The sequence below is a fragment of the Leuresthes tenuis genome, unplaced genomic scaffold (genome assembly GCF_036924035.1).
Source record: "Leuresthes tenuis unplaced genomic scaffold, fLeuTen1.0.hap1 SCAF_13, whole genome shotgun sequence".
NCBI lineage: Eukaryota > Metazoa > Chordata > Actinopteri > Atheriniformes > Atherinopsidae > Leuresthes > Leuresthes tenuis.
The window spans coordinates 9,319,593-9,460,818 of NW_027325367.1; the positions used below are offsets into that span (position 1 = coordinate 9,319,593).

A 141,226-nucleotide genomic window follows, 5' to 3' on the forward strand; every position below is an offset into this window, starting at 1 on the left:
TAATTAATTAATGATTAGTTTTTTATGTTTTTGGAATGATTTTATTTGCCTTCTTGTGATTGTATGTAGCTGTAAAGCACTTTGAATAGCCTTGTGTACGAATTGTGCTCTACAAATAAACTTGCCTTGCCATAAAGGCCTGATTTGTAGAGATGCGTCTGCTACTAGAACTCTGTGGCATTCATCTGGGCTCTAATCTGAGGTGCTATTAACTTGCAATTTCTGAGGCTAGTGACTTAGATTAATTTATCCTCAGCAGCAGAGTGACTCGTGGTCCTCATGTGTGCCAGTAGCACTGTAGCGCTTGATAGTTTTTGCAATGTTCCAGACTGACTGACATTCAGTTCTTAAAGTAATGGACTGTTGTTTCTCTTTACTTAGCCAATTGATTCTTGCTATAATATGAATTCTAACAGTTGTCAAATAGGGCTGTCAGAGGTGTACCAACCCAACTTCTGCACAACACAACTGATGGTCCCAACCCCATTAAAAAAGCAAGAAATTCCACAAATGAACGGACACACCTGTGAAGTGAAAACCATTTCAGGCGACTACATCATGAAGATGACAGAGAAGGCCAAGGGTTTGCAGCGCTGTCAACAAAGCAAAAGGTGGCTACTTTGAGGAATCTAAAATATAAAACATGTTTTGAGTTATTTCACGCTCTTGTTTACTACATAATATGTGTTCATTCATAGTTTTGATGCCTTCAATGAGAATCTACAATAGAAATAGAAAAATACTTTATTCAAATTGTCATGTTGCTCAATTAAAACATTTACGATTGTATATAACAAAAATAAATAAATGAGAGAGGAATACGTCCGCAGTCACTGTTAAAAAGTCTTATGGCTGTGGGGACAAAGGACCTCCTGAGCCTCTCAGTCCTGCAGTGCAGAGAAATGAGCCTCTTGCTGCAGCTGCTCCTCTGTCTTGCCAGGATGCTGTGGAGAGGATGTTTATTGTTCTCCAAAACAGAATATAACGTCCTCTTCAGAATTGCTCCACCACAGCTCTGTGAGGGTCCAGCTCCCTGCCTATCACAGAACTGGCCATTTTCTCTAGTTTGGCCACCAGGCACCTATAGTTTTGTCTGTAGTGCCACTCCCCAAACAGCATAGAACAGTGCACTCAATGACAGCGTGAGAAAACATGCACAGCATATCACTGCAGACATTGAAGGCCCTGAGCCATCTCAGTCCCTTCCTGTACACTGCATCCATGTTGTCAGACCATTCCAGTTTATTGTTCAGTACCACCCCCAGGTATTTGTAGGACTGCACAGTCCATCTCCTCTTCCTCAATGCAGACTGACTAGCATGGTGTTTTAGATCTCCTGAAATCCACCACCAGCTCATTAGTCTTGTTCAGGAGAAAAGTTATTTTTGAGCCAGTCAGTAAAGGCCTCTACAAGGTTCCTGCACCCCCCCCTCCTGTCCACCATGCACAGCTGTATCAGAATGCTTCTGTATGTGGCAGGACTGAGTGGTATCTAAAAATCAGATGTGTACAGGGTGAAAAGAAAAGGTGCTACAACAGTACTGCAATACAATTAGTTATGGAAACATTTTGAAATGGTGTCTAAACTTTTGACTGGCAGTCAAAGTTGCTGCAAAGCCTGTGTATTTCCATATGCACCTCAATACCACAAGAGGTAGGCTTTTGATAAGTGAACTTATAAGCTCAATGTTGCTTTACCTCTAGTCTGGTAGATGGTGTCCAATATTTTAGAAAGGAACAAAAATAAAAAAAATAATTCTGGCCACAGAACACTTCCATTTTAAATGAGCTGTGGTCCAGAGAAGACTGGCAGTGTTTGTATGTTCAAATAGAGTAGTTTCTTTGCATGCTAGACCTTCAACCTGCAATTTCTGGAAGTATCCGAGCCCATCAAGTGATTTCCATGAGTCAAATCTGGACAAAAGTCCCACCTCAGCCTTTTAGCACCCACATACTCATTTAGTGAGTAAAAGGTATTCAGGTCAGTAGCTGGTTAAGACAAGGTGCCTGAGCTCAAAGCACAAGCCCTCAGTTTTGTGTAAAGAGCTTCAGTCAGCTCAATTTCCCCCCAATAAAAACTACAAACATTGACAGACGTTTAAGAAATTTAATTGTTCAATAGAAATCCAGAGCAGATCTTGCACTTCTTTGTCCTGCAAAGGAAGAGACAATAAATACAGATGTTTCAAGTTGAATACGTTTAAAGAAAACCCCACTTACCCCTTTTCACTCCTTGATATGAAGTCCCCATGACTTTAGGTTGAGCACACTGGCCTTGGCAGACACCTTCTGCGGGTGTGTTTTTGTCACAAATCACAACATCGCAGTGGACATAGATCTGTGGATGATTTAGCATAGGATTAGAAGCAGTCCTTCTCTAATGGCCAAGTGGACTTCATACTAGTCATTAAAGTAATTTACCCCATCTTGCAGAACCTTTTCATCCTGAATGAAAGTAAACATTGTAATGGAGAAACGCTTGATGTGGGATGGGACTGAAACTCTGGGATCCATTACAACAGGATGGAAGATGGTTGCATAGCTGTCGCCAGTGTTCTCACAGCTGTAGAGTGAAACATCCACAACTCAAGACTGATGCCAGATCATAAACTTCACTTTAAATACTGAGTCACCATATTACCCGTCCACAATGATGTCCCAACTGGGAAGAGAGCTATGGTCTTCTTGATTAGTTGCCCAACAGTTATCCAAGACCAGCTCCAAGTAGGGGTCAGTTGACTGCATCAGTTCCACCTCAAAGTACAAAGGTTGCCTCAGGTATTTCTCCACTGGATAGTCTTCAGCTTGGTAGAAGTGCTCATATGAGGAGTCTGAAGAAGAAAGAATACCCTTAAGTTGTGACCTGGACTAGCTGAATTAGTGTTAAATGTTTAGTTAAGCCTTACCCTGGGCCAACTTCATTTGTACTGACAGCTGCCCTGACCCGATCTCTGCTATGGGTTTGTAGAGTCTTGGTTTAGAGCTGAAGGCAATAGCCTGAGTGTTGTTGACCATGTAGTAGCAGGAGATAGTTTGCCTTTAAAACAAATGTTCTGTTATTAACCTTGTTTTAGACCAAATGTTTCAAGAGAATCCTTAAGTTTTCCTTACTTGTAAGGAGGATCAATAGGTGATGTGTGGGCTACGCTGGTATCGTAATACAGCTGAATCTCATTTTCATATAGCATGTAGTTGTTGAAGAACTAGACAAAATAAGGATGCATTAGAGTTTGGGGGGAAAAAAATATATATATATATAAATGTCAGGCGAAAACATACTTGTCTAGTTGTTCCACAAGAGTCAGCTTTGAAGGTAAAATGAGCAAAGCGATTGTCACTGAAGACTGGCGTGCAGGACTTGTCCTGCAAAGTAAGCCAACTTGGATTGAGGTCAGGTACAGAGCTCACCTTCACAGCCAGGGCAGTAATTGTTCCATTGGGGTAGCACGCTAAAGAGAAGAGATGTGGTTTAGGAGTGCATTTCTCACAGGAAAAAAAAAAAAAAAAAAAATTACTGATCTTACTAGTTAATGTCAAGGGGAAGTTGCAGGCCAGGTAGAGGTCACCAAGCACCCACTGGTTGATTGGATCCCACAGCACCATGTCAAGTCTGGCTCTGACTGAAGTTGTAGTGATCACCTACCAGAGCAAGATTAATGTTAAATTTTATTTTGAGGTGCCAATTCTGACAAATTGTTTTACTTACCTCAAATTGTGTGAGCCCATTAGTGTATGGGACATTAATGCTGAAGTGTGTGCCATCATCACTAAAGTTGAATGATTCAGCCAGCTCAGGTGTCAAGTCTTGAAAGCCAACTGTAGTCTTGAAATTGTTGCCTTGATTGCCATATGTAACATGAATGTTAAACTTCTCCTGGTCACAGGTGCCAGTTAGTGTCGGTAGAACTAAAGAGACATTTAGAAGCTTTGAGTTCCCCAAAGTTTAGAACAAATAGTTTAGTCATTGTTCACATCTGCAAGAGTCTTACCAACATCCTGCAGAGAAGCCTGAAGCTCCACTGTGTGGGAAAATTGACTCCCCTCAGGATGGACAACAAAGCCAAAGACTAGAGGGAGGAAGTAGAATGTAACCAGGGGTTCAGGATTCTAGATTTAAGAGGGGGAGAAAAAAAAAGTCAGGAGTAGAAAGCATATAAGGTGCAATTTCAATACTGCATTGAAACATACATGCTTCAGGACAACATCAGCAGCAAAGGGCACTTGTAAAGAGAAGACCGAGGTTCCATTGGAAAGAATGTACTTCTCAACAATGAGGCCTCTGGCATTGCTCTCCTCCACAGAGAGGACTCCAGTGGAATAGGTGATGTTCTGCAGCTCCACGTCATGAAAGAAGGTCCCCAAATGAACACTGAACACTCTGTCCTGTGGGATGGTACCTGAGAGACCATGTCAAAGTGTCATTTTTTTTTCCTCCCCCAGAAATGTAGTTTTAAGCAATTTATCTGAAAGGCTTACGGTCTTCAGCATGTGGAGGGCAAGGTTTTGGTGGGGTTGTAATGGGGAACAAAACCTTGTATCTGGTGTCATCTTGGATGTCATCTGCCCGCCACAGCACTTCCAGCATGGGCTCAATAGTGTAGGTAACGTGATACTGGTAATCTGGGGCATGACTCTGCAATTGTTCATGGCAGCATTAGTTACATGCAGATCCTGGCTTTTGCATCCCTTCACCCACTAAGTGGGGTTTTTTTTTTATCCCCCCCTGACCTTGTAATAACCATCTGGTGAGCCCACTGGGATCTCCTGGACAATGTGGAAGTCTGTGGTAGAAAGTGAGTAACCCCTAGCAGCCATCTGAGATTTCTCCAGCCTTTGACCATTGATTCCCATGTGCATTTCTACAATTTTAACCTTGTTCTCTGTTAAAGGGGTAATACGGCGAGGTACATGCCAAGAGATGAGATCCTCAGTGAAGAGAACGCCACCTGTTGATGAAGAAACATTGGTTTTATGGCAACAGTTTAATGTAGTTTGAAATCCAGATTGTCAACACCTACCTGTGGGACAAGCAGCTGCCAAGTTGATGACATTCAGACCATGTTGTTCCTTGTGGTAAATGCTCACTCTCAAGACTTCCATGGGGACTCCAGCCACCTAGGATTGGATTTTACAGTCAACTAATTGAAATTGATGCAAAAAAGGAAAAAAAAAAAAGAAACTTACATCATCGGAATAAGTTTCTGCTGTATTGTATGGGCTTCGCATAACCAGACGGTTAGGTGTCATCATGGCACTGTGGCCAGCTTGTTCAGCTTCCTTTAGCACCATTGCCACTTGTTCAGGAGTGAAAAATGTCATCTTCCAGATTCCACTAGCTTCACCCGAGGTCTGCAAAGAATCAAGTTAAGATCATTTTGAAATGGTCACGTACAGGGAAATGCATAAAATTTCTCTTCTGCATTTAATCAATCCAGGTCGGCACCTGTTGAACATTCATGAGACAGATGCCATACACTGGAGCGGTGGGCAGTCAATCCCAGTGCCCGGGGAGCATGGGGGTACAGTGCCTTGCTCCCTGGGCACCTCTGCTGTGGCAAGGAGGTGGACTGCCACCCCTCCAGCTGGCGGCTCAAGCCTTGGGTGGTGAGCAGAGCCGAACCAACCTTTCCATTATTGGATGAGTCTAACCACCGAGCCACAGCTGACCCGACTTTATGCATTTGCCCCCCACAGAATAAATGAACATACCCCAGGAATGGTGTTGATTTGAGAGTCGTCATTTTTGTGAATCTTTTCCTTGGAGTCAGATTGTGGCTCATGTTTAGCCATGTGAGTTGACACCTTTTTAATCAAAAAAAAGAAAAAAAAGTATTAGTTCACACCCCACCCCCAGAATGTAGGTAACTCACTCATAAGTGTAGAGTAACTCACTTCCATGTAGTTCCTTTCACAGAGAATCTCTTTGGGAGCCCAGCGAGTGTAGCTACATGTCTGCATCACATTGTGACTGACCACATCAGATGGACTATGCCTATACATTTGGAGTTTCAAGCCAATTGTGAAGGTTATGTCATCCTGAAAAATGACAGTTCAGAGTGTTTTTACAAGTCTCCAGAGACAACATTTAAACTGATAGGAGCCAGGAAAACGTGCTTCGTCAAGTCATACTTTGTTGTCCACGTAGCAGCCAAGCAGAGATGAGTAGATTCGGGTGTTGCCCCATGGGTCAGACTCCATGCTGTATCCACACTGAGCAGCCAGACTGGGTGTCAAGACGATATGTTGGGTGCCATCTGGAAATAACAAATGTGGCAAAAGTCACTTCTCCCCCATTAACGAGCAGATGTGCCCCGTAACTGAACGCTTGTATTTACTGATTGCTTCCACTTCAAGTTGGTTCCCCACAGCGAGAGCCTCATCCAATGACAGCCTCATTAGATTACCCGTACACTCGGACTTTAAGTCACTGCCTATTGGAGAGAGAAAGCTGGTCAAGCAGGGTTTCGGCCAATTATGTGAACTTAAAGCCAGTATATAGAAGTTATTCTTACTCGACAGGGAATTGTGTTTCACATTTTGCCATGCTTGACCCAAGACAAAAACTGCAGCCATCAAGTTCCAAAATAACCTTTTAAAAAAAAAAGTTATTTCACATTATTTGTTATTCAAGTAAGACAATGAAATTAGCAAGAACATATACATACGTTTTCTCAGGTTTCCGCATGTTGCAATGTGAAAATAGCCAAGCAAAGAAACTACAAGATCCCCAAACAACACCAGAACTTGGCTTTAAATCCCAACAAGCTCTGAAAGACAAAGCAGCTCTGAACAGAAGGTGCTGATGGTGTGTCTGAGCTACCACCACCTGTTTTATATGTCTACAAAGCACTGCTGCACAGGTGAAGCCAATCAGGAATAATGACAAACTCACTTTCTCACTTTTGTTTCTTGTAAGAAAATTGGAAAATCTCTGTATGTTTAAGTGGGAGCACACGAGCCAGTGGTGTGTGATTAGATTCTTTATAGTTAGAATAGTTTTAAAACATATTCATCTGTGGAAGTTTATGTTTTCCTATAAATCAGTAGTTTCTAGATACTTGCCTGCTTTCTTTAAATCTTTAAATCAAGTGTCAATTAGGCTGATTAGTGTGTCTCCTTTGCAGCTGCGAGATTTCTTTTTGTTTCTTTGTCAGTTTCTCTTTACGGTTTATTTATAGTCACAAATCTTCTACTAGGTTATCAAAATGGAGCACTAGCATTTGTCCGGTTCTTTATTTCACTCTGTGTCTGCATTGATTAGACTGCCCCGTCTACTCGCAGACAATAATACCTTTTTCCTTTATGAGGCCATTACATTATTTCTTTTGCAGAACGTAAATTATCTTCAGTCAGTCCAGAGAAGGAACACTGATGATCCGCCTCATAAAAATCAATCAAGCGTTGCAGCAGATTCTGTGAGACGTCTTCTCAGTTTCCGTCATGTTTTAAGAGCAACAGATTTTACATTTGGTGACTGCAGTCTGATTTACAGCTGTCTTGGTTTGTGCTGGGTGCTTCACGAGGCTCTGGATAACTACGTGTAATTATCTCCTGTTGTTGCTATGCAGGCTTATCTTTTGCATCACTCAGAGAAAAACAAATATGAGATAATTTTAGACTTAGATGTTTATTAATATTCAGAAAAAAATGTAGAGTAAGAAGTGCCAGACAGTTGTAAGCTGTTCTGATTGAATTAATTTACGTAAGGACTGGTTTGGTGAACAATGAGGTACATATTAATCTCACACAAAGTTTAACTGCACTTGGCCCATTGCAAGCTTTTCATTTTAAAACCTGACTGCAGGGTAGATATCCATTAATTTAATGTATACTTGTATAGATTAACGATCATTCAAATTTATTCAAGCCAGGGATTTTCAAAGCGGGAGCTGAGAACAGTCTCTTCAGGACGATTATATTTGTTTTATAATTAGATGAATATGAGTGATTTGGTTAAAGTTCTGAGATCGATTAGATTTGAAAGGCTTATTTTTCTCTGCACTAAAAAGGTCTTTGGAAAGACCTTTTGATGTATTCATTGTAGCATGAATTTATGTTAGACAAAAGTATTTGGCCATATTGTATTTCTCATTTCTTCATTGTTTATAGCTATAAATATAAAAATCCTGATCCCATATGCATCCAAAAATTCAGCAAAACTAAGCAAGTGAACTAAGAAGGAGCCAGGGAGTTGTTTTTATCTAAGATTTGTGTGTGACGAGGGCTGCTGCCTCAGGCTTTGAAAATGCCTGACCTTAGCTAATTTGAAATTTATATCCCAAGAAGGACCTGCTAAATTCAATAAACTCAACAAAGCAACACATATTGGGCAGAATAAAACATAAACCCAGCTATGAAATTAAAACACTGATCTCAGAAATTAACAAGGAGAGGCAGAATAATGCAAGACAAACACAGGACAAAAACTGAATTATATTATAAGGTCATTTATGTCTGCATGATTCATCCTTCCTTTAAAGCATTGTCATTTTAAACTTAAAAAATGTTCAAAGTCTGGATCCAGTTTGAGATCTTCAAGTAAAAAATTCCACATGTCGATCCCCCAATCAGAAAAGCTCATTTATCCAGATGCTTCATGTGTTTCTGAGCTTAAAACTCTGAAAGGAACCCCAGTATCACCAAGTATCCGAGGCTGTTTATGTGCAGTGTGTGTAGATGGCTGAGGTCGTCAGTATCCCCTGTTTATCTTCTGCTGCTGGTCCAGAAGTGTCTGCTGAAGGCTCACTTTAGCATCTTCAAAATCTGGATTGAGCTTTAATGCTTTCTGGAAGTCACTCTTGGCATCATCAAAGAAGCCTATGAGACAATACAATCAGCATAAATACACAGTCAGTCTAAGGCTATCTTACTTTTTCTGTTCAACCTTTTCAACATAATCAGTCAGCAGCTCCCTTTTCTGGGAAGTGTGAGAGCAAACGCTCTCATTTTGATTGCAAATACACAGCTCCATCTAGTGTCTTTCAGAAGAAAACACCGAAGTGACTCAACACCTAAAAATGGCTAGCCAGACAGAGTAAACACGGGCACGATCTGCGATCTAACCATCAAATGATCCACTGCACCGTGGATGGATGCAGCTTTATTCCCTATATGCCTGAATGGTACACACTGATTTCATGAGCTTTGTTAGGAAACAAGTGAGCCTTAGTGAGCAATGTTAGGAAATCATGACTAAATTAGACATCTATTTTGACGGTCCCAGGCGGAAATACATTATTTAGTTGTGCCAGGCTTGTTGATAAGAGATGAGCAATTCCACCGTTTATTCTTGGTCAGTACAGATCCACCCTTACCTAATCTATAGTGGATGAGTCCTCTGTTGTAGAAAGGGATTTCAAACTGGCTGTCAGCCTGTATTGCAGAGCTGTAGTCTTCTACTGCTTCATGAAAATCCACCCGGAGGTACTTTATCTGTCCGCGGTTGTTATAAGCTGAGGCCAACTTGCCAGCTTCACATTCCCTGTACAATAATACCACAGTTACAAGTCGCTTTTTAATCTTTTTTTTATAAAAACAAATAATTAAAATCACGAAGAAAGAAAAGAGGGAAAGAAAACAAACTAACGTTGGCTACCTGTCAGCGAATTTGACGGGTAACAAAATTCATTGTCACAGTAACTTCGCTTACAGGCACCAACCGTTAGCTGGTTTAACCTCCCAGGAAGACAAGCAGTACCTGGACTGTAAACAGGAAGAGATAAATTTTGTATACAGCTCCTCTGCTTGCTTAAAGTGGCGTTTGTTGAACTCAGAGTGGGCATCTTCAAGTGTTTGGGAGTTTTCTTCCTCCATGGGGGTCAAAGTAAAGGTGTGCTGTTGTTTTTTTTCAATTGCGGATGTGACGCAAAACAGACAGTCCAACCATATTTCAGAGCTTGCGAAAGAAGGTGTGGCTTAGCGCCCTTCATGGTATCTGGGCTGCAGACGTCAAGACGTGAATAATAATCAACGTAAGCAAAAATGTTGCATGTTTGCGGTTTCATGGAGCACCCATTCTTATCTCATCTGCCTCCTCAAGCCTTTATATGGAACATTTTACCAGCTGTAACAATTTCCTTATGTAATGCATAATTCCCAATTGTAATATTAACAGTTACCACTGACACCAGCCTTCATTCATCACAATGCTTTGCCATTATCTATCCATTTATCTTATATTTAATTTATTCTATGTTTGTCAATACATTTTACAGTGTTTGCAAAAACATACAGATGGACAAGAAAAGATTTTAGTTTGCGTTGGGAAACAAAAACATATCTGTCATTTTCCCTCATTTTTCACTATGGTTATCATTTCAGTTGCCATACCAGACTTTAAAAGAATATCACTCTGCAAGTGAAATTCTGAGTCAATTTTCCTCCTGGTCCAAAACATTTGATTACTTCAGTCATAAACCAGTTGAAATACAAATTCTACTTTGTTATTTGGATGTTTTTTTGCTTAAAAAATAATATTTAGTTGCATCAGCAGGTGGTAGACTTGATTCAGATTTTATTAAAGCAAGGCAATGATGTGATCAATGAAATATGATTTGAGCAAAGGAAATGTATTCAAATTCAAACCACATTAGACCATCCATCCATTTTCTATATCGTCAATCCGTTAATCGGGTCCACATTAGACCAAAAGAGTAAATATAAAATCCCTTAAAAATGGATACATTTTTCTGTTTTGGGATAAAGATGTGTGATTACACAGTCTCAAACATCTGCTACACCAGTATTGGGACAAAGTGGTTGCTCATAGCAAAAACTGCACAAAAAGTTGGCAACCCATAAACAAACTGAAGAGAAATTCTCATACAATCTCCCAGGTGAAAAAGTCAACTGTGCTGGTGAAAAATGACACCTTACGGTACAAGAGGTCACTCAGCAACCGTGCACTTCCCTTTAGCGGCTCATTTATCTCCAGGCTATGTGGATGAGTTGACACAGATCAAACAGAGCTTGGTCTGACTGAGAGGGACAGGCTGCAGACCCCCGGCTGCTGCTGAGAAAATGGATTTAGACTTTTTTTACTGAGAAAATGTAGAAAACTACAGCAACAACTTAATGTCACATGAATCAATCGACTTCTGAATTCCAAAACATACAGAAGGCCACAAATGCTTTGAATTGCTAAGACGAAGAAGACTAACTGCAACGCATGTTAGATCGCTCAAAACCAATGCCTTTTTTCATAAACTGAAATGTTCCAAAATCATTCGTCCTTGTATTAGACATCGCATTTCAGATTGTTATTCTATTCTTATTATCTGAGGTAATTTAAAGCCACTGAGGCTTTCAGGGAACATTTAAAAGGTTTATTTTGCAAACTGAAGCAAAGATTGTTATGTTCAGCAGCCTCAGAGCCTAAATGTTGCTGTTTGCTGAGAGAATTAACACAAAGTATCAAAGTCCACTTTGGTCTGGCAGAGCCAGGACAGACATCCATCCATCACGCACATTGGTTCGGGCAGCGGATGTTCCTCTCACTGACAGACCCCAGCACTGTACTTTTACTACAGTTATACTACAGTTAACCTTTCACCACAGTCAAATATCTCAGCCCATCAAGTCATTTCTTAGCTTGACAAGAAGCTGTCAGGTGAGATATGCGCTAGTGTAGCAGAGGACATTTTTTCACTTTAATATGGTATTTGGGGGCCAAGTATTCAAAACAAAATACTTTAGAACGATATGAGCGCTTGTGAAAAGTTTTCGCTCAAGATTCACTAGAATTTTCAAATGCTACATTTCTGAATATTCAGTTTTATTTGTGTGCATCTTTTTCATAACAACATGCATAATATCTACATACATAACATATCTAATATCTACAAGCAACATTTCAAACAGAAGTGCTGCATGTAGATATTATTCACGCCTATGGTCCAAAAGGGAAGTGCCTCACTTTGCTCATCTTAGGCTCCACCCCTGAGATAACGCTCATCAGCAAACACAACTTTTGCATTAGTAAACAAAATCTTTCAATCAATATTCTAATCACAATCATAATTATCTTTATATCATTAGTTGTCATAAAACATTTTATAATTTGGCTTCTAACATTCAGTACAGTGTCTTTGGTTTTTTGACTGTAAACTTTTTTTGCCCAATCAATTTTTTAAGCCCAATCAGTGAGGAGATTTGATCCAGAACTCCATAGATCTATGTGTGCTCAGTTACACTCAGACACTGCAAATAACTACAGAAACAGAAGGGAACATTTGTCTCCTACAGTTAGAGTAGATCTTGCCATTTAAAGGGAACCATTGATACAAGTCAGCTTCTGTCTTTGCACAATTTAAAGAACTGCAATGTCAGTCAGATTTAGTGAGCAGTTAAAATACTTGATAAAGCTGAACGTAACATGTTACTACTTGTCAGCTTGACATACCCCTTTTTAATAGAAGTAATCATTTGCTTATCATAACTAATATATTGATTTACAACAGTAGATGCATCTGTACAACCAAGCAGTGGCACCTGTGGAAGATTCAAGTTCATCCAAAGCTTCTCTCATAACAACTGAACAGGGAAGCATTGTGCCACACTTGATGTGTCTTTTCCACTTCTCAGAGGTGTGCGAGCCCCGTTCATCTTTTCCCTGAAACACCGGTGGGCTCAGCTTCATGACTGCATGTGTGTGTGGTAACCATGAACTGAAACAGCAAACAAACATAAAAAAGCTGTCTGGTTAAAGGAAGGAGGAGAGGATCCAAGCCAGACCAGAGGTAAACGCTGGGCTGTTGACTCTCTGCCCCGTGCAGACGCCACAGACAGAGGCGCTCTGTTGTCAGCGTCGTTTCGTGCAAATAAGCCAACGCATTCCTGGGGTTACATGATGACCCCTGTCTGTTGTTTTTTTTGGCAACGCAGACAGAGTTAGACAAATGCCGGTGGTAACAGTGTGCAAAAATGGATGACTGTTTGGAAACATGCTCATTAAACTATCAGCTCAGAGCTGTCAAATTAATAGCTCAGTCTTGAGTGAACAGCTGTCTTTAACTCAGTTTTACAGAAGGTTTTGTTATTATTGACTGACAGCATGTTGCTGATAAGAGGCTAAGAAGAGATCTCCCCATGACCTCAGATGCCAGAGCAGTTTGAACTATAACACACTGTTACCAGAAATGTCAGACCTCTACTATTGCATTTGTATCTTTATGTCGATGTAGATATTCATGAATAAGAGAAATTTGCAGTTATGTAAGTGAGTAAGATATAATGCCTCTTTTGTACCCTCAAAAGCTTTTTTTCAGGTATTTCAGATAAGTCTGTAGGAATGTCATGAGATTTTACAAAGAGACATACATATTCCACTATCCTCCTAAGACCTAAGCTTAAATACTTTAGTATACATTTGATTTATCTTTAATGAGTTGAACCAAATAAGTATAAAACTTAACCACTGCCCTTTTAACAGGAAGTAGTTTTTTTTAGAAAAAGATGCACTCATATGAGGCCCATGACTTTTTTTCCTCTGTGTCATCATATGACAGTGCTTGCTATCTTTTATTGAGAGGAAGTCATCTGGGCAAGTCAGCATGAACAACCACAATGTATCAAAACTCAAATGATGTATCAAATTATCTCTTTTATGAGTATATTTCTTGTAAGAAGTCAGTGTACTGAAAGAACATTTAAAATCATATTTCTCACATAACAGATGCAATAAATATTTGCATATATAATCACCTCAGCTAAAGGAAGCACTGAAGCTGCTTCCCTCAGTATTTAGAGAATTTATAATGGCTGCAACTTAAATAGTTCTAGATCATTTGATTCTCTTAGGAACTTACAAAGCAAAAGATCATTCAACTGGGTTGCCATAGTTTGTCACTCAGCTGTCACCATGACTGGTATTTTTGGAGCCAGAAGGGACCAAATTTGAAAAGAGAGTGAATTTAGTAAGCGTTATTTGAAACCTTTTAAAATCTTTTTCTATCATTGTATTTTATGGCATTTCAGTACTGGCTTCAATACTGTCATGGAGTGACCCTGTTCATCTTTTACATACCTGTATAGGCTTGTTGTGCACCTCTCCATAAATGGAGCTACAAGTTGTGGCGATGCAGCACACGACTATGACTGTTCCGATTGGTACAAAAATGTAAAATGCACAAGTATAAACTGGCGTGGTCTGTTTTTGTAGGCTACTGTAGCATTGTTAAGGAGTTAGGATAGATTGGATATAAACACAAGGGGGCATCCCAGGACTGAGCTGGCCTTATCCGTATTAAGTAGTCCTGCCCAGCACAACAGTCTTATACTGGATAATGACTCTCTATTCTGACTGCTTATTCTAGTATCGTTATTCTTTTGGTCACTATTACACTGCAAAAATCCTGTTCCCCTTTGGGATTAATAAAGTGTTATTCAGCTCGATTTATACATCAGATCAAAATATTAAAACAACAGCAAACTTCTATGTCATGTGATTTTATTATCCTTTTTCAGTTTTGTTACATTTACTGATCTTAGCAATTAAAAGATACAAAAGATGAACATTTATCATCGTTAGCATAGGCTATAATACAAACCTGTATGATATAACAGTTTGAACAGATTACTATATAGAAAATAGGTAAAAATACATAATGTAAAATCATTTACTTGGTGGATGCTCTGTAGCATAAATTTGACTATATACATATCCATCTTTGTACAAAAAGGATGCAAACATAACCAGATTTTTGGTTATCATATGTCACACTGTGTTCACACAGCGTGCGTTTCGTGTTAGTACTATTTTCGCAAAACATCACATGATGCTGCATCTAGTGTTTCGAAGAATGTATTACAATATTTGACTGCAGATATTTTTTTGCTCAACTGCTGGTTTTTGAATCACAGCTTCACTCTGTGGCAGAACCCTGTACAGTAGCTATGGATGGGGTGTGGGAGTGGGGGAAGATGACCGGAAGCACATGCCCATGATGCAGTAGTCCGTGGAAGTCTGCCGCCTCTGCAAAAAGTAAATATAAATGGTGCACAGTGGGTGGGAAGCTTTTACAACCGATCACTGAGGAAAAAAGCTGTTAACACTCACCACGGTGTGGAGCTTTAAGCACGGCCCAACATGCTCTCCAGGTGCTCTATTCTCCCAGAGATGTCAGCGAGTTTGATTAGTTAAGGAAACTAATTTGACAGTTAAAAGACAGTGAAAAGATAAAGAGAGACTTGTTGTATACACTGTTGAATTATGTCCCTGTAATAGTCACAGCAGGTAGAAACAACCACCTGTCGGCTCAGCCACATGTGCAGTCGAGACTGTTTATAATAAACTGTCTCCCATCTGAAACAACAGGAAGGATATGTTTGCCTGTGAGCTGCTGGATGGCCGCCTGTGTCTGCTTCTGGAAAGCCAGTCTGGCCTCACATTTACAGGGATCCTGCACCACCTCCACCTTCACCTCTTCACCAAGAGAAAGCAAATTTCACATCAGCGTAACAGCTCATGTCGAGAGTGAAAAAGCACACAGAGTACCATCCACGTTACTTTTTCCGACTAGGCAAGAATAAACCGAAGCTCAAAGGAATGGGAGCACATTTTCCCGGCAGGTTAAAAAGTAAAAACCCTGCAAACAAATTGTCTATTTATAATTTTGCCACAACATAAATTCTATAATATTACCCGATTATTGTCCAACAAATGCTACTGTGAATTACAGAGTCATTGATTTATGCACCAGTTGGTTGTGATGTTGTGAAGCCATGCTCAGAGGCCAACAATTTCCTGCTTTTTTTTTTCTACTTTTACTTTTTGAGCAACATTAGTATCACAGCAAAAAAGCTGCAGGAATCCACACAGTATGTTCTTACGTTTCAGGGAACATGTTTTCTTGTCCGCATTCAAGATATAACCAATCCGGCACTTGCAGTAATAGGAGGCGTTGCTGTTGACACAAATGTGTTCGCAGTCATGTCCCATGGCACAGGGGTCCAAACCTAGAATAAGCCGGGATTAAGGGATGGTGCTGTCAAGATGGCAGCATTGGTACAGTTTCATGTGCTAGCATACAGAGTAAGTACTGTAGGTGGCTTGTGATAATTAAGGTTGTGCTCTGCAGTTGCAAAAGTGCACTAATGTTTACTCATCAATCTTAAAAATGGAATTCTCTTGATAGATGTTGCTGATGGAATATTTGCCATGTAATTACATTTACAAGCTTTCCTGTTTGTACTTGACCACCCTTGTGGTGGGAAACTGTCCATTCAAACAGCTTCACCACATCTCAGCCAAGGCCAATTGCGTGTGTGTGTTGGACAACACAGGTAAAATCACAGAACCCTGAAGCACAGCAGTGACAGCACATAGACACGTGACTTCAGAAATGAGGAGACAAGACAAACATCAGACGGTAACGCTGAAAAACAGCACATCAACTTTACAGCAGAACCTCAGTTTTCCAAACATGGTGGATGGAAATTATTGAAAACTTTGAGATAGTTCTTCCACAAGCAAAAGAGGATGGTTTTAATGAGCATGTGGAAATTTCTTTCAATTGAAGTACTCCTAAACTGTTTTAAAAAGTGAGATTTTACTGTACATTTGAATAATCTTAAACACAAAAAGGTCAATTCAAAGCATAAAGATGCTTTGATTACATAAACAAATCACCTAATATATTTTCTTTTGATTATGTAGGGAACATTGAAAGTTTAGGACTGTGTAGGCCCAAACTTTGTGAGTTTGAGGTTCTAGTGCCGACATCTGCAGTCCATGTGGGGGCTGAGAGCATCTGCTCTTCTATTTTTCCTCATCATTTCAGAGGTTATAGTTCACCATTAACTTTTAAATGATCCAAATTCTTCTACAACACCCTCCCTGTAGACTGTAGGTGTCTTTACTAAGGAACTAGAACCGGGGTTAATGGTGGGAAAGGGTCTTGCACGCCTTTCTTTGTCCTACCGCACAGGGTCTCCCTGAACTTGGAGGTGAGCTTCTCGATAACACCGTAGGTTTCCACGTAGAAGACGTGATCCTCCAGAGGTATGCTGGCCATCAGCTGCAGGGAGCGCATGTCTGCGCGGTCCACTCCGACAGCGTAGATCTCGATGCCCGAGGCCCGGGCTGCAGCAGACACTTCTTCTACTTGGTCTTGAGGTCTACCATCTGTCACAATGATCGCCACCTTGGAGATGTTCCTGGAGCGAGGCCGAGCTCCCGACTGCTCGGTGAAGGCTTCGTTCACAGCGGTCTTGATGGCGAGGCCGGTCATGGTGCCGGCTGCCAGGGGCTCGATGCGGGAGATGGCTTTCTTCAAGTCGAGTTTGTTGAAATGGTCTTTGAGCAGGAACTCGATCTTCACCGTGCTGGCATAGTTGACGACAGCCACTCTGGTGGCATCTGAGCCCACATCAAGGGTGTCGACCATGTCGGCCAGGAATATTCTGCACTTCTCAAACTCAGCAGGACGTACACTGCGAGAGCTGTCAATGATGAAGACCAGGTCCAGGGGACGGCTCCTGCACTCAGAGTCTGTCTCTGGTGATCAACCAAACCATGGCAGGAATAAGTCCATTTAATACTTAAAAAACAGAAACATTACAGCTTGTTGTTTGTACTTTTATAGTGAGAGTCGTACAGTTAATCATCCAAAACACTTTGAGATGCACAACACATGCTCCCATGGGAACAAAAGGAAACTGTTGTGCATCTCTGCAGCTTGTGGTTTTACAGAGATGATACTGTATACTCGATGACATACAATGCATCATTTCAGAGATTCAACCGTTCTTCTCATTTTCCTTAATGAAAAGGATGCTTGATGCCCAACACATGAAACGTGACACCCTACCTGAACATGGAGACAGTGTTAGGATCCCTGCTTGTCATATCACATGCACATATACCAAACTTCATCTCTGTAGTTTAGCACCAGATCCTCTGTTTTTCTTTTTGGTTTTATGACATCTGAAATCAGTTTTAGCTCGATATGATATATCTTTAATAACATAATCTATGTTATGGCACCTTTTCCTGTCTCACTCTCAGCAGTAGGGAGAAGTGTATTTCCTATCTATCTGTAAATGACTGATTTATGCCCAGTTTCTACTGTTAACCAAATAGAAACAAAAACATCTATCCTGGAAAACATTGAGGAGCATTGGTTTGGGGTGGAAAGCAAACCTGACTGGTAATATTCTACCTGTCTCCACAGGACTGACGGTGGTGATGAAGCCGCTTTGGGTACTGACCGGTAGAGTCCACGGAGCGGGGGTCTCCACTGGTGGCACAGTGGTCATGACGGTTGTCACCGGTGCCACTGTAGTTGCTAGCAGGGTTGGCTGCACTGTTGGCTCTGGTGGGGTTGGAAGGACGGTAGAAGGGAGGTGTACCACAGGTGTCGTTGGTACTGTTGGGTCTGACTTTGTTGGACATGGGCCTTTCAGTTTGTAATGGAATGGGCCCTTGACTCTATGATGGGGATGAGGGTGAACAACAGGGGGAGAGAGACCTTTGTATATGTGATGCATATGTGGATGTGGTGCCACTGGCCCACTGAACCTGGGTTGGTAGTGTGGAATAGCGACCTGGGGTCTGTGGTAAGTCACAGGTGGAGATAGAGGAATGTGTCGATACCCTACCGGTGGAGGGATCCTTGGTGGCTGGTAGTGGTAGTGATACCTTCCTCTATACGTGTAATCACTTCTGTGATCTACAGGCCCACCAGAAAGAAGAAGTGATAGAGAACATTAGTAGGTGATAGGTTTAAAAGTTGTGTAAGTTGACATAGTGTATTAAGTGCTAGTGAATTAGACAACAATCACATTTATTTTCTCCGGAGCATAGACACATGATTAGTGGAAGCATGAGTGAATGTTCAGCCGTGTGGGTTGTTTTTGACAAGATGGGATTATACAATACAATGCTTGTGAAACCCCCAGTCAAGATTACAGATATCATGCATGTTGTGTTTGGGAAAAAAGAGTAAAATCAAATAGTTAGAATAAAACATTGTAAGGTAAAATTTCATAGTTCATTTTTTTTTTCAACAAAGAAATCAAAGGGGCTGCCTATACCTTTACATCCCTGCATTAGGGAGGAAAAAAATTCACTGATTTACATTTAATATGATCATAGTTATAATACCAATCATATGATGTTTTTTTTCAAATGTGACGTATTTTTCCGGATTAAACAACCAGTGAAAAAAACTGCAATCGAAAATGATGCTTTATACACTATACTATATAGACTAAAACAGTCAAATAATAAAACTAACAGGGAGGCTTTTTCTGCAAAAATGTGTACTTTTAATTATTCTAGTGACTATTTTTTTTAAATGATATTTTTCATGGCAGCAAAAAGTGCATATAGTGTATTTTTAGTTATATTTATAATTATACATGACTATTTTATAAAAGCAGTAGTTGTTACCCGATTGTTTTCAATGGTATACATTATGAATGCTGAGTAGTTGTTTGATTAGCTGCACTTCTATCTCTTAATTAAAGGTGTTTTAAATTGCACATCTTAAAGATAAAAAAGGGGGCCTCAGCAACCCACGATTTTACAACTCATATAGCAAAAAAAGTGGAGGAGAACAGTCCATTTGTTCTCTCTGTGGTAGCAGACAGCTCAAATACAGTACATCTCTGTTGATTTCTCACCAAGAGAGCTGACTTCCATCTGAGATTATATTTCAGAAAAGAAACAAGAAACATTTATTTTCTGAAATAAAGAAACAAGTTTTTTTTTTTGTTTTTTTAAAGAAAACTTACTCGCTGGATTCAGGGTCCTGAGCGGTGGTCGACCATTGTTTCTGCTCTGAGCATAACTTTGTGCGGCTATCAGCTGAGGATCCCCCGGCCTGATGTTGTACGTGGCCTGTACGACGTCAGACAGCAGCAGCGAAGCGCTGAACAGAACGCTCCAGAGAAAAGGCTTCATCCTCATATCAGCATGCAGAGTCTCCCGGTAGCCGGACCTGTGTGTCTCCTCTCTGTGTCTGCGGTTCAGGAGGATCCCGCACAGCTCTGCGGGGGTCCGACCGCCTCCACATAGAGATCTGCGAAAGACACGTCAGACTGTCCATCCAATCCAAAGGTGGAACATGACCTGCAGGACACGGTGAGCTACCGTCTGCTTCGTGGTTTGTTTTTTTTTGTTGCGGTCATTTCAATTTCTTTTTCCTGTACAACCGCTGTTGTTAATCATTTGATTTGCTTTGAAAAGACTTGAAATTAAATGCTTACCACCTGACCTCACCGGGCTCAGATGGCTGAGAGAGACTCGGGGACAACAATCATCAAAAGCTGTTAAGACTTCATTTAAGAGAGACAACGAACTTTTAGGTTTAAAAATGTTGCCCTTAATCAGTGGTCAGACTATAATATCGTGACTTATCAAGGCCATGGAGCATTAAACATTGTTTAGAAGTGATTAACCTTTCATGTATATCCTGACCAGAGTTCGGGATTAATTACTTTTTTTTTTTTTTTTAATTATTATTATTTTTTTAAAGTCAGCCACATCGAATCTTTTATCTGTGATCCTCTGACTGTGAGCGGCCAGAAGATTTACTTCCTGTGCTGTCAAACTGCTACAATACCCCAAAAGAGAAAACTTGTTTGCATCGGAGGGCCATCTTTTGGCCTCGACTGACAGGTGAATCCGTGTCAACATTTTAGAAGCGAACTCCTTCATGTGACAGGGTTAAATTGTAGATTTAGATCATGTGATTCCAGCGGAAACAGAGTCAAAGCAACTGAATTTTTCTGAGACGTTTATTGAAGTCAAATGTAATTCCACTGGGATGAAATGATATTACCAATAAAGTAATGGAGAAGTGGGTGTCGATAAGCATGCAAAAAACTAATGTTCACAAGACTAGCTGTTTGCTCCAGATGTCAGGTGGAAGAGAGGCTGAGGGAAGGATCCATCACGAGTGCCTCCTGCTCTCTCTGTGCCAGCTGGAAAACGATTCACTAGCTTTGCTCAAACATCACGGCAGCAGAACAGTGAGGATGTCTGGGGTGGTGGTGGTGAACTGAACCACAACAAAGCTAAATAAATAACAGACAAAAAAAGTGCTACAGGCTCTATTCAAGACTGAGGTGGGATAGTCTCAACAATCAGGGAGAATCTCAACACAACTCAACAATAAGGACTCTAATAAGTGGATTGTCATAGTTTTTTCTTTATCATTTAAACACTTTATACAGATATTGATCTATCAATAAGATGGTGCTGGATTGATGAAAGAATTTCAAGCTATTTTAATTTTCACATATCCCTTTTACTAAGACATAAAAAATAATAAAGGCTGGGGCTTGTAGGCAGGAAAGGGTGGAGGGGGTTCCGTCTGTCACGTTTCATTCATTCATTCATTTCCACACAGATTTAAGCTTCCCTCCTTCTTCCTCTCACATCTCCAGGATGGTCTACAGACCCTCTAAAGAAATACAGCGGAAAAGTTAAACAAAGACATCTTCAGAGGCCTTACACGGACACAGAGGGTCAGAGAGGGGGATAAGGGCATAATGGTGTTCGGAAAGGGTTAGTGAGGGAATGTAGAAATGCATATGATGGCTGTGTGTTGTTTAGACAACAGGGCTGGTGCTTAGGCTGGCATGTAGGGGGGAGGTGGGTCCTTCTCTGGCATCTTCATTGCCATCTCATAAGTGGGCAGGATGTACTGGAGAAGAAAAGCATAAAAAAAACTAGTCAGATTCAGCAGTCGTCTTTTACTGATTTAAAGTGATTCAGTACAAACTCGAGCTGATGTGCACGGTGTAAAGAGCGAGTTAAAGCAAACCGATTCAATCAGAAAAACTAATACTAGCTCCTCAGATTATATTTGTGCTTTTCTTTGTCTTCAAGGATGGAAAACATCCTCTTGGGTGCAGGAAAATGTATACTTTCCTGAACAATTAACTGAGCGAACACCTGTTAGATCAACTTAAAGTACAAGAAAAACTTGATCATGTCTAAACTTTGGCAACAATAGCATGATTTTTCTGTGAATTTTAAATATTTGTGGAATTAAACTGGAAATAAAGGAAATAAAAGTTGTTTTTTTTTTACAGTAAATATTTCTCTCCCGACATGGTTTATCATCCTTAATAAATACACAGATTGTGTTTTGAACATGTCGCAGTCTGTGATCAGAGTGCCCTCTGTTGGCTTGATTTGAGCACTGCATACTGGTGCCAGTATGCCGTACATACCTGGGGGGGTGTCTCAAAGGCGGGGTACACAGCAATCTCTGGCATGTTCCTGTTGTTGATGTACTTGTAGCAGTTCCACACACAGTTGATCAAGTAAGCCTGGAAGGCCGAGAAAAGATCACACTTTAACACAGCTGACAAGGAAATGAAGGGCATAGATTGAATGGACACTGCACAAAAAACAAATATGACAAACTGATAAGTTTCACCTTGAGAATGATGAGGAAGGCGAAGAACACCAGCACAAAGAGCAGCAGGCAGCTGGAGTTCATAGAGAGGAGATTATCCTTGTAAGGGAAATCCGGCTGAGGACGGAGAGAACAGACAACTGTATTTATTGGCCAATATTCATTATTGACTTCCTGACAACAAACTGTCTGAGGCTGCGGAAATCAGTGTCCACCATATGACTTTAACATCGACTAGTCAGAGAACTATTTAGTGAATATTGGTGTCATTTCAGAGACACTCCCTGTAAAATGTAAACAGGGGTGCAGTTTGTTTGAGGTCAACCGTGGGATCGGATGCTGGAATGTTGGGACTGACCAGCTGGTCCAGGTAGTCCCTGATCCTGGGCAGGTAGGTGAGAGAACTGATGGCCACCAGGCAGCTCAGAGCGAAGTCAAACAGCTGGTAGCAGAAAAACGGGATGAGCCAGCCATCACGGTGCTGAGGATCGACAACAGGAAGAAAACTTACTACCGTGGACAAATCTTTATGGATTTTGAAAGGACCACAATGCTACATTTCAACCATGTCCCTCGAACCTTGTCACAGAGCAGCATTCTTACATGAGGTTAGATTCATCACTGTCAACGACTCTTACATCTGGGAGTGCACTCCTCATGTGAGAGCCAAGAAAAACAGATTTTTTTTTTGGTTTGTTTTTTCCTTTCCAAATTTATAAGTCTAAACCTCAAGCGTCTTGCTTGTAGGACTTAAAATATTTTCCCACGGCTGTTCAGATGTTTGGGTTAGGCTAAAATCTGCACATTACCATGTGTCAGTATCATATGTACACAGAAGGTTTCAAATGAGCAAAGTGGTCCCTTCCTTTGGTTGCTACAAGCTTTCTGAAAGTCCCCTCTACACAGGACGCTTAGGCCGTGCCAAAAAGAAAGAAAAAAATCCACTCCATTTTTACACCAAATGGCAAAGATTCTTTACATCACAGATACCTGCTACACTACAGTGGGAAAAGGGTATCTGGAAGGATGTCGGCGCACAGCTAAAGCATGACTCTTGCAGAGACTCTCTGCATACCTATTGCTCCCAGCTTACAGACATGTGTCATACTTTATCTGTGCAACCAGCCTAACTAGCAGCCTAACGCAGGTCCACATCAAACGACTATCAAACCTGTCAGTCTTGATGCCATCAGGCAGGCCTGTGAGTTAGAGATAACATGCAGTAAGAACACAGCATTGTGCGATACAGTCCCACTACATCCCAATTTGCTTCAACATCCGGCTTAATGTGGGCGAGAAAAAAGAGAGAGGCAGGGTGCTTTGGTATTTCTTATTACAGCGCACTTACCTCTCAACTCCGCTGCTATTATTAGACAGCTTTAAAGCTGGCCCTCTTTTGCACACGTCTATTTCAGGATTACATATTTGCATAAGAAACCACGACATTGTCTTTAATAAACTACATGCTTTCTAAAGAGAAAAAAGAAGAAAAAAACTCATCGTATCTGGAGTGCACGCTTACAGTAATGGCTCCATACACCATCATGGCGCTGATAGTGAGCATCAGCAGAGAGATGGCAAATCCAACGCAGGCATTTTCTGTATGAGGGAAAGAAAACACTGAATAAATGTAAGGGATGGTACAATTTGAGACCGCTCTGGTCTTACTTGAAACTCTGAAATGACTGTGGATGAACTGATGTTTGCCTGCGTTCCTAGAAGCAGCTGGGATTTGCATACACCGCTAAGTGGACAGTCTCCAGGGCGCATATCTTTCCAGCTCAGTCTGTTTTTAAGGGGACCTCTGGGGAGCATTAAGCTGATCCCTTTCAGCTGCACAGCATCAATAAAGATAACAATGAGATTCAGTGTGGGATAATTAAATGCTTTACCTTCCATCTCCTCTTTTCTCCCCATCACTCACTCCCTGGCTTCCTCAGCTGTTCTGCCTGTTGCATTGTGTGAGAGCTGCTGCAGTAATGCAGCCCAGAAAAACTCCTTTGTTTTACCATCATTTTTCCAGTCATAATGTCCAATCCATCATAACAAAAGAAGGGGATATTTTGAAATGTCTGTGGTCATAAGAGTTTTGATGGGCAAGGTCACAGTATGTCATGTTATTCCAAATATTGAAAGTTAGTGGTGTTAAAAGACTATGACTGAACAGTGTCGTAAGGCACGGTTTTCACGGTCAGTCTGTCTCTAATTCTTTCTTTCTTTCTTACAAAATGTCCCAAAAAATGGCGAGAATCACACTTTTCCTACAGAGTCTTTTTTTTTTTTTTAGCCTGGTGAAACATCCTCATATTGCTGTTTTCAAATTCTTCAGGTAAAAGAGGAGTGTTTTCCTGTGCTATTGCAAAATGTTTGCGAGTGTTTCAGACGACCCTGATGCAACAGAAATCAAAATGCGAGTTGTGGACATCTAAGGCCTCCTTTTCCTTGTTCATAATTTTTGGATTGTTTCCTAAAAAGATAAGAGGCATATATGCCATTCTAATATTTATAACCACACACAAAAATAAATCCAGTTTAGATACAAATGATTACTAAAAGCAGAAGCTTTTGTGTATCTACCAAACTGTTTGGGGGTGGGGTTATAGACAAACCCTCAACTTAATCCTAACTTAATACCATGGACCATTTTCAAATGTTCTTTCCACGAGTTACATAACGATTAAACCTGGCCCGCACAGGGAAAAAGAATGAACACGGACTAATGAAGCTGCAAAACCAGTGACAAATAAAGCAGTCTGAATGTTAACGTGCTTTCAGCAGATTGTGGATAACCTGTGTGCTGGCATAATTGTGCTGTGGGAAGGTCAACTCACAGCAGTGATTTCCCCTCCTCTACACTGAGTCAACTGCTTTTAACAAGCTAACCAACTAAACAACTGTCAGACAGAGAACGGGCACTCGGGCAGGCCCAGCTCACACACATGAATACAAACACCTACACAGGTCAGACATAGAGCTTTTAAAAGAAAGGACATCTGTTTAGAAAAAAACCTGTGACACCAAAAAGTTTAACAATGTTTTGACTTTTTTCTCCAGTTTGTGGAGAGCTGAGCTTGAGGGAGTAAAAATCTCTAAAGAGAGACAGCAGGGATACAGTTCCTGATCTAACGGAGGGAATATTTATCCACTGATGTTTCTGTGGTTGGACCATTATGAGCACTGGACACGGCCGAGTTCAAAGCCTCCACATAACATGATGTTATTTTGATGCATAAACACTTAACAGATGGCAGCATGTTTATTGTAGAATGATTCTTAGGCAGATCTTTCCACTTACCAGACATCCTGTCAGAGGCAAAGTAATGGTCAATGACCTCATACTGCAGGTCGATGGTGGGGACGTTCTCTGGGTGGGTCACAGCCACGGTCAGAAGGATACCCATCAACAGGTTGACCACCTGAGATCACGACAGAGAGGGGAAAAAGCTAACTGAAAATGACCCCACCAACATACACATGTAGGCTTTTAAATTATTAAGCATTTATCGTTTCAGACAGGCATTGGTCTAAGTTTATCTCAGCGTTGTATGACGTTCACTTCCCAGATACTGAAACAAACAACATTACTGAGAACAACGACAAAGCTAGATGCAATTTGAATCTGATCTGGCATACAAACATTAACAGTAAAGGCTCTTTAAATGAGAAAATAACTTTAGAGAGCTGACAGAAAACAACAAAGCGGATGAGTTTTTCAGCTCCAAGCTGTAACTTGGGCTATGAACAGACTGTTTGTTTTAAAAATCTAAATTCTTGCCACGTATAGCGACCCTGCTCTTTTTGAGTTCTGGAAACACCGCCGTCTCCACCTTCATTTAGTGTAAACACGCCATTCTTTCAACTGTAAACCGGCACAGATGGGGGCAGCTTTGAAAGCGAGCGGCCTTACCTGCATGACTACTGTGGTGGAAGCTGGATGATTTTTCTTTAAGCGAGTGTTACGCTTTGATTTTCTTAGAAGCTGCCGTTTTTTTTTTAATGTCACAGTGCAATTGAGGATTTAGCTTTTTTGAGACAGTCTCTTGAGTTGGCATGTTTGAAATCTAGGAAAACACCTGTACCCTCCTATTGTTCAGCATCCCTACTTATTAAGCAAACTATTTCAGCCCCTCGAGGTTTAGTCAGAGTATTGTGAGCCTATTGGCATCGAATGCAAATGCAAAGCGCACAAAAGTGAGAGATACGCAATTAATATGAAAATGCAAAGCAATACTTCACCAGGCAATCGTGGGTTCTGAGAGGTCTTTTTGGCTAAAAATAAGACCGATATGTTAACACCAACAACCAGCCAAACTCTGGTATAATATGAATACGGCAGATAGATTTCAAGCAAGGGGGAAAATGGGACAAAAATAACAAAAATTTAATAAAATGTATGCAAAAGATGTCACAGAGAGACACTGAATGGTTGCAAAGAACTCCAAGATGACTGAGACCAAAATAATCAGCTCCTGCCACAAGATGACCAGATTCAAAACAACCCCAATTAGATGAACCATCAAGTTCTTGAGACACAAGATGAATGACGTAAGGACATGAAACTACAACAAAGAGATTAAAGAAAACACCAAAATTAGACAAAAAAAGAAGAAGAAATGGGTATTGTGGATAAAGACTGAAAGAAAACCACACAACCTGCTTTGTGATTGTTTTGTGTTTCTCAGTCTGATGTGCCTTCACACTCCAATGCCCCTGTCCACATTATCTATGAGTATTTATACGAGCTCATGTCAGCAGCGGTTTAACCTTTAATGGCAACTCACAACTGCACAATTCAGGGCACGTTTTAGAGTCTAAAGTCACTGCGATTGAGTGGGAACAGAGACACGTGGTTCACGTCTTTTGATGAATCGAATATTGTCCAGCTGGAAACACCAAGAGGGAGATTTACAAACGAAATATGAAACATCTGTTCTGTGCTGTGAGGAAACGAAAGGGAGTTTAATTCTGAACGCGATGTGAAATAAGGAAGTAAAGGGTGCTGCAGCGGACGATAACAAACAGTTGGCAAGTCCCCTGATGCAATATATAATAAAACCTTAATCATGATAATAATCATCATCTAAACAGCCTTTTAAAGCACCACTAATATGTAAACTACTGATATGTATGTACTTTCTGACACTGCGGAATCTTTCAGTTGAGCTGATTTGTCAACCGTTTTGTTGAAGTTAGCAGGATGTTGGCTAAACAAATCCAATGTCATACAAATCACAATTACCTATGACAAAAAGGTGCTGGTAACTAACAGACACTCGTTGAATTTAGCCTGTTTGTCAATTATATCACAGCGACATAAAAAGTTAAGCGGTACCGATAGAAACAGTCCGCCAGAAAACCTAACCCGATACGTTACTGCTAACACTAGCATCCCGTTAGCATTACACGAAATAGTAACGGCTATTTTATGGGTTCAACCGAAAGCCGAGATAATATATCTGCATATGAAAACCATAAAAACTCATTCTCAAAGCACATTCACTTAGTCTGGACGGCAAATATTATGTAATTTGTTATTTGTGCGGACCTAATGAAAGTCCTCGCTAACGGTAGCGTTTTGACCGCTATCGAGAACCATTTTACTTACCATATACCATGTTCCCAGGATGATGGTCCCCGTTCGAACGTGGCAACATCCACAACACCGAGTGGTGTACAATCTATCTCGACTTGGCTTAAAATGATGCATGTCCTCTACAAGCGTAGGGAGAAACATCTAGAGAGCTGGTTTGAGGAGCAGAAAAACCTTCTCAGCATCAACAGTCAGCAAACGAACACGGAGGAACGCCCACCACTTCCCTGACGACCTGCGCACACCGCGGATGAAAACAAACGCTATGACGAACCGGAAGAGGCTGAGACAATATAAGTGACTGACAGGTATTTTAACCAATGGCCACGAAGAGACTAGAAAAAAACAAGGCACGCTTTAATGGACAATAAATTTACCTTAACAAACCTACTGCTGAATAATCATGGTTTGAATAGCAAATTAGAAAATGGATTAACGGCTATATTTAAAGTGAAGGGTAAATTAAATGCACATTTTCCAATACTATACCAATATTACTGTACCAAGTACATGACAGGGTGATATAATTGCAAATCCAATCATTAGGCTCCCTTAAGAAGTCTGAGTAACAGACTAGATCTAAGGTGCATTTGTGGGAAAGAAAAGGAGTATTGATCTGACACAGCTGGATCTAGCATTAACAGCAAGAATATCAGAATGACCTCTAATGCAAAGTCCTCTAATGTCCTCTAATGCAAGGTCTTTATCAGAGTTGTCATTGGAATGAAAAATTAATTTAAGGTTAAAAAAGTTGCCTAAAATCCAGAAAGTAAAATCAGAACATGTAACTGACAGCATCCCAGAAAACTCAGAATAATTGTGCATTTTCTGCTTTGGGGGTCTATGCGACATCTTTAACCATTCCCTTAACAGGGGATTGTGATGGGAGGCTATCTTTTGTCTAAAACAGGGATAGACACATGGTCTGAATGCCCAGAGTAATGTGGAGCAGATGTTGTCTGTGAGTGCTGTCCTTCGCTCCCATCCACGCATTTCTGTATCTCTCAGGCATGACGTGGGTTAAAACCAAGTTGTCTGGGTCAAGTGATATTTGGATGAATCCCAATGCTTAAATCTTTTGAAATAAAGATTTTGAAATTGGAAAACATTTTTTTAAGTGAGGCATGCATATGTCAGATATTAATTCACCCAATTATGTACCCAAAGTAAGAATAGGGCCCAAGACGAGCACGTTGTAACTGACATTTGCTGCGTTTCTCCAATAGTAGGTTAGGAAATATTCTTCAGGTCTTCAGATCTTGTATTTATTTTGCAGAATGTATTAAAAAAAAAAAAAAAACATGGGCTGGATAATAATTCTTGTATTAGGTTGATGCATCCAGGGTATAATTCTGAGTACTTCATAACCGATACATCAAAAGCAGAACCTGCAAAATAGCCAATCTTTGCCATACTTAAATGCTTGGTTTGACAGTCCCCAATCAGAAGTCTGTATACATTATATATATATATATCACATACACCGTTTCACAGTACATATACAGTACAGTGCAAATGTACACAAATTACTCGTAAACAGAACCAGAACAGTCTCAAAGAGTTTATTGAGAACAATATAATACAAAAATATATGCAGATATTTCATCCCAGCCACCTGATGTGACTTATTCATCATCTTTTATATCCAATATATACATGACTACATACATAGGAAGATACATATAAGTGATTAGCTACCTGTAGATAACGGTAATAGGCAATAGCAATGAGGTTTCCTGGTCAAAATGCACCTGTAAGCAGCAAAATTGCAACTCTCAAAATATTGCAAGTAAAGAGGTCCTGGAAGAATGTCTTAGCAGATACAAAAATAACTGATAACGTTGTGGGGGAGTTCAGTGGATAAGGAATCTTCCTTTAACCACACAGTGAAGTCATGTAGGATCACAGCAGACAGCACAGGCTGAATGAATTTGTCTGCTACATCACTTCTTAAAAAGACTTTCACTGTCAGCCACTTCTAAACTGTCATCAAATAAAAACTATTCTTCTGGTTTAATCATAACTATATATATAAAAATCATTAGTGACCAACAACAGATACATCAGGATTCAGTGCAAGGAAAAAATGACTTCTCCTCCCCCAGAAAACCTGGGGAAAGAATAATTTAGAGGCAGCTCTCTGGGAGCAGAATGTGGCCCATCGGTATGAATTTTTAAAATCAACCTTGAGGTGACAATTAAACAAAAGCTTCTTTCCTGTTGGTTTTGTGACAATCTTCTTTCGTCAAATTTTTCTGGCATTTTTCCTTGTCTTTCCTCTTCCGTGTGTAGATCAATATTGCTGACAGTGCAGCTCCAGCTGTCGCTCCAGTTACTCCCCCTGCAATAATGCCTGTGAACATGAACAAAAATATGAGCTGCGATGAAAATCCACAGGTCACAACTTTGCCAAAGGGAAAGTATGAGTACTGCAAAGCACCTGCATGGATTTCCTGGTGGCTTAGGAACCTCTTGCCATTTGACAACAAAACTAATTCAGATGCATCATATCTTGGATGCCAGTATGTGCGGTCAAAGGTCAGGTCTGAAGAACCCTAAAGCAAAAAAAAAAAAAAGGAAATGGGAAGTCAAGCGATTTCCTCATTTTAAGGTATGGTGGAGTTAAACCTGTTAAAGTGAGTCATACTTGGAGAGTATTCTTGTTTCCCTCTTCTGAGTCTGGTGTAAAAACTCCACCATCTTTGTTGTTGAGCTCATTTTTGATGTTTTTAGTTTCACCAGGTGAAACTGCAATCAGATAGAGGGGGACAGGATATACTAGGAGAACACATAAGGGAGGCTGATCAACACAATCAGTTAATACAGTGATCAGAATTACCTAGTTCTGACCCATCTCCTAAACCAGAGCCAGAAATGTCCAGGTCGTATCCCGATGCCTCCAAGTCCTCTGGAAGGGTGGAAAGCTAATTTCATGGAAAAAAATTAACATGGATATTGAAAGATGCAGAGGACGGTGCTATTTTCTGTCCGTCTTCAAAAACAGATGAAGGATGATAATGAAGCAGATACTCTTAAGAGGGCAGTAAAGAAATGTATCAGGTCAAAGATACAAAGTCCCACAACAGTGACGCAAGCACTCTCTGACAATTCCATCATGATGCAGGTAGTTAACACTGATAAAGAAAACATAAAGCGGGCCCAGCACTCCACCCTTCTGGTAAGTCAACTGCTGAATCATAATACTTGTTAGAAAATTATGACTAAATATAGCAAGATGGGAATGTCGTGTCCAGTCAATTTATCCATCAGTCTTCTTTTAGACCAGTAAAGAACTAATGCAACCAGAAATTATAATATAATAATCTACATTATACATGTACATTTAGAAAATAAGGCTAAAATGCGTAATATAAAGTCATAATGCTAATGATGAATTCTTCTGGTCCATCAAATCAAGATTGGAGGGCGATCACATGTCAGTGTGTCTGCATCTATGGTACATTGAACTGAGTTTATGAAGTGGTTCTAGTGGAGACTACTATCCACACAACACCTAAAACTTCATGACCTCAGCCTGTGAACAGTTGGTTCACTCAATTCATCTACATTAGACTGGAGATATTAAACACATACCTTGACATTCACCATGCGGTAAAACCTTATCACGAAAGTGTTATATGGTCTCATTGTGCACATCCTTACATTGCCCCCACCTGCACAACAATCTAACAACACACCTACAAGTTCACCCGGACTCAGTTACTTATGCACAGGTACCTTCCGTTTTCTCCATTTTAATTCACTCCAGCTTTCTGGCGCACCACATTTCAAAGCACAAACGCTTCACTATAATTTAGAAATGTTATCATAAATAACATGTTCAAAAAAGACAACAAAAAATAGATTTTAGGCCTCCACAATTAATCAGTATCTAGACAAAATTCAATTTAATCAGATGCTTTGTAAGCAGGGAAAAGAAAAAAAAAAGACATGCCCAATAAATAAATGAAAAAGACAGAGTAGTTTTACTTTTCATGCGTGAATGTAACATCTTTCTAAACTTGTGGTTGGACTATAGTATCCACCGAGATATTTCTGCCTCAACCATTTCTTTGAAAAAAAAAAACCCCAACACTTTTACCTCTGTAAAATGCCAAATAAAATACTTTTTGTGTTGTTGTTTTTTTCCCCCCACTTGAAGTCTTTAAATACACAAGCCTCCCGAAACAAACAACAGAGCACTTGACTTTTACGAGTGGAACCGGTCGGTTCACATCAGGAAGAGAGACAGGTGAGCACGAGACTAAGGTCACGTCTCAGTTCTTTTTTTTTTAAAGCAGTTAAAGACAATATAAACGACTTACCGACACGTAGAGAGGACGCAAGAAAAGTAAAAATATAGAGGCTGACAAAGATAACCGCATGTTTGAGTGTGAGCTGCGTCTTCGTCTCCGTTGACTTTAAGCGTCTGGCGGAAGTGTTGAGCGCGTCTCAAGCCTCGGCAGGTGTGGGCTGCAAAACCCCGCCCTGTATATTAATGTATTTATTAAAAAAAAAAAAAAGTAAAAGAGTTATCACAACACTTATTTTGCCTTTTTATTTTGTAAAGTAAAATAAGACGAATGAATGAACACACAAAGTAAGAAAGAAAGAAAGAAAAAAACAGATCATACCGAAACTATTTCATCACATAACTGAACATTCTGGCTTTGTTAAACATACCCAAGAAAAAATTTAATTGTTGTAATGTTTAGCAAATGATTTTTTTCAGATAATGGTAAAGGGGGACATTTTTGGAAACACCATGACATTTGCAACAAATACCTGCACAAGTCTAATTATGTAAATGAGTCGGAAGCATCAGTCGGAAACATGACTCCAGCGAGAGAGCAGGCAGTGGAAACAATGGGAAGTAATATAAAGCTCATTCAAGAAGGGAATTCAAGTCGGAGTGTGGCAAAAGGTGTTTGAAATTCGGAGGGAGTACAAACAGAATGGGAAGGTTCAGGACCTTAAAAATAGGAAATGCACAGCAAGAGATTAGAACCAAATGGGCATGAACAGGAATCAGTGTTTGCAGCAGAACTTTTAGAAATCAGTTGACTGAAATGAGACTTGCATGCTGGAAAAGTTTACAGAGGGTCAAAGAGAAGCAGTCATGGACTGTGGATGAAAGTGATGTTCAGTGATAAATCACCAACCTGCATCTGGCAACTTTCCTCTGGCGCAGGTCCAATCAAACAAATTTCCACTCATTGATTATATAAGAGACACTACCTCTTCAGGAAATGAACAGCTGTGCCTCTGAAATGTTCAACACTGTTCTCATTTCATCAACCGGAGCTGGTTTGGTGTTGCAGAGGTCATTTTTCTGAGTGATGATGCACCTGCCACATTCAAGAGCGTTCATGCTTCTCCACAGAAAAGACGAGGGTGGGGCATGCGTTTCAAATTGTGCAAACTGACGAAAAACTTGAGTCAAGTTACAAAAAAAAACTTCCAAGCTTAAAAGCTTATTAACCCACATTCAAGTTTCTTCCACCTCAGATACGAGAAAAGTATGTTAAGGTGTAGAAAAGCATTGGATGGATCGCTGACCAGTGCAGCTATTGGACTCATTTCCCCGCTCTTTCTGAGCACAGGAGGAAGTGTTAATCTAAGCTCTTACAAATTATTTAAAAGATCATGACACCAAACCCAACACATGACCAAAAAAACAACAAAAAAAAAAAAAAACAACACAACAAACAGATGAAATGTTAGAAGAACAGTTTAATCATACATAGTCACAATTCTGCTTCCAAAAATGAGTTGGTTTTCTTAATCTAACATCTGGAAATGTACATAAGGCCACCTGAAAATGTACATGACTTTGACAGTGTGACAAAACTCATATGTTCATATTTATATAATTGACAATATTTTACATTGTTTTGCTTACAAGGTAGTAGCTGTTCCAAAATACAGCACTCTTCTGTACAAAAATAATTCTCGTCATATCCTGTGAAGTTTCCATGGTAGCAGAGAGGACCAAAATGCAGCCTCAGTTTTAGTTCAGAGTGTTTTTTTTTTTTTGTGTGTGTGTGTCTTTTTCACCTTTTTAAACTGTCACACATCAGAGAGACTATCAACAGTTGATGTTAGAGCTTCAGTACAAATAGAGGCTGGCCTTTCCATAACAGATTAAAAACAAAAACCATGCCAGATTGTGAAGCCATAAAGATTTTTTTTTTCTTTCTTTAAAATAACACTTGATCAAATAAAACTGTATACATTATATTCAAGGGGAAAGGAGTGATGAATATACACACATCTAAATGCACATTTTTGCCTTTTTCTCCCCAAAAAAGTGTAAAAGACATCCCATTTACAGCATCAACGTTTACAAATGTACAACTGTACAGACGAAATAAAAGCATCACTACAAATTTAGAGCAAGGCCTGTCAAACACCACGACTAGACATATATTTTCAATTCAACTAACAATCTTACACATTAACTGCACATATACTACATGTAATCTACAATTCATATGAAGCAAAGAAGCCGTCACTACGAGCGTTACAGGTGAATTGTATAGCTTTTGATGGCCCCACCGGCCTCCACCGCTGCACTTGCATACCCAACCACATGAAAAAGAGGGGAGAAAAAAAATGTAAATTAAAAACAAAAACAGATTTAAAAAAAGAAAAAAAGAAAAAGAAGAAGTTCTTTCAACATCCCTTTCTTCAACTCATTCCACTACCTCTTGTTCGTTTCACCTCAGGATACAAAGCTGGGATAAACTCCACTTCACCAAATTTCATCTTTTGGACTGCTCTGACCTTCAGGCGGTGGGGGTTCCATCACTGCAGCCAGCCCCCCGACCCAAAAGCAACAATTTACTCATACATAAAGATGCTATACATTGCTAAACTACTTCTACGCGAGAGATGATTATTCAGTACATAAAGATACTGTTTTCTAGGGCAGTGTTCATCTCAAACTACAAGACACATAAGATGTTACACAAAACATGATAAAGAAAAAGAAATCATTCCAAGGATTAAAACCTGTCACAGCATGCCCACGCATACCCCGCTCCCTCCCCACTATGGTCATTTCATTTTAAGATTAAACCAGGTCACACGCCCGCTGTACAACCGAACCTCATGCTCCGCTGCCGTTAAGCTAACGGTAGCTTTTCTTCTTGTAAAAAACCCGAGTGATCACCTGGATGAGGGAAAGTAGAACGGCTCAGAATGGGGCTCAATGAATGCAGCAGCTCAGGTTTGCCGGTCTGTGATAGATAGTAGTACCGAAACATGCGGCAGACTGCGAGCTGTTGGCGTAAACACACGCTCCCATCGAGTTTGGAAAAAGAGGCAAGGTAAAGCCACAACTGGAACACTACCCTAAAGCACCAATCCCCAACACCAAGCTAGCGAAATGGTCGACAAGACCTCTGGGTGTGGCTGTGGCACATAGTGCTCACCTGTGAACTGAGGGGTTTACGTACCCATCCATACTGTGTAGTGCTATTTGAAAGCTAATCCATCAGATGCTTTGGCATGGGAAACACTTTTACTGTGCATGTGAGATACAAATATAATATTCAATTGCCTGGACTTAAATAGAACAGCTGACACAGTAAGTCTGGTTAGAAAAGCAAATGGAATTGTGTTTTAAAGGATCCCTCAGTTTAGTTTTTATAAAGTCACTTGCTGGTGTTAATTGTAAGAATTGTAAATTTCAGCAAATGTGTAATAAGTTCTTTTTTCTACAGAGAATTTACAAGGTAAAAAACTAAATGTACAAGGTCATATGAAAACCAGTCAAATACATCAATTACATCATTAACAATGGGCTTGTGCTTTACCCAGGGGAAAAAAATAAAGAAAAACATTACAGCCTGCTGACTGTGCGTCCCCTGAGGGCCTCACAGGGGACCTGCATCAGGGGTGGCAGAGTGGCAGGGCTCAGTTGTCACAGCGTTCTTAGGTGAAGTTGACTTTTATTTAACTCTTTTTTTTTTTTTATTCTATCCTTTTTTTGGTAATTCAACCCCCCTCCAAAGAAAAGGGACGACAGTGTGTCAAAGGCTACCCCCCAAGGCTAAAGGAGCATCTCTCACAGAACAGGGGAAAAAATAAAAATAAAAAAAATATTGGGGTTCTTCAACTTCTTCAAGGGATCCAGATGCCAATGTGACTACATGAGGCCGTTCGTGGGGCCACCAATGGGACCCAGTTCAGAGCCGCTCTTCATGTAGTACTTCTCCAGCTTGGCCAGAATGTGCTTCCCGTATGTGTACTTGCGCAAAGTGGCAATGTGAGGCCGGATCTGAGAAAGGAGAGCAGAGGATAAAGTCTAAATCTCATTTCAACTTATAAAAAAAACAAAAAAAAAACCCTCTGTTAGAATGATCATCTACTAAACTACTGAAATTCCACCAGAAGATGATGCAAACCATCAGATGATTTAGTAATTTAACACCGATTTACACTTTAAACTGATAGAATCGATTGTTGCGCTCAGATCACGTTCACTCGTGCATGAACAGGGCAAAAAAAGACCAATCAAACCATCTGTGATGCCAGTCAACATGCTGACATCCTTTCCCACTTACAAGAGGCCCAAAACTATTACTTTTCAGTGTGTCAGTTCAAATCTCACATGGTCTTAATCGCGCAATCCCCATGTAATCATTACTATATTAATATATTAGACAAATGTCCACAATAAACTGGTCTAGAGCAGATTTTAAGAAAACAAAATGAGGACAGAAAGGAGATCAGGAGAGGTAATGAGAGCTGAGACGAGCAAAGACCGAACCCTGCAGCCGGGCACAAAGATCACCTCCCTGTGGCTGAGGTTTTAACGTTAAAGGTTAAAGTAAAAACTGAGCTCACTCAGTGTTTAAGTCACAAAAATGACAGGACACACAGCTTACAAAAAACACAAAATACCGTAGGAGTTAAATATTGAAAATGATGAAGTCGCACGAATCGATACAGTGGAGACGTCAGTCAACTCTGAGGGTTTAATGGTCAGGCCTTTGGGTAAAGACTGGGATTGGCTCCATATGTACCAAAAGCGGTCTTTGTGATGGCTCTCCCTGCAGCGGGTCTCCCTCTAACCACATTTTGCTATGACAACACATACTGTAAACATTAACACGCACAGTCCCAGCTGGCAACGCACACAGACATGTAAACAAACTCATTCATTTGAATGAGCTCAGCCTCTGAAGCCACACAGGGGTGTGCCAAACAAACAACTAGAAATACATTCAAACACACACTCTCGGACTCTTTAAACCTAAAAAAAACCTAATTTATACTTTGTCACTTGTAAATAATTAAAAGGGGAGATAAAACTAACATCCTACAGCTCTAACACCACTCAAACAGCTTTGTCATATTTTATATGTACAGGCTCTTTTAACCAGACGACTGGTTGCATTGGTGCTGCTTAAAGGCTTTAACAAAGGCTGTTTGTGGTTGTCAGAAAATATTCATGTAAAATGTAAAGGCCCTATTCAACTGTAGTAAATCATGCCAGGTAAACATTTATTCAAGTTCCTGAGAAAAACCTAAACTTGGATGCAAAGAGCCACAAAATTGACCACAAAGCTGGCATCTGTGTGCGGTTTAGTAGGGCATGCAACAATTTCCTAAGAAACTACAGCTGCATGGCGAACTGCAAGTGGGGCTGCGATGTCAGCCTGTTCATTTTATTACACGTATGTATGAACATGACAGCTCATTCTCTCTGAGAGCCGTTTGCCAATTTTCTACACTGCTCATGAAAAGATGACTAGCTGCTCTCAGTTTAGGGAGGGACACGTGAGGCGTGTATGGTCACGTGACTTTCCAGCGTGCAGCGAGGACCAGGCGAAGATGGAAGTCGAGCTGAGCGACACAAAAAGAACGCTACCTCTTTTTGGAGGGCGCACACGGTTTATTTTTAAAGAACGTGGTTAGAGAGAATCATTTTAAATATCTATTTAAAGTTAAAGTTAATGCTGCTTCAGCTTCAAAGTTGAAGTTAAATATCCCTGCTTAGGGCAAGTTTTCACTACTACAAAGATGTTTTTTTACTTAAATTTTGTAAAAAAAACAAACATTTTATTTTGAAAATATTGGATATCTACTTGTTGTTGTATGTTTGAGTTGAGAAAAACTGAATTCAGTAATTTACGTGTGCTTTTTCCAAGATAACCAAGTAAGGTGAATCATGACCTCGGTAACCGCAGCATGACTGATCCCCCCCCCCTGACTTTTCAGCCCTAATTGGAACTCTTTTAGGGTAAAAATATAGACTTGGCATGTCCGAGCATGTGCACAGGTAGCAGTGAACTCACCTTGTGCATGATGATTTTACGCTGAGCAGGTTCTGCCATGTCGATCATTCTTTGGACAACATAATTGGCGTACTGGTCCTTCATCATGGTGTACAAGGCGCTGTGGGGCCCATCCTTCTGGCAGCACACTTCGTCTATCAGCAGAGCTCTCTCTGCACGCGAGGAGTGGATCACACACTTCTCCACTACATTACTGAGGGAAAACGACCAATTGTTACACACAAATGACAAGATGGACTCATATTCATCCAATGGGTTTCTTACATGTGTGCATGTAATGACTTGAGATAACAGAGTTAGTGAAACACTTTCACGGTTATAGTTGCGAACAGTCAAAAATAAACCTGCATATTTTCAATAAAGACAGCCTCCTATAATCCAAATGTATCAGATCAATGCATGTGCATTCATTGCAGGTGTTGGTGACATTCATACTGTTAATTAATAATCGATGGGTGTGCTTGTGCAAAAGGTTTGTTCCTATATTCTGAAACAAAAGTCGTAAAAGAGTAGTTGAGACTGTAATTGGTACATATTTTATCTTGATGACGTTTTTGTGTGAAGAATCAAACGATAACCAAAGCTTCTATTCAAATATGGCTCTGCAATGTGCTTGTGGGGAACTTCCAGTGTGTCATTATGTTGTTGCACCGGTTGTATTCATTGTTTCTCTTTTGTGATGTCTGTTCATCCTGGGAGGCTTAATATGGATGGCAACTTTTTCAGAGCAGATACGTCTTGAGTTGTCACAGCATGAAAAGCACAGGTATAATGAAAGCCACACAAACAGTAGCTCAACCGTTTACAAACCTGTAGAAATACACCTGTGCAAATCCTGATAAGGTGCGTGCAAATGTTTGCTGCGAGTCGGCCTGCTTCAGAGAAAGCCGAGACTCTTATTTGAAACCTTTTTCAAATAACCCCTGTGGTTTACATTCCTCCCAGGGCGAATTAACGAAAGAACCCCCCCAAAGGAATTGTACGAGGTGAACAGCAGTCACATAACAAAACAACCAGCTGATGTTTTTATTGTAGCTTGCGCAGACCTCAGAATTGTTTCAGCTAAATTACACATAACATTAACCTCCTCAACAGTGTAACAAACCCAGGATATTACAGATAAGTCTGATCAAGATCCTCACATTTCATTCAGTTAAACCATATTGTTCTTTTTAGCTTCAACTCCCGGCTGATTAAAAAGATTTCAGTGCCTTTTTGTGTAGCAGAGGGAAAACATCTCATAATTTCATTAAGACAGTCTAATGATAATAAGAAACAGAAACTTCTTGAATTTAAAGTCGACTGACATGATTCTATCAGTAACGACTGGGCACACTTACGTGGACATCCCTATTCGAACGTTTCCCTAAATAAGACCTTAATTTGAATAAGATACTGCAACAAGAGAAGATGCAGTTTCAGGGTGATGGAAAAATCTGAGTAATGGTTCTTATTTTCAAAGGGAAATGGCGTTAATGAAGGTTTTGAATTTAGCTCTACGTAGCACAGAATACAGGCTTCAGTCATTCATGAAAAACAGGAATATGACTGGAATAGCCTTCATTCAATTCCTGTAAACACCATAATCAGAGTATTGTGGTCTATGTAAACACAGCCAGAGTTAAGAGTATAACCACCTACCTTGCAAATTTATGTTGGCTCAGGACAAGAACCTTTCCTCGAACCTCTGCCACAATCTTGCTCTTATCCTCTGGCCTGCCGTGCTCCAAAACATGCTGAATGACGTAGTTACCATACTGATCCTGTGGGAGGCAGCGGAGATGTGAGTGCAAGGCCATGCCGTTTCAAACTGCTCACAGTGTTTCATCACAATGATTCAGTGAGACAACCTTTGAGCCGATTGATACTCATGCAGTCATTTTCACCACTGGTCTCAGCTGGTGTGAGATAATCATGCATCTCTACAATGACAGGCTGACGAATGAGTGACACCCCCATTTGTAGCATTGAAAATACCCTCACGTCATCACTGCAGAAGGTCAGACAAAACAGATGCTACTGGTTTGGAGTGTTGCTGACCAGACAATACAACCAATAGCATCTTTGCCCCTTCAGAAATGGGTGATAGACAGTTATGGGTGTGACTTTAGTGAGACAAGATGGAGACAAAACCTCACCTGACCAAGCAACAAATAACACCACTCAACAGTCAATCTTGTTAAAGTAGTAATTTGTTGGGTAGGTAATCTGATCTCCACCTTTTATTTCAAAGTGCTTGCCTTCAAATCCATTTCCTGTCAATCTGTTTTAACCAAACCTGAATTGCGCTGCTTTTTGGACTTTTAGGTGAATTACAAGTGACTTGAAGACACTTGTGGACACTTTGGTTGACACATACAGATTCTCAGGAAACTAAACCAATACAATTCAAGCGTAACCAAGTTGAAAAGAGAAAAACAGATTGATCAGAAAATACTGCCGGCAAAAAGAGGGATCAGACAGAAGATAAGCATGTGCTTTGTGAATCCTGTGCAGCACAAAGCAAGAGTGGGGGGAAAGGACAAGAAAAAGGCAGCTCAGAGGGTTAGGAGACGTATGTAGAAGGTGGGAATTGGACAACTAAATGTTAAGTTAGACTCTTTACAAAAGAAGAGATGAGAGGGGAAACAGGAGGGAAAGACGGGGACATCCGCGAGAGAGAGGCAAATTGCTCTGACCTTGAACAGTGCATCACGGGACACTGTATAATATGTTTTGGGTGTCATCTCCAATGAAACGCCTTGATATTTCTAGATGGAATAAGTGAGGGGGCAGGGTGGATGTTTAAATAATCACATGTCAGATGTAATGACAGCTAACAGCACAATTACATTCATCCTTACACTTTACACTTAGCAGACCACAAATACACAGGAACAATGAGAGGCTAAAATATATGAAATGCTCAAACATGAAGGGAACATGCCAATACACAAGACACATCTGAACAGTGATCAGCCGCATCTAGCAAACAGAGAAGTTACAGCAGCAGTTCAGTGTGGGTTTTGAACTGGGGTAGATGGCTGTGCTCACCTGGCCCAGCTGTTCAGAGTGCTGATGCAGCTCTTCCAGGATAGGAAGAGTTTGCTCCTGAGTGCAGTGCTCCAAAATCCTCTGGATAACTCTGCAGCCATAGGGATGTGTGGAAAGCACAAACACCTGCAGAACGAGGGAAAAGCAAGAACAGACGGCTTCACAAAGATCACAGCACAACCACAACGATAATGCGACGCTGAAAGGAAATCTGAATGAATCTCTTCAATCTGTAACGTAGCTAAATAAGAGAGATCAAATGCACTCTTTATAATAAATAGGGCAAATTGAATGCAGCTCAAAATCTGAAGAAAAAAGGTTCAATGTTTAGGAAAACAAACAAAAATAAAAGGAAAAAAATTAGATCAGCCACACAAACTATAGTGAATCCATTATGAATCCAGCCAAACTTTAATTGTGGAATTTGTTCAAGGTGTCGTATTCCCACAACACTTTCCATATCTTTTGAGACCCATTTATTAATAATGTAATCTTATCCTTAAATACACTTAAGAAAAAAAAGGGAGCTCATCTTTTATTTTAATCAGAACTTCAATATTTAGAAACAAATTATTTGAAGTTAGTTATTTTACATTTGATACCTGTGAGATCACGTTTGTGGATGCAATGGACGTGCAACTCTTGTTTATGTTAGATTCTCTTTCAGGAGGGGCATTTTATTTCAGACAGAGTTATGTACTACAAAGCAAGCTCAACACAGCCAGTTTTTCTTAGCATTAGCTGGCTCAACAAAATCCTCTTCAGGCTGTTTGGGTGTATACACAAAATCAAGCTTCTTCTGTACAAAAATCACTCAAGGCTTTATTGATAATAAGAGCAGGTTGCATGACTGGAGAAGCTGAGAATCTATACTCCAAGTCATTAATTCAATACTATGTTCTTATCAAAAGAAATTATATTTAGTTAAGATTGAAACCACAATGGGTCCATAGCTTAAACACACCTAACTAAGCCATTTGTTTGGCTTCGTAGTACTCCTTGCATTACTTAATTTTGTTCTCTTTGTATAAACAATAAGGACATGTGCTTCAATAAACTGGCCTGACTGGTCTGTTTTTTTGTAACAAACTTAAGAAGAATTACACTAATAATTATCTCACCTGTCCTTGGAAAGCATCAATAATGAACTGCAGGGCCTGAGGCTGGACACATTCGATGCACTTCTGCACCACATGGTTACCATTCTGGTCCTTCACACACTTCAACACATGGCCATCCAGCTCCCGTACAATGTCACCCTACAGAGTAACAGATACAACAGTTCATCTGTTTAACCTGAGAAAAATACAAATATAAAAGGAAAAACTGTTCAATGAGAAGTGAAAGCTCACTTACAATTACCTGCTGATCTGAGGAAATGGACTCCAGGGCCTTTTGAATGACCCTGCAACCATACATCTGCAAAGCCAGGGGGAGAACATGCCCACGAATGCGTGTTGCCAAAGCAAGCTTCTGGTCTGCGCTTCCAAACTGCATGACACGAAGGACAAAAATCCATTTACATATATGCTACAGAAAACAAAAACAAAGTGTAGTGAAAGACGAGACCACAAGATAAAAATCACTCAAACCTCAAAGAACTTTTGAATGACATAATTCCCAAATACATCAGTCATCAGTTGATACGCTGCTTGCAGAATCTCTCCAAACACCATCTGCCTCTCAGCAGGAGTGGCTCTCTCCAGCTTCTGCTGGATAAATCTAGAAGCAAAAGACAAATAAAACAGATTAAGAAACAAAAAAAAAAAAAAAAGCGAAAAAAATTTCAGTTCAACAAGGCAAAACTGCAGGGATCTAGTTAACACCAGAAAGCCGGATCAAGGATACCTGGATCCATGCTGGTCTTGGGAGAACTCCACCATGTGTCCTGGCAGGTCGCGGAGTTGAAGATTCGGGAAACGGTTGTTCCTGAAGTCTTCCAGTAGACGGCTGCGCCCAGAGGGCATGACATCAGAGCGACTGTAGCGGGGCCGAGACGGAGGGAACAGCTGGCTGCTGGAGTTGAACAGACTGGATGTACTGCCGGCGCTTCGGTATTTGGCCTCAGCTCCAGGAGCGGCAGAAATGTAACGCCCACTGCCATTTGTCAGGCCACCTAGAATTATACCAGGACCATTATGACACTAAGAGAACTGTGTTATCTTATTTCTTCCAGTATGTTGTTGCATGGTATTGCTTTCACTGGGGTGTTGCTGGAGTAAAACAAACTGATCATCTAAAAAAAAAAAAATGTATTGACTTGAGAGACTGTTAAACAAAACTATGTTGTTTAAAAACTAATTTAATCCAGAGATGCTCTAAAATAAATTCAAATAAGGAACAGCATTCATAGTTCCCTCCGTACATTACCCCTATATACAAAATTATTAATACAGTAAACGTATAGAATTTGAAACTAGAAGACATCCGAGTATTAATGGGACATCAAGGCGTGATTGTTGGGGGTCTTTAAGCTTACCCAGGTGAAGGCTGGACGAAGATCCATGAGACGATGGCAGAGAAGGTGGAGGAGTCAATGGGGAGTGACCTGGTGTTAGGCCAATGGGGCTGGGTGAAGATGAGTAACCCAGGCTGTTGTAAAATGGCTGGCCAATGGGGGTTAAACTGCTGCCACCTCGTTTGTATAGGTCAGAACTTGCCAACAGGGAGTCCCTGCGAGATACGCTGCTACTTGTAGAGCTAGATACTGCAAAAGGAATAATGGAGAGCCAGTTTAAGGCTTCTTGTCCACACTAAAGTTAATATGATACAGTTGATTGAAAATTCAAACTGATGATCTGGAAACTTTGGGTAACTTGCAGTTCAGCTACTGACCTGAAGAGCCAAAGCCTCCAAGAGCAGAGCCCAGACCCACGCCCAGAGAGCCACCTGTGCTGCTGAAGCCCAGGGAGGAACTTGGTGGGGGCGCAGCAGAGTTGTGTGAAAAAAGGGAGCTGCTCTGAGAAGTGTTGGGCACCGATCCAGAGCCATAGAATGAGCTTGAGGGCAGGCCACTGCTGGGCGGGGGAGCCTGCTGCTGCTGTGGCTGAGGCTGAGGTTGAGGCATGGAGCGGTACAGTCCGTTGGCTGGCGGGCCAGACATGTTGTTACCGGAGCCAGATGCAGACACTGCTGCTGCTGCTGTTGTTGGAGAGATTAGTATCCAAGATTGGAATTTTAGTTCACTATCGACATGAAATCCCAGCATCCACGATGTTGTATGTAACAGAACAGGGTTAGTTCTTACCAGCCTGTGCTGCTGCAGGGTTTATGAGGAGAGGGGTCTGGACGAGACGAACAGGCCCACCGAGGCCGGTTCGGGCACCAGGGCCCATCACCAATGCTCCAGTCTGGTCATAATAGGCAGCAGGGGCCAATACCTGATAACCTGGAGACAAAAAAAACAAAAAACAAAAGGAATAAGCATAACATTCTTGTCTCAAATGTTCCACTGACCCCCAGATTCTAGCCAAAACAACATCAAAGAGTGAAAATATGTATTCAATTGTTAATGTATTGGGCTAAACTGTGACCTTTTGGTTATATGAAGTCGTCTACTCACCAGACATTCCCGCGTAAGCCAGTGCAGGGTTTGCAGCAGCTGCCAAAGATTCCTGCTGACTCTGCTGGCCTTGCCCAGGTGTAAGAGGTCGCTGGCTGTTTCCTGTGCGCATCACCTGAAGGAAGAACAACAACAAAGAAAGCAGAGGTGCTGTCATTTTTGCACCACAATTTACTGCAATGAAATTAACAAATAATTCCCCCCTCCAGGTCACCACAATGTTCAGTAAATGTGAGTAAATGAGGAACAGACAAGGTTTAGCAAGTAGAGAATGGGCAATTATGTCACAGCACATTGCTTTCTGGTCGTTGGTGCCTTACTATAAAACTACTAAAACAAAAGAGATCAATAGCAAATTTGGCCCCAGGGAGCGATAGAGAAACTAGCTTTTCTGACAAAGGTTCTTATAGCTCTGGACTTATAAAGAGAAAAACAAGAAGAAAAATAAAAGCCATCAATAGAACACATGAACGTGTCAACAAAATAAATATAAATAATGCCGACCTGTGGTTGGCCGGGTCCTGGTCCCTGATTGGATGCTTGCTGATTAGCCGAGTGGTTGGCATTAGATGCAGCCTGTTGCTGGAAAAGATTGGCTGGGTACACGCCCCAAGGAACACCGTAGTACTGTGGCGGGACAACTGTGGGCCCTGAGAACAAAATTATGACATTATACATGTCCAGAACAGCAGATTAATAGAGAACTTTTTTTGTGATGGGAAGAAAAGAACAAAAGCTTAAACTGAAAAGCCAAAAAAAAGGAATGAACATATGCTGTATGATCACCTCCAAGCGTGGCCGCTGCTGCCAGCCCAGCGGCAGTGTAGGGATCAGTTCCAGGGGGGCCAGCATTAATGATGTAAGGGTTTGGCACAAATGCAGGAGCAAGGCCAGCTAAGTAATAAAGAACAGTAATATTTCCATATCAAGCCTCATTCAAAAATCTATACAAATGAGACATAAAGACCACATCAGACCAATGTAACTGTATTAAACTGTATTACACAATACGATGTACTAGACACCCAGTGGGACGAACAGCCCGTCTTACCGAGATGCTGCTGCTGAGCTGCAGCCAAGGCATATTGTTGTTGCTGAGCTGCAGTGAGCTGCTGAACAGTCAGGGGATTAGATCTCTGGAACAACTGAAAAAACAAAAGATCACAATCTGTTGAGCCCACCAACAGTTGGATCGTATCATCAATGTGTTTTGTGCTGCAACAGACCTGCTGTTGAGAGCTGTAGTCAAACAATCCTACTGGAGTTCCTGAGGAGTCCACCTGGATCTGATTCCCAGCATAATCAAACTGTAACGACTCCACACCCGCTTGCTGCTCCATGCCACCCATGTTCTGGGCTTCTTGATTATGGAAGTCCTCCACCTGGACCTTGTTTTGGGGATTCTGCTGCTGGAGGACGTGGGCGTGGTGCTGTCCCATCATCTCCAAACCTGTCTGACTGGGACCCATCCTCTCCACAGCCTCGGTGGGAGAAGCTTGACGGCTTCCAGGGGTTGGACTGCAAAAAAATAAAAAATAATAAGAAAATAAAAAAATAAAAGTAGCTTTCAATAGAAAACCACAATAAAGTAGTGCCATCAAGTGATTAAAACTTGTTGTTAATCATGTTTTAAAAAATATATATATATATTGTAATCTACGGAAATTTAACCCAGACTGAAGAAATTCAAATGCAGATATTCTCCACACAAACATACAATCACTGGCCAAGTCCATCCCTTGAAGAAGGTGGCCCAATGGGATATGCAAGTCTGACATAATTAACTGATTAACTGACAGAGGGACACAGGGGTTATATGATGTCAGAGGCAATTAGATAACTTACAAACAGCTTTTAAGTGTCTATATAGGCCCAGGTTTGAAAATTGCTTCACTCTGTGTTCAGAATCTCAGAAACTGAAATATAGACTTGGTTGATTTGTTTTAGCAAATTACTACTGTCCCTACTCATCACTACTTTTAATCCAAACACGAACAGAAATTAATGAGCAAAGATCCAGGCTTCACTATAGACACCTTTTAGTGTGCAGTGTCAACCGTTGTCTGTCGCATAGTTCAAGTGTCTGATGTGATATTATAGGCTGGCTATACTCCAACTAAATTCTCTGATTCAAAGAGCGCAGACCAATTTCTTCTTAATAAGTTGCACGGCAAAACAGTGCAGGTGTGCGTGTCTACCATCAGCTGGAAGAGAGTTTGGAGTAAGAATCTAAATATACATAGATTTTCCATTAACCATGCTAATTTCTATGGCTAACAGTGTTACCTTTGACAACTATCGTGATCTTTTCATATTAAATTGCTGTGACAGGAAGACCTACTTGAAGTCTTTGCAGTCTCTATCCATGCCATTTAGCAGACCTCTTCCATTGGCCTTAGCGGGATCACCATCGTCTCCCACCTTCTCAGGGCTTTTGTTTTCCTCAAAAGGCGAGACCTTCTCCTGGACATCACTCTTCTCTCTCCCGTCTTGGTCAGTATCTCCTCCACCCTGTAATCGAAAACCCATACGCACATATTTTTTTTTTTAAACTTGAAAATAAAGTTGGAATAAGAAAGGCAACGCCCACTTTTGCGGTTACAAGTATCATAGATTGTTGACTTACATAACCACCGTTCCTGTAGCGACTGTCCATTTTGTCCCCAGGAGAGGAGCTCAGGACATATTCCACCATGCTCACCCCCAGGCCTCCACCTTCTGAGCGAGGTGATAGCACGGAATTGGCATCACCGTTGCCATGGAAACCTTGGCCTGGCCGCCGCTGCACCATGATTGGTTGAGACACTGAATGATCTAAATGAAAATAAGTAATCAAATGGAAGGTAAACCCTGAGTCAGCCATAAAATGCGTTTTGATTATATTATTATTATAATATCAATAATTTATGAAGCCTCTTGTAGCGGTAATAATTTTAGATGATCTGTCACTGCACAGTATCCCAGTAAACTGTTGGGATATCTGGAGTGAACAGCTAAGGATTATTTTACAGCATCTCTCTTCACTTTGACAGAACTGCTGACAAATGTGTTTCATCTTTGTTTGAAGCCATTGTGTGGTGCATTGAAAACTAAACATTTAAGTCCACGGTCCTGAAGTATTGCCTGAACTTCAACCGAGTTAGCTGATATTACTCTGGAAGGGTATAGATTAATAAAAAGGACAAAAAAATACATAAGAGCCACTCACGAGACGATCCCCATGCATTGTCACGCCACTCCTCACCAAGAAGCATCCCTTTCCTTCCATCTTTGGCCAACTCATCAGAATCCCAGAGCTTTTTAGCTGGTAAAAGCTTAAACAGCAAACAGAGCAAAACATATATATGAATTTATTTAATCAGGTATTCTCAAATCCGAGCATAGGAAAAGGTAAAGAAAGCTCATAACTAATCTATGCAGCAGGTGAACATTAGCTATAAATCTGATGTCTGGGAGCTTTTGAGACTAAGACTGCAGCGTCCGTCAGGAGGAGTTGCATAAATGATGCCCCGAGGTTGTTAAAGCCGAATATTATAAAAGGCAGACAGCTTTTTAAACTATCAAATCCAGCAAGCTCTTCATGCCGTTTTCACACGCGAGATTCTTCTGCTCCCTCTTTCTTTTTCGTTTAAAGATGAAGACTGGAATTGTTGTCTCAGTCCGTGTCCCAGTTGTTGCTACAGATGTGAAATGAGTGCAGCTGCGTTATTTTATCCACAAGCTCAAGATGGTAAAACTCTGGGCTGTTCTCAGTTAGCGTTTCCAGCTCTGTGGTTCGTAACCATTGTTGACACAGCACATGCAGTTCATTATAGGCACAATTTTGAATTAAATCAATATCAGCCCTTGAAAAAAAAAAATATATATATAATTTTATATGCAATTGCATGCATAAAATATGAAAATGAGGTCAGAAATTCTACATCTGTACACGTTAAAATGTCTCCATGCATGCTCTATCTTGGATCATTCTGTTCTCCAGGAAGCAGAAAACAGCAGTTGTAGAAAATAAACCCAGAACAAGTAGAGCTAAGGACCGATTGCGAGTATCAAAACGCCTTACCTCTCCCATCCCCCGTGACTCCAAAGCAAGAGCTTGAAAGTCGTAATTCATTTCATCCACAGCTCGGACCTAAGACACAATCAAAAGGAGAAGAGTTTTATGAGAAAAAAACGTAACGTTCTTAAAACAAACAACAACAACAAAAACTCTTGCCACATCACCACAAGGCTCAAATATCAGCTATAACAATCAGTTTAAGACTTTTTTTTAGTGAGCCTTATAGCTTAGGTAAAAAGAGTTTATTGCGTCAGGCATTACGAAGAAGATCAAATCTAATCCAGGAAGTCCAGTACAGGTAAGAAATTCATAAATTTGAAAGGATATCAGATGCCAAAACACAGCAGATTATCAAATAATCTCAAACAGGATATTACAACTCTGGCTTGGTTAACATGGTGAGACTCCCAGACATTCTGTACCAACACTGTGACTATACCGCCCCTGCATCAGTTTGCCTTATGTGAATAAAGAGGGTACCTTACTTTTAACACACACAGAAATAACAAATATGCATGGAGCCAGAAAGCTCATGTCACCAACATGAAGGACTTTTGAAGTATCCGATATAAACCATCACACACTGAGTATGTGCAATACATGATGTGGTATCAGAGATGGCTTAGACCTTATGTTCCTCAACACAAAATGTGGCTAAACGTAATCTTACAACACGATGCTACAGACACACAACAAACCAACAGACAAGTCTGTAGAGTTTGAATGCCTACAATTAGCATGTCCTGTATGTCTTGATCTTCATGTTGTTGTTGTTCTCTAGTGTTGCAATAACGTACATCTGTTGGACATTTCTTGAACTATGAAAAAGGAGCTCTGTGGAACTCTGTTATTTGCCAAAGGAACAAATAATGGTGTCTTGTGTAATGATGTCCGTTTGTATAAACTTTATTAAGTTTAATATCACTACAATAGGAGTCTTCTTTGTAAATGTTCTTCACCTGATCAACATGGTTAGCATCTCCAGTTGGCCAGCGATGCTTGCTGGGTGTACAACCTACAAGCTGCTCTCCAGGCTGTCTCTGAAAGAAGTATCCAACTGTGGCGTCATCCTGAGATCTTCCACTCAGCGGAGGCTGCGGCGTACCTGGGGTAGGGTTAGAACCTCTGTCCATGCCTTGTAAATGTGGTGCTCCTGGAGCCTGCCCAGCTCCCCCAACTGTGGTCAGGGGCCCTCCGGTATGAACTCGCACGCCTCCAGACTCAGGAGCACCATTTGCATGCAGCATCCCACCTCTTGTCTCCTGCCAGGCCACGTCATTCATACCTAGGATGCTGCATGGAACGCTCATTCCACGGGAAAGCCTAAACAAGGCGCAACATAAAGGAAAACAATATTACTATTAATATTTCTAAACCATTTTACAGTGTACATCCACTTTCTCTGCCATGTCTTTACAGCACAAACTCCTAATCCTGAACTGCTTAGCTTCTAATATTAACATTCTAAAATAATAAAAATTGCCATGTCATTCTGATGTGTTTCTCCCTGGACATTGCAATACATGCACGTGCAGTATCAATATCGTAAGACATCATCCATATTCCAAAGACATTCCGATGAGAAAAAGGACGGGCAGAGGTGTATTACTGAGGGCTGGAATCCACTTGGAGGAAGTGCTGCTTTTGAGCATATTCCTCAGTTAAAGTGGAACACAACCCATATCAATACAAAGACTTCTGGCATTAAGTTGACATTAACGTATGTTCTTGTTAGAGAAAAAAGTCCTGTGTGTGGTTCTCCATATGACACAATACTAGGTATTCCTCTATCTGATATGAGATAAGCCATTTCATTAATCTCCAAAAAAAAAAAAAAAAAAGCATGGTGTAGAAACTAAGCAGTTGCGGTGTGCTGGCCTTTCAGTTAATGGAAGCTGTAATTTACAACTTGTGACCATCATCAAATAAAAAGAAAGGAAAAACAAACACATAATTATTCTGTGGAGCTTTAGGAAGTTAAACTAATTAAGTAGGCCTAATCAAAGGATTCAACCAGAAGAACGCTGAATAGAGTACAATTTAATTGTCTTCGCCAGATCAAGGCTAATTCCCGACAAGCTAACTCAAAGCTATGTCTGTTCGAGTCTAATTTAATTATATTGCATAGTCTACAGTAGGGTAATGTGATGACAATAGAAGTATAATATAACAATAAGACGACATAAAAATGATCAAAACAAACAACTGTTAAGATGTTGATAGCATACATAAACGACACCTCTGTTTCACACTAGCCGTTAGCTAGTTGGTTATCTCAAAGCTAACGTTTCGCTGACATTAAATTTGCGTAAATTATGGCTAAAAAGACAGACATTTGCAGCCACCAAACATGGTTAATATTAATCTTAATAACCACTGCGGTAGAATGTTAGAAATACGTGACAAAAATTACCACATAACATCCAACATCAACTTTTAGTGGTTGTGGTCAAATTAAAATGCACACCTTTAGCAAGCTGGCTAACAAGTCCGTTGCTAATATGGAGGCTAACTTACGAACATTGTCAGGATATCAACTCAGATATTTGATTTAAATGGCTGATGGTGGCTTGTAATGTTGGTGCCTAACATTACTTTTATTTAATATTATTACGTGCGTTAGTAGGAGAAGGACATAATTAACTCTGGCTAATGTTACTCACGGGAGTGAGCTTTAGCAACTTCCATGGCTAATCAGCTAATACTAACGGCAGCGGGCCTGCTGTGTTTATTATTGGTTTGTTAAGCTGGACATCAAAGTAGATTTGGAAACTGAGTTTTGTTTTATAGTTCCGCGATTGACTCACATAAGCTCTTTTTTCGAATCATCCTATCACATTTGCTATACGCAAAAAAACCCCAAACAAACAAACAAAAAAAAAAACGTTGCAAACCATGACAGCTAGCGCTAAATGCTACTTGCTGTTGTGTGAGCTAAAACATCAGCCAAACACTCAGCGGCTAAACAACATGGCCCCCCTCAAGTTCCAAACAGAGGGGCCTTAACCGCTAAACAAAAGGGGAAATGCTCACACCACGGCGACCGCCTTCAAAGCATCCACTTTACAAGGCTTGTGCTTTCATTATGAACAAATAAATGGAAATACTCACGCCTTGTCGTGTCGAGAAAGGGTCTGTGCTTGTTGCACGCCGTCAACCCTATTCTATATTGTTTTGTTTCCTTGGACAGAGCGGTGATTTAGCAGGGCTTGATAGTCAGAGCTAAGAGTTTGCCTCCGCTAGTGCCCCCTCCCTGTAAATAGCGTGAACTACGTAGACATGCGTATATCATTAACAATAAAAAATACCTTTTCCTAACGTCTCACTTACACACCAGATAGAAACCAACTTAAAAGCGTTAAAATGTGTTTATCGACAGTATCTCTAATTGGTGATATATCTCACTGATCCGTCCCCGGAAAGCGCACACGTTGCTGCTGTATAACCCATGAACTATGTCTTCGTTTTGATTAATGTTTATGGGATAGTGACTAATTTAGTTTTGTGGACAAGTCGATAAGAAAGGTAACCTAATGAATCCATGGTTTCGTCTACATATTCAAACCAGAAGAGGAACTCATATAGTACACTTTGAATACGAATTGAACAAAAACTTAATGTGATACATCGTCATTTAGAGGGATTCGGTTAATTTTCGCTGGTCCAGAGTCGGGTGGATCCTCGTGGTCTATGACCCTCCTCTTCATGGGGAAAACCGATGAGATCCAATCACTTCTTCCTTTACGGACTGTGATCTCACCTCTCTATTTCCGATTGGATTGCTATATTTAGGAAACCTCCCTACGCTTTATAAAGAGATCGCAGTGGAGACTGGCGAAGCTTGTTGAGTTTTGACAGGATATTTCCTGCTGGGAAGGCTTGTTCTGTGTCATAAAGAGTTTAAAAGCAGAGGGGAGCGAGAGGAAGACAACAACGGCACGTCTGCGCTTTGGATGGAACGCCTGATGAGGAGACAGGAAATGGCACCAATGGCAGACATACGAAAGAAACTTGTGGTGGTCGGGGACGGCGCATGTGGGAAAACGTGTCTACTGATAGTCTTCAGCAAAGACGAATTTCCTGAAGTGTATGTTCCGACTGTGTTTGAGACATATGTGGCGGACATTGAAGTAGACAACAAGCAAGTCCAACTGGCTTTGTGGGACACAGCTGGACAGGAGGACTACGACCGACTGCGCCCACTCTCCTACCCGGACACTGATGTCATTCTGATGTGTTTCTCCGTGGACAGTCCGGATTCGTTGGAAAACATCCCTGAAAAGTGGGTCCCAGAAGTCAAACACTTTTGCCCTAATGTGCCCATCATATTAGTGGCCAACAAGAAAGATCTGCGCAACGACGAGAACGTCAAGAACGAGCTGTCTCGGTTGAAGCTGGAGCCTGTGAAAACAGAGGACGGCCGAGCTATGGCCGCGCGCATTGGCGCATATGACTATTTGGAGTGCTCTGCGAAAACCAAGGAGGGGATCTGGGAAGTGTTCGAAACTGCAACGCGCGCAGCCCTCCAAAAACGAACAACGCCACCGGATGGATGTTTCAAATGCTGTGTTTTGATGTGATTCAACCTTGTCTGGAGGGCTTTGACGCGCAGACAAAACGTTCATTTCCGCCGGGGTCTGTGTCTGGACATGTGTGGGCTGTGACCGTGGTTTGGACACTCCCTTGTAAACAGACGCCCTTGACTGAACCAAAACCAATGACTGCTAGCAGGTTATTCTGAGCACACTAGAAAATCATCTGATATCGGGGTGTGTGTATGTGAAATGCAATGGTTACAGCATGTTCTTTGTGGGCCACATGATCCCAGTCTGCCCACAAATCGTTCTTTCACATCGGCAGATTATACATCCCCTCTCGTGTGTACATGGCCTTACCAAAGGCCTGCTTGCCGGCTAAGACTTAAAACTCTTCTCCTTTTGAGTTTGGCTATGTCACGGCCTTTACACTTTGTAATAATAAGCAAAGCCGAAACATTGCACTGTAATTTATGTCCAATTTGTGTTATAACATAACTGTATTAAGTTTGTGAAGTTGCACAGTATCCGGTCACGACAGTGTTTCACAGAAATCAATGCCAGTTGTGTTCTGCTTAGTTTCTGGTGAAGTTTTACACCACTTTTGAATTCACAAGGCACAGCTTCAGTTTACTGTTATCTGTTTTACTAAATCCTAAAAGTTTGTTGTTGAGCACACAGTAGTAAATGTTTGGTTTGTAGTTGCCATGGAACAGGAAAGATTTCATCCCTAACACATTTTGCTGTCTTGAAAAGGGCTAAACATATTGTAATATGTGTTGCCATAGATACCTTTTAAAGTTTCCTAAGGGTGCTTTTTATGCTCAGCAGTGGCCATATTGACAGCTGGGTGGTCATGTTATTTTACAGCTCACAGGAAGCAAATCATTTGAAGCATATACAGTAGGTGAGTGCAGCTGTTTCAGAGACTGATGTGTCTCAGCTGTGACTTTGAAGACCTACTTAACATTTTCTGTTTAGCTCCAGCTCATTTCATGATTATGCTGGCAGTATTGTGACGGCTTTCTCTCAGAAAGTGTCATCAGACTTCAGTTTTTGAGCCAACAGCACATGCTTATTCGGGATTAAGTCATCTGATGGCAATTGAATACTTCAGATTTAGTCTATCATGGTAGATTATTGATAGCACTGTCTTATAGCTGTTACGCTAACTTGAACAAGAGGGATTTCAAAACTAAATGTGAAGTAATAAATCTTTTTTTTTTTTCTGTAAAAAGCTGTTAAACTGACACGATTAGCAGAGAAATCCACTTGATATGAATCTCGGTGTCTTCCAATTACGACAGTGAATGTACCTCAGACTTCTTTGATCAAAAAATGTATGTGGACAGAAATTAATGTATTTGAGTTAACCTTTCAGGGTTGTGAAATAAGTTCAGCTCATGTGTGGCTGTAAGTATTGTGTAACTGTCCTCTTGCATGATGGTGGGAGTGCCTGTTCAAATGACAGCTATGAACATCAATTACAGACACTGTTGCTACACTGGCGATCCAGGGTAAAACCTCGGATTTACTGTTCTACTTGTTCTTTCAATGGTCCCTTGAGACCAAAAAAAAAGAAAAAAGATTGATTTTAAACATGTATTTCTTCTGTTGTTGAGTTTTGAACCACAGTGAGGATACTTTAAGTTTAAAACAGTGCATGCTTTATAAATCCACCCAGAGTTACGATGGTGTAAAAGTCACATTCCCCTCTGCCTTCAGTTGCTGGGTTTTTTGCTGACTTACAGGATAGGAATGCATTGTGCTGGACTGGTTAATTTTCCCACACTGGCCCCCTTCTTGTGCCTCTGATTTGCAGTGTTGTTGCATGGATCAGACGGGGCAGTTTTCCTTTTCTTTTTTTGACTAAAACACAGCGAAGAAAGACTCAGAATGTGCAAAAATGTTCTGTTTGGGAGAGATTTCTATGTTAAAGTGGTACATTTGAAAGGATGGAAATTTTGTGAGGACAAAGCGATGCACAGCACAAGGGAAAAGGTGGTGCCGGTCTGGAAACGCCAATAAAAGAATCAATGTTTGTCCACTTTTCCATTCTTCTGCCTCTTTTTCTGCACACACACAATGACATCACTTTCAGCATATAGTCAAGAAACATATTTTTACTGACAAACGTGATTGTGAATGGTATTTATTATAAATTTGTTGCAATAGAGATTTCATCTCTGCTTTTAGCAGAGTACTTTAGCCCAGAAAAATTAAAGATAATCTCAACCGAGCCAGTGACAACATTAGGGCTGGAGTCTGTCCCAGCTGTCATTGGGCAAGAGGCAGGGTACATCGTGGACAGGTCGCCTGTCCGATAATTTATTCCAAGATGAGATATTGCAAAAAGTACATTTTTGGGCTTCTCCATTTACTGTTTTTAACAGCTTCCAAATTGATAGTGTTTATGCACTTATTCTCTTTGTTTAATGGTAGGACGGCATGAATGTCACAGACACTATTTTTGTCTCATCTAAATTTAGAGCTGTGGAGACAAATGACTAATGGGCATATAGCAGGGGTGTATTGTGGATTGTGTTCTGTATGTTTTTAAAGAGTTGAGTTTTATGAGACAGCTTTCTAATTGAAATTTCACAAGAGCGTACAAATAATTTTTGCTGAGATAGAAGGACTTTTAAATTAAATGTAAGAAATGCTCAGAGATGAATGCAGTACAGACTGTATTTATTGATACTCATTTAGGTTTTTAAATAGTACAAGACATGAAGGAAACACAGTAGGATTAGAACAATTGTCTCCTGTGTAATAGTAAACAAAATTATGTGGAAAACAGTAGAGAGATAAGCACTGCTAGCATATTTCAGGTTTTGTTATGAGAAAGCATTAGCTATTATGTTGTTGGTTGAAAAATGAAATAGTTAATACAAACACCGTCTTATATCTTTGCTAGTAATGGTAACTTAGTTGAATCTGGCAACCAATGGTAAGGGGATGTCAACATCTATCTGTCTTTCACTTACTCTCACATATGGCTCAACACTTTTACTTTTTTGTTTAAGACTCCTGATGACATTGTTTTGGAAGGCGTTAATGTGTTTTACTGATGAGTCGATCCAGGACTGGATGTCTGCTCTAAGCTGTTCAACAGACATATCACCCATAATGGCATAGATTCTATCGCTCACAGATTGGAGATACTCCATGATGATTCTGTGGATTTCTTTAACCTGCTCTGCAACATCGGCCACGATAGGGGAGTTCATGGCATCGTCGTACACATCATTCACAAAGTTGGAAAGGCTCCCTATGTTCTGAAACTTAAGAAACTGGAGAAACTTCACACTTTCCTCAGTGATGAATGCTGAAAAATTCTTAATGATAACCTCTAGCTGGATGTCCCCAAGTTTCCTCACTGTAACAATAACCTTGTCCTGGATTTTCCTCAAAGCTACCAACAAGTTATCGAAAATTTCTTTTCCACTGAATATGTGGTCAGAGCCTGGGATGGTGAATTCAATGGCTTGGAATTGATCAAGGACTGCTGCAAATGTGGATGCAAAATACTCTGGAATCTTTTGAACAGCCTCCTCAGAAACATCAGCTACAAAAGCACTGCATTTTTTGTAGGCCTCAAGTCCAGAGAGCCTCTGTTTGTAGCCAGGAATCTGGAACTTGGTCTCTCTCAAGAATTTAACAACAGCATCGAGAACAAGTTCAACTTTCTTTTGATACTCTCTGAAAATCAAAATGGTTTTATCTAAGACAGGTGTCATAACATCAGAAAGATCTACGAGAGCTAAGTTGTCAGTAGCCCTCCTGTACATTGCTTTGCCCTGTCTTCTTGCCTTTTCAAATGAGCCCTTAAGGCCTCTAACAAGCCTTTTGATTTTGTTGTTTATCCTGACACCAGAATCAGACACCGTATCCATGATTGTGGGAACATGTTTCTTCAGTTCCAGCATCATCTCATACGGCAGCTCCATATTCCAGGTTGTCTGAAGGTTCAGCTTTTCAGAGTCCATCACAGACACCTTCAGGCCAAAGATATCAACGTCTGTTGTTGGCTCAGTCTGTAGAAAAGGTAAACAAGAAACAAAAATAGAAATTATAGAATATTGAGATCTAAATCAACTAAAAAGCAAATCAGTATTTAGATTTTCTCTTACCGGGTAGCGACCATAGACTCTTGCTTTAATTTGTACTGGCTGCTTGGTCTGCATCTGAACAGCAATGTGTCCAGCGGAAGGAGAGGACATGGAGACAACAAGACCTTCCACTGGATTTCCAGTGATCACCTGGTAGATTTCCATAGTTCCGGAAGGTAGATTGACTTTTGCTGAGTTGGTGACAGAGGTATCTACATTTTCAAAACTTAAGATGATGGTGCTCTCATGCTTTCCCTCTAGTAGTGAATGTTTTACAGATACAACAGAGGCCATTTTGAATTCACCCTCTGTGTTTATATTAGTGTTGCCCTCAATTGTTCCAGTCAGCATCTCACACTCAGAGGTTGAGGATGCATCAAGTTTGACCTTGAGGCCGTCCTGGTTTACGATGCTGGCATCGGCTTTGAGTGTGATCGGTGAAGTTTTAACTAAGAACTCATATGTCAGATCACCCATCACAGGGATCTTGATGTTCTGAATTTTGGGCAGGGTGATTTTTGGGATAGTCATCTTGCTGAGGGCAGATGGTACATGCAGGGTGGGCATTGTGATAAGAGTAAGATCAGGCAGGGGAATTGTGAATGAGGAGATCTCAACATCCATCACTGGCACTTTATAAGCAGGGACTTGAATCACTTTGGGAAGCTCAATGCTGTATTTTTCATACTCTGCCTTTGCTTTGTCATAAGATGAAGCAAGGATGGCGGCAGCCTTGTCCTTGCTGATTAGTGCTTTCTTGTGCAGTGCTTTGATGTTGGTATTAATGGCATGGATGACTGGCTCCACATTGATGTCAATGGTGATCATCTCAGGGTTCTTCATATACTTCAGCTTGGAGTCGATGTCAAATGTTTGCTGAGTTGTGATAAGGAGGGAGCCCAGACCAGTATCTTCCCACAGTGAGAAGTCCTCCACTCTTGGTGTTTTCATGCCAACAAATGGCACAGTTAATTCAGGAATGGTGATAGGTTCCTTCAGCACATCAAGATCTGCTTCCCCACTGATTTGGGAATATATGTTAATTTCTCTCTCGCCATTGTCCATGGAGAAGGAATGGGAGTATTTGTACTGGTTGAATCGAGCAAGGCCTGTCCAGCTGGCTTGTTGCCCTTCAGAGTTCAGGGTGAAAGCAATGTCACTCTGGAGATTCACTTTTCCAGACAACCTGAAAGGGAGAAAAAACTTGGCATTTCCCTTGTTCTTAGTATCAAACATGAGCTCTGTGGGTGAGATCAAAGCGAGGGCGGAGTTTGAGAGAGTTCCTTCAACCTGGCCAGTCAGCTCTGTGTTGTGAGAGGCAGTGAAATCAATCTTCATGTCTTCAACCTTAGCCTGAAACTTGACCTCTGCAACGCTGTCTTTCATGAAAGGTGTTTCTGTCTCAGCCTTGGCATCAATAATGATATGACGGAAAATGCATATGTCAGCAACAGCTCTTTGATTCATTTTGAAGTATTGGCTGCCTGTCTCTCCAGTGATGGTGACTTTGGTTGTGTGGAGATCCATGACCACCTCCACGTCACTCTTGTGAGTTGCCTCATCAGAGAAGTCTTGAACTTCATATTTCAAGTTGGCCAGATTGTTAAAGTTCAGACGGACACTGCCAGCTTCAAGTCCAAAGACACTCTTTTGATTTATCATTGTCTTGCTGAAGATGTTGAGGGGTGGCATGTTGAGGTCATGTTTGTAGTCTGTGTCCATGGTGGCAGAGACTCCATTTTCCATGGCAAAGAATGCATTATTAACAAGCTCTGCAACATAGAGTTCAGTTGTGACTTTCCCTGTAGTTTCAGCAGAGGCTTGAGCTGACAGGCCATACAGAGTCATTGTTCCCTTGTGGTCAAGTGTAAAGGAGGACTGATCAACTTTGATGCTCTCAGAGATGGACAAACGGCTCATCTTGGGCGCAGCAAAATGTGCACTGGCATCCACGGTGAAGTCAAGGACTTTCAAAGTAGACTCGGCCTGTGAGTTGAGGTTAATTTTGAACTCTGGTGTGACTGACGTGGTTGTAGTGTTCTCCAGGTCAGCAGTAGTCTTGAGGTTGTAATGAGGTGAGGTAACTTTGAACTCACCGTACAGTTTTCCAAAACAGGGAATCTTGCTCATCTCTGCTACTTTCTCCTTCAGCTCCACAGTGAATGTGTCATAATCAAAAGATCTGAGCTTCTGGATCATTCTCATGAAGTAGTCACTCATATCATCAATCAGCTGTTTGAAGTCAAAGGAATATAGCTCATTCACAAGCTCCTGAACAGGCACCATAAGTTTTTTCAGCAAAGGCTGGATGTCAATTGTCTTGATGGCATTAAATGTGTTCTGAATCCTCTCTCTGAACTGATACTGCTTCATGACTTTTACGATCTCATCCATAAATTCTCCAATCATTTTTTCAACCTCATAGCTGGAGAGAAACTCTTCAATTTTAGTGTAGATTGCATTGATCTTGTTGGGAATGTTATATTTCTTAATCATAGCTCTCACAGTGTCTCTGATGGACTTCAGGATATTCAAAACTTTGTCAGTTGGGAACTTGGCTGTCAGGTTGGTGATGAAATTCTCCATAGAGTTGACAAACTTTTTCAGGTCTTGAACAAAGAGGTTCAAGTCAAAATTGTCAATGACCTCCTTCAGTTCTGCCACTTTGCTCTGAAACTTGGCACTGATCTCATATCTGGCATTGATATCTCTTAGCATCTCAATGCTGTGGTCCATCAGCTTCACCATTGTGGTCTTCATATTTTCAATGACTGCAGGCAGGTGCTCAATGAATGGGATCTGGATGAAGTGGCTGTCACTGTTTTTGTCATATTTCACAAAACTAGAGATGGCATAGTCTTGACTGGCCTCACTGAAGAAGGGAGTAGAGACTGCTCCACTCATTTCTATGCCCATTCTCTCTGCATTGTTATAGGCACTCATTTCTTGGTCAAAAGTGTGCTCATTCACTGTGGATGTCATTTTCAGTGTAACACTTTGCTCTTGGAGGCTCAGCATACTGTTGAACTTGTTGTCCATATTGGTCTTGATAGCAGGTCTGCTTTCCATTTCATGGCTGGTTGAGGCTCTGTACTCAAATGACTGTGTGAACATCATGGGCTCTGCTTTCAGGAGGAATTTGCTGTAAAGTTCACCACTCTGCTGTCCATACAGATACACTGCACCATTTGAGTTGAAAATGGCATCAATGTTGAGAGTGAAGGGTGCAGCTACTGTTTTGACCGTGCTGTCCAGGCGAAGAGATGGTGAGTTGAAGTTAGCCACATTGTTGAACTTCACAGACAGACCAGCAATCTCCATGTCAGTGGAATGTGTCATCTGGGATCCAAGTAGTTTTCCGTTGGTATTGCACTTTGCAGACAGGATCATGTCAACAAACTTGATTTCGTATGTGTGCTTGAGCTCTTCCTCCGAGAAGCCTCCCATCAGTGCTCCAGCCAGTACCATGTTGTAAGGCTCTGCCCTGAACTGCGCATCATTTACAAAGTTAACCGCCATCACCTTCAGGTCATTTTTCACAGTAACTGAGGCAGTGAAACGCTCCACTGTGGCTGTGATGTCATGCACATAGGAGTTGCTCTCATCAAGGAAGTTGTCTGTCTTTGACTGAAGGGTGAGAGATCTAAATGTAAGAGACAGTGAATTGGTATTGTCAGTCCTCATGTTACTGAAAGATCCAACCATGTTGTTAGAGAGTACTAAGCCATCCTCATTTAGTTTGAGATTCACTCTGTTTCTGCTGTTGATGTCAAAGAGGTTACTCTCAAACATGCTGTTGAGATAGACTTCTGTGCTTGCAAGCTTTCCCTCAATACTGAGCTCAGCATTGTTGCCTTTAATGGCTCCTTTTGTTTTAAGAGACAAAGTAGCGCCAGAGGCATCGACCCCACCATGGAAAATATTCTCATATGTCATGGGGCTGTGCTGGGCAGTTGTCGTACAGCTGGTGGTCAGGCCATTAGTGTCCATGGTCAAGGTTGCTTTGTGGGAGGCAAGACTTGAGAAGATCTTAATGGAAGCGTCAGCATTGATCTCCAAACCAGTGGGGTTCAAGACTCCAGTTAGCAAAGAGTAGACACGGTTCTGTGTATCATCGGCTTGGTTTTCCATCCTCAGGGTGGCTTGCCCATCAGAGGCAGTGAACTCCAGCTGGTTACGAAGCGTTCTCTCATCAGCCTTGGTCACAGAATTAGACTGGATTGTGAGCTTGATATCCTTGTAATTAAGGGTAATTTTGGTGGTGTGTTTGACAGGGTCAGAATTTATGTTGGTGTTAGACTCAAACAGAAACTCGTCATTTTCATAGGATGTCTTACTCTTATGTGCAAGCGTCACCAATGCGGAGTTCAACTTCAGTGTACTTTCCATTTTTGCTTCTTTCTTGGCTGGCTCAACAGAAAGGGTGTGGAGATAGCTGGTGGTGGCACCCATGGGTCCAACAGACACACTTCCATCTGCGTTAATATCTCCAAAGAGCATGCTGGAGTCAAGGGTAAGCTGGGTGGTGATGGTTGAAGAGATGTCTAGACCAAGAGGGGAGTTAGCATTCACACTGTAGCGACCGGTTGTCAGTACATTGTCTGTGACAGCAATGCTTTCCAGCACACTAAAGCCTGTGTTGATTAGCATGTGTTTCAGCATTCCATCGAACGTGACTTCAATAGTTTCCATTGCTGTGTCAGTGATTTTGCTGGCTCCTAAAATGCAGAAGAAATCATTAAATTAATGATAAGTGTTACCTTCTGTGCTCTTTCTGTGATATTAAATAACAAATAAATCAATGTAAGGGAACAAGGTTTAAATTACCCTCAGCTGAAAAGGAGAGAAGTCTGATTGGACTTTCAGCCATGATGCTGAATTTAGCCATGTAGTTAGGGGACTCTGCAGTGTTGTTGCCAGCAGTAATTATTCCCTCCCAATCATAAAAGTTGCTGTTGACCTTGGAAGACACTTCCACAATTCCCATCAGGGGCAGGGTGAGATCATACTCAGAGGGAATTGTAAAAGCTGGGATTTGCATCTTCATAGGTGCAAGATCCATGCCCAGCTGAGGCACTGAAATGTGTGGGGAGGTGATGAGAGTGGGTATTCTTAGCTCCTCAGAGGATTTTCCTCCAAGAGGCAGTGGGATAGTCATCATGAAGCGGTTCTGGTTGAACTGGTATTTGAATGTGCTTTCACTGATGAAAAAAAGCAGAATATATGTTAAACTTGTGAAAACTAATATCTTAACTGGACAAAGCTGGTAATTTTGTACACGCTTAATCAAAAGTACTTACAGATTCATGAACAAGTTTTCAGGCACTGATGGCATTTCCAACATTGCAATGCTTTCCCTCAGATTCAGAAGATAAGGAACATCAGTTGAGATCTTGTCCATCCAGGTGTTGCTGGCCTAAAGAAAAAAACATTTATATTGCTTTGACTGCTAAAAAACAGGAAGAAGTTACGTAAGTATGTGTAAAAATGAGTTGCCATAATAATATTCTTTTCACCTGAATTCCCTTGTTGAGGATGTGACGTAGTTTCATGTCGGTGTTAACAACCCGCTGGTCCATGACATCCTCTGAAAGCTGTCTGAGCCAGATCCCGAGGGCCTCAGTGTAGTCAACAGCAATCTTAGTTTCAGCATTCATGTTGGACAGCAGATGAACCTCTGCCTGGTCTTCACCTAATATCAAAATTATATTTTGATTATACATTTAAGCCTGATATTGGGAATCTTCAAAGACAATTACCAATTAGATTTTTAAATTAGATTTTTTTAATTTTACAAACGCACCATATTTGAAGGTGACTGCCTGAATGGAGGAGACCTCTGGGAGCTTGACGTCACTCTTGATCTGCATGGTGAGTACATCGGTTTTAGTCATAGCAGCACTAATGGTGGCATTAGTTCTGAGAGAGGGGACCAGCAGCTGAACCTCCACCATGCCATCAGACATGGCCTGAAGCCTGTGACAAATAGAAAAAGACAGTCAGTGCCTACTTGTTAAAATAAATGTTGGATTTGTGAAGTGACAGTGTCAGCTTTAAGTAAGAAACAATTTTAATAGTATTTAAAAAGGATTACTTACTTGGCACGGCCAATCAGAGTCAGCTGGGGCACGTTCTTGTTGGAGATCTCAAGGGTGAGGGCTTTGCCCTTTGTGCTGCCGTCTGTCATGCCAATCTTAACACCCGCCACAACATCAAAGTCAGGTATCTGGACTTCAGTGGTGAATACATTCCTGTCCCTGTTGTATTTCATGGTGGCTATAGCCTCTGTAGGCTTAGCACCTAAAAAAAAAAGACTATAGCTTTATCTTGAACAATGTAAAATCAAATAATGATAAAAAGGCTGTCATAACTGTATTTTTCTAAAATTGAATGTCTTACCCTCAGCACTCAGAATCATCTTCAAAGAATCAACCTTCTCCTCTTCCTCACTGAGAAGTTCATAGGCAATGGTGGCCGTGTACTCAGACACCTCTTTGGTGGGCTTGATGTCAACAGCAAACCTACGGTGAAATAAAGTTTCTAATGAGTCTTTACATAAATCTTTTATCATATTATACTGCAAGAAAAAAACACTAAACAAAGAACATTCAAACAACAACTTACGATGTCTCTCCATTCAAAGGGAAGTAAGGAGCGGCGATCTTGTCACCAGCATCTGCATAAAGTTTTTGGATGCAGTATTTGACTCCAGAGAAGAAAGGACTGCAGTTTGCTTCCCCCTGTCTGTGAGGGATCATTTGAGCCTGTCCAGCACCCACAATCAGCACTTTATTGCTATCAAAAAATAAAAGAACAGCAAAATTAGTTTAATCTTCAAGTAACTTTACAGACAATATTAATAACAAGAACTCAAAAACTCATAAAACAAACTAAACCAAGTAATAGCATTCACCATCCACTATAGTTTCACTTATTAAACATAAGACATTCATGTGTTTCCTGATATTTCTCACCTGATTCTGAATAACTTTGTGGTGCCCTGTGGAGCAGGGATGGCGAGCTTGACCTGGTTTTGCCCCATGGTGACTTTGGCATTGAGGGCGCTCTCTAGGTAGATGTTGGTATGCATTTCAACAGCAGAGACAACAAATTCAGGGACGTGGATTCCCATCTGAGTCATGAACACAACTCCAATGGAAGGACTGAACACCAGCTCCTTCTGTGAATAAAAACACATGAAATTTAATAAGTTACATTTGTCAAAATTGCAAGATGATAACCACACAGCAATTATCGTCAGTTGTCACAGAATTTAGTAATATATGTACGTTCTTGAACTTTAAAACAACTCAGCTGTACCATGTTTGGAGCAATGTGAAGACCTCCTTTTGCACCAGGAGCGAAGGTGCCAGACAGAGCAAATGTCAGAGGCAAGCCAGATGCAGTTGACATGAGGAATTTGTTGTCCATGAAGATGTAGTGAGCAAACATCTCATTGTCAGTGCTTGACATCAGATTAGCCATGACCTGACAGAAAAGAATAGCAGGTTTAGCAATCATGCTGTCATATTAAAAACTATGAATAAATAAAGAGTATGTGATAATACCTTGGTAGGAATTAGCTTCTTGATAATGCCAGCATACATTACTGCATTTTCAGTAATAAACTTCAGATCGCTGCCCTTGATGTAGCCAAGCTCAGCTCCCATGATTCTCAGGTAGGCCGTGGCCTCTGGGGATTCCTGACTCTGCAGATCTTTCACCAGCTTGTTGAAGTTGTGGACAATTTCTCTCATAAGATTTTCAGGAACCTTAGAAAAGAGAGACAGTATGTTGTGGTGGAAACATTTTTAAAAATAATATGAGTGTTTCAGATGAATAATGATATACCTTCAGTCCTTCTGATTTCAGTGGTGCAACCCATTTCTCCAGAACGTCTCTGATCTTTGGTGGCATCTTGTCCTCAGCCCAGTACAGAGCCTTGGATACAGTGTCAGGGAAGAAGCCATTCTGTCCAAATAAAGCCTCAATGGTTGGCTCAAAACCCTTTCCTTCCAGGCCAATCTACAGAAAAATAATAACACATTTAGATGAGAAAACCAGAGCAGTCTTAGCTAATTGAATGTGAAGTATTTTACAAATGAGATTTAGCTTGACTTTTTAGTAAATAATTATCATAACTGTACAGTACTCCACATACCTCCCAAATATCCATGCTGTAGCCAAAAGCTTTCAGGGTAGTCTCGAGCAAGACTTCCCTTGGCAACTGGTTGCTAGGATCAAAAATGACATTGCCCTGAATGTTGGCCTGTGTGTTCTCATGAGCCACACCCAGCTTGTAGTTGCGAGACTTTGTGGTATAGTCATTGTGTGTTTCAACATCAGTGTCCTGCAGGGCATTCATTATTTTCTCACCGAGCCTGTGGTAAAGGTAAACATCAAACAATTAGATATGTAATGAAATAAAAATAAAAAACAGTGAAAAAAGGCAGTTTATTCTCACTTTTTGGTCTCTGCATCAGTTGAGGAAATGATGTTGTAGATGTGGGAGGACACGAAAGCCTTGATCTGCTCATTCTGCTCTTGACTGAGGAGCTTCTGTACCATCTCAATGTCACTGTCTTGGGGATCCCTCATCAGAATCAGGTAAGCTGCCAGGCGCTTCTGCACAGCACCCTTGGGGTACTGGCTGACCCTCTGGAGGTTGGAACGGACCTGGACAGAGCAACAACAACTGACTCTTTTTCTACGATCACAGTTTGTCGACATATTCTTGGAAAGCTTAAATTGGAAAACTGGAAAAACAAAGAAATTTTCATGTACACTGGGATGTTAGTTACCTCATCTGTAATAGACATTCGCCTGAAAGCCTGGATAGCAGCCAGCTGCACGGACAAAGTGGTTGCAGGCTGTCTCATGCACTTCAGCATGGTGGTCTTAATAGCAGGGTCAGCAGCATCCATGGCATCTCCCATGTTTCCAACAACCTGTAAAGAATAGCACAGAAAATTAGGAATATAATGGAAGTGGAAGTTGCCACAAAAATAACGATTTATCATCTTTTATATGAGAGGTGTTTGTTCACAGCTGCTAGCCTACCCGTAGGGTCAGGAAGGTCAGGTCTTTTTCTCCTGCGCAGTCTGCACCCAGAAGGGAAGCCATGAACTCATACACAGCGGTGATCTCTGGAGTGACTCCTTCAGATTTGTATACTCTGGAAAAAACATAGACATCAGTAAACTAGTTCATGACAGAAAAAAAACACTGAAGCACTGAATGACTTTCCTGCAGATTTTATTTACTTACCTCCTGGCTACGTTGCTCAAAGCATACATGATGGGCTTGCTCTGCTTGAACTGAGCCATTGCCAGCAAGTCTTTCACCATCAGACGTGAGGGGTTAGGCAGCAGTCCCAGGGCATAGACAACAGCATCAACCTCAAGAGCAGAATCATCAAAAGTCCTGAGAATCTTCAGCATGGCGCTGGTGCATTCTGGAGTACCGCACTGAACCAGAGCTTGCCATGTCAGAGGGCTGGAGATGTCCATCATCTCATCAGCAGCTGTGCTCAGGATGTCGGCTTTCAGGCTGCGGAGCCCAGAAACCAGCTCGTGGAAGAGGCCGGCACGCTTCTCGCCCTCAGAGGTCTGTGACAGGGTGTTAAGCTTATTTATTGCGGTAATAATAGCGTCCTTGGTCTGCACTGGGGACTTGTCATCAGTAACATCCATTGGCAGGTGCTTGAGGTTGGACTCATCTGTGGAGAAATGCAGCACAAAGAGTAAGAATACAGGAGCGTGGCCAGTTTTTACACACCGAGGAATATTTTCACATCAGATCGTAAACACTGAAGCACTCACTGTGGTCAAAGATTCTGTCATTGATCTTGGCAGTCTCTATCAGAGTCACAGTCTGCTTCACCATGGCAGAAATTCCATATTCATTCCTTTTATGGAGAGGAAAGGTGCAAAATCATTAGAAGTTATTTACACAAACAGCAAAAGGTATATTGATTATCCAAGGCACATTTGAGTAAAAAATCCTAAATGGTGCAAAACTCCTCTGTCTTTGTTTTAAAACTTACTTGTGGGAGAAGGGCAGGAAGATGTGTTTCTCTGTGCAGGCTCCACTGGTCATGTGCTTCTTCTGGTTGTCAAACTTGTAGTTACATGTCTGAGCGCTGCTGATCATCTTGGACAGGGGGTAGTTCTGATAGCAGTAAGACAACAAAACATGGATTCTTTGTGAGATGACAAGAAAATGCAGCTTGTTTGAAAAACAGAAAATCTATTTGATGTCTTTAACTTCTGATTTCAGATTAGATGAATACTTGCTTCTGTGTTAAAGTAACATAAAAATACAACTCATTTGACATTATATGACTGTGATAAGTGGGTGCTTCTTTCAAATGTAATTAAATGACGTGACATGACAATTGTTTTCTAATTTCTCACCATGCCAGAGATGAGGGCCAGAGGACTGGTGTCTTGTCTGTGGGCAACGAACCAGTCACATCTGGACAGATCCCTGTTGACGGTCACATCAGTAGCAATGTCCTCTCTGGAGTTGACGATGAAATCGCTGGAGCACACTCCGTGAACTGTGGGCTGAAAATGATGAGAAGCCTTGTCAATATGTGAAATGTCTGAAGCAGCTCGAAAACAAAGTTGAAAGAGTTAATTTTGTGAATGTGCCTTCTGTCCTTTGTTATCTCCCGAAATCAGATAATCAATGAACCTGAACGATTACTCCATTCTCAGAGCAGGTGATGCCAATAGCAAGATAAACTTATCTAGGACTTTGACCTGCAACTGATGATTTTCACAGTGAGAACATGATGTTACAGGGGTGAATTTATCACCTGTGACTGGGCCAGCTTATCTGCTCATTGTGCAACTTGTTTAAAAGTACACGACAACACGACAGACAAAGTCAAGCTCCACTTGGCCTCAATTAGCTGGCAATCATAAATAATAAGTAAGCAACAAAAAAAGAGAAAAGAAGTTACCATTTCTTTGTTCTTCTCCTCATCCATTTCAGGCACCATGAGAGCAGAGACGATTCCCCTCTTGATGTTCAGGATGTTTACGGGTTCATCAGCCTCAGGGTAGAGTTTGACATCAGTCTGTCCTTCCACTGCAATCTTCAAAGAGTTCCTTTTGACATGTACAGATTGAAGTTACAACCTCTCATTTAGGTCATGCTCTCTTTTTAGTTTGTCAGTTACTGTGCCCAGTGGGCACACAACACAACACGACACAGAAAATTAAAAATGTTTCCTGGACTTACTTGGCCATTGCGGTTTTGAAAGCTTCAGCTTCGTCAGCAGGACGATACAGTGGCTTCCCTCCATCATCCACACCAGAGATCTCACTCAGAGAACACTCTGTTGTGCGGAGGATGAAGCTACACGTCTGGGGCACATCAACCTCAATCTGTGCAGTGCATTAAACACATTTGTTGGATTTTCTCTTTCACATTCAGGGAATTGAGAGCATTGTTTTTGCAGTGATGATTTCAGGCTGTGAGACTTACTGTGCAGGAGACTTTGGAGCCGCTCTTGTTGTCTGTTGCTCCATTTACACCGTTGAAGGTCTCGGCTTCATAGTTGTACACAAACCGCCTGAAGTTCCTGAACCTTTTCGCCACTACAAACAATTCAAAGTTGTTTGACACACCTTACTATTTTGGACCACTAATTAATCACAACTATTTGTGTTCTTTCAGAATATTTACACAAAACATGTTTGGTAAAAATGAAATGTCTTATGTAATTATTCAGACTCTGGAAGTGATGTAATGTATGGAGTTTGAAGCCTATAATCACCAATTTAATTCTTATCTATATTCTGAAGGATTTTATAGCTGTTATCATCATTATTTATTGATGGAACATTTCGTGCCAAGAAAATGATCTTTTCTTCTATCCTGTTAACAATCTTCTGGTTTACACAGGATGAAAAGATACAAACGGATAAAAAGAAATCCAAAACCATCTCTATAAGAAGCTTTGATTTTTCCGGTGTGAACTAAATGTGGCCAGAGTTTTAATTAGTTTTAAGAATTCAGTTCTGGAGATATATATCAATTAGAGTATATTTAGATAGATAATATATAATTTACATGTTCAAGGTGAAAATGTTGGAAAACTTGCAACACAAAATACAATAATTTGAATGTAACAAATCAAGTTTTATAAAACAGCTTAATCGCATCCTATTAAAATGTCTCCATGTATAAAACAGTTACAACAAACAAAGAATTAAAAAGAAACTCACAAAAGCAAACCGGAGATTCTTCTTCAACACTTCCCACTTCTTGCTCTGTGAGGGATGACAAGATTTTTTTTTTTGGTTGAAATAACTGAGAGCAATTCAGTATTCAGAGTTTATTTTGCCCGACAAATATTCAGCACCAATGAATGTAGTCATAAAATATTCACACAGAAGAACGTCCCATCGTCCCATAATTTTTTACATGCAAAGAAACATACTTCATATGTCTCAGTAACTTTTAATATAATCCCAGAAAGATTAACCTAGAATATAAAACTATGTCCTGAAATTGCATTTCTGTCTAAATTAAATAATAGTACTTACGGGCTAGTGTGGATGTGCCCAGAAGCAGCAAAATACAGAGCTTGGAACCCCACATGATGGGCTTTAGCTCCTGCAGATTATGGAGAGTCTCCCTCTTTCACTGAAGACTAATTCTTGTTCTTTCGTCTTCAGGCTTTTATAGACCTCCAGTCTTACTGTAGGTGATTACTGTGACCTGTAGATATGTTGCCCTGGTTCCAAAGTCTGAGCAGTCCTTGTGGCAGGCCAAAGGTAAAAAGACTTGTCTGTCAGCACTGGGTGGGGGCAGTCAACATGATTATGTTAAATTACTTTTGTTTTATCATTCGAGGTTTGGGACTATTTTCAGGTCTACGATAGGGAACGACAAAATTAATTCATATGAGTATTTGTTGTTTTAAAAAAATAAAATGAATCTTTATCCCAGAGATAAATAACTCCAAACTTTTTTTTAATCAGATCTGTGTCATATAATGGCTAATACGTCCTCAATCACTAACTTTTATTACTTGTTTGTTGTGTTCAAAGTGCAGCGCACGAATAAAGAAATTTATCAGGGATTTATTTAACCTTCACTTCACAAACTGCAAGATGCTCAATGTTCAATGTTGGGATTTTATGCTAAAAAAAAGCACTATTCAACCAATCTTAAGAGATACCATACTATGGAGCTCTTCGCTGTAAGTTTCTAGGACAAAGGTTATGCTATGTTGTTCATTTAAACATCCACACTTATTAAGTAAGGCATCTTAAAGTTAGCTGACTTTTGCCCCGTAACCCCCAAGCAGTCTGAGGCACACTGATGCAAAATTGAAACCTGAGTCACCTGCTGCTGCCTGGACACTCATATCAGCACAAATTACAGCATGACGCTGAGTCTTTTATTACATGCATTCACACGTTATTTTTTTTAGGCAGTTCAGGGCCATAATGATTATTAAGAACTGTTTTATTATACTATTTTACATGTGCACAACTTCACTTTTCACATAATAGAACAAGTACACATTCTATCTTCTTTGAAACTACCCATCAATAAAGAGCTCTCTAAAACCTTTGAAAATATATTGTAGCTATGTTGTGTCTGGCAAGGTATTAAAAACATTTAAAAACTGATTAAAAGGAAACTTGTTCCAAAGAAGAACAATATACATATCATCTATAAGTGGTGTGGCTTTAAAAATTCCTCCTGAACTGGTGGTCTCAGAAAATTTGACGACTTTGGCCATCGTGGCAGATGTACCATGAACATACTGGAAAGAACATTTAAGCAAAACTAACTGGAAGCTCTTGTACAGGAGGTTTTCATTCTCAAGTGTTTTTTCATGTTAAAGTCTGAATAAATTTAGAAAAGATAACATGTTGGTCAACAAACATCCAGGGGTCCATATTGACTTAGTTAAAGTAATCAAAGGGCCGCCTGTTGAAATATGAACTGAAACAACCTCTATCAAAAATAATCAAAAGAAAAAAAAAATCAAAGGGCAAGGCTTGCTCTGTTTCGCAAGTTTGTGTGACCACATGTAGCTAAAATTCGCAGTTCCTGGATGGTTGACAGCCTTGTAAAAATATTGTACCTTGCAGGGAAAATGGAGGATAATTACAGTTTTTTTTACCATAGGTAATGGTAAAAGATATCTCTTGGCATCGTATTGTTTGAATACAGTGGTAATCCCTTGATATGACGAACCAACAAATGTGACAAAATATCTCGGTGTCTTGTTAAATAGGGACTGTCCATCTCCCGAAAACATGCCCATGTAGTGTTTGTTCATGCAGGCAAATACAACCAATGAATAGGTAAAACTATTTGCTTTCTCTAGCAGTGATGAAAGCACTTGCATGTAGTCGATACAATGGCATCCTTGATGGTACTGTTGCGTTGGAAAAGGGACGTTTTTTAGATAAAACCATGATCCATTTTTAACCCTAACCAAGTAGTTTTGATTTCTAATTCTGACCATGTTACTCCCTAAAGTCCCTAAACTAGAAAGTGACTAATTCATGTTATAACGTGTTATGATTACATGTAACCAAGGTAACAAGTAAAATGGTGTCCATGAGGGTGATGAAAGAGGATGTATTTTATGAGCCTAACTATGAGTTGTTTTGTAACCCTAACCAATTTCAAGGTGTTGTTAAACCTAACCACAAAGTGAAGGAAGAGTTTTAATAAAGTTTTGTTATATTGATAGAACATATGTTGGTCTCAATCTCATGTCACAAAACAGCCAGTCATTAGTAGCTCTGTCATCCACTCCATGGCACTTCTTAGGATTTTGTGGCTTCTTAAATTGAATAGAGGATGATGTCATGCTCAAGAGGGAAAATGCTCATATGACTCAAATTTACCCTTTGTCACTTGCAAGGGTGGTACTTCACTGGAAGCTGTTATGACTAATATAGGAGGTAATGAACAATTTATATGACCGTCTCAGTTGGAGGACTGCAAGAAAACGCAAGGACTAATTTAGTCCAATCTAAATGTTCTCTGCTAGAATCAGATCAAATGTAATATGGTTTGTTCCTTTGTAACACAAATAAAACAAAAAAAGATGATTGTTTAGGTGGACCAAGAATAAGCTGAACAATATGTCCATACAGGAAGAAGAGGAAGAGATGTTGGGAGACTATAGATACCCGAGTGCTCACCTTGACAAAAGAATGGACTGGAAATGCAGCACAGTCGAAGGAAGGAAGCTTAGGTCCTTCCTTCTGTGGTGGAGAGTATAATCTGCTTTGCAGCCATCTGCTGGAGCTGCAGCATCAGAGGCAGTGATTAACATTACTGGACAAACTGAAAAAGAAGGTTGGCTCTATAGCTCTATATAGTATGTTTATGAAATTTTTATCTGTACCATTTGCAACAGGATCGAATGCTGTCTTCAACCTATACAAATAGGTTGAAGTGAATTGAATGAACAAATAAAGAGATCTGATAAGCTTATTTACCTTTCTCCACATCATTACTTATTTTCTTTTCAAACTTCTTCTTGTCATTAAAAAATGTGAACATTTTATATCAGTTTATGAACTTGCTGTTTATGTGGGCCAGAGGCTACCTGCGGAGCATAAGGATTCTGTCAGAGGGTGGAGTGTGAAGTGAGGATTGCAGACAGAACTCTGAGAGGCAGCCGGATCAGGAACCAAACCCTTTTAATGATATAACTTAACTAATAGAAACAGAAACACTGCAAAACATAAATATTAACATGATGGAAAAACTAGCAGGAATAAAACAGAACTGGAACAATGGTGTGAATTAACACAATAATCTGGAGCTGAGATAAATAACTTAAGCAGGATACATATTGAGGGGATAATACAGACGAGCAACAGGTGAGACAGTTCAGGAGTAAAACTAACACAGATACTGAAAGTTAGGAGGACAAGCTCAAATAAAGTAAAACAGGAAGCAAGGTAAACCAGGACACAGAATGAATACAAAATAAACCCAGAACAGGACATTTACAAAATCAAAGACAAAACAATAAAACTCAAGGAGTATATCAGGTAGACCGTCCCCAGTGATGAACTGCTCATTTAATTTCTCAGGCAGCTGAAACTCAGTGGAGAAGAGGAGGAAGAAGAGGAATCATCATGGAAGGATAAGCCTCTGGTAGATACTTTCAAAATGGCAAATACCTCCAAAAGTGGTGGAAAATGACAGATCCTGTGGGAATGACTCTTAACTTGGTGATGGCTAAGTAACCGGACATAAAAAAATACCAAGGGCTAAAGAAGGATATTGAAAAAATGTGGGAGGGGAAGGCAATAGTTCACTAACTGGAGCATTCAGGATTGTGACCCTCAAACTAGGTGAGAGGCTCCAACAGAATCCAGGAACAATATCTAGATAGAAACTTTGTTGACAATCTCAGCGCAGGTGTCGTCTCGGCTAACCTTTCACCTCATGAGAGAAGTCTGGAAACGCTGCCTGATCAAGGTTATAACAGAAATGAACTCAAGATAAGTTAGTCAGACACAGAACGACTGTCTGATGTTGAGCAATACTGACATCAGCACTGAACAGAGTGATTACAGTATGTTTTGCATAGATTACATGCATCCACCAATACAGAGCTACATTACGTGCATGTTGCAGTTTGTCAGCTAAAGTACGCAAGTGTTATCTGGCTCATAAAAAAGGAAGACATGGAGAGCTAAGAAGGACCCCATTAAATTTAGTCTCTGATTACCTTCTTTATCATTACATAACAGGGACATTTCATTCAAGAAGGCTGGCTTACTTTAATGATAAAAAAGGGGGCAACAATTAAAGGAGCAATTACAAATCTGAGCTGAAGCTTTTCTATGTGTTCATATAACATATAGAAATAAACGGTTACATTAAAAAAAAAGAGAGATGTGAATTTGAATTAAAACATGGATCAATTATTACCCAGATTTATTTTACTGCCTCATTGTCTTCGTTCAAGACAAGGTTCAGATTGTGAGGCAGCTGAATTTCAACACAGGGGTCATTCAGTTGTGTTGCTAAAAGGGAGAGAAGTCATAGAATCGACAAGGTTCACGGAGCTGCACAAGCTATCACTGTGCACCTAAAAGCTAGTTAGAGTGTAACAAATGCGTCCAATATCAGCTGAAATGTGGGATTAATTAATAAAGGATAAAAAAAAAGAAAGTGTAACGATTGAATTTCTATTATTTCAGAACTCTTACTGACCCACCTTAAGGTGCCAGGCATTCCAAAGAGTGTCTGAGACTGATGTGCTTCTAATGCCTCTAATGCCTGGGTTTAGACTGCTTTAAACAAGACCAGTTGGAGCCACACTTATTACATCATTTAAAGTACTCAGCAGTTCTGGCCAGTATATGACTGTGGTGACTGCATGACTACTGGACTTGGCACAAAGTGAAGAAAAGACAACTGAATGTAGGAAATGGCAGTAAAATGTCATTATATCCAAGTCATCATATCAGATAGGAATAGATTTAATTGGTTTTGAAACAAACTAGCAACTGAATAAATAAGCACTGAATAAATAAGCACTGACTATATAAGACGATGACTATAAAATAATGTGGTTTTACTCATTTTATAGGTACTCAAGATTGAATAAAAGTTTGCTAAGTGAGTACTTTGTGTACTTTTTTTTATCAAAGTACAAAAGTTTACACGGTAAATGTGTCTGACCACAAACTTTTGCAGTTTAATACAACAGTTGCGCTTTAAAGCCTACCAACAATGGAAGCTACGATATGCTGTTTAGACTAGCTGCTGTAGTGTTGTCTGGTTTGAAGCTGTGGACATTTCAACGCTGAAATATATTTGCAAACTTTTTATCTGGAGACTATTTATGTAGTATTGTCAAACTACCAGGTAACTGTCATAAGCAACCAGTAAACTTCATAAGTTCTTTTAGGTGGTACAATGAAAAGCTGAAGAGGCTTTTCTGAGAGCTGTTTCTGAGAGCGACAGTAAAAAATCATTGCCAAGCTGTGGGACTAACGTTGATTATTTGTTTCCTTATGTTAGGTTGAGAGCTGCTTCAGCTACTGGCATCTTCATCGATTTGCTTTTCTCCAGAGGAGTTCCTGACTTTTTATTTATTTTTCTTTACCTATCAACATCAAGAGGTAAAATCGAAGTATTTTATTTTATTTATTAAAAAGGAAAAAAAGATACGCACACAACACACATTTGAGTCAAAAGAAAGAAGAAAAACAAGGCCTCTTCGCCAAGGTTGTTTGCAGGGGCTGCTGCATGTGCAAGTGAGCCTCCTGGTGGAGATTTCTGACTCTGCAGATGAGTAATAATTTGAGTACCTTTAGCAGAAAATGTACAAGGGTAAAATATGACCTATAACATGCACCATATACTTTATATCTACAGTATATCTTTTATGAATTTGTATTAATCTATTCATGTATTTTAAGATATTAATGGTTCCTTCCACTGTTGCTCTTGCCTCTTATCAGTCTGGTACTTAAGTGGTGCTCTTATCAGTTGTTATTGTTATTTTTTTTCAGAGAATAAACCAAAACAAATCAAGAAATCATATTAGTTTATTTCATTTTACACACCTGTGATACATCAATTTAATTCTGCAATTTTAGATTTAAAAAAGTTATGTTACATTATGTTTTCTTTAACACTTTACTATGCTGCTTTATCAGTCTCACTAAAGAAAAAAAGTCTTCTCCTCTGTCTTTGCCATTACAAGAAATACAAATAAAGCAAGACAGCATTTACCTGCAAAACCATCAATCTATACATCCATTTTCTAAACCCGCTTAATCCAATTTAGCCTATGCCAGCTGCCATTGGTTGAGAGGCAGGATACACCTTGGACAGGTTGCCAGTCCATCACAGGGCCACATGGAGATAAACAACCATCCACGTGCACACTCACTCATAGGGACAATCTAGAGTCACAAATCAACCTAACATGCATGTTTTTGGGTGATGGGAAGAAGCTGGAGTGCCCAGAGAGAACCCACGATACAAACAAATATGCAAACTCCACACAGGCCCCAGCCAGGAATTGAACCTGGAACCCTCTTGCTGTGAGATGACAGTGCCACCACAACAAATTCCAAATCCTTAATCACTTTGGCTGTAGCAACAGAAAAAAATGAAAATAGGAACTTGCTCTGCGCCAGAACTCAGAACTGGGGATAGAAACAATGAAGAGTACATTTTTTGTAGACATGATAATTAAGGGATCTAATTTCTTAGTTTTGACACTTAGAAACCAGAACATATAACAGTGAACCGACTGATATTCCATACCAGATTTTACCCACCTATATCTTTAATATGCCATTTGTAAGCACCGATTGGTTCAAGGCACACGTTATCACATCTCACTGATGAGTATCTTTGGAGCTACTTGATAACATGTTCCTGTACTGTCCAGGAAAGGCAGTCATGGATCAAAGGTTTTAATTTCTAACATTGGATCATAAAGACTCAATCAGAGGCCTAGCTCTCCCAGACTGGTCTAATCAAGTCTAGGAAAGACTTGATTGCTGGACTTGATTAAACCAATTTCTTAATCATTTTTTATGTAATGAGTCTCAATTGATTGGCTGGATATGTGCTGCTTGCTGTACTATATAGTTCAGAGAAATTAGTTCACAGCACAAGTATGTAATAGGAGCATTACTTTTGTTTTATGACAAATATGTTTCAGGGACCTCCTCTGGTTGCCAATGGGCACTGCAATTTGTCCATGCCTCTGATCGTAGCTGCAACATTAGAATTTTAGATGTAGTCATGCTTTGTTTTTCTTGTTTTTAATTTGAGGTCCATACAAAATTGATTTCTTTATTGAAAACACAAAGATGTCAGTCTACATGAACAACTCAAAGTGATCAATATGTACATGGTAAATTCTTTATAACATTGTACCTCAACATGTAGTCAAATCTAGAGTCTATTAGTCTTTTTTAACAGAACAGAAGGGGGGAAAATTGTCTCTAGCATACGGTAAGTGGTAAAAAAGAACTTAAGCCAATGTTTTGAATAAATATATTTTAAGTTATCAATGCAAACACACTAAATGACTATATTAGATTATATAACTGATGTTTAAAACACATTCCATACAATAATCAGAAGCCTAATATTGCACAGACTTTAATCAAACATATTACAATGGTGAAAGGTGGTTTTAAATCATCTAAAAAGAAAATGGTCAGCTGCACTAACAGGCTCTGTGTTGTCTCTAGAATAGATATCAACCTTAAAAACACCTTGCAGGTATTTGTTTGAGGACCTTGGTTTGAGAATTTTTTAGTATAACAAGGGTCACTCTGAAAAACAGCCTTGTGCCCCTAAAAATAATCAATAAGATCTCAAATTCCACTTTAAAACAAAATGGTGTCATAAAAAAATAAGATGATTTGCTCTCCTTTCCTGGTTTTAGTTCAAGTCTTGCATACACATTTTAAATAAGCTTGAGTCTGGTGGGGGATTTATGATTTATATATGTTCAAAACACCAATGCAGGTGTCCGGTTATAATATAAAAAAGGCATTTAAAACAAAACAAAAAGGCATATCTGAATCACAGAGAATGTCAAATCTTGGAAAAAGACTACATTAGACTTTTTTTTGCCAGAAGAAAGTTAATATTGGAATTTTTTTATTTTTTTTTATTTGAGAGCAGTATTCCTTATTTTCACATTAAGATATTGTCACTGAACTTACGCTTCTTTTGTATTCTCATGAAACTTTTCTTTACTCACCTTCAAATTGCTGTGAAACTAAAATCCAAGTCAATATAATTCCAACTATGACCCTGATATTACTGCCTCCTTGTGGGTGAGTTATTATTATTTTTCTTCACAGCATCCTCTCCTGATGATTGCTGAGTTAGCACCTTTAGCTTACATGCCTCTGTCAAGGGATGAGAAGTCAGGTGTTTGTGACAGCCTGTTACAGGTTTTTGATTTATTTGTTAGAAAGCTGGTGAAGTTCGTTTCCAACAGGTAAACAGAGCTAAATGTGATAATAACCTGAAATTGCATATTTTGCCAGTCTGGGTGCAACAGCTTGTCCTCTGACAATCCAAAACCTTTTGTGTGTATTCTCCTGAAAATATTTAATCGGCAATGAATTAGCTTTACAGTGAGCATGCTCATTAATACACCTTCTACATGTTAGAGTCTGCAAAAAAGTTGAGGTCCAAAACTCCTTTGATAAAAAGGGGGAGGCAGAGGCATTTTGTCACATTCTGATTGAGCACAGTATATTGCAATGGTATAAATGTCACATCTAGTTATTGGGTACATATTATGTAAGCAGTAAAGCCGACACATAAAGATTGTTTTCAATAGCTTTTATTTTCGCTTCTCACTCTTGGTTGTAAGATGACTATCATGTACTATTACATGGTCATTGTACAGAGCACACCACGACAATTACAATCATAGAACAGGTGTTTCTATGAAACACATTGTTATAAATATTCTTAAATTGTCCATAGTTTTTCCAAGCAAGTCTCCTGAAGAGATAGTAGTGTCTCATGCAGACTTAGCCTTCAGTCTGTGAGTCCTACTTAATACTGGAAGTGAAATGGAAGGTTGAGCTCAAGCTTTCCATCAACAACCTTCGTGTAGGCTTGTACATCCTCTGAAGTCTCCTGTAGATAACTATTAACTGCATTACCAATCTGGTCTACCACCTGAATGATCATGTCCATAATGGACTCACACACTCTGTTGAACTCCTCCATATTGAAAGCAGGGATCTGGTCGACTATGTACTTAATGGCAGTGACAACTTCACGATAGAACCCATTGATATTGATGAACACTGCATCTAAATAATTAGAATTGATAGAGTCAACAAATTCCTGAGTTTTCTCAACAACAACCTTCAGGGTCTCACCTATCTTTTCTAGCATTGTATCAAGATTCTCCATATTTTTGACAAAGTCCACAACTTCATCAGAGATCTTTCTGACAGCTGTTTTGACCTGATCGATGACCTGGCCTCCAGTAAAAGCGTCACCAACTGGCATTTGTATTTTGATATTGCTTATATTTTCAACAAAATAGTTGTAATACTCTCCCACATTATCATGGACAATCTGGATTGTTACATCTAGCATATTAGCAATGCTGCTGGTCAGTTTGTTTAGGAGTTCAGGGAGAGTGGTCAGCTCATCAGACCCAGGCACTTTGAAGCGGGTCTCTCTTAAGACCTTAATGACAGCATCAAGGAAACTCTGGAGAGTTTTCTGATACTGGACAACAGTGTTCCTAAAGAAAATTGAAAGCTGGCTCATTTGAACATCATAGTTGATTGCAACATTATAAGCTTCACTGATTCGGTTACTGACAGAGTCCTTCAGCATCTCCACACTCCCTGTGATGTCGTACTTGTCAGCAAATGCTCTGACTGTAGAGATGATGGAGGGGAGTTTTGCCTTCAGCTCACTGAGAATGGCCTCAGATGCCTCCATGTTGTAGACAATCTGCAGGTTTGTCTTATCAGATTTCTTATAAGATCTGATAATCAAGACGTCAACATCAGCCTCTGGGGCAGACTAGATGAAGGAAAAATATCATTTTAGCCATATCTTGATTTCAGGCTTTAATTTTCCACTATGTCAAAAGGTTATTCATACTCACAGGGAAACGGCCATAGACTCTGGCATTCATCTGAGATGGGACTCTGCCACTGACCTGGAGGCCAAGGAAGCCTCCAGTTGGAGTAGAAACTGAGGCACTGATGGCATCTCTGTGTGCAGCATATCGGAGGTTCAAATCAGCAAATGTAGGGCTGGTGATGTCCATGTTCAGTGTATGGCGAGAGACACTAGATGAAAAAGAGAGCATTTCAAATGAAAAATCAGAATTACTTTTTAACCTGTTACTTAATGCCAAGGACATATGAATGTGTGCAAAAATAGTGAATATTTACCTTTCATCAGCTTGGCGTTTTCTCCTAAAACATGAGACAAAAAGCAGTTAATAACTTCAAACTTTGAAACTTACTGGAAATAACTTGTGAAATAACAAATATGGCTAAACACACAGATGACATTACCTCAAAGCTTGAGCAATGACATGGTTAACCTCCATGGCAAGGTCAGTATGTGTGAAGACAAGCTTGCTAACCAAGTTCAGAAGGTCATTGTCAAAGTTTGCAGTCGTAGACGCTAATGGATGAGAAACAAATTATTAGATTTGTACTGGTCTTGCAATGTGAGAGGGTAATTGTTATGTTCAATGATTTTTTTTCTTAACTCACCATTGATGTCATATTCCAAGACCATGATGGCAGAGGAGGCAGATGACTTAAATGTAACCTTGAAGACAGGAGCATTGCCGTCCACTTCAGCTTCCATGTTCGTTGTGTACAGTGGGCTAACAAGCTTGGCCTTAATAGAGATCATCTGCTTGGAAATTGTCACTTCAGCAACAGTCTTCTCGTAGATAGTGAAATCACCAAGACTGCTTGGCTGATTCATATCAATCTCAATGTCAGCTAACAATGAGGAGATTGGTGTAAAGTCAATTGTAGCCTGGGCGTTATGTTTCCCATTGGTGTTGAAGTTGAATAGGTTTGCCTCGTTGTTACAAGCATGCTTAAGCTCTGCATACAAACGGCTCATGGAAGCTTCAATCGCCAGGTTGGTGTTTACATCCATGCCAATGACCTTGGCTGTGCCATGGTTAACTTTGGTATCAGCATTAACCTTGAAAGTAGAGCGAAGTTCATCTTTTTTCAGGAATAGATTTGCCTCATTATCCAGGACTCCCAAAACTAGATAGTTTTCAAACACTGTGCCATCAATGTTTGACTTAATTAATGACTCCATTGAAACATACTCAAAGGTTCCTTCGACCTTCAGGCTGTGCTCTGTCTCTGCTTTTCCAACTGCATTGATCAGAGGGATGTTGAAATTACCCTTCATCTTCAAGGTGGATAAAGCATTTGCTTTGGACTTGGTGTCTGCAACCAGATTTTGCTGTGCTTCCAGGTTGAGTATAGGGAGGGTAATCCTTGCAGCTGTTACCATAGAGACAGCAGATTCAAAAGTCTCAGTGCTCATGCTGACGGTGCTGTCATGATTTCCTTCAATGTGGCGATTTTCAAGAGACATGGAGTTGGCCAACTTGATTCCTCTCTTGGTGGTCAGACTGGTGGTGCCATCGAGTTTGGCGACCAGACCCTCAAACACAGAGGCAGTGGTGGCACTCAGACGGAACACAAGATCATCCTCAGCAAACAGTCCAGCATTGGCGTTCAGATTAATGATGGCAGACTTGAAAGACAGCTCTGTGATCAGGTTACCCATAGAGGGAATGAGAGTCAGACCCATCATTTCAACAAGTGGGGCAGCCTTGCCTTTCTGGTAAACAATCTGGGCATCCACATTAACTGTCTGCTCAGTTGTGGTCAAAATGTTTTGCAGTCCAGTCTGCTCATACAGGTTCAGATCACTGATAGCTGGAGTGTGGAAGTCAACAAAAGGCAGGTCAATCTCAGGAATGCTGATGGGGTTTCTAAGGAAGTCCAGATTGGCTTCACCATCCATGTCAACATAGATGGCAGCTTCATTTCCATTGTTGTCAAGAGTGAAGTTGGTGAACATTTTGTACTGATTGAGGCGAGTCAGGAAGACTGTGTTAATCTTTTGGATATCACGGTTGAAGTTGACCAAGTAATCATTCTGCAGGTCTATCTTAGCAGTCAGCAAATTAAAAAGGTTGACCTTAGCATTTCCTTTATTTTCAAATTCAATAAGAAACTCAATAGTACTGATAACGAAGTTGAATGCGTTGGAGATTTTGCCACTGTCTGCACCATGTAGTTCTGTGTCATGGTTTACTTTCAGCTCAATCTTCATATCCTGACGGCAGGCATGTCCATATATAACAATGAGACTGTTCTTGATGAGTGGAGCCTCTGCTTCATTGCGGATATTGAATTTATAGTAGCTAAGGGTGCCAATTTCAGCTGTAATGAGTTGTTTCAACTTTAAGATGGAAGAGTCTGTGTCACCAGTGAAAGATAGACTGACAACACTTGGAGTTAATGACAACTCAAGCTTACTTTCATGGTTGCCGTTGTGGGCATTCAAATTTCCTTTGCCTGTATTGTCAACTGTTAGAGTGAGGGTGAAGCCCTGTTGGCGTACAACTGATTTATGGCTTATTGTAACCTCGCTTTTGACATCGGCAATTGGAATGTCCACTACATGAGAGTAAGATGTATCAGCAGTGGCAGTCATTCCCGCTTCCACACCAATAGAGGCTGTGTTAATAAATTCAGCAGTGTAAGGTGCAGTGGTAACCTTAACAGTAGTCCTTGTTTGGGCCTGAGCTGATTGGCCATAGAGACTGACTGATGCCTGATGTTCAACTCCAACAGCAACATGGTTAAGCTTGATAGTCTCTGCAAGGACAACACGCTTCATTTTTGGGACTGCAATACGAGTACTGGTGTCAAGTTTGTAATTGAGTATTTCTAAACTTGGAGATGTGCCCTGTGAAGTAAAAGCTCCAGTGAACAGAGGTGTCATTTTATTCTCAGTGGAGTTCTTGAACTCAGCAGATGTTTTGATGGTATAGATGGGAGTTTGGAATTTGATCTCACCATAGAGTTTGCCAAAGCATGGCACCGCAATCTCATTTGGAATGGTTGGCAGCTTAAACTCAGGCACCTGAAGAGATGTAACAAGCTTTTCCACAGGAACTTTTGGGATGGTTGGGAAAGCAATCTCAGGAAGAGTGATTTCTGGCAATGTGATTTCAGGCAGTGTAGGGAGGTAGTTCAAAGTCAGGTCTCCAAAGAAAGCATCTACATCAAGCGATTCAATCTTAAAGTTTACAATGAAATCAATGAATTCATTGATTTTCTGCTTGATGTCATCACAGGAAATTGTGGTTGCTTTCACAGTGTAGACGCCCATGATGGTGAACTCAGGAATGTCAAACTGAGTTGGGATTTCAAACTGTTCCAGTGCATCCATGTTAAACTTCATTGAAGGCACAACAAGATCCGTAAGAGGAATGGTGAAGGATGGCATAATGAGCTCAGCTTTCCTCAATTCAACGAGGAGACCATCAATGATCTGCTGAATCTCGCTAATGATTTTCTGATCAGGGAACACATTCTTAACCATCTCAACAATATTGTTGAACAAATTAGTGATGGTGGTGATGGTCTTTGCATAGGATGTCCTCACAAAATCAACATAAGAGGTAAACTGTGGTTTGAAATCCAGATCATTGATTTTGTCTTTTATGTATTCTGCAAACTTCTTAAGGGGATCACACACAAGCTGTTCAAAGACATCCTGTGCAGTTTTAATAGCTTCTGCAACTTTGATTTCTCTCAGACGCTCCACAAAGCCTCGAATAGAGGATAAGACCACGCTGACAAATTCTCGTGTTGCCTCAAGTTTCTGGGGAACTTCAAGTGTTCTGATAATCTCGTTCACGTAAACTGTGTACTCAGCGATAATTTGATTGGTCTGATCAACAAATTCATTGTAATCCAGAGACTTCAGCTTTTGCACAAGAGTGTCAATTTGTTCGTTAAGTTGTCCAATGACATCTCTAATCTCAGTTGCTTTCAAGTAGTTGATAGCATCCTGGAAGATTTGCATACATTTGGTAAGAATGTCTGCATCTTTTATCAGTTTGACAGTAGCCTTGATGGTTTCCTCAATCTTGAGCTGTTTAATGAGTTCCACAGCTTTTTCCAAGACAGCCTGTATCTTATTGTCAACCTCAAGTTGTACAAACAACTCTCTCAACTTGGCATAGAATGTGTTGATTCCCCCAATGATGTCAAGGTCCTTGATCATTTCCTTAATGTAATCTGTTGTTTCACTGAGAAACTCTGTGGGAATATTAGTAACCAAATCTTCAATGATTGCTTTGAAGTTGATGGAAAAAATGAATTTCTTTAGTTCAGCAACAAAAGCTGCCATGTCGTATGTCTCAATAATATCTTTAACATCAGCTATGAACTCCTGAAGCGTAGCTTTGATTTGGTATTTGTCATCAATGTCTTGCAGGAATGCAACGCTGCTACCCTTCAGTTTTTCCAGGTCAATCTTTTGGATCATCTCTCTTATGGTATCAATCACATACAAGATTTGTGCCTTGATGTCATACTTCTCATCAATTGCTTTCAGTACTTCCTGGACCTTCTGAATGATATTTTCGGGGAAGTTGTTGCTAACAATAGTGTCCTTGATCATACCAGCAAATTGTTGGACGTAAACAGTGATATCAGCCAGAAGCTTCTTCACAGTAATACGCAGATTTTCCAAAGAGGCCTCCACATCATCCATGGAGATGACAAAGTTTTGGGTAAAGTCAGTGAAATACTGTTTCAGTTGACTTGTCTTGCCTTCAATATCCATTTGAGCAACAAAGTCGCTTACATGTTGGGGAAGAGACTCAAGTCTCGCCCTTACCTCCTCGTTGTTGATAAAGTTTTGCAGTCCTTCTGCCACATACACAACAAATCCCTTAATGCTTTCCAAAACGACTGGTAGATTATCAATCAGGGGGAAAGAAATCACATGACTCTCTGTGCTCTTGTCATACTTGAGGAAGCCAGAGATGATGAACTCCTGGTTCTCTGTGGAGGCTGTGTTGATGATGTTTGTGAGGATGGTGCCAGAAACCTCAACTCCAGTTCTCTCAGCAGTGTTGTAAAGTTCAAAGTCCTGATTAAAGACATGCTCATTGATTTTAGACTTAATTTTAAAACTGGTCTTCTGCTCCTGAGGTGTCAGGATGGTATCCATTTTGTTGTCATAAGTTGTCTCAAGCGAAAAGTCATTGTCAAGATTTTGGGTTACAGATGCTCTACATTCATGTGAGCTGGCAAAAGCCAGGGGCTTTGCTCTGAGGAGGAACTTGCCATAGAGCTGGGCACTGTGCTTTCCGTACATGGTTATGTCTCCATCAGCATTGAAGATGGCATCAAGGTTGACATCAAAAGGAACAATGCTGCAACGAACGGTGTGGTCAAATCGCATCAGCTGGGAGTTGAAGCGGGCATCATTGCTGAACCTGGCAGCAAGGCCAACAACTTCGAGTTCGGTATTGTGGCTCATGTGAGTGCCAAAGAGTTTCCCGGTGGTGCTGCACTTTGCGTTAGCGCTCAAATCAGCATAATTGATCTGGTAGGTGTGCTTGATCTCTTCCTCACCATACATGGCCTTCAGGCTTCCAGTCAGGTCCATCTTGTAAAGCTCTGCCTGCAGCTGAGCCTCATTAATGAAGCTGGCAGCCAGAAGTTTCAGCTGGTTGTTAACATTTGCGGAAGCAGTGTACGGTTTTAGGTCAACGATGATATCGTGAGTGTAAGAAGCATACTCACTTGCACTAGCTTCAGCCTTTGAACTGAAGTCAAGGCTCGAGAGAGTTACGGTCAGAGTGTTGGAATTATCAACCTTCATGTCAAGCATTGCAGCCTTATTCGTAATGGATAGAGTACCCTTTGTGGCATCAAGCCCAGCACTGAAGGTGTTTTCCAAGGAGAGGGGGCTTTGGAGGGTCGTTGTTCCACTTGTGATCAATCCGTCCTTGTTCATTTTAAGTTTGGTCTTGTGCATTGCCTCATTCTCAAGAAGCTTCACATTGGCATCACAGTTTACATCCAGGCCATCAGCATTAAGAGAGGCAGTCAGGAGAGAGTAAACACGGTTTTCAGAGTGGTCTCCATTTGTCTCCAACCTGACTGTGACTTCACCAGCACCAACAGCAGCTTCAGCCTGGTTGCGAATCTTCATACCAAGAGCAAGAGCACTTGCATCACATTTCATAGACAGCTTATTATCTTTAAAGGTAAGTTCGGCTGCATGAGTGAGGATGTCTTCAAAGGCAAAGGTGTTAGACGCAACTGACAATTCGCCATTGGCAAGTGTTGCTGCTATTTTGTTCTCGGCCTTCCCAATTGTGGAGTCAAACTGAACACGAGAGTCAATCTTTGCTTCTGGTCTGAATGGGTAGATAATAAATGACTGTTCTGACACAGTCTTGCCATAGATGGGTCCGGCCTTGAACATCCCCTCAAAGTTGTTGTCAGCAGTTATCTCTTCAGTGTTGAATCCAGCCATACCTGTGTGTTCTAGTTTGATATCGAGACCAAATGGACTTGTGGCTTCGATCTTGCTGACTGATTTCAAATTGACTTTATTTGAGATGACTGCATCTTCGTCAATACTAATGGTGGCTTCAATGAACTTATGGGTCAAAGAACCTTTCATTTGGGCCTTGATGGAATCAGTGGTGGCCACCATTCCAGAGCCTAAATGTTAAAAAAAATATAACTGAGGTCAAATAACTTCATAGAGTGACTACTTTACAGCAAAACCTTAAAAGCAATATAACACAGAAATACCCAACTGATATTGTATGGCTCAGTATAAGAAATCAACATGGTAACGATTGTAATAATACTCGAAATCCTACATCTCTAAAAAATCATCACTATGAAATACCTTCAATTGCCATGGAGAGGATGTCAATCGGGGAAGTTCCTTTCACATCAAACTTAGCTGAGTAACTTGGTGGTTCCACAACATCTTTGCCGGCAGCCAGTGAGGCCTCCATGTCATAAAGGTTACTTGTCATCATAGCTAAAAGATCGACTTGGCCAAAGAGAGGAATAGACAGAGTGAAGCTCTCTGGAACAACAAGCTCTGGGATGGGGATCTCCATGGAGACAATTTCAAGGCCAAACTTGGGTAGAGACACGCTAGGAGTGCTCAAAGCTGGTGGGAAGTTAAGCTCCTCCGTTGACTTTCCTCCAAGAGGCAGAGGAATAACAATTGTGAAGCGCTCATTGTTGAATTGGTACACGGCCTTTGCCTCGCTGTTTAAAACAGAGAAATGAATACATTAACATTTTTTGGGGAAAAAAAATCTGCTCATTTTAAAATTCGTGGTGGAGGTGTTCACACTTACGTGTTCATGAAGAGTTTCTCTGGCAGGGAAATCTCAGGTATATCGGGCAGTCTGAAGTTCTGCATGTACGGGAGCACTTGAGCTCCATACTTTTCCATGTAATTGTTTGCAGCCTGAAAAGAGAGGTAGTGTTTTATGTTTGGTTCCAATTTTACAAAGAAAATATGAATGAGTGAGGAAAAACATATACCTCCACAAACTTCGTGAAGATGTGACGGACTTTCATGTCGGTCTGCCCCACCTGCATGTCAAGAATCTCATTGCCATACTTCTCGATAAATTCACCATTTGGCAGGGAGGTTGTCTTGGTGTTCACATCAGACTTGACCTTAACCTCAATCTTGGTGGCGTCTGCAACAATAATGATAAAGAATAAACAAATTATAATAGAAATAAAATAAATAACTAAACAATACAAAAAAAGAAAACAAAATCTTATCAGATATTTCCTCTTTAACAAAATGACAGCTTTGACAAGGTCTCACAAGAAACTAGGTGCCTTGCATGATAAATCTAGAATATAGCAAGGACATACGAGAGACATTTTCATTCTGTCATGCTTCCTATTCATACTGAATTTCATTTAAATGGTTTTATTGCCATCTTATTGGTTTGAGTCTTTTAAATCCCCATATGTCTTCTATGTTTTGCATGTTATTCAGATTTAAATGAACTAATAAATATAAGAAAGATAAGCTTGAAAATTACATTACCATATTTAATTTCAATTTTCTGCTCAGAGAGGGCATCCATGACTTTGATTTCACTCTCAAGTTCCAGTTCCAGTTCTTCATCATTTTTCATGTTAGCTGTGACAGTGGCATCAACATTGACTGAGGGCACCAGAAGCTGGACTTGCAGCATACCTTCCTTCATGGCCTTCAGACTGAAAGATGTACATTCAATTAGTCAGCAAACTGTGGATCATAAGGATAATATCAATGTTATTTTGTGAGGGTTCGTGACTGATTTCTTACTTGGCACGGCCAACCAGGGAGAGCTCTGGGATGTTCTTGTTTACGAAGTCAAGAGAGATGGAGTGAGTTCCTTTGCCCTTGGTTCTTCCATCAACAATGCCCAGCCTTAGCCCAGCCTCCACATCGTAATCAGGGATCTGGATGTCTGCTGTGATCACATTCTTCCTTCTGTTGTATTTCATGATTGCTCTGGCTTCAGTTGGCTCCGCACCTGTTATTGCCAATTTGAATAGTTTAAACCTTGGTGCCTCTCCAAACAGCCAGTAAAAAGATGGGAAAATAAGTGAATTCTAGACATTACCCTCAGCCCTCAGAATGAACTTCAGAGAGTCAACCTTCTGCCGACCCTCTTCTCCCTCTTTGAGGAGCTCGTAGGCAACAGTGGCTGTATACTCAGTGACTTCACCGGTAGGGTGGAGCTCCACAGCAAATCTATGTAGAAAATTTGACAGCATTTCTGAGTTAGATAGTTAAATTTAAATATTTATTGTCTGTTGGCTGTTAAGGAAGTTGTACTCACTTGCTGTCTCCTGTGAAGGGGAAGTAAGGGGCTGTCTCTTGAGAGAAAGCATCGATGTATTGCAGAGCAGTGCAGTATTTCATTCCAGCAAAGACTGGGGTGCACTCGTTAACATCAACTTTGTCCATAACCATTGAAGGGATTGTCTTTACTTCTGATCCAGTCACTGCCACCAGGGTGTTTCTAAATTGCAAATATAGCAAAGATTAGATTTTTTTTTCTTAGATGATGTCTGAAAATTGTCACTTATATGGACTTACGTCATTTTGATGAGCTTGGTAGGGTTTGTTGGAGCAGGAATGGTCAACTTAACATGATCACGTCCCATAGAGATCTTGGCACTGATTCCACTCTCGTGGAAAATGTTGGTGTGCATCTCCAGCCCAGAGTTGACATATTCAGGGAAGTGAGATCCAACCTGAGTGACAAACTCAATGCCAGCGGATGGCATGAAGGTCACTGTGCTCTGTGTGGAATTACGGTAGATCGGTTAAAAACTGTGTTGATGCAGTGAAAAAAAATCACAGGTGGCATTTAAATGCATTTAAGGATAGCTACCATGTCACGAGCAACCTTAAGTCCGCCTTTGAAACCAGGGGTGAATGTGCCAGACAGTGCAATCCTCAGAGGGACACCCGTGACAGTCGGAAGAAAGAATTCGTTGTCCATGAAGATGTAATGGGCAAAGATTGTGGTGTCAGGGTTTGTTAGCAGGGCTTTTACTACCTGTGACGTGGAAAATCAAGCACATAAATAAGGCATTTCGAAATAAATGACTTGTCTTAATTTTGAGTATTTAATACTTCTAACTTACTTCATGTGGGAACATCTTTAACATGCTGTCAATCATCATGCCAGCAGAGTAGGTCATCTCCTCGATATCGTTGGTCCTCAGATATCCCAGCTCATTTCCCAGGAGTCTCAGATAAACCATTGCCTCTGGTGACTCTACAGCCTTCAGTTCCCCCACCAGTTTGCTGAGATTGTTTCCGATCTCCTTCATCAGGTTCTGGGAGGCCTGAGTACAAATTAATACAATCTTGAATAATACTTGAATATGGCGAAAATGAACAGGCAATAACAAATTATTTTAGTTTGATTAATGCATGCAAAGCAGGTCGCTCTGACTACCTCTCTCCTCATCCTGTTCTTCTTCAGAGCAGGCATGATATTCTGCAGGATGTCATTGAATGTGTCTGGCATGTTGTCAGAGACAAAGTACATTGTCTTCAGGGCAGTGTCAGGGAAGAATCCATTCTCTCCAAACAGGGCATCAACCGTTGGCTCAAAACCTTTGCCCTCCATGCCAATCTGCAAAGATCACAAATATTTCCACAAATAAAACTTAACATGCTAACAAAAAGTCTTCAAGCTTAATATGGGGTTAGATATTTTTAAATGTTTACCTCCATCATGTCAATCTCAAAGCCGAATGCCTTCAGAGTCATGTCAAGCATGACCTCCTTGGGCAGGTAGCTGGCACCATCAAAGATCATGTTGCCCTCCAAGGATCCGAGCTTGTAGTTGCGAGAAAAGTTAATGGGTTCGATAGTGGACCCAATGTCATTAACCTGCAGGGCATTGAGAACCTTCTGTCTCAGTCTGTGAGAAAGAAAACAAATATTGTAAATGCAGATGGTGACAAAGTCAATGCACCCACAAATCATGAAGCTGCATTATTTTTCCCTTACTCAGATGTCTCAGGATCAGTTGACAACCTAATGTTGTTGATGTGGGAGATGACGAAGCTCTTTAGTTGTTGGTCCTCCTCAGTGGGCAAAGCGTTAGTCAGCTGCATGAGCTCACTCGGCTGGGGGTCCTTCATAAGTACCAGGTATGCAGCGATACGCTCCTGCACAGGGTTACCTTTGTCCATCAGCACCTGCATGAAAACCTCTCTGTCCTGTGACCAAAAAAGTAAAATAAAATTAACTATCAACTGAAGCAGACAGTAGAAATACTGAGAACAAATATCTGTTAGACTAACTGCTTGACCAACCTCCTGAGGGACTGAGATCTGCCTGTATACTTGGATAGCAGCTTGCTGCACATTCTGGGAGGCAGCGGGTTGCTTCACACACTGGATCACAGCATTTCTGAGTGCAGGACTAGCATGAATCACAGCTGGGGCCATGTTTCCAATCACCTATAATAAAAGGAGAGAATTTTATTTTTTTCATTAGCAATAACCCATGTTCAGAAATGCCTTATAATAGGTCAATTTTAAGTTTGGCCTGTAAAGTATACATCCTTTAAAGGCATTTTTTAAAAACGCCTTTCAAAAATTCTTGGGTTTTCTGAAAAACCTTTTACTTGTTCACTAAAACTTTTACATTTCTAAATTTTTGGATCTTTAGATGCATTTATCTATTCAATGTTTTATTTGTATTGTCATAATCATTACTATCTTTTAGGCTAAATGCCTTCTTAAAAAAGAATAATTGTTGTATTTACTCCAATTTTCTGAAATGTATTTATTTAGAATAATTGATACTGAAAAGTTTTTGGAATTACCATTGCTTGAGGGGATAAAGTGTTGCACAACACAAACATATATACACAACCACAGAGTCTACATCATGAGGCAAAAATAATCAATTTCATAGCTTTCATTTCCATTTTGAGTCAACAAGAGGGATGCCTACCCTCAGCGTCATGAAAGTCTGGTCCTTTTCTCCAGTACAGTCGCCCAACTCGGCAGCCATGAAGTCAGCAACTGAGAGAATCTCAGGAGTCAGTTTACCTTCAGCTTTGTAAAACCTGTTGAAGGGAGAGAAACGATTCAAATGAAATCTTGTTTACCTTATTTTACACAAAGTGGAAACACTCTTGGATGAAGTGTTGTTGAGAAATGCTTTTCTTAAAGATTGATTACTTATTTACCTCTTCACGACATTGCTCAGAGCATACATGATGGGCTTGCTGTGTTTGTATTTGGCCATCTCAAGCATGTCATGGATCAGGAGGGAAGAAGGGTTGGACATGAGTCCCAAGGCATAAATAGTCGCATCAACCTCCAGGGAGGTGGTATCGAAGGTCCTGAGGATTTGCATGATAGCACTGCTGCACTCAGGGGTTCCACACTGGGCCAGAACCTGGTAGGTCAGGAGGCTGGATATGCTGACAGCCTCAGGAATGGCGGGGTTCAGGGTTTCAGTTTTCATTCCCCGAACCATGGAAACAAGCGTCTGGAAGAGGTGGGCCCTCCTCTCACCTTCGGTCTCAGGAAGACTGACCAGTTCTCTCAAGAGATTCAGAGCTGCATCTTTATCCTGGACGGCACTCTTGTCCTCAACAGTCTCCATGTGAAGACCCTTGACATTGTCACCTTGAATCAAAGACAACAAGACTATGATGAGCCACCGCTGTTGTTAGAAGCTGTGCTAAAGCAGTAAACTACAACCCAGTTTCCTGTGAAAAATTTTGATGAAAATGGACAAAACCTTATTTTTATGAATTTTAATTAAGATTTAACAAAAAACTTACTGCCGTCAAAGACTCTATCGTTGTGAGGAGAAACCTCAATCAGAGTCAGCTCCTGATTTCCAATATTGGTAACTCCATTGGTTCCTCTGCAGCGGCGACAAAAAAAGAAAAATCTTGAACTGGTTGTACAATGTTAGTGCTCGTATGTACAGTACCCTTATGTAACAGAGCACTCTATGGAGTTTTGCACAAGGTTAGACTTACCTGTGCGAGAATGGGATGAGGATGTGATTCTCAGTGCAGGATCCAGAGGTCATGTGCTTTTTCTCATTGTCAAATTTGTAGTTGCAAGTTTGAGAGCTTTTGATCAGCTTAGAAAGAGGGTAGTGCTGGAGAGAGACAACGATGTTGTGAATATGAAATGCATTCATAGCATAAGAAAGGTAGTTAAAGTTAGTGCCGTCGTGAAGAGATAATGATTAACTTTTTCATGCAGCCACCATACACCATCACTTAGTCTTACCATGCCAGTGATAAGTGCCAGGGGGCTGTTGTGATCTCTCATTGGCACAAATTTATCACATCTGGACAGATCTCTGTTCAAGGTGATGTCAGTTGCAATATCCTCTCTGGCATTGACATTGTAGTAGGTCTTGCACTTGCCATGGATGGTAGGCTAAAATAAGAAGAAATAAACATATTTATTTTGTAAAAAAATTTAAAGTTGACTTAATATGGAGCATTTTACTGATAAAACACTGTACCATGTTCTTGTTCTTGTCTTCCTCCAGCAGAGGCACGGCCAAGGCAGAGATGATGCCCCTCTTGAAGTTCAGGATAGTTGTTGTCTCCCCATCCTCAGGGTACAGTTTCACATTGTACTCACCTTCAACCACAACCTTCAGAGGATATCTAAATGAAATTGTATGACCTTTGCATTAGTTTTCAGTGCACACACTCTCCAGGGAGGTTTTTATTTATTGATTCTTTTATTGATTGTTGTGCCATGTTCATGGAGTACCGTACCTCTCCATTTCAGCAGCAAAGGCATCAGAGCTGGCAGCAGGACTGAACACAGGGTTGCCCTCTGCATCCATGTCCACCACCTCCTTCAGCATGCAGCCGGTGGTGCGGACAATGAAACTACATGTCTGTGGCACTTCAATTTCAACCTGAGTAAGAAGGTAAAGTTTTGTTTGCACATGAAATGGTATGGGATGATATGATGACTCAGGTTGATTGTGAAATATATTTGTTGTACCTTGCAGGAGGCCTTAGGTCCATTTTTGAGCTGTGAGGCTCCGTTGATTGAATTCAGAGATTCAGCTTCATACTGGTATTCGTATTTGTGCAGGGTCTTGTATCTTTGGGCCACTAGATTAGATAAAAGGAAAAATATGCATGCAATATAAAAAAATCAGTCCTGTAAAGAATAATATTGACTGGATGTGAACATACAAATCAAACTTATTAACCCAAGCACGATCACAGCAAACGGCAACTTACGCAAGCAAGTTGGATGTTCTTCTTCTTGGGCAACTGTTCCAAAAGAATCAGATTATTAGGTCATTTTCTGATATATGATATGACATGCAGTTGAATATTTATTATAATGCAGTTGAATGTTTATTGTTTAAAACAAAATGCACTAAAATATACCCAGACACAGGTATGCAACACCTCATTTTCCAATTCATATATGCTAAAGTTTATTCTAATGGTGGTCTACGTAAAAAAAAAAAAAACACAACATAGGGCACATTAGAACACTTAAGAATTGCTGTCAGAAGTTTACTACAACTGGTAAAACAAAAACACAAAAAGGAATAAAACTTGTTTAAAATGTTTAAAATCTAGATGGGAAGAACTACTTACAAGCCAAGGCAGATGTGCTGAGGAGCAGCAAAAAGCAGAGCTTTGAGTCTCCCATGATGGGCTCCTTAAAGCTCTCTCCCTTGGGGTTGGCGAGTACTCGGACGAGACTGATGTCTCAGCCTGAGCTCGAGCGTTTTATACTCTCAGCTGGACTCTGTCAGCGAACTGGGAGGCACAGACAGAGCTTTGAATGCTCAAAGTCCACGACACCCTCCTCTGTGGAGGGACAAAGGCAAAAGGTTTAGAAAGATACTTATAGATCCGAGCTTACGTGCAAAACTGATAAATTGTACTGAGAGGATTTCCACTTTTAACTGGGTTACAGCTGTCCTTTTTGTTACTTAAATTTGCATGGAGATTTTTATTTTCATTTTAAGAACATTTAGAGTTACTCCTATTGGTCTTTTCTGAATTTATCCCACATCTAAATATCCATTAGGGTTGTTTGCAAAGTTATATTGCACACATTTATTTGACCCTTTCTGGTTATATCTTGGCTAGTTCTAGCTGGCTAATAAGCTATTCATATTTGCAATTATCATTTGTCAATGTTCATGTGACCAAGGGTCAGATGAAAAAAATTGTTTTGACTTTAAAATCAGGTGAGAATCATTTCTCAGATTGAACAAATATAATATTACATAGATTAGATAAAGTTCACAAGGAGGAAGAAGATATTCTTAACATTTTTGCTGAAAAAATTGAAGTTCAGTCAATAAAGCCAACAGCAGCAGTTTGAATTAGGTCACTGATTGACACTCATTAGTGAGCACTGAGTGATCAAAGCATGATCCCAACACAAAGTCCCTCCACTGGAGATGGGGAAAATAGATAAACTTATCAGCTGCGTTATTCGTTGATAATATTGATCCAAAGACAAACCAGAACCATACAGCAGCATTTCTTCTGTTAGACAAAGTTGGATTGGCCCTTTATTGTTGGTTTGGTCATTTTATTTCCTGGTTTATTTCCTGAAAGTGCAAATTATTAAAAAATGCTGAGGTGCACCAGCATCAGTGAAAAAAACTTCCTTTTATCTATCTGGGATCAATAAGGCAAACATTTTTACAACATATATAAGTACTTAGTTAATAGTAAACAAAACACATTTAGATTTTACTCAGTTTTCTAAGTTTTCTTTTCAAGTGACTGCTGCTAATAAGAATAATCATAATTATAATACTCACAGTATAGCATCTGGTATATGAGCTAGATGCTTGTTGTTCTGCTTCCAATGTCCAAAATGAAGACAGAGGAAACATTTGCCAAACTGTTTGGGTTTAGGAGACTGAACTTTGATCAACAAAGATTCAAAGGTCCATGCTGAGTTTGATTTGCTGTTTGAATTGGGGCTGCAGTTGATTTTGTGGCAGAGACAACACATGCTGAATAAACAGTGATAGCCTTGGAATGGCTTCTCTTTTATTAGATTTTATATTGAATATTTTTCCTCTCTATGCAGAATTCAAAAGAGTATGCAGTTCTTTATACGTCAACATCTGAATGTTGTGTAATGGCCTGCTGTAATAAATCCCCATTAGTTTGTTTAAAGGTTTAGTGCAGACAAGACAACAAAGTCTCTGAATGCAACATTTTAAAGTTTTAGGTGAAACTATCAGTTATTTTATTTCATTTATTTATTTTTACAGTTACATAAAGAAAGGTGATTGGGTTCACATAATTTAATATAATATTCCCATAATATTGGATTATTCTTGGAAAAAATTATCTTGTGGTTTTGTTAATGGTGACACAAGCTTTTTGCAGACAGTCTGACATGTATCCTCAAGGCTGACAAAACTCACTCACCACCTGAGATATACAGAGTCTGAAACATAAAATTTTTTTAATTCTATGGGTCATCAACCAGTGTGAATCAGCTACAGATCACTATATTAATTCTTGATGACCTGTGTATTTGAAAAAAAAACCCAACCCAAGAGATGTTCCTGCTGTGGGGGAGAGACGTTGCTGTTGTGAGGCGAAAAGCTGCCAAGTTAGAAACTGTTTCAGTCTTCTCTTTTTAAGCCACGCTGTTAAATGTTGTTTAACAAGCCACAAAAGTCCTCATAAGGCAGAAGGGAGGAGGTTGGGGGTCTATGTGCTACACTTTGAACCATTTGTGTGACATGAGATCAATACCACCATATCACAACAGTTGTTTTTCACTTCGAAAACATGAAGGCAATTTATTAAAACATTCTTGTCACGAGCTGTTTGGATTTAAGCAAGAACATTACTTGGTTAGGGTTAGGATGCATTCATGGTTTGGTCTAAAACATTTTTCCATCACTGTCATGGACACCACTTGGTTTCCTTAGTTACATGTAAATACACATTACAGTAGAACTTTCTCACTTCTCGCTTGGGCATCTTATGGGGAGGAGGACAGTTGTTCTTAGTTTGGAATGTTTGGAATGTGACGTTGAGGACTGCTTTGCAACTGGGATCACACTGGACCTGCCTGTTTAATGGCAACTGATGCAAATCACACAGGAGCAAGGGCTGCTTTGACATTGCTGCATGTGGCAAAAAAAACGACCTGTCCCAATGTGGCACCGGCATGGATTCTGTTATCTTTAACCACAATGATGAAGTCAATAAATTAAGTTGAGGAGATTAAAGCAAGTCTTTTTACAGTACGAAAAGAAAGCTAGGTGAGTCTCACATCTGGATAATTTTCTATGTAACAAGTGAGGGGCAATACATTAAATGGAAGCTGGGAGAAGGTACAGAATGAATTAAACTATTGCATGAATGAATAAGCAGATGAATGGGAGCAGGTGGTAATGGTAAAAGAAATGCATGAAGCGACAGGAGTGAGACAGTCCTGCACTATCTATCATCTCTCTTTTTTTATTGTTGTTGTTTTACTGCACTGAGTGTAGTGTCTGTCTGAGTGTTGCACAAATAAAGCTTGATTGACAGATCTTTGTGGGTCTGTGAAACTTTCCAGTAGAAGGACATTAGAATTATCATCTGGTGATGTTGATAAGTATATAAAGCAAAGCCTGGACTGCCAACAAGTACCTGTGTTTTCTGGTGAAGAGTAAAACTCCATTTGAAATGGACTTTGGGCTTTTAAAATTTGGCAAATCTTTTTTTTTTCATGTGCAAAACACCTTTACCGCACAGAACAAAAGGCAAAAAACCCCAAAGCACAGTATGGCTTCTTTAATAATGTCATCTTGTATGAACAAAAGCAATCTCTTCTCTTTCAGCAACCACCTCTGCATTATAATACTGTGGGCTGCAGGTAGCCTGGACCTGAACTGTTGTGTCATCAGAGACTTGATAAACTGGCACTCCATTTGTTTGCCTCTGTTGTAATCAGCTGCTAATGTCTGGCAAAGACCGCAGAAGAAGATCAAGATGGAGAAGCTTAAAAAAAAAAAAAAACAGGACTCAAATGTGATTGATCCAGTCTTGTTATTACTAGATCATTACCAAAAAAAGAAGAAAACTCCTGAAAGTGATTTTTAACATTGATCTACGTAGAGACAGAAAACCAGACGAGCAGCTGTAAGGACTCTTGCCCAATCAGTCATTTGGTGTAAAGGTCAATGGTTTAATCTGCTGAGACCACTGACGCCTTTTCTTTTAGTACTGTCGCTCTATTATTGATTTATGTTATGTTGTATAATGCATTTCAAACTGTATGTGCAGATGACAGTTTGTGGCACACACAGTAGTTCAGATGTTATCAACTGTACGCTTCACTCTGGATAGCCAGTGCTTATCTGAAGATACCTAAATCAGATTTGATAACCCTATAGCATGACTTGTTCTCAGTAGTTTCCTAAAAAAAAATTGAATGCTGCATTATGATTTCACTTAAATGGAAAACACGATGACCAGGCTTTCAGAATGTTAGAAATTGTGGTTCAGCTTCAAAACTAACTTTTTTTTCCAGAATAATCAGGTTTGGAATTCTTCAACTTGTGCTGCCAAAACTGAACTTTCAACCTGTCGTGGTGGTCAGTTGTCATGATCGTTATCTACATGTAATCTGTGACACGTTATGGATTTTCTGTAGTCCTTCCCTCTTTCCAGGTTTGTCATGTTCATCCATGAACATGTGGCTCTGGCACACTGTGTACTGTAAAAACAATTTGCACTTTGTGCTTGCGTGCTTCAATAAGGGGCTCAATACATCTACTCAGATACAAAAAGAGAAAAACTACTTGCTTGTGTTTCTCTGTCATTGCTATAAAATGGTTCAAATAAAAAAATTAATGATAATCAATATCAAAATATTTTTGCTAGAAAAATGTAATTGGTTGTCCTACTAAAGGTAAATTTGCCAGTTGTTTATTTACTTTGGAGGAATGGAAATCTTAATAACACACAAAAATAGCTTTTACTTTTATGTGCAAACTTTATCAAATGGAAAAAATAAATAGTTGTAGTCCCTAAGTATTAACAGCACAATGTAGTGAAACTGCAACCTAGATTTGAAAAAAGTTTGTAAGCTGTTTAAAATGTAGATGGAAACAGAATGCCATGATATACAAATCTCATAAACCAACATTTCATTCATATTTGAACACAAAGAACATATCAAATAGTGAAAGTACGAAAGTGTTTTCCAGCATAAAATTGGGAAAGGTTTGAATGTTCATGATATACTGAACAAAATGAACCCACAAGATTTAGAGAATCTGGAGACATCTCTGTGCCCACTGGACTGAAAATTAATACTGGATGCTAATGATCTGTGAGCTCTAAGGTGGCTCAGGTGTCCAGGCGTCCAGAAACATTGCTGTCTTCTCAGGACCAAAGCTCATTTAAAAAGGATTGAGGCAAAGTGCACAACTGTTCTGTGGTCAGATAAATCAAAATGTGAAATTCTTTTGGACTATGCATCCTCTGGACTTAAAAGAAGTAGCACGATCCAACTTGTTGTCAGCGCTCAGTTCAAAAGCCTGCCTCTCTGATGGTATGGGGTATGCATATTTCAGCAAGATAGGGCAAAACAACGTCCAGCATCTATTACAACAGCATGGCTTTGCAGTAGAGGAGTCTGGGTGTTGGACTGGTCTCCCTGCAGTCCAGACCTTTTACCAACTGAAAACATTTGGAGCATCATGAAACAAAGAAGACCCAGAACTGGTGAAGCTCCACAGTGGCCGACATGGACCTGTCCCAATCTTTTTGGAATGTGTTCCTTCCATCAAATTCAACGGAAACTTGGATGAAGGAAAACTGATTGGGAAAGAAGAGGCATCAAGAGGGAGAGGAGATGACAAGTGATGCCCTAACAGTCCAGTAGTTTAACTGATCATATGATGCTGCTAATGTTTTTCTTTTTTTGTGGAATCACTTTTTCATTATTCTATTAATTCAAGTCTTTTAAATTAAAATAATTCAATCTTCAAAACAGAAGTTAATTTTGTATGTAAAGCTCCCTCTTGTTAGTTTTATTTAGTCAGGTTATAAGTAACAAGATGTGCTTTGTGAGTGAGAATTGCTGCCCCTGTGATTAACAAATCAGCCTTTTCCGAGACATGTATGAAGCATTCTGGAGGTTTGGGAGAAATTGTTAAGGCTTTGGCCAAGATGCAAGTTGTTAATGTATGGAAAATTGGCTTGAGTAACAGACTATTTTTTAGGTCTTTTGCTAAATTAAAACCTTATGTCGAGTCAATTGTTTTGCAGGTTTGTTTAAGTTCTTTCCATTTAGGTTTTTACCCAAACTTAAAAAGTGTTAATCACATCATGCACCAAATTGTAGAAGCATGCAGTCCCATTGATCCCGTATTCACTGGATTTCACAACAAAATAAACAAAATGACAAAAAGGCAGTTTCTAAGTAAGTTGAGTCCTGCTCATTTTCACATTACTCTGTTATTGTGAAAGGCAGAGATATATATACACCGTTGACCAAGCTAATATATGCCATTTGTGCATATTGACTGCATCTTTTTATGTGGTTAGTAAGCCCTCTATAAGTACGAACATAACTAACATAAAAAGACTATTCCGTATCACTGCTAAAACCATCATGCATTCTCCTACAGTTTACTGACCTATTAGTCAATCTGGTTGAGCAAACACTGGCTGAAAGTCCAGACACAATGAAGTCATGCACAGGGTATCGCTGTGTCATAAAGATGTTAGATTGAAGCCATATTGTTCTCCAGCTTTATCAGGAATGGACAGATAGCAGTTTAGACCAAACCTAACTGCACTGATAGAACAGTTCCATGAAGACAGGCCAAAGTTTAGACATACCAGATAAAAAGAAGATTCACATGTGCAAAAATCCATGGATTTTTGGCATTATTAGCAAGAAACTCATGTACACAAACTTACCAATATAGTCTCAGCTGGGTGTAATCTACATTTTGCATGAATGTGCTAGGCTAATTTCTACCATGAAATACACTTGAAGACCAAGAATAGTGCAGTTTTTTTATTTTACAAGCATACATTTGTGCAACAAACCCAACTCTAATCTCCCCATTAGTCTTTACAGTAAACTGGTTAACAGAGAAATTGAGCATTAGGGTGAGATGACCAGAAAGTCGTTACAGAAAACCGATGATATCTGCATTTCCGAATCTTTTACGATGTTGGTCCAGTTCATAGATGCTAAATGGTGAACTCCTAACCTTCCATACATATGGGAAAGACATTACAAACATATATCTTTACTTGAATATTAACAGTGTCAGAAGTTTGAAACAATCACACAAAATCAGGGATTCCTTGTTTGGAGTATTGATACTGATGTACTTTGATAGCTGCCTCTCGGCAGCTAGGTTATGCCAACAGGAAATTCACACTTGTATTTAATACAACATTCCATCTGTCTATCCATTTTCTATATCTACTTAAACCAATTCGTGGGTCATGGGTGGGCTGGAGCGCATCCCATCTGTGATTGGGATAGTGATAGCGTACACCCTGGACAGGTTGTTGCTCCATCACAGATTGAGATTTTTATATATAAGTAACATGATATGACCTCCAGATTTCTCTCATGCTCTGATAAAGGACAAAGGATAAAGGCTAAAGTATTAGCATATTTGTATATGGCTGCTGTAAAATGGTAAAATAAAGGTTAGAAAACCTTGTCCTGAGGTTTTCTGTGTGTGCTACCTTACCACTTCAGGATTGTCAGTGTTGGAATGTCCTGAATTTGGTTTAGCATCACAATCAACTGCAGCAGTGATAATAGATAAATAGTCTTTATTCATACAACAATTTGAAAACAATCAAATCGGGGCAACCAGTAAATATAACAATAATTACACAAACAACAAGCAAATAAAACAACGTATTGAAACTTTAGATAAAAAATTGAATAAATCAAATTAGAAAAAAACTTCATGATATAAAATACAGAAAGTAAACAAAATCAAATAAAGTAAGGAAAAGCCATCAGATCATTCCTCAACTTTGGCTCAGCAAAAAGCTATTTCACCTCCAGTTTTTCAGGCCCGAATAAGAATATTCCAAAAGAGGATCTCTGAGCACCACCACAAAGACTTGCTTATGACACAAAAAATGGGACGCTGTGTAAAATGTATATAAACACAGAGTGCAATGATTTGCAAATCTGGTACACCAATATTAATGTTGTTCCACTCTTGTCTGATACAAGATTCCAGCTGCTCAACTGTCCTGAGTCTTCTTTGTTGTATTTTGTGTTTCACAATGCTCTAAATGTTTTCACTTGGTGAAAGGTTTGGGCTGCAGGGAGGTCAGTCCCACACCCGGCCTTCCCTGAAAAAGACATCATCTGCATAGGAGCATATGTTGCTCTAAAACCTGCACATACCTTCCGGCACTGATGGTTCCTTTCCTCATGTCTAAGTGGTCAGTTCCCAAGGCAAGTTTTTTTTGCAGGTTGCCAAATCCATGCCCTTCTTTATCTGTGAGAGATGTTGCCTTCTTAAGGTGCTCTTTCTATACCAAATCATACCACTGACCTGTTAAACTTAATACTTGTGAGGTGTTTTTTTTTTTAACACCACTTACTTTTCCAATCTTCTGGTGGAACCCATCCTAACTTTTGAAAGTTGTGTTGCGGCTGTCAAATTCAACATGAGCTATTGGTTTTTCATGAATTAGTAAAATGTAATGTTTGGTGTGAGTCATAACTTTGTAGCCTGTGTAAAAACAGGTTATTAGATATTAAACTACTGTGGAGGCCTTTTAAGAGCCTTGAAAGTTAAAAGTAAAATTTTAAAATCAGTTCAAAAACATACATGAAGGCAGTTCAAGCAAGCCAAAAATCAGTGTATTTAATTATGTCATTATTTCATGTTATTTTTTTCAAAGTCTGGCAGCTGAGTTCTGTACAATTACAGACTTTTGATTTATCATAGAGATAAATCAAAAGCCTGTTGCATTAATCAAAGTGTAAGGACGTTTGATCAGGTAGTATGGTCTCAGTATTGTTCAACAATGTAGAAATATTTCTACTTGAGGATATAAAAATCTGTTAAAAAAGAAAGCTCAACTGATGGTAATAATTAATCCTAATCAAATAAATAATGTTTAACTAGACCATTTTTAGAAGATGCTAGAAACAGCATATTAACTGTGTATGTAATCATCTGCAATGTGTACAGACTTTCATAACCAGGAAGGGTAAACAATGATAAGTTATTGACTGGGGCGGCACACGGGTGATTGGAGCACTTAAAAAAATGTGACTTTTGGGTAAATATGAGGCATAAAACTGTGCCATCATTTGCATGTCTGATCATCAGATTTGACACGTTTTTAAGAGGTGCTCATGAATTTTCAGTATTCAAGCAATTCTTAGCAGCCATTAAATGAAAAACAATCTCTTTATCAATAACAGATTATTAACAGGTAATTTACGCTACATCTAATTTAAAAAACAAAGTCTATCATACTCTATCAACACAAATCCAGTAGTGGTGTGTTGTAATCAGCAGACGGTTTGAGACATGTACAGAATGATTGTTAACAAAAAGCACCATCATTCTAAAATACCAGCATCAAAGCATTTTCATTAGCTCACCCATAGCAACTTCAGCTAGAAACTTCTGAGAAAGTCTGCTCAGCACTGATACTATCGCCCCAGAGCAATAAAAAATGCGGTAGAACAGAAGTGATAAGAAGGCTGCAAGTTTTATAGCACATGTATCAGTGTTGGATATGATTTTACTGTTTGCAGCCTAATCATGTCCTTTCACTTGTAACATGTCCGATGAACCTGATTACATTTAAACATGTTTTCAGTCAATATTGCTGAGGTGTTCCCGCAAACATGCAAATACATTTAGCATAAGCAAACCTGCAACGTTGCACAATTGAGCCAAAACACAATGAAAAATGTTTCTGTGTTTTTACAAAGTGGACTGTCACAACTGAAATCAGAGAATGAGGACAAGCTCCGTGATTTCTAGTTGACCATAAACCATTTTTTGCATGCCATTCTTTCCCCATCATTCCCTGTCTCTTTCCACTGTTGCTGTCAAGTAAAGGCATAAAAAGACCTTTAAATTCTACTTTTGTCAAACTGTAGCTTTCAATAACAAACAAACTTAGCAACTGTCCACATATAAATCAGCATATATATCAGCTCATTGTGGTATCTTTCAGTTCAGTCAGTGTTCAGTGTTCACTGGACAAACTGCAGTTTCTTCGTCTTGGTTTCTATTTGTTCAAAATAAAATATTGCCCTTTATTGTCTCTTTAAAAGTGATTTTGCCTGTTTGCACAACCAACAGATTCAGAGCAACCACAGCATTTTTCTGTGTTTCTGAGTTATGTTTCCAGCCACCTGGCAAATACACTTAACCTCTGTTTTAATCCTGGTTTCAGCAGCTAAATTCCGCACCATATTAGCAAGCTAGTTTCAAACATTAAATCTCTGTACCTTCATGTCGGGCAGTTAATGCACAGTAACATGCCAGAGCTCCCTGCAGCTACTAGAAAAGAAGGTTGATGAGAACAGTGAGCATAGCCTGAAAAGATCACAGTGTCAAATGTAAAACCAAAATTGTAAGCTGCAGAGTAAAGATTTTGCTTTTACAAGAAGCGACGTGATTCATTGAAAGTTGTAAGAAGGCAAGAGAATGCAGTCCTCTGCTAAGGTCAGTGGACTTTCTTGCCATAAAAAAAACTTTATTTGAATCCATCCATACCAAAAGGTAACAGCTGTGACCATGGCCATGCTCTTTTGGCCTGTTTACATAATCCTGCCAATAAACAGAGAGACTGACAGACAGGTAAACAGACAAGCAGTGACAGTAAATAAAACTTTGATAATCCCCAAAGGGAAGTTATAATATTTCAGTATTAACGAGGGAAAAAAAAATCTTGCAACTATCGAAAGACAATATAAAAACAAATAAAGGCAATTCATTTTAGAAGAGGAGTCCCTTCTCCTGACTTTATTTTGACTTCCTGTACCAGTCCTTATAACAGTGGAGCTGAGAAAAGCTTTTTGTCTGTTATGTTTAACAACCTGTTCAACATTTCCCTTTATATAATCAGCTCCAGGGGCTCCAAAGCAGTTACAAGCACTGAGCCAGTTTTCTTTACTCATTTGTATCAGTTTATTTTGGTCATTGACTCTGCTGCCCCAGCTGCTGACTGTAAGGAAAATCCCACTCACCACAGAGTTGAATCTTGAGTAATTTAAGCAACATTTTACTTGCTCTTGGACTCTGCTCTGTCCATTTCTTTTTATCATAAACAGCCTCAGTGTTGCAGCTTCAGTCTATGTGCTTCTCTCAGGATGGACACAGTGTTAGGCTTATCCCCACATATCCTTAAACCCACAGCCACCTCATTTGTCTCTCTCATGTTCAAAATCAGGGGAGTCATTTCAGTGTGTCTGCAGATGACAGCGCTCTGAGTTGTACTGGAAGTCTCAGGTCTGAGGTGTACATGGTAAACAGAACACGCCTGTTCAGCTACACAAACTGTGGTCTTTCTTGTAGACAATAACCTAGGCAGTTTTGGAGATATCCACCTGTATGTCCTCAAAGAAATTAAAGAACAAATCCTCAGTGTGCTGTCTGATTTGTCCAAATGAGAGTGGGTTCAGTGAAACAAGCATATGATGGCTTTTTACAATCCTAATCCCAAGATGGAAAACAAAGCGCAGAATGTCCAGCAAAACTCAGTAAAAGTCACTATTAATATCTATTTTTGTATCAAATATATTTATCAAATCAAATTAAAAAGAAAATTGCTATTCTTACCATTGGAGGATCTGCTGCCTCATACCACAACACAGATGCTTTTTAAATGCTTCACTTTTTGTATATTATGTTGTTTCGATGATAGTTATGTATGCAGGACTCCATAGATAGTAGTGTGATAAAAGTGCAAATTGAAATGATTTGATAATGCTAAAAGTATACCATGTAAGTCATGTAACTGCAACATAATCATGTTAAACCTTGAATTCAGCTGCATGTGTTCTCTAAATATTTACTGACGACTAGATAGATAGGAGCAATGCACCTTAGTCTGTTTAATGTCAGGCTAGTAAAATCAATATCTGGTAGTTGGTTGAAACAAATCACGCAGAAGGTTAAATGTACATATGTTCAACTGAGGAAGGACAGAAAGTCAGTATGAAGTAATATAAATTAAGATGACATGACTTAATATAACATGTATAGGCTAGAACATAAGCTGGTGTTATCCACCCATATGAGAACAATATGAAACTGTCAAACAGCAGGTGCAATGTGCTGAATTTAACAGAAAATATGGTAAAATACATTTTTGTAACTCTTATTTCCTGTATGCAGACAACTGCTAATCCTTCTAAATGTAAATGTTGGATAAACTCATTCCAAAAGCCTGCTTGTTCCAAAACAATTATCTGACAATTTCCATTGATGGTTTTAATGTCTGTTTGGAGGAAATTAAATTCTTTCGATGATGAAAAGTAAATTCAGGAAAACATATGAATGTTTCTGTTTGTTTAACGGTAACAGTAAAAAAAACAACACACATTAGAAATATTTTATTTACCCTTGTTGATGCTTTGAATGAAAAAAGCCTCAAACATTTTATCCCAGTACTTTGCCAGCAAGTATGCAGAGAAAATTACTTTTCTATGCATACTCCCCCCAAGACACACTCACTGCACTGCAGAGCTCCTTCATGACAGGTTGCTCCACCCAAAGTGTGTGACAGAGAGGTTTTGCAGGTCACTCCTTCCTGCAGCTGTCAGACTGCACAATGAACATGGCTCCCAGTGCTTCCAGTGACAGGCAACATAAACTGCAATTTCTCTAGTTCACTGTGCACTTTACACACTTGTACATGTGTGTATAGTTATGAGAATATACATCAATACTGTATTCTTTACTCTTTTGCTTTTATATTATTTTGGCATTTCCCCTTGTGAGACAAATAAAGGTTTATCTTACCTTATCAATATATATATATATGTATATACAGTATACTTTTTTCTATTTGAAAGCCTGAGATAATTCCTTTTTTAAATAGTGTAAAGCTCATTTCTATATGTGCATGCATATTTAACATCATTTATTTTTTCATTTACACATATCTGAGTGGACTGAAGAGGACTTTTTGTGGCTCAAAAAAAAGAAAAAAGGAGAATGGAACAAACTACAAAAGCAATCAATACAAACGGATGACACTGCATGGCACCACTACATTTAAACAGCCAGTACTCCTTGACAATTGGCTAGAAGGGGACTGTGCCCGTGAACACCCCTACCTCCTCCCATAAAGACCACCTATCAGCTGAGTTCTAGCTTCATGAGAGACCTACATTATAACTAACCATCAACTCTACTGCAGGCAGATTGAAGGGTTAGTAGTGGCCTCTAGTGGATCATTACATCTCCTCCCCTCCATTTGATACTATTGAAATTTCCCAATTTTTTTTTTATAAATTTGACTTCAATACAAAAAAGTAATTTTTTTTAGCATATAATTCAATTTAATTGAATAGGATTTGATTCATGTGACTCAAACTACATAAAAAAATCTTATAGTCAAATTTAAAATCTTCACATTTAACAATTTTCATTACTGTGAGTCTTCAGTATGTAAGGAAAACATTTTATCCCACTGGACATGGATTGAATGGATCATCAGAGTCCAATGTTACTTTCATTCTGAGAACTGATAGTTTTTCATCTACTCAAATGTTTTGGATACCACTTTGTCTCCACTAAATTTAAGTTTAAATTTCTTTGGGTTTTAGAATTTTAAAAGTGTTCTGTTTAAAACAATTTGATCTGATGAGAGGCTATGTTTTATTTAATTTTTGTAACATACAGTTTGGTCCGTAATACTTGTGACAAATGGAAAACGCAGCTCTTTTCTAAGCGTGACATCTGCATTACCTCAACAATACCAGGCTTGTGTCAGTATTGAGTTTCAAACTGGCCATAACAACAAAACCAACCTCAGGCCACTTTATCACTGGCTTGAATCGCCCCCTCCATTTGTATTGTGCTCATTCTTAGGACTAGATAAACACTCCATGTGCTTACAGAAACAGGTGTCAGGCTTCAGGAGGACACACACACATATACACTCACAGTTAATTATTTATCCACTCACTGAAATACTGACATACACACCCTCCTGCCAACAGTGTTACTTTAGAAAATACTCTAGAGCAGTTATTATGATAGGTACTGATGGATGAAGACTTGTAGGGAATATTATGAAAAAATCTTATTATAAATAGATCAAATTGAGTTACTGATCATGTAGTTCAACTCGTTCCACGTTACATGGGCTTGTGTTGGAAAGAACAAGTTACATTCTTGAATAAGGTTGATATTTGTATGCTATAATGGTCCAACAAGTATATTAATATACACAAACACGTTTGGGGGGAAAGCAATCGTCTATATTTATCTCATATTTACATCTTCATCACTGGAAAATAATTAAACGATATAATGGAATTTGGTTTTTCCAGTTTATTTCAGTAATTTAACACATGTATTTGCTCGACTGCTGCTGTGTTTGTGATTCTCAAGATTTCCCCTCAAAATAGAAACGTTTATTTTAGATATTGCTCTAATAATAGTCCCCAGTTTTAATTTTCCACTGTTTCTGCGATGGAGGCAGCTAGTGTGGACGGATCCATTATGGGTATAGGGGTGCGTAGTGTATTACCCACAAAACTAAAACCTGGACGCTTCTACAGAATGCGATTTAAGTACTGGGTACGTTCATTTCAATAGACATTCATACTTCTCTATGATACCAACTGTGGGCAGGACTTCAGCAGGTACATGGAGTAGATTCAATCGTGTTCAAAGAAAAGGGAACCCCCTTTGGTGATAATTTGGTAGAGTCAGATGAAAACCGAGCTCTGTGCCACATCCACTACTAAATGATAAAGCTACTTGAGCCGGGACGTACGGATCTAAAAACCTAGCTTAAGTAAAAAGTTACCTTACCCCTGTTAAACGCCGTTTATTATTTTTAATTTTTTCTTTAAATTAAAGCATCTGACTCATTAAGGCATCTTAGTGTTGTTGCTTTTTCCCCCCGTATTGCAGTTTCATCAGTTTGAGGCACGATAGTTGTAAGTTAACGGGCAAGTTAGGCTGCCGGGGACGCCTTAAAGTGTGAGAGTAGGGGACTTTTTCAGCCGGAAGACCCACAAACGAGTCCTGAAAGAGGTAAGTTTGTATGAGCTTAACATTGTGTAGTTCTGTAAAGTCTCAGTTGATTACCCTGCATGGACTGGTGAGGCTGTTTCTCCAAGAGAGACAGGAGGGTGTTAGACGGACTACACCCATTCCAGACATCTCACCTACACTGGAAAGTGTATTTAAAGACTTTAAAAATATTTGTCAGTCGTTCGCAGCCTCAAAATACATTTTTAGGTGACACTAGTTTTTTCAGAAGCATGAAATATACTTTACACAAAGCCTGGGTACATGTAATAATGTGATAACAATGTAAATGTGCAGCTTTTGAGGAGAAAAGGGGGTGTGTGGGCGATATAATTACCCCAATATAGTCTTTATTTTTTTCTTCAATAGACTGTATATCACAATGTGATCAATGGAGCAATTTACAATAACTTGTGATGATAAAAAAAGAACAATTTATAAGCATTTTGTTGTGCTCCTGTCAGAGTCTTTTATTTTACTAATATAATCAGCAATAACTGATAATAATAATTGATAAGCTTTTTACCCTTGAGAAAATTGTACAGTATGTTATGGTGTAAAATTAAAAAGACCAACGCCACTGTATATGTGGTATTTGTCCAATCATTTTGACAACCTCATTGCTAAAGAAGACTGTCTGCATACAAAAGTGAAATAAGTGTGGTAAAAGTTTGTATAGATATAAAAGACATAACGTGATGCAGAAGACATCCTGGATCCCCTTAAACAGAGTGAAAATGTGCTCCTTCAGCTCAAAACAACTTTTGAAGCCAACTGCAAGCATTTTTACACAAACACACACGCAAAGCACATTTTCTTCTTGTTTTTCTTTAGTCTTAAAATATCTCCTGCCCTGTACGTGCCCCAGATTGATAGTTACACTGCCTCCCTCTCATAAGCCTTAGCACTACTATCCTGTTGCCTTGGCTACTAGTGTGTCAGGGGACTTCATCCTGATCCGCTGCATGATTTTCTCTGACACGGGTTCATGCCACGAAGCAGCTCTGAAAGCGAAGATTTCTGGAGATGCTTGTTTTGTTGCTTGGACTGACTCTTCACCCACCTGGTGAACAACACTTAGGGCTCCAGCGCTGCTCTGCTCGTCCACTGAGCCCGCTGCTAAAATGGAAAGTGTCCACTGGATAGCATGTTTGAAACGGAAAAAGAGACACGGTAAAGAGAGGATGACAAAAAGCATTTTTTCTGGTCGTGATTATGCAGAATTGATGATAGGAAAATACTTGATGTGATGTAAAAATAAAAATAGGGTCAGGGTTCACGTCCACATGATCATTTTTGTGGTTATTATTATTTTCTTCATCAATCAGGTACTCTTTGAGTCTAAAACAGTCCATCGTGAGATCCCAGAGTACATTGTCAAGCGTAATATTTTGTCCAACAGTTCATAACACACAAGTGACAGTGTTGAATCTAAAAAAAAACTGATGTTTGACACTGTGTACAATGTAAATTAAAGTAGAGTTCAAGTCATTTAAGCTCTGTGATGGAAAGTAGTTCAGATACAACACATCAGATGTCTTTTAGATATGTTCAGTTTGAATTTGTGGTTAGCTATGCATTTCACAAAGGTTTGAAACGGGCTGAAACAGAGAAGTTCAGCTAAAAAAAGAAACGTATTGCTAAAAAGCCCCAAATATCTTTGTGGAACAGGTCACAGCTAATTGGGTTAATTGCCAACAGGTCAATAACATGACGGGGTATGAAAAGAGCATCCGAGAGAACCAGAAAAGCCGCCATCCTCTCTTGAGCCCAGCTCATTTAAAATGGACTGAGGTGAACGCCAAAGCTATCCTGTGGTCTGACGAATCAGACTTTGCAATTATTTCTGGGAAATGATGGATGCTGTGCTCCTCCAAACTAAAGAGGGGAGGGACCATCCTGCTATCAGAGCACGGCTCAAAAGCCAGCTTTAACTGGGACGGTACGAAGGGGCCTGGTTAATGTGCACATCTGAGAAGTTACCACGAATGTTAAATGTTGCAGGCTTTGGAGCCAGATATGCTGCCATCCGTGCTTATTTATTTGAGCGAGACGTTGCCAAACCACATTCTGTCTGTACTGCATTAAAAATAGATAGATAAACAAATAAAAACCCCGGCTCTGCGCAATAATGAAAGGTTCTACGCGCTGGACTGGCCTTCCTGTTGTTCGGAAACAAAGCATCATGGAACAAGAAATGTGACAAAGTAGGCCGAGAAACTTTGAAAGGAGCTGAAATCCTACGTAAAGACAGAATATGAGACGTTAAACTTTCTAAACTACAGTTACTTGTCTCCTCGTTCCCAAACGCATAGAGAGTGCCGGCAAAAGAAGAGATGTTTCAGGCTTGAGAGTATCTAAATATAATCACCCATCTCTCCATTTTTTTACAGCCTTCAACACTTCTCCTCTGCTGTGCATGACGTAATGAGCATCTGGGAAAAAAATAGAATTTCTCTTTGTTGTGAGACAGCTTCACACAGGAAATGAGGTGGGCTAAGAATGGCAAACAGCAGTGAAACCGGTCAGCGGTTTACAGGAATCCCTCTGTCGCCTTGGGGAAGGGGGACACATGCTGCCCCGGCGCTTCTTTGCAACAGTCCTAGGCAGGGAACCCACTGGAAATAGTTGACCAAACAGACCCGGGGATGGCTGCGGGGGTTGGGGACAAGTAGAGAGACTGTTGCTGTGTAATCGAAGGGAATTGCAAACACTGAATGTTGGAAAGGCGATTTGGAAGGGCTGCTGTGTATCGAGCAGCGCTCACAGACTGCGTTCAGCTTGTAAACTTAACCCTGCAGCTCCAGCCGCTAACACAGGGAAAGCAGGATTTTGCAAAAAAAAAAGAAAAGACAACAGAACTGTAGGTACCTTATAAGCCCAAAATGTTCAGCCACAGCAAATGTGTGCTGAGGGAAAAGGAACTGAGCTTTTATTTGCAGGAATCACCTCAGCTGCTCTGCAACATTATTTTGTAAGTGGTTAGACTAACAATTACAAAGCAGCTGCTAACAACTCGGACCTCATTAGGCGCTCTCCTTATAATGTTCACATATGCAACAGGTCTCTAAAACTAGTGTTATACTACAGCTTCATGTCAGCATGCTTTGGTTTATTGAGATCTCATTGATAGAATCTCGACTTGACTGTTTCAATGTCTTTTGCTGGAATTCTGAGCACCTCCCCCAGGAGCTTCAGTTTTAATTTAGCCCTGTTGAATCACGGCCGACTTTTCATTTTCCCAGCTTGGACTCTGCTGGGTTTCATGTGGCTTTGTGTGTTGGAGAGGATGAAATAGCAACGCCCATATTTATGTCTGTTCCTGCTCAGCCTGCACACTGAGCTGTCCTGGAAAAGGCCACGCGACCCAGAGCTGAGGAGCTGCCGCCACTTCCTCATCCTGTTGTATGTTAAAGAGGAAGCACTACACTCAGGCCTGTGAGGCAGTGTTATTTATGCTGTCGTCCAGATAACACAAAAGAAACGGACATGATGTGCTCTGAGATGGAGTCTGACTGGGTCAGCACTGCTCCTCCACTTTGGATGAGCCACCACAAACATATTGTGGGACTGAGTGGCCATCAGTGTGAACTGTGTCCAAATATAGTGCACAATTAATTGCTTAGTGCTTTTATACAAAGGATCTCACATGGATTAGATGTTTTTTTAGGATTTAATGGCAAATTACCAGTAATAGGAGGATTTTTAGTAATGGAAATCAAGATGGAGCAATCTCTGTTAATAAACAGAGCATAAAATAAGGCAAACTGACACCTCTGCAAGAGACCCCAAACTACTTGTGATGACAGGAACTTTTAAACAAACTGGTCATTACACTTTGAGTATTTCTTACGTTCTGGGTTGAAAGTAAAGTTTGAATCAATAAGTGACAACTCAGGACTATGATAGGAATTTTTTTGGGATAGCAATAAACGCTTGTAATAAGAATGATGTCCAAACTGGAAGAAGAGGTTGATCATATTGATGTGCTTCGCATCTGCTTGTATCTATTTCTTTTCCATTCATAAGCCTGGGCGGCTTTGTGAAGAGCTTGTGTCACTGGCTATTTCTCAAACCCGTCTCTCTTGTCGCTGTGTGACTTTGATTCATAAAACTGCAGGAAATTACACTTGTGTGACAATTAAAAGAAAGGAGGATGTCTGCGTGCAGAAAGGATCTCATCCAAATTGCTCTCATCTGTTCTTTGCCAGATAGAATCGTTTCAGCTGGCAGTAACAGAGGAACGGAGGGCTCTGATACATCTCTCCCTCACACTAATTCATTAAAGCTAACACAGAGGAGTGGAGGTGTGATTCAGGACGGTTATTGTGTAATTGAACCTCTGGTATTAGCAAAGCGGCTTATGCAGTATAGCTGGAAATAGTTTTTCTTCGATGTGTCACACTTTCCCATTCTTTCTTCCTCCCTACCCCCACACATCTCTCTTTTCTGTCCCACCCACTCACACTTTACCAGATACATATAAAAGACTAGCTCAGGTTTTTGGCATGTTTCTTACACATTTCTTTTACGATTTGGATCTATTCTTGTTGCTTTTCTCTTTCTGTCTTTCAGGGAAACGCGTTAAAACCTTTTCTTGTTTTTGAAAACAATTTGAGATTCAAATGTTAGATGGATTATAGTAAAAAAAAAAAAAAAAAGCCAGTAAGTTAATGTCACCATTAACACTTCCTTTACTTACTGCAGGTGTAATAACGCCTGCTTTATCATGTACAAGAGTTCCAGTCTGATGATTATATTTGATTTGGATGTGTTGTGTTTATGCATCCTCATATCCCCAATCATGAATACCCCTGCATACATGAATAAGCTGAATTTGTAGACTATAATGTAGCCTTGGGAACAGAATTTAGACAAACCACAGCAGCCAGGGGTGAATAGGCCCAGGTGGCCAAATGCTTTAGTGTCCTTGTTTGCATTGGTATTTTTTAACCATCATTTATGTTTCTTTTTAATCAGTGAATATATTCTGTTCTCCCATGAAGGAGGGGATTGCTGTTTCGAGGTGAACGTCTGGTCCTCTCAGTAACAGCAGTCAGCATCAGCCTGACCTTTTAGAAAAGTGGCTTTATTAAGAATTACAATGCCCCAGGACACTTGTCCCTCCACCATGCAGGGCAGGGTCGATGAATTATCACTGTGCCAGAGAAGTAATACTGTATCCACGGAGACCACGGTGGCCTCCCACAACACATATACGTATTTACACACAGCTTGCAGATCATATCTGAGTGGTTGAATCTATTTTCCTTTTTGTTTCCAGTGTGCAGAAACTGTCTAAAATATCCAGATATCCCCCCCCCCCTCAGCTCGGTTGTTTGAGAACAATCTACAGCTCAAGTTTTATTACGAAATGCTGCTGAAAACTAAGAGGAATAATTGAAGCCATGAATCATTTATGAAATTCACACAGTGATATTAATGAGGCTTGTTGGTCCCCTGTAGGAGCAGAGGAAGCCGAGCAGACGTTGACGTGGAGAGAGCAAAAGCGCAGGGAGAGGGGAGAAGTGAGAAGAGAAGGTAGAGACTCCAGCCCAGCCACCTGCCTGCCTGCTTGTGTAAGTGCTGCGTTATGGGGAAACAGAACAGCAAGCTGCGACCTGAGGTCCTGAATGACCTGAGAGAAAACACAGATTTCACCGATCACGAGCTGCAGGAGTGGTACCGCGGTTTCCTGAAGGACTGTCCCACAGGCCACCTGACTGTGGAGGAGTTCAAGAAGATCTACGCCAACTTCTTCCCCTACGGAGACGCCTCAAAGTTTGCCGAGCACGTCTTCCGCACGTTCGACACCAACGGTGATGCCACCATTGATTTCAGAGAGTTCATCATAGCTCTGAGTGTGACATCTCGTGGCGGGCTGGAACAGAAGCTGCGCTGGGCCTTTAGCATGTACGACCTGGACGGGAATGGGTACATCAGCCGGGCAGAGATGCTGGAGATAGTTCAGGTAAGAAAATCCTGTGGCTTATCACTCATTTCTTATATGTGTATGCTCTGTACCTGTCATCTGAGATAGAAATGTGATGAGAGGACACTCACAGTAGTTCTGCTTTACATATAGAAACAAACTTGTAGGTTATAGGAAACGTTGCAAATCTGCAACATACACTCAATCACAACTTTCTGTTCTAAATCCAGAAATGAAAAAGAAAATGTCATCAGGTTAGCACATTTTATTACTCAAACCGACACCATATTTACTGTAGAATAAGTCAATAATGACTTACTTCACAGCTTGAGATACAAACCATAAGAGCTTTTATGTATGAAATGCCATTTGATTAATATTAAGTGAACGAATAAACAAACACTTTGATGAATAGATACGTCCGTGTAATTAATCCGTCCGGCTATTAGATAAATAATTAAGATAAATAAATGCTGTTAGTGTTTTTTCTGGTGTCATTTTAATGTGCTAAATCAAAGCAGCAGCAGCACCAGAAACAGGTTGGGTCAGACAGCAGAGCTGATTCAATCCTGCACCCACACTCGGAGCCACAGCTGCTGCGTCTGATTCAGTCAGATCCCCACACACCCTTTTTGTCAGAGTATAACAAACAGAAACAGAGAGCGGGAAATAAAATAGTCTTAAAATGTTAAAATGAATTATATGTAGAGTTATATATAAAAAGTATTCTGAATGAGTTGTTCTTTTTTATAATAAAAACTTAGCCGGTAGGTATATATACTGTAGGTATATATAGTTTATTCTATTGAAGCATGTATATGTTTATCTATTATGAACTAAAATTGCATCCCATAGCTTTGTATGTTCAGTTCATTGACTACAATGACAAGAAAATGTCAGAAAATTGTAAAAAGCAAACAGTTATACTTTCTTATTTCAGGGGTGATCCTCGAAAGTCTTTTCCTGTGACTTCAAACTTAAATGTGTGAAGTTGATATAAGACGCTTGACCAGATTCAAACAAATGCAGCTGGAACTTTGTTGGGAGTTCTTCTTTCCTGCAGATATTTGGATAGAAATATCAGCAGAAAACAGGAATAATTTAAACTCTCGCTTTATTACTTTACTGTCAGAAGCTGTTTTTCGGCTGAGTTTGCTGGTGTTATTTCACAACATATTTCCATTCCCTATCGTGCATGCAGGCTGTCCTTGTTGCCTTTTCTTATCACTGCGACTGTATTTACTCTTCCAAAATGGTGAGCTCAGTGACTTGTGGCGCCATATCAATATTGGTTCAGCCCGTTGTGTTTGCGAATCCAAATGAATTGGACAAAAACAACATTAAAGCACAAAAGTACCTTTTGTCTCTGCAGAATGCTCTCTGTTTTTCTTCCAAACGCCCCCCCTCTCTGCAGAGACCAGCACTTAATCTAAAATTTACAAGTAGACATGTCTCCAATAAGCCCGTTCGGGGCGACTGACTGCGAGTCGAACAGCGGGAGATTTAGTCGTCTGAGCTGCATCATTATCAGGTAGCACCAGAAAACCCGTCAGAGTGCCAAGACAATACATGGAAGAAATGTGTCAGATGATGGCAGGCATTTGTAATCTTTACAGCCGAAAGGCTTCACAGAGACAACCAAAAGATCAATAGGCATGTCACAGCAATCACCATTATCCTCCTTAACAGGCGATTTACAAGATGGTGTCATCAGTGATGAAGATGCCTGAGGATGAATCAACACCGGAGAAAAGGACAGATAAGATCTTCAGACAAATGGACATTGACAATGATGGTAAGACTGGCATAATGTGAGGGTTTCACATACATGTACACCCTGTCGGGAATGTGTGTCATTGCTGCTCTGGTTCATGTTTAGTGGTTGTCCACGATGAGCAGATGAAAGGTCAAAATCGAAGAGTCGTAACAGTTCTTCACATTATCCACCATAGAATACTTGTTAGAGCTGTTGGAGACACACAGTCTTTGTGTTTTGCATCAGTCTGCTGATCCTCGCTGATGCTGCTGGTCTGACATTTAGTGTGAGAAGGTGATGTTACACCCATGAGACATGTCTTACTGCTCTGAATGCGTTTGACGTGTCACGGCTCAGTTATTTAGAGCTACTCCCATGGTACACGGCAGTTTGTTTTGAAGCAGAAGGGCCAAAGAGGCTGAGGGTCGGACTGAGCCTCAGACTCAAGTTTTACAACATCACAGGGCCCGGGCCAACAACTGCTGCTGCAGAGGGTAAATCCACCGAAGCTCAGTCTCCACAGATATGTGACATGTTGTACGCTTTCATCAAATATTAGAGGGGTAGTCATTGAAAAATAAAGCTAACCGGAGGAAAAGTAGTTGACACACAGAGGCTTTAAGGTTAGAAATGATTCTGTTTTTAAAGAAAAAAAATAGCTACATAAGCCATGTTATCCTGGGAATCTTTAGTCTCTATCGATTACGCTTTGTTTTGATTTAACTTCAAAACTGATCACAGAGATCAGTCACATAATTACATTTGTATTGCACAGCAGCATCATCTGCTGGCTGATGCGAGTTCACCTTTCAAATGGATGCTTTTGAAAAGATGCAGCAGGTCCTGTGTCATCTGGGGCAGCAGTGATTTTATTTGTTACATGAGCCAACATCAGAGGCTTTTTGTGGGTGGTTGTTGCATTAGTCACTTCCTGTTCGGCTGCCAATTACGGGGAATCTTTTTGATCTCTGCTCCACAGGTAGATTGTCTTTGGAGGAGTTCATTAAAGGTGCCAAGAGCGACCCGTCCATTGTTAGACTGCTGCAGTCGGATCAGGGCGCCTCTCGTCAGTTCTGAGGACACAGACACACGCTGCTCCACATCACCACCTGCCCCCCCCTTTCATTTAAAACTCCATGTTTACATCGATGTACGCTTCTTTCAACTTAATGTTTCCCAACAGTGAAGTGCCATACAGTATATTTGTACTGACTGGATTATATGCTTAGAAGTATTACGACTCCTATCATGTTACACAAAGAGAAAACTAATTAAATAATGAAGAGAATTTGATTTGACTTGACTGTTGAACTGTGGCTTATTGTTGTTCAGGAGCTTAAAAAAAGTTTGGAACAAATTCTATGCTTTTGATATTGCATGTGCTTAGTGCTGTGTATTTTCTTATATTGTGAGTTTGTGTGAATAAGAAGGCTGCGGTTGTTTTTATTCCTTTTTATTTTTGTAACAAAAATGTAATTTTGTTTCACACAATTGAAATAAAGTCGTGTAAGAAAAATCTACACAAGAAATCCCACAGTATCCCCTTGTCCCGACAGACATGACGCAAACCCACCAAGATCCTTTTCACTGTTTTAAAGAGGAAACACACGTTTAGTCACATCGAGTCCACGTCTTAAAATAGGTGCTTGAAGGCAGCTGAAGAGAGAAGAGAAAACAACGTTTGGAAAAGACTTGAATGAATGACGAGACACTCAGAATGTCCTCAGTCCTCTCCTCAGCTGGTGGCAGCTGTAGAAATATGCAGCCTAATGTTCAGCAGGTTTGTGAGAAAGAGTTCACGCCAGGGACGCACACGCTCCCCTCCCTCCTGTCTTTGCATGACGGAAAGATGATGTGAGAAACTGCAGGTGTCTCTCATGTGCCTTTTTCTGGAGTATTTCAGTAACTGGGCGACCGGTCCTCCCATTCGTCCACAGGAGAGGGGAGGCGGGATGCGCAGGACCAGACCAGACCAGATCCAACCATGCCGGTCTGGATCAGATCCTACCCTGTTAGGACTCATAACTCGTCCTTATCAAAGTCGTCATCCAGGTCTACGTCGCTGAGGTCGTATTCCTCCTCCACAGGAAGCTGAGGGTGACATGGAGTAGAATAAAGACGGGATGTTAGCAAAGATGGAGCCTGTTTATAGGTTGACCCTCCTGGGGCCACCCCACAAGTCTCACCATATTGGGATCCATTTATCAATTTAGCAGCTATTCCTCAGTCAGAGCCTCCATTTTTCAGTGTGACCCCACTTTTAATAACCTTACGAAGCAGTGTGAACACAGAAGTTGAGCAGACTGTGAGACCACTGCCATTTCCCCACTCACCTGCCCATCTTTGCCATCCCAGGGTTCAGCGGTATTAATCTTGGGCATGACATTGCCTCCCAGTGTGGCAGTCGAGCCGCGGCCCACAGAAAGCTCCCTGAAAACAGGAGCCACATTGAGTTCCACCATTCAACCCGTCTTTGCATAGATTCTTCCCGTTTTGCTAGAAAAGCTGGCAAACTGCGCCCCCTACCTGAGGAACTCATGAATACCAGTCTCACTGAAGGAGCCCCTCATGAGAGCGAATTTCATCTTGCGCGTGTTGATGGCAGCCATGGCAGGATACCCAAACCCACCGATACCCAGAGCGGCCTCCAGCTCCATCTGAGCCCCTGCCTCAGTCCACAGCCAGCTGACAAGAGGAAGAGCAGACCATTAGTGAGCTCCAATTTGATTCAAGCACTGTAATAATGCATGACTTGGCTTGAGTCCTTACCCCCACATCTTCTTCTTGTACTTGTCAGCCATCTTCATCATCACTTCCAGGTAACCATTTCTACCAGCTGCGCCTGTTGAGAAATAGAGTTCGCAAATGATGAGCAAAGATGCCGCCTCCCCTTCTGATACATGAAGCATTTCTCAGAGTCTACAGCTCAGCTTAAAAAACAGTTTGTTGTAACACAGAAAAGCACAAAACATAGATCCGTTTAAAACGGACAGGAAGCCGATACTTCAAACAGTCTGTTTATGCTTCACCTGTATCCAAGATATGTGGCAAGACAGCAATTATACAAAGCTGACTGTCCTCGCAGGTCTTCTTCAAGACGTCTTCGCCGAGGATCTGAGAAAAACAGTTAAGCACATTTTCAACACTTTATACTAATTCACTGACCCTTATTGTATGCAAAGATGGTCAAAGGTCAAACTTAGGAGAAAAGATTGGGCAGGGTAGCAGTTTTTTGTTTTAACATGTAATTTAACAACTACTAAATATACATTAGAATATGTGAATTATACCATTATCGCCATGTTACATCAGCACGATGTGCATTCATACATGACCGATACTGACCTCCAGCAGCTCAGGAGGAGGAGCGTTGTCAGAGAACAGATCCAAGGCCTTCTCAATGATGTCTCCACGGGAGCGACCTCCTTGGTAGTCCTCAGGCTCCTCGCCTTTGCGGAAAATCTTGATGGTGGGAAATCCACGGATCTAGACACACAAACACATTCCTCGAATTCCAGTTGTAGCAGACGGATGTGGAGCAAGAAATGAAGACGCATTTTTTACTTTGAAATTGGACTTAATCAGGCAAACTCGTTCTTATTTTGCTAATGTGACCCAGAAATTGTAAATCCTCTCACCACGTCACTTACAAGCTCGTCATTCTATACAATGGTGCCGTCTTAGCTCGGCTGATGCCAGCACACGCCGATGCAGTGCTGATCCGCTTCCATTTCATTTGTGTGAAATACCAAAGGGGTGCAGCAGCAGTTTGAAAAATACGCTATTTTTGTGACAATAAAGCACAACCACTGAGTGAAAAGGCCTCCGGAGCTGTTTATTAGAGTCTGAACTCATGTGTTATGCGGCAACACGTGACACGATAACAAACTGAATGTTGAAGTTAGGTTACAGCTTTTGTGAACACGTCCAGTGGCTTTGATGAAAGCCAGTACATCACTGGGAACTGCCATCTGACGGCAATTTAAGGTGATGAAAATACTGTAAATGTAGTATACATTTTAAGGGTGGAAATCTCTCGGCACCCTTCAATTCAATTATGATTTAGGGAGCTGCGATGTGAATTAAATACTATTACAGATGCATCTTTTTTCAGGATTATTTCTTTCTTCCTTCACTGTGTGACTAGTTGGAACTTAAAGTACTTAAAGCAAAGTATTTATAATGATGCTGACCCCGTTTGCAGTAGTGAATTGTTTTGCCTCTGAGCCCAATCCACTGCGCTCTTCCACAATGAGAGAGCTCTGACGGCATCCTACTAAAGGTACAGCAATATAACATCTTTACAGCCCCACTTCAAAGCAGCCCAAGCACCATTATAACCCTTTTACTGGAATCCAGACAAGAAGCTGACTCAAGATCCAGATCCGGGCTTATTGGTCAGTGGATCATCAATTTGGGTATTCAAACCAAACTAAACCTAAATGAAAGCTGGAAATAGACTAAATATACAGCTAATTTTGCAGTAATAAATAATAATAAAAAACTTTTTTCAAGTTCCTTCATAACAAGCACAAAATTTTCGTATAATTTGTGAGTTTTTACTCACCCCATAGCGGCTGGACACAACCTGGTGTACAGTAGCATCCACAGCCCCGAGGTGAACTTTACCCTTCGTCTGCTCCTTGACAGCCGTGGCTGCAGCTGCCCACTCAGGCTCCAGGCTGCGGGGAAGGGAGAAAATGTCCCATCATACTTTCAAAAGGTCTATAACACAACTGCTGTTAAGAAAGCCCAACAAGTGTTACTACATAGTCCTACGCTGCAAATATACAAACTCAGAGACAGAAATAACCATCTCTGTTGCAGCTGCCCTAATTAAAGTGCATAGTTTAAGACCAACTCATTGTTGCACTGTTCCCAACCCTGCTGGGGAAGCTACCAAACTCACTTTTTGCAGTGTCCACACCAGGGAGCGAAGAACTCCACCAACCACACGTCACCACTGTCCAGCACCATCTTGTCAAAGTTGTCGTCTGTGAGCTCAACCACATCCTTCTTGCTGCCACCACCGCTGCCACCTCCACTCTGCAAGGCGCAGTTATGTGTCATTTCAACGACCGACTAATCATTTTATCCTTCTAATGTCACATAATTAGAAAATAAGAAGCGCTGCGCAGTGTCGCTGCTTCCTGTACCTGCTTGCTGTAGCTGGAGCCACCAGACTTGCCGCTCAGCCTGTCTTTCACCAGAGTGCGCAAAGTATTCATTGCTCCATCCACGATGGCCTGACTACTGCGTCCCCCTGAGGCGTGAAGGACAAAGTTTTAGTTAGTATGACTAACAATTGCTCATCGTTCAGTGAATACCCAAAGAAAAGTTCCTCTTTATCACCTCTGTCTACGTTTCCAAAACACAACCAAGCGATTTTGGAATAAAAGATGATGTGCATGTGTTTTCTCTTCAACATGAGAATGTCAATACACTAAAAAGTTCACATTTAAAAGTCTGAATGGTTGTCGTCTGTACCTTGGTACTCCTCTGGATTGTTCTTGTTGGCTCCAAAGATCTTGATGGTGGGGAATCCTCGGACGCCATACTGGCCTCCCAGTGACTTGTGCTGGTCTGCATCAACGGCACCAACCTTGACGATACCCTGAAAAACCACAAACAGTTTGCAGTTTGCCGTCTCGGTTTTCCAGTTTCAAATCAGTGCATCAGCCTGTTGTCTTAACTGCTGAGAAAACCGTCTGAATGTCAACAAACAAGCATGTGAGACGCCGTACTTTCATTTGCAGGATTTGTCCACAAAGAAAGTCGTGTTTAGACAAATATTTCCTGCTGTAACTGTGTGCTTTGCCTAAATATTTAACACCTCTGATTGTGGTGACTAATACTGCTGATTCACAAATGTATGAACATTTTCAGGAGGATTAAGCTGGGACTTGTGCTTGATAATCTTATTCTTGCTTCAGTCTTTTTTTTCTTTTTTTTAAACTGTAACAATCATTCAACTCCCTCCATTTCCTTGATCATGACACTGGTCTCTTTAGAAGGCAGATTGGATTAAATATTCCTTAAAAAATGTTTTAAACATTTAAAAAAAAAAACACGTGCATCATACAATCAAACACAAAAGTAATCACTTCACAGAGACCCTGCATTTTCATCAAATATGCTTATGCTGCTGTTTGGAGACTTTTGGGGGAGCCATCTTCTGCCCGTCGGTGTGCAGCAACCAGCATATGACAGTTTAAGGCCAATAAAAAGACTTAACCCCACCCCCTCTGCTAATTTTCTACAGTTCAATTTTTACAATTTGTTTTTAAATAGCTGAGAAATGAAGTTAAAAACGTGCATTAATCATTAGTACACATCATTGTGCTGTTATCAATACAACACCAGCAGCCACCTGGTTGGCGCGGCGACAAAAGGAAGTGGCATTTTGGCTCCGATGCTGTTCAAATTACATACGCTTCCTTTGGGGTCTGTGGCCCATGAAGTTAGACGGAAGACAGCCACTTGCCACAGAAAGCCACCTTTACTGAACCGTCAAACTGACCTTAAAACCTGGATCAAGTTAAACTTTCTCGGTCCCGATTTAAAAACAACAAACAGGAGTGACGTCATTTTGTTTGGAAGCTTGAGAATTTTGCTGGAACTCTTGGCCCACAGTCAATCTCTTTTAAGTTTATATTTAAAGGATTTAACAGATAACTTTTAATTTCAAGCTTATTTCCATCTATTGTGTTTTTTACTTTATTATCTCTTATTACTTTGTTGTTTTGGTGGTACTTTGGTCAGCTGTTGTCGTTTTCAAATGTACTATATAAATAAATTGGACCTTTGCGCCTTCGTAATACATGCCTGCAACCATAAAAGTGAATAAAAGACACAGACGTTACTAAATAGCTACTACAGCTGTGCAAAAGTCACACTGGAGGAGAGGCCAGACAAGAGCAGATGCTCCAAGTTTGACAGTGAACCATGTTATTGCAATCAATCACTAAAATACTACTACTTAGAAGTGTGCTCATCTACATTACTGTTTAAGAGAAGGTAAAACAAATGTCTCGTGTGCAAACATGTTCTTTCCTTGGCTGCCGACTTGCCCCAGCGACAAACCCATGAGGACTTCCACATAGAAAAAACAAACTACATCTTCATTTCCCAAAGGGTCACTGTAACGCACGACTACAATAAGTTTACAATACTGTGACAGCTTGAAATGTTTTGGGGTTTATTGTATTGTAAACGGAGCACAATAACCGTGCTGAGAAAAGCTGACATTTTGACAGCCGTTGCTTCTGAGATGACCGCAGTTGTTCTGTTTACCTTGAGGGCCGTGGCAGCCTTCTTCCATTCTGGAACTAGACTTTTACAGTGTCCACACCTGAGAGGATACACAGAGGAGACGCAGGGAATGAATGATCAATCCGATTTATATCGATGTAAAGAGATAAAGGCCAGAAACACTCATGGACTCAAACTTTATATGAACTTTCACGCTCTAAAGAGAGATGGTAGACAGTTTGATGGCAACACTATGTTAGCTTCAAAACTAAAAGACTCCATATCACATCAGCTGGTCGTATCTAAAGCCCCTGTGCACAAATGCATGTCGACTATGAGTATCCATCTATATCAAAACCTATTTTCAATGGTTTAATATCTCTGTTTAGAACTTAACTTCTCAACTGAAGGAAGTGAAGCCAGACTTCTGCACAGAGTCAACTGAACCATAACTTGGTTTAAAACTGAGCAGTTATACTCACCAGGGCGCATAAAACTCAACCAGCCACAGACTGTCACTCTGGATCACCTCCTTGTTGAAGTTGGAAGGTGTGAGCTCAATAACATCATCACTGGATGAGTATAAGGCCTGAACACACAGGACCAGTGAGCAGCTCAGCACTCCTGAAAGGCAAAATGAAGAAAAATCTGTCCCTCTGCAAACTCTGACCAAATACGTTCAATACATTCTTAACTACAACAAAATAAACCAGCTGCTGGACACCGTACACCTACTTTTACAGAGCTTATATATTGATTCGTGAACAAATGGGTACAACCCTTCGTTTATTAATTCATTGATCCTACGATAACGGAGGCCTGTTCCTGCTAAACCTACACCCACAAGCTAACAATAGTAGCTAAAACGCTTTCACATGCATAATCTATAAATGTATCACCAACAATTATATTTCTTATAGGTAGAAAAGCACTTTCTGCTGTCACTCACCTAGTAAAAGCGGTCTCATGATTCTGACTTCGCTAAGTTTGCGTCCTCAGCTGAAACAACACACACAGGCGACTGCCGCGGCTGCTTCTGCCTCAGAAGTACATAGAAAAAAATCTCACCGTGGCCTACGCTGATTGGTCCACTAGTGGAGATGCCGAGCTTCCGCCAATCAGCATGCGCCGTGTAGTTCCACGGACCGGTACACTGAGGAAAGGAGGAGAGGGGCTGGAGGAGAAAGGAAGAAATGTAATGGCACCAACAGGATATGTAAGATATGAGAAGGATGACTCACTCTTATAGTGTAATGATGTGATGCTTGGGTGTGCGAAGAGCTGGCCATATGTGAAATCGGCTTGTAACCCAAGATGTCCTATTTTTCATTAATGGAAGATGTGCTGTGAAAAGTTAAGCTGTTTCTTTAAAGACTGTTAAAAACACATTTCAGAAAACACAAGACAATGTTTTTTTTTAAATACAACAAAATGGTAAACGAGGCATCATTAACATGTCACAAAACACAAGACAAAGACAAATTTCTCAGCGAAAGGGAGACAACAAAAGAGAACACAGATTCAGAAAACTTCACAAAGACCAGCAATAGAATGAAAATACACAACAAAGTGAATTTTGAAAGTTGTGTTTTCTGTTTTGTTCTCAGCCAATTTTGTCAAACGGTGTTATGTTTTAGTCCTCTGAGCCACCTTAAATTTTGCATATATGACTTCAAATGAGGATTGCATGGTGCTGTCACCTCACAGCAAGAGGGTTACTGGTTCAAATCCTGGCTGGGGCCTTTCTGTGTGGAGTTTGCATGTTTTTCCTGTGTGTGCACAGATGTACTCCTCCCACTGTCCAAAAAACATGCATGTTAAGTAGATTGTCTGTAGGAGGGAGTGTGCATGGTTGTTTGTTTCTATGTGATGGCATCAGCCAGTTACTCTATATCAAACTATTGTTTTATTTCCATAGTATCTTTGATATGTTTATCAGTTTAATTTGCACTTTTGACTACACTAAATTGAGTGAATTGAAAAAATAAATCAGCTTTCTAAGATGAAAAAAAAGTTTTGCTTTAGTTTTATTTATTTTTTAAGTTAAATCAGTCCTTGTAATCCTAAATCATCATCATTTTTTTCAAATGTTTACTTTGATTCTGTTAGCCCGATTCTTTCATTGGAAGCCCAAGAACAAATCGGAGAAATCTTCAGTTCACAGACAAAGTATTTATCTTGGTCACAGGTAAATTATGGCAGCGCTGGACACAAAGAGACAGAGCCCTCGCAGGGCCTCCGTCAGAACGAGCCCTGATCTCTGGAAATAGTTCATGTTTATCTTCTTCACATTTATTTTACAGAGATTGGATTTACACGCGACCGAGTATAAGTGGCCAGTTACTAGCGAAATGAACAAGCCAACCATTGTCCATGTCATGTTATTGGGATGTGATAAACAAGGTGTGTGTGTATGAATGTTGTTTTAGGCGTGTATCTAATGTAACAGACCTATCTGACAAAATAGAAAAGTTTCATCTGTCCCATTTATTTAGTCCAGTTATGCTATCTTAAAGTCATGGAGCATTCAAGGACATACATTTCTTAGAATGAGCAAAGTGGACAAGTACAACATAGGAACATAACAGGAACATTTAGAAAAATACAGAATATGAATACAAAATGTCTAAGAACAAAGCCAATTATAACAATCCTTTGAGTTTAAAATGTCCATGTTAGTCTTGTAATAAATCTAATCAAATTCTAACCTAACTCACTTCAGTGCAGGTTTTTCTTTTGTGTTTCACTCTCTGATGTGACTCTAGCTTACAGCACTGGACTGGCATTTATCAGAGTGTGTGTTGTCCTGTTAATCAAATAGCTTTCTGTTCTCAGTGGACAGCAGAAAAATGACAGCCTTGAGGCTTGCAATGCATTGTGAGGATGTAGTCTCTAGGTGGAGACAAACTACAAGACATGCTGCAGGCCCAGTGCAGCTACTGCAGGAGTGTTCAGATAAAGCTACTGAAAGTACAAATTGTTACAAATCTTCCTCTGAATATCAATATTTTGAAAGGATTTTCTGATAAATAGTTGGTAACACTTTATGATATGACATAATGGATTTCTATAATACAAATCAAGTGATTTTGACTCTTTTTTTATAATTAGTTCACACGAACTGATATGTGATTGAGGTGGCTGGACTCCAGTAACATATATATATATATATATACATGTGTACATATGGGTACATACATGTGTACATATATAAAGTTGCAAATAAACATGTCTTAAATAAATCACATACATTCATTGTGACCTGATAGTGAGCAATAGTCGTTGGATGGCATATCCTACAATTACTTATAATGAGTCATTCTTTTAGTCATTCTTGGTGATTGGTGCCCTTATAAGTTATTGTGAAAAAAAATCCAATACAATACCAAAAATCCTAAATACGTCAATTAAATTTGTACTCGTTTTTACAACAGTAAATTAGTATCTGCAATCGCCCTGAGATTATGGTGTGCTTAGTCAGAGTTACATGATATACCACTTCTAAATGATGGAGGATTATTGTTTAAAAATGACAATAATAGTGTTTGTTGGGGGTGATTTCAGTTAACCACTTACAGCCACAACGGAAACCCTCGTCCAGGTACATACTTTTCTATGGCCCATATTTAACAGTTCCTCTCATCATACCGATTCTCGGTCTGCTCCGTCTGGCCGCACTGCGCTACATCCACAGAGTGAAGATAGCAACAGTCTGCCACAGACGCACCGAGCCGACGTCCCAACCGGAAAAAAGGCGCAAGCCTCGAAAATAAAGTACATGCTGATCGTGATCATACGGACCTCTTATGGTCACTGTTAACAGTAAGAATGTTCCTGGTTTGAATCCCGGTTGGGGGTTTTCCCCATGTACTCTAATTTATTACTTTTTCTATCTATTTTCAAAATATAAAACTCTGGATAATAACGTACTGTAGCATTTTGCAACCCTGGTCATGGGCCCTCCCGCTGTGTGCACGTTACCCTGTTCCAACACACCGGATTCAGATCAGCTTATCACAATTTCAAGCTCCGTCAAAAAGCTTTATAAGCAATAATTACTATGACACAGGTGTTTTAGAAACACACACCACAAAATACAGTGCGCGAGGGGCTGAGGGCCAGGATTGGGAAACACTGGCCAACCGAATTAACCTGTTGCTGTTGAAACTGCCAATACATCAGTACCTTGATAACACTTAATGCTATAGTATGTTATAAAAACTGCCTCTGTCAGTCACTTAATCTTAAATTGTATTTAACAGGGGCACTTTATGGAATAAAGGGCAGTAGCGTTTATAATAGCACTAATAATAGCCCATTAGGCTGGTTATTAGTGGTTGGACAACGCATAAGACTTAGTTTGGGATGGTGCTTTTAGTTCAGAGCCCTTGAAAGAAAAACTCTGCACTTGTACATCCATTGACCAACCTAAATTTGTTTAGCAGGAAATGATCTATTTTGAAATTCATGCCCGGAAGTTTTGGATTGGTTCTTGCAAACCTGACAAAAGGCGCACTTCAATGCCAACTTTCCGAGAGCGCACAGGCGCACTGTTCATAGCCGAACACGGCTGTATGGAACCGAGACCGCTTCATGCTGCAGTCACGTCTGAGTAAACATATTTCTTTATTTTTCCAAACAAAAACAGACTTTAGAAGATCTCCGGAGGCTTTACGCAAAGCGCCAGTGCGTCTGGTGACGTGCGTTTACTTTATCGGTAAATATTTTTGTGTAAATCATAATCAGTATAGCTGTTTTGTGGTGGGTTCGTCAGAATAATGTGGGGGATCCAGAGAACACGATATGCAGACTGCAACGGTTCAGAAGGCAGCGAGGAGGCGGAGATTGTGGTGAACATCGGTGGAGTGAAACAAGTGTTGTATGGGGACGTGTTGAATCGCTACCCGGACACTAGACTGGCAGAACTGGTGGACTGTTTGCTTAAGTCTTCTGAAGAAATATCTTTATTATGTGACGATTATGACCCCGACACGGGAGAATTTTATTTTGACAGAGACCCCGATGCATTCAAGTGCATAATTGAGTTGTATTATTATGGGGAGATACACATGAAAAGAGGCATCTGCCCGATTTGTTTCATGAAGGAGATGGACTTCTGGAAAATCGGCTCGGATTTTCTGGATGAATGCTGTAAATGCCATCTGAAGGAGGTAGAGGATGAACTTGCTGAGATTGCCGAGAAAGTAAGAACAATCCTGGTGGACCGAGAGGGAGATCCGTCTGCGGGAGGCTGGCAGCGCTTTCAGATGTCCCTCTGGAGACTGATGGAGAAACCGGAGTCTTCGCTGCCTGCGCATATTATCGCTATTGTTTCGTTCATCTTCATCCTCATCTCCTCCGTGGTGATGTGTGTGGGGACCATCCCCGACCTGCAGGTGGAAGACGCAGAAGGTAACCTCACTGAGCACCCAACTCTGGAGATCATCGAAACGGTGTGCATCGGCTGGTTCACTGTTGAATACGTCCTTCGTCTGATCTCCTCCCCAAATAAAATAAAATTCGTTCTGGCTTTCATGAACATCATCGACTTTATGGCCATCATGCCCTTCTTCGTCGTGCTGATTTTGACCTCCTTCGGCGCAGGAGTGATGGAGCTGGCGAACGTGCAGCAAGCGGTGCAGGCTTTACGCATAATGCGCATTGCGCGCATCTTCAAGCTGGCTCGCCATTCCTCTGGACTCCAGACCCTCACATCTGCCCTGAAGAGCAGTTTCAAAGAGCTCGGACTGCTGCTCATGTATATGGGGGTGGGAGTCTTCCTTTTCTCCGCACTGGGCTACACTATGGAACAGAACCACCCAGACACTCTGTTCACCAGCATCCCACAGTCGTTCTGGTGGGCTGTGATCACCATGACCACTGTAGGATATGGGGACGTGTACCCCAAGACCACTTTAGGTCGGTGTAACGCAGCCATCAGCTTTCTGTGTGGGGTTATCGCAATAGCACTGCCTATACACCCCATCATCAACAATTTTGTCTTGTTCTACAATAAGCAACAGGTGCTGGAGACTGCGGCCAAGCACGAGATTGAACTGATGGCGCTACGCACCAGCGAGGGCGAGCTGAAGGCATCACCTGGGTCTCATAAACACGTTTGCAGCGAGGGGGTCTGGGGCAACTCCTTGAGCTCTGGTCACAGCGATACATACACACCTTTACTGAAAGATCACACGGGAGGGGCCAAAATCCAGACCCCAAGCATGGAAACAAGCTTTGAGAGCACAGCCGAGGCCACTGAATATTTCATCTCATGAACTCGAAAAGAAAAAAGATCATTTCAACTGAATCGTTCATTTCTGAACTTAAAAAAAATCGGGTTCAGATACGACGATAATTTGAGATTGTATAGAGTCTTGTAGAAAAAAATAACACAGTGATGCATCGGTTAAATTGCGTGAGTTGATGAGCTGCGCCTTTGCGCAGTGAGTCTCTGTATGCTGAGGAGTTCTGTCTGAACAACCAGTTCAGATTACCCCATGTTGGAATCTTATATAACACCCCCATACCTATATTTCACACGTATACTGTAGACCGCTCTGTAGCTGATTCCTCTGTATATCACAGTATCACATTGTGTAGTTTTTTAATTAATTTAATTTATTTTTTAAAAAAAGGCAGCTTCTTCAGAAAAAATAAATAAATAGAAAAGTAATCATCCATTAATATATTCTTGATATCTGTACAACCGTCACATCTAAGCTGGGCGGATGTAGTAGTTATATAATTCTATATGTTTCGGTGAAGTCACAGGTTGCAGCCACATATTCAACAACAGGAGATATAAAAGCACGAGGGCTCTTCGTATCTGTTTGTAACTGATCTGCATCAATGTGATTTGTGTCACTTTGTGACTGTGAGTTTATACATAGGGCATAAAGTTCCTTTGCGTATCTTTGCAGAAACTGTGTCATTTGCATGCATTTCTTGTTGAACTCAGTTTGGGACCTTGTTTGGGACCTCAGACGCTTCTCTGGCTGCAGGACATGTTCCTATAATGGGTTTAAATTTTGCAGCAGCTGTCACCTCTCTCCTGATGTTCGGCGGAATGGACTTGAAGTTAAAGATGAGAGAAGAGAGCAACAGGCGGGAGGATGAAGGGATGGGAAAAGCATGACTGAAAACCAAAATGAATGACAAATGAACAGAGCTGTCTGGAAAGCGTCTCTTAAAACACTACTGTTCTCTTTTTGATTAAACTTGAAAGCGTACTGCATTTTCGCTCCGTGCCGCAGGTTTAAACTTGAACTCTAAAGTGCTATATTTAAAGTGGCATTTGTACATTTTTGAAAGGTCTCAACTCCTACACCATTAGTCTGAGAGACATGGTACTTGCTGTACAAATAGAACAGTCATTATTATAATTAGTTGGCACAGCAGGGGAGTTATAATTAGAATCTGACATATTTAATTCAAACTTCATGTCTAACTGTCACATGGCAACCTGCTGGATAATTTATGTCAGGATTGTGCTCTTTGCACAGTTGTTTATGAAATTCTAAATGAACAATTTTGAATGTAAATAGACAGTGTGATGGTTGTCACCACATTGAAAAGATGAAAACAATGAGGACGTTAATAGCATCAAGAGGCCTGAGTTTGGTGTAGGCTTGATTGGTTGAAGCGGTTTCAGTCAGAATTATCAGCATTCCTTGTAACCACAAGATTTAGAATGTCTTCAGAAATAGCTGCCTATGAACCAACTTTACACAATCAAAAACATTTGGATGTTTAAAGCAATGTCAAAAGCAAAAACTACTAAATCTGTCTATCATAGATTGAAGTAGACAGACACAATAGCGTCCTTTGATTGAATTAGTTCTAATTAACTTATATAAGATATAACATAAGTTGAATTAGTTCATAAAAAAAACTAACATGCTAAATATTTACTGTTCATGTGACTTAAATTAATACATCGATTATGTTATTTTGCATAAAAAGTTGGATTGTGTGATTCCTTTACACAATAATGGAGAGGAGAAAACTGTCTGAGAGCATCAGAAAGGCTTTTAATCAAAAACAATTCCAAAGGCAAAACATTTATCCATGTTTTAGCATTTTGGAATATTATCAGGAAATATCACAGTCATAAAACTGTTATGCTCTCAGGATGTAGCAGGAATAAAAAACAGAAATACATGGAGCTTTTCAGGGCAGGAGCAGGTTGTGGGAAAAACACAACACAACGTATTCAAAGAGCTGTAGGCTGACCTGGAGCAATCTGCATAGTTGGTTTAACCCCATAGGCACTTGTAACTGAAGCAACTGGGGCCCAGAAGTCATTGAGGACAAAAAAATCTATGAGCCACAGTTTTCAGGTATAATGTTGTATGGGCTGAGGAAACCAAAGTTGTGCTTTTTAGGAACACATAACATCAGTTTATTTATAGATGGTGAAATTAAACCTAAAAAGAAAAGACCAGCCTTCCGACAGTATAACATTGTGAAGGTTTTATCATTCTGTGGGGCTGCTTTTCTGCCTAAGATACTGGAGGCACAGAATGTATCCAAGTATATGAAACGAAAAGATTAACAATGCATTTTAGAGTTAGAGACGTTACTCAGTGGGTCTTTCAGCAGGACAATACAGTCTTGACTTTATTCAATGAGAACCTTTGGAGTGAGACCAAATTTAACAGAGCTCGAATAGAGAATGTCAGAAACGACCAGCAGATGAGTGCAAAAAATTTCTATACAGCAGCAAGAAATGTTTAGAGGCTGTCAATATGGCCAAAGACTCTGCAAAAAAAAAGAAAAAAGAAGATGATGATTGTCAGTAATGTTATCAATACAGTTCATGTTTTCAATTCTCATTCACTCCACAAAAGCATTTTATTGTTGTTAAATGCCTGTTTATATCAAGATAGTCTGTATATACTAAACTGATAACTGTGCATGTCTGTCATATATACAGGAAGTCATACCAGCATTGTATATCTGCCCTCATCTTGGATGTGACAGCTGTGGATGTCAACTCAGCTGTGGCTTATTTATTTTCATCCACACCTTGCAGTAGAGGTGCCACGCTGTTTTACTTTTTGTTCTGCCTGGAATACTTGCTATGTTCAAAATTAGTTCACTTAAAGCAATCTAAATTCTGATGGCACTATCTGATGAGGGGATCAAGCCAGTTACAATTCCTTACTAGACTTCTTGCCTTCTGATAAGTCTTCTTGAATTTTCAATTACAGCCTGGTTCAAGTGTTATGTATTAGTGTGCAGATTTTCTTAAAAATAACAGGCAAATTATTTGAGCTGCCACGACCCTGGCTGAGGATTACCATTAGCAGCCCAACCATCACCTTCACAGTTACACTTCAGTCAATGAAAAGGTTTAAATGACAAATACATCACAAATTGTTAGTGGCAAAAGTGTAGAACTCTCAAACTCCTTAAGGTTTACTCATCAGTCTCTGTTGTATCATGTCACTGTGTTTTATTAGGAAGAGGGTGCTCATTGAGCACAGGCACTTCCTCAGAAATGTTCTCCACAGAGCTCCATGTCCTGAAAGAAAGAACATGAGGGTGGTCAGGGAGGACTCTGCAGACTGTCCGCCCACACATGTACTGCACAGGACTGATATCTCTTCTGGCCGGCTGCAGATTCACATTTGTCAAAGCCAGAGAAGAGGGCCTTTGTTCACCCTGACAGGTGGAGCAGGAATGTCCAAGGCGTGCATTGTGTAACAGCACACTGTTCCTTCCATGGATGCACATACAAATAAACCCTGCACTGTCAAGTTCAAATTTAGATGCACGAGCACACACACATTTACGCTGGCGTATCCTAACATCCCTTGTCCTCTCTACCGCCTACCTACATGTGCAGGCTAATGATTGCACTTGCACATGTATACACCCCTTTGCCAATTTATCCAGAGTCATGTGTGATGTCCTTTAAAGTGACCTACGCGTTTTGCTGGCTAATGACCAGTTTTTACACCCACAAGTTGGTCATCTGCTGCATTCAGAGGGTGTGTAAGATAAGCGTTAACACAAAACTGCTCATTATCTCCCCCCCAAAATAGTACCAGTTATTAACCAGCTTTCTAATGTTTGTTTCGTTTATATATATATATATATATATATATATATTATTTTTTCCAGTTGTAATTCCAAGACAGCAATTTTTTTTTTTTGTTAAAATAGAGTAATTTGTTTCAAACAGTTTAATTTACCAAATATGTGGTGGGTAAACTGTAGTTTTAATCTACTTATCAGTGGATCCAGTGGAGGAATTCTTTTGATTGTGAAGATGGTAATTTGAGTGATTTTCAAAGCATGTGAACTTTGTAAAATACTGTTATTTTTTCCTGTGTCACACCGCTGTATGAGTACTTCTGTATTGCAATCATATAAAATGCTTGCGGGATGCTGTAAATAAAGTCAGTGCGACATTCAGACTGAACCTTCAAATACTTCCAACAGCTATAGAGCAAATTAACCACTGATTCCATTGTAAAGATATACTCAGAAAGCTGAGATGTCACCAGTAGAAATGATGTGTGTGTTTCAGGTATTCAGTGTCATTCATAAAGCTCACGTGTGGCGTCCAGCTGAGCCCCAGCACTGATTGTTAAGTGTTGATGTTACTGGAATTAAGTTACATCCATCCATTTTGATGACAGCATGGATAGCTCTACCATATCCCTTCTCTCTCGACCTTTAGAGGACTGTCAACACCTGTTCCCCTTCTAAAAATAGGGAGATCTCTGTATACAAGAGGACAGACAAATGAAAGATCAAGACAAACTCAGGCTAATAATATCCCAAATCTACATCTCTGAACAGCTGTTTGGTGTTAAGTCCTTCGTTGTCTGACAGGAAAAAGAGTCAGCTATCCAGATTTTAATTTTAACTTTGGCTTTACTAAAAATATAAGTTTTACATTGAAAATGAGACATATAAACACATAAGTGATTAAGGAAATATATCTATTAAAAGACCATAACTACATCAGATAAAATCTATCTATTTTACTGGAAGCATATGCCGCAGGAATGGGAATGTGCGTGCATAATGCTATGGCTTAACAGCCCACCCCTCTGAGCGGTATCTCCGTTTGAGAGATATTTTCAGATGCTGGAGAGGGAATAGATAATCTCCCTGATGTCAGATTCTGAAGAGCAGGAAAAATACATTCCACAGGCGTTGTTGGGAGCTGAGTTTCATATTTTGCTTCCCACCAGACAATGTTGAGAATGTTTTTAAGTGCTGCTCAGCTACGCCCCAGAGCACTCAGACAGAGAGCGTGAAACTGCTGGAAAATAATTACAAAGATTAAATATGACCTTCTACAAAACAGCAGAAGGGGAGGATGCGCTGAACCCACTCAACACGTCTTCGAAAAGGATTCCCATGTCTCCTCTTACCCTCTAACCTGATATTTTTTTAACACATTTAAACACATTTATCTAGCAAAAGGTTCTCTTGGAAACTGTCTGCACTTGAAGGTTTATAACAACACAAAACTGTATAGAGCTGGCAGAATATAATAGGCATTCTTCTGATAGAATTAATAACTTGAGCTCAATCAGTGTTTTTTTTTGTTTGTTTTTTAAATGTTTTGTCGCTAACAAGCCAAGATGTTATTCTGAAGTGTTAAACTGTCAAACAGTTGTGCATTTGCAACCCAAGCAGTGACCAGTGAAAATTAAATACAGCTTTATCGCTATTTTCTGGTTCAGTTGATTATCCACATGGACAATGGAATGAAGACTGTAATTCCCAACGCAATATGAGAAAAATTATAAGCTTGTACGGTAGTTCACACTGGTGGGTTTCTTTTTCATGCCAGGAACTAAGCTATGCTAAGATTTTACTCCTGAGGGAAGGTTTGCAAACAATTAGTTTCTGCTTGAAGTCTAGAGGATCCTGAGGGATAGTTATGAGCCCACCATTACAGTGGTAATTTACACGTCTTTATAAAATGAAAATACTGATGCTCAGAGACTCTTGTGCTGAAAATTAAACTGTGATTGAGGTCTCAAAAATATGGCCTGAATTCCTAAAAGAAAACTGGAAATCTACCTGTTTCCAAAAAGTCATCTGGAAAAGAATATGGAAAAGAATGGGAGGATAACCAGTCTAATTCTTGACATCTGGCTAAAAAGCTGTGGCTTCATTCTTTCTGGTTGTTAACTAGGGGCTTTTATCATGCCTTTGTCGTGGAATAGAGACTCTGTGTTTTGTGGTAATCACGGCGAATGCTGACTGTTAAAGAGGCGATAGAGTAATGATAGATCATCCCACCACCAGTTCTCAGCTGATAGTAAAAAGTGCTGGCTCAGCTGAGATGGTTTTCTTCCAGAAAAAGAAGCTTAAGCAGATTCATACTTCTTGTGTTAGACCAATGGGAGCAATAAAATGTTTATGAACTAATATTATTAGTGTAATATATTATAGTCTCAAAGTATGTTATTAGTTTAGTAAATTATTTTTTTTCAAGCCTAACGTGGGAGCGTTAGTTATTGATTTGTGTGCACTGTCGAGCTATTCAAATGATTATTATGTTATAGCTCATTGCCTGTGTATATTTGTGTTCTGTTTTGTTAATTACACCTCTTAACTGAGTTCTATCTACACTTTAGTTTTTAATGTCTTATAACACTGAACAGAGGGAAACTCAAACTGAATTTCTGGCATCACTGATGTAGGTGGATTTTGGTTGAGATTTGCCAAGATATTGCCTCACAAAATGTTGGATCATTGGATGAATTTATGTTATATTCAACTGAAACCTACACAGTTTGCTAGTATGCTAGTAGTACTATTTACTGGTTGTAGAGTGATGTTATTTGGTACAATCACATTAGTGCAGTTATTCTAAACTGTCTATTGATTAGTCTAATAATGATGGAATGTTCTCTTCTTGTCACTGTTGGATATTAAGTGTTTGTACAGTATGTTGCCAATTAACCAGCCCTTAACTGTGCTACAAGAGGAGGTAACCACAACATTATTTTATGTATAACCCCATCTGATGGTTTAATTCAATCATCTTGTAGAATTTTGTCTCACAACTGAAACGCATTTTATTGCGGAATCAAAAAAGTCACATTAAATCGACCTTGACTGAAATGAATGAAATTGCTGAAATCTGAAGTTCTGACCAAAGCTTGGCTGCAGGGTAGATCATTGTTTCACTGTTTAAGCCACGGTAACAATTCCATTGAGGTCCACAGAGGTCCTCTGGGATAATCTGGGAATTAGTGCGGATCTTACTCAGCTGCCTCTCCATAATTAGAGAAGTTATGAAGTGCGCACAGCAAAGCATTTGCTTCCTGCAGACACTGATAGGAGTCCACCTTTCTTCACCCATCCTATGGAGAGCATCTGAGTCAGCAGCATCACTGTATGGTTCAGGCACTTTACAACAGTGGAACACAAGATTTTGTGATGCATAGTGAGGATGGCTGAGAGGCTCACAGGGATCTCCCTCCCCTCCATCCATAATGTATGGATGCACTATATGTTGTGGATGGAGGGGACTAAAGTGAACAATGAAATAGACTAAGAAGCCTGGAGGACAGATGATTGAATAAAGTTTTAATGGTGACGTCTAAAGATGTGGAGGCAGGGTTTTGTAATGATCCAGTTACCTAACTTTTACCAATGTGAAAACCTGAAACTCCAACCAAAAAAATTGGTCCAAAAACCCCAGAAAGGGACTATAATCGATATCTAATTCACATTCATTCATTTACTCATTTTCATTAACCAAAGGTTAAAAAATGAATAAATATAAGCTCTCCTCCATCAGCAGAAATTGAATGAAAATTAAACTCAGTGACTTTGAAGACAAACTAATGCACATGGTTTTACAGCAATAACAATGATATATAATTTATCATTGTTATAGGTATATGTATATATATATGTATGTATTTATACATGTACATATAAGCACAGGAAGCACTGCTTATATACAAAGTAAAGACCTGGTATTTTTTTGTTATTTTCTCTTTTTTTTGTCTATTCTTTCTACACTGAAGTTCAAACAAGTAATGAGAGAAACGTTCCTTCAGCTCACTGGGGGCATGAAAACAATGTTTAATCTTTTCCTTGCATTCAACTGTTTGTCCCCAGGAGCAAAGCTAACTCTGTCTCTGCATATATGCATGTATGATACATTATTTAAAACTCAGAATCTTGATCTCTTTACAGATATTATTAACACCTTTTATGAGTGTTTGCATTGTCACTCTAGTGTTTTGTGTTTCTGCATTTCTGTTGTGCTGACTGCTTTGATCAGGCCTTGTGAGAGCATGCTGCTTCAAACAGCTAGTTCAAAGCCAAACCTTGTTAAAGCCGCTTCAGTTTATTTAGAAATCAATCCATCCTTTGCTGGGTTGTTTAGCAAATGCATTTAATTAGGAGGTTATAGACAGCAACTTAAAAGAAACGGCTCTCCCACGTACCACAGCCAGCATTCTGAAGAGCTGTCTGTCTGCCACAAGCTGTTCTTTCTTTGTTTCAGCAACTTAGTTCATGCCCTTCACAGGCAAGCCCCACTTCAAAGGTGTCTTGCAAGGGACACTTTTCAATGTTGCAGCCCTTTGTCACTTTTGTTGATAGATGTATGGGCATCTAATTATGGAAATTGGCCTTGCGAAACCAAAGCTGATAGATCTGCTCACTGAAGGCTTGCCACTGCTGATTATGTGGTTCAGAGACAATGAAGATTTATGGGGAGGAACATCACTGTCCTGTAGTGGGGCTGCTACAATTATGACATCAGGGTTGCAGTTTATAAAAAAATTATATTAATCAAAGTTAATACCAGACTCATGCTTTCTCTAAGATGTGAGAGCTCAGACATGCACTTTTCATACATTAGAGTGTGATGGCTTTACATGATGGAAATGTGTGGCCTTGGGCTAATGTACAGAAATTAAGTGGCTGCAGACTGATTTTTATCATAAAAACTTGTAACAATCATAAAACTGCAACGTAGTTGCTTCTGGTTATATGAATAAGAATTTGAGTTGTTTTAAACAGGGCTGTGAAAATGAGTCTCAAATTTGACTTCATTTGTCAAAATCATAAATGGCTTGTGATTGTACAGCTGATGTTCGTCGCATTTCAAGCCTTTATATTTGCTTTCATCATGCTATTATTCAAATGGCATTACATTAATTTAAAAAGCACATGATGACTTTTTAAAGACAAGAATATCAAAGTTTTGGACTTTGGATGTGAATCCAGAGGATTGGCATTTAAATGTGTCTCATATGATTCTTCTTGTCTAACGCTTGGGCAGAGAATAAATCAGCATATTTCCAAAGTTTGTATGACTATTTATTCAATGATGCAGGTAGAGCCGGGGGGTCAGCCTTGGCATTGAGAGTTCAGCTTCTTGACATCTTTTCAGGAGCATCCTCTATCATATAATCAATATGTTGTAGAGGATTGCCCAAACCCATAGCAACTGTTGTTTTTCTCGCTACTTTATCTGAGCCTGACCTCAGAAACAGCTGGTTTGACCTCCTCCCACTGCCCATAAGTGACACATGAGATTCCCAAATAGCCCTGACCTTGTTTCTGCATGCTGTGAACAAGTTTCCATTTGCTGCAGGCACCTCAGCGTGACACCACAACAGCAGGTGAAAGTTTGGTTTATAGGCATTGCATAAAGCCTCTCAGGACAGATCGAGGGTAATAAGAATGATACAACTCATGAACTTAGTGTTAAAAAAAAAACAGCAACCAGACACAAAAAGTTAGAAACAAGATGCAGATGTCAAGCTGTGATGAAATGCTGTGTTGTTGTCTTTGTGGCTGAAGGTATTTAAACTCCCTCGGACCATTTGTCCCCAGAGTGGGTCACCGTGGGTGATTGCAGATGGGTGGTAATGTGGAAATCAATCTGCCATCCCTGGAAAGAAAAACTACAGGGTGGGACAAAAAAAAGACTCCCTTAGGATAGTATCCCTTAGGAAGATACTGTTTTTCCTCTTTTTTCCTCTGATCATAGCTGTAGGGACTGTACACACATTGTTGCAGTGGAATAGTTTATATTTTCATTGCAAAGAGTGGATGTGCACAATCTGAAGAGAATAGAAGAAAAAAGTATCTCAACTTCTCGGTCAGAGATCTTACTCTTTCTGAGGCTGTAAATTGTGGTTTTGAACAAAGGTGAGTATGAAATTGTGACTATTTCCATTGCTGATTTCGATTCGCATGGCTATCTTGATGTCTGATAGTCGCTACACAATTACCGAAAGCATTTATAATAGTGATATCATATTCTTAATATTTGGATTACAGTTTTCATAATTTTTTATTTTTGCAACCTTCCCATTTTCTTCTAGATCTTTCAGCAGTTCGGTTTGTGAACAAAAAAATGGACTCTTAGTGCTTCTCTAAATTTTGACAATTTTGCACTGAGGCAGGCAGACTTCTCAAAACAACAAAAAAAGCTTTAATCCTGCAAGATAACAGCCACAATTTGTGACAAATTGTTAAACTCAATGCCCATGTAGTAAGAGCTTCCTAATAGCCCATTTCCCCGGAGAGCATGGGAGGCCATTTATAACAACCAGTCATGCAGCAAGGTAAGCGACCTCAGTCCACTTTGCCAATAATGAGATAACGCATGAAGGCAATCCTGTACCACGTTTCTTTTTCCCATGTGTATGTTGTCTTGTACAGCGATGATTTATGAGCCGGGTAATGAGATGTTTAAAATCTGTGAAGAATTATGGCAAATGACGATGCAGGTCAACACACTGGATCATGCTGTTTTTCCCTCTCCACCCACCTTCAACAGTATATTGATTAATTCTGCTGGTGGGATATGGTCTGCAGAGCATGCTGGTTCTGAACACATACAGGTTTAAGTAATAAACAAAATACTGTCAATCATTGGAAAAAAGCGTGGGAAGGTCGATAAAAGGCTCAGCCTGAGTGTTTTATCATTGTTAAAGATAATAGCCCCAAGTTTCTAAAGGCAGCTGCCAGTGACTCTTCTCAAACACCTCAAGGAAAGCTTTTAATGAGTCTAACAGCCTCATTTCTTATTACAGCCTGAGTTGAGCACTAAAAGATCTGTGCAACCTGCAAAAACATCACAGATGAAGAAAGAAGGCATTTTGCTACAGTGCAGATAAGGAACAAATGTTTGATATTGTGGAAATTTAGACTTGGGATTTTCTTTTTAATTGAAATAGTGTCCATAGTCTTTAGTTGTACTATTCGTGTGTGTGTGTGTCTGTCTGTCTGTCTGTGTCCGTCCGTCCGTCCGCCATCCATCCATCCATCCATCCATCCATCCATCCATCCATCCATCCATCCATCCATCCATCCATCCAT

The 141,226-nt window shown here is 40.2% G+C and overlaps 10 protein-coding genes across 16 annotated transcripts; 2 read left to right on the forward strand and 8 right to left on the reverse strand.

Annotated features, from left to right (window-relative positions):
• Positions 1 to 2,091: 2,091 nt before the first annotated feature.
• Positions 2,092 to 8,097, reverse strand: LOC140267328 (uncharacterized). Its single transcript, XM_072362576.1, has 20 exons — positions 6,513 to 8,097; positions 6,336 to 6,431; positions 6,130 to 6,254; positions 5,893 to 6,036; positions 5,710 to 5,802; positions 5,185 to 5,349; positions 5,019 to 5,115; positions 4,729 to 4,946; positions 4,477 to 4,633; positions 4,189 to 4,397; positions 3,990 to 4,107; positions 3,707 to 3,906; positions 3,525 to 3,639; positions 3,280 to 3,449; positions 3,112 to 3,203; positions 2,907 to 3,037; positions 2,642 to 2,831; positions 2,422 to 2,563; positions 2,221 to 2,338; positions 2,092 to 2,153 (listed from the first exon to the last, which is right to left on the reverse strand). Exons 1-20 carry the CDS (start codon positions 6,571 to 6,573, stop codon positions 2,116 to 2,118), a joined length of 2,679 nt encoding a protein of 892 aa, XP_072218677.1. The 5' UTR covers positions 6,574 to 8,097; the 3' UTR covers positions 2,092 to 2,115.
• An 87-nt stretch (positions 8,098 to 8,184) lies between these two features.
• Positions 8,185 to 9,860, reverse strand: ttc32 (tetratricopeptide repeat domain 32). Its single transcript, XM_072362578.1, has 3 exons — positions 9,698 to 9,860; positions 9,315 to 9,481; positions 8,185 to 8,817 (listed from the first exon to the last, which is right to left on the reverse strand). The coding sequence occupies exons 1-3, from the start codon at positions 9,811 to 9,813 to the stop codon at positions 8,690 to 8,692; spliced, it is 411 nt and encodes a 136-aa protein (XP_072218679.1). The 5' UTR covers positions 9,814 to 9,860; the 3' UTR covers positions 8,185 to 8,689.
• Positions 9,861 to 15,254: 5,394 nt separating this feature from the next.
• On the reverse strand, positions 15,255 to 20,070 carry matn3a (matrilin 3a). Its single transcript, XM_072362908.1, has 4 exons — positions 19,735 to 20,070; positions 16,919 to 17,494; positions 15,829 to 15,954; positions 15,255 to 15,421 (listed from the first exon to the last, which is right to left on the reverse strand). Exons 1-4 carry the CDS (start codon positions 19,907 to 19,909, stop codon positions 15,255 to 15,257), a joined length of 1,044 nt encoding a protein of 347 aa, XP_072219009.1. The 5' UTR covers positions 19,910 to 20,070.
• A 651-nt stretch (positions 20,071 to 20,721) lies between these two features.
• laptm4a (lysosomal protein transmembrane 4 alpha) lies at positions 20,722 to 28,206 on the reverse strand. The gene is made up of 7 exons (XM_072361812.1): positions 27,976 to 28,206; positions 25,666 to 25,786; positions 23,893 to 23,969; positions 22,729 to 22,851; positions 22,392 to 22,487; positions 22,183 to 22,281; positions 20,722 to 21,650 (listed from the first exon to the last, which is right to left on the reverse strand). The coding sequence occupies exons 1-7, from the start codon at positions 28,102 to 28,104 to the stop codon at positions 21,576 to 21,578; spliced, it is 720 nt and encodes a 239-aa protein (XP_072217913.1). The 5' UTR covers positions 28,105 to 28,206; the 3' UTR covers positions 20,722 to 21,575.
• Positions 28,207 to 30,010: 1,804 nt separating this feature from the next.
• LOC140267619 (uncharacterized) lies at positions 30,011 to 32,346 on the reverse strand. Of its 2 annotated transcripts, none has more exons than XM_072362946.1 (5): positions 32,286 to 32,346; positions 30,800 to 30,884; positions 30,608 to 30,708; positions 30,391 to 30,515; positions 30,011 to 30,313 (listed from the first exon to the last, which is right to left on the reverse strand). In XM_072362946.1, the coding sequence occupies exons 1-5, from the start codon at positions 32,343 to 32,345 to the stop codon at positions 30,031 to 30,033; spliced, it is 654 nt and encodes a 217-aa protein (XP_072219047.1). In that variant the 5' UTR covers position 32,346; the 3' UTR covers positions 30,011 to 30,030. The 2 variants fall into 2 exon arrangements, with proteins under 2 accessions (XP_072219047.1, XP_072219048.1); XM_072362947.1 differs by having other exon boundaries at positions 30,023 to 30,313; positions 30,401 to 30,515.
• Positions 32,347 to 33,675: 1,329 nt separating this feature from the next.
• Positions 33,676 to 70,305, reverse strand: LOC140267621 (apolipoprotein B-100-like). Its single transcript, XM_072362948.1, is given in 52 exon segments — positions 33,676 to 36,244; positions 38,268 to 38,460; positions 39,909 to 40,030; positions 40,946 to 41,017; positions 41,301 to 41,426; positions 42,422 to 42,559; positions 42,657 to 42,791; positions 42,893 to 43,022; positions 43,149 to 43,416; positions 43,780 to 44,007; positions 44,136 to 44,438; positions 44,548 to 44,688; positions 44,863 to 44,977; positions 45,367 to 45,512; positions 45,649 to 45,756; positions 45,914 to 46,007; positions 46,089 to 46,380; positions 47,204 to 47,373; positions 47,489 to 47,676; positions 48,071 to 48,176; positions 48,926 to 48,994; positions 49,882 to 50,245; positions 52,034 to 52,088; positions 52,091 to 52,191; positions 52,683 to 52,806; positions 52,863 to 53,625; positions 56,445 to 57,494; positions 57,591 to 62,287; positions 62,397 to 62,770; positions 62,870 to 62,985; positions 63,086 to 63,261; positions 63,373 to 63,545; positions 63,668 to 63,869; positions 63,969 to 64,090; positions 64,194 to 64,364; positions 64,544 to 64,749; positions 64,890 to 65,057; positions 65,138 to 65,341; positions 65,421 to 65,594; positions 65,731 to 65,950; positions 66,034 to 66,245; positions 66,371 to 66,517; positions 66,630 to 66,744; positions 66,837 to 67,287; positions 67,391 to 67,476; positions 67,615 to 67,739; positions 67,985 to 68,137; positions 68,539 to 68,686; positions 68,820 to 68,965; positions 69,066 to 69,178; positions 69,809 to 69,853; positions 70,130 to 70,305. Coding segments are annotated over 52 exon segments (14,532 nt in total). The 5' UTR covers positions 70,185 to 70,305; the 3' UTR covers positions 33,676 to 36,112.
• An 8,597-nt stretch (positions 70,306 to 78,902) lies between these two features.
• On the reverse strand, positions 78,903 to 95,593 carry apobb.1 (apolipoprotein Bb, tandem duplicate 1). Of its 2 annotated transcripts, none has more exons than XM_072362944.1 (30): positions 95,511 to 95,593; positions 94,324 to 94,539; positions 93,955 to 93,987; positions 93,710 to 93,822; positions 93,475 to 93,620; positions 93,213 to 93,360; positions 92,972 to 93,124; positions 92,713 to 92,837; positions 92,509 to 92,594; positions 91,906 to 92,350; positions 91,668 to 91,782; positions 91,022 to 91,168; positions 90,714 to 90,925; positions 90,429 to 90,624; positions 90,154 to 90,333; positions 89,837 to 90,040; positions 89,581 to 89,748; positions 89,283 to 89,488; positions 89,023 to 89,205; positions 88,804 to 88,934; positions 88,503 to 88,713; positions 88,239 to 88,411; positions 87,716 to 87,876; positions 87,526 to 87,638; positions 87,060 to 87,433; positions 80,837 to 86,866; positions 80,633 to 80,744; positions 80,507 to 80,530; positions 80,215 to 80,401; positions 78,903 to 80,129 (listed from the first exon to the last, which is right to left on the reverse strand). In XM_072362944.1, the coding sequence occupies exons 2-30, from the start codon at positions 94,376 to 94,378 to the stop codon at positions 79,137 to 79,139; spliced, it is 11,424 nt and encodes a 3,807-aa protein (XP_072219045.1). In that variant the 5' UTR covers positions 94,379 to 94,539; positions 95,511 to 95,593; the 3' UTR covers positions 78,903 to 79,136. The 2 variants fall into 2 exon arrangements, with proteins under 2 accessions (XP_072219045.1, XP_072219046.1); XM_072362945.1 differs by having other exon boundaries at positions 94,324 to 94,488; positions 95,511 to 95,573.
• A 13,060-nt stretch (positions 95,594 to 108,653) lies between these two features.
• Positions 108,654 to 118,316, forward strand: hpcal1 (hippocalcin-like 1). Of its 5 annotated transcripts, none has more exons than XM_072361690.1 (4): positions 108,654 to 108,953; positions 114,417 to 114,921; positions 116,572 to 116,677; positions 117,622 to 118,316. In XM_072361690.1, the coding sequence occupies exons 2-4, from the start codon at positions 114,544 to 114,546 to the stop codon at positions 117,822 to 117,824; spliced, it is 687 nt and encodes a 228-aa protein (XP_072217791.1). In that variant the 5' UTR covers positions 108,654 to 108,953; positions 114,417 to 114,543; the 3' UTR covers positions 117,825 to 118,316. The 5 variants fall into 5 exon arrangements, with proteins under 5 accessions (XP_072217791.1, XP_072217793.1, XP_072217795.1 ...); XM_072361692.1 differs by having other exon boundaries at positions 114,423 to 114,921; XM_072361694.1 differs by having other exon boundaries at positions 108,655 to 108,953; positions 117,618 to 117,794.
• Positions 118,076 to 124,946, reverse strand: pdia6 (protein disulfide isomerase family A, member 6). Its single transcript, XM_072361689.1, has 13 exons — positions 124,839 to 124,946; positions 124,372 to 124,513; positions 123,932 to 123,989; positions 122,126 to 122,252; positions 121,795 to 121,901; positions 121,548 to 121,684; positions 121,206 to 121,320; positions 119,984 to 120,124; positions 119,668 to 119,752; positions 119,408 to 119,480; positions 119,165 to 119,323; positions 118,972 to 119,068; positions 118,076 to 118,729 (listed from the first exon to the last, which is right to left on the reverse strand). The coding sequence occupies exons 1-13, from the start codon at positions 124,855 to 124,857 to the stop codon at positions 118,658 to 118,660; spliced, it is 1,332 nt and encodes a 443-aa protein (XP_072217790.1). The 5' UTR covers positions 124,858 to 124,946; the 3' UTR covers positions 118,076 to 118,657.
• Positions 124,947 to 128,422: 3,476 nt separating this feature from the next.
• LOC140267373 (voltage-gated potassium channel regulatory subunit KCNF1-like) lies at positions 128,423 to 134,314 on the forward strand. The gene has a single exon (XM_072362627.1). The coding sequence runs from the start codon at positions 128,668 to 128,670 to the stop codon at positions 130,165 to 130,167; it is 1,500 nt and encodes a 499-aa protein (XP_072218728.1). The 5' UTR covers positions 128,423 to 128,667; the 3' UTR covers positions 130,168 to 134,314.
• The last annotated feature ends 6,912 nt before the right edge of the window (positions 134,315 to 141,226 follow it).

What these genes read in the sequence shown, in the direction of transcription:
- LOC140267619 (XM_072362946.1), bottom strand. Translation starts at nt 32,345, where the DNA reads ATGCGGTTATCTTTGTCAGCCTCTATATTTTTACTTTTCTTGCGTCCT. An exon ending in TGCGTCCTCTCTACGTGTCG is followed by an intron (nt 30,885 to 32,285) that starts GTAAGTCGTTTA and finishes CCATGAAATTAG; the next exon opens with CTTTCCACCCTTCCAGAGGA. An exon ending in AGGAGATGGGTCAGAACTAG is followed by an intron (nt 30,709 to 30,799) that starts GTAATTCTGATC and finishes ATCTGATTGCAG; the next exon opens with TTTCACCTGGTGAAACTAAA.
- LOC140267328 (XM_072362576.1), bottom strand. Translation starts at nt 6,573, where the DNA reads ATGGCTGCAGTTTTTGTCTTGGGTCAAGCATGGCAAAATGTGAAACAC. An exon ending in GAAACACAATTCCCTGTCGA is followed by an intron (nt 6,432 to 6,512) that starts GTAAGAATAACT and finishes TCTCTCCAATAG; the next exon opens with GCAGTGACTTAAAGTCCGAG. An exon ending in CTGATGTTGTCCTGAAGCAT is followed by an intron (nt 4,108 to 4,188) that starts GTATGTTTCAAT and finishes TCTTAAATCTAG; the next exon opens with AATCCTGAACCCCTGGTTAC.
- LOC140267373 (XM_072362627.1), top strand. Translation starts at nt 128,668, where the DNA reads ATGTGGGGGATCCAGAGAACACGATATGCAGACTGCAACGGTTCAGAA.
- ttc32 (XM_072362578.1), bottom strand. Translation starts at nt 9,813, where the DNA reads ATGGAGGAAGAAAACTCCCAAACACTTGAAGATGCCCACTCTGAGTTC. An exon ending in TCTTCCTGTTTACAGTCCAG is followed by an intron (nt 9,482 to 9,697) that starts GTACTGCTTGTC and finishes ATTATTGTACAG; the next exon opens with GGAATGTGAAGCTGGCAAGT. An exon ending in ACTCATCCACTATAGATTAG is followed by an intron (nt 8,818 to 9,314) that starts GTAAGGGTGGAT and finishes ATTGTCTCATAG; the next exon opens with GCTTCTTTGATGATGCCAAG.
- apobb.1 (XM_072362944.1), bottom strand. Translation starts at nt 94,378, where the DNA reads ATGGGAGACTCAAAGCTCTGCTTTTTGCTGCTCCTCAGCACATCTGCC. An exon ending in CAGCACATCTGCCTTGGCTT is followed by an intron (nt 93,988 to 94,323) that starts GTAAGTAGTTCT and finishes CTTTTGGAACAG; the next exon opens with TTGCCCAAGAAGAAGAACAT. An exon ending in CCTCTCCATGGCAATTGAAG is followed by an intron (nt 86,867 to 87,059) that starts GTATTTCATAGT and finishes TTTAACATTTAG; the next exon opens with GCTCTGGAATGGTGGCCACC.
- hpcal1 (XM_072361690.1), top strand. Translation starts at nt 114,544, where the DNA reads ATGGGGAAACAGAACAGCAAGCTGCGACCTGAGGTCCTGAATGACCTG. An exon ending in AGATGCTGGAGATAGTTCAG is followed by an intron (nt 114,922 to 116,571) that starts GTAAGAAAATCC and finishes CCTCCTTAACAG; the next exon opens with GCGATTTACAAGATGGTGTC. An exon ending in AATGGACATTGACAATGATG is followed by an intron (nt 116,678 to 117,621) that starts GTAAGACTGGCA and finishes CTCCACAGGTAG; the next exon opens with ATTGTCTTTGGAGGAGTTCA.
- matn3a (XM_072362908.1), bottom strand. Translation starts at nt 19,909, where the DNA reads ATGAGGATGAAGCCTTTTCTCTGGAGCGTTCTGTTCAGCGCTTCGCTG. An exon ending in CAGGACCCTGAATCCAGCGA is followed by an intron (nt 17,495 to 19,734) that starts GTAAGTTTTCTT and finishes GTTGATCACCAG; the next exon opens with AGACAGACTCTGAGTGCAGG. An exon ending in GAAAACATGTTCCCTGAAAC is followed by an intron (nt 15,422 to 15,828) that starts GTAAGAACATAC and finishes CTCTTGGTGAAG; the next exon opens with AGGTGAAGGTGGAGGTGGTG.
- pdia6 (XM_072361689.1), bottom strand. An exon ending in TTGTGTCCAGCCGCTATGGG is followed by an intron (nt 120,125 to 121,205) that starts GTGAGTAAAAAC and finishes TTGTGTGTCTAG; the next exon opens with ATCCGTGGATTTCCCACCAT. An exon ending in TACAAGAAGAAGATGTGGGG is followed by an intron (nt 119,324 to 119,407) that starts GTAAGGACTCAA and finishes TCCTCTTGTCAG; the next exon opens with CTGGCTGTGGACTGAGGCAG.
- laptm4a (XM_072361812.1), bottom strand. Translation starts at nt 28,104, where the DNA reads ATGTTTCTCCCTACGCTTGTAGAGGACATGCATCATTTTAAGCCAAGT. An exon ending in TGCCTCTGACAGGATGTCTG is followed by an intron (nt 23,970 to 25,665) that starts GTAAGTGGAAAG and finishes TCCCTCATACAG; the next exon opens with AAAATGCCTGCGTTGGATTT. An exon ending in CCTTTGAGACACCCCCCCAG is followed by an intron (nt 21,651 to 22,182) that starts GTATGTACGGCA and finishes TTTCTTCTCCAG; the next exon opens with TACATCCTGCCCACTTATGA.